Here is a 123965-nt window from a genome sequence, read left to right on the forward strand (position 1 = left end):
TCACCCAAAAAGATTTTTTTGGTGTGTATTTTCATTTCACTTAGATACACACACTTTTTACTCACTGTGTGCGTTTATGTTTGTGTGCGCGTGGTTAATAAGAGGACAAAGTTCAGACCACAAAAAGTAAAACGATATTTTAACCAAATTCACAACAGGGGTGAGGACTTTGAATGTACCCATTAAGAAACCTCACTCCTGCTGTTATTTCATTTTCAAGTCCACTTTTTATTTCTTTGTTTTTAAAGAAGTTGAAGTGGGAAATGGGGTGACATTTAGTCTTCAAATGTAACACTAGTTCTTCTCTAAACTTATCAGCAACGGTGGTCCTCACTCCTTTTCAGGATTTATCCGGTCCTCACAAAATCATTGAAACAGGAATGTGTGTGTGTGTGTGTGTGTGTGTGTGTGTGTGTGTGTGTGTGTGTGTGTGTGTGTGTGTGTGTGTGTGTGTGTGTGTGTGTGTGTGTGTGTGTGTGTGTGTGTGTGTGTGTGTGTGTGTGTGTGTGTGTGTGTGTATGTGTGTGTGTATAACGAGGCAAAGTGTCAGACTTTGTCCATCTGCACTGCGCATTCTGCACTCCAAACATGAAAGAACGTTGTCGTCTAACAACGCTGGCACTTCCGGCCGGCCGCCGGTGCTTTTGTATTCGAGGGAAGAAGAAGTGACTTGACCTATTTACACCGTGAACTTCCACTTGTTGACAAACTGCTGAGGGAGCAAATGAAAAGTCTTGACGTTCAGGCACGCTGTGTCTAATGCAACATGCCACCTCTCATTTCTCATTAAAAGTAGCGCGTGAGCCGCTAGGCAAGAAGCACGGCGCTCGTCTTTGCTGTCAGTTGGCTTTTTTTTCATTTGAGTAGAGAGGATGGTGAAGTTTGCTTACTGAAGTTTGCAACCTGTCATTTTTGTGACTTTTTTGCATGTAACTCATGAATAGTTGCCCTTTGACTGTTATCGCTGGACAGCTCTTGGGTGATTGTGCATTTTTTGCGCCTGTAATAGACAGCATTTTCCCAGCCCACTTTGTTCAGCGGAAAAATCGGTGCTGTTGGAAAAGTCTGCGTGTAAATGCTGTTGATACATTTGTCTATAACTGCTATCCCATAGTTGACCAGCAGATGGCTGTGCTTTATTTTCTTGACATTCATTATGTTGCTTTGTTGTCACTTCCGGTACAGGTTTTACTTTTCGCGACAAAGATCAAATCTTCCATTTCGGAGAGGAAAGCGGGCAATGTGGTTTGTACGATTTTATTGCATATGTTTTATTTATATGTTTTATTTCATTGATATAAAGTCCAAGTGTTTATGTGTAAATAATATCTGTATTTTTATACTTGTTTGTAGTTCTACGGTGGTGTTGTTGGTGATTCATGATGCAATTGAAATCACATTAAAGAATTAACCATCTGGACAAAGAACCGGAGTCCTTGCATGTTTTGTTTTGACACACTGCGGATGAATGGATTCATGGCTTTAGGAGCCCGCGATAACAAGAAAAGAGCGTCAGCGCAGAGCGCCGACGCGTATGTGGAACTGTCGCGGCTTGGAATTGAAGCGGATTTACGTGGGACAGGAGATGTGTCTTTTCGTGAATGGATCCTACAGCTTCCTGTTTGCGTTCAACATTTAGCTTGTTGCAGACGTGCACGTCATGTGTTTTTTTTTTTTTTTGGTTTGGTCACAAACTGACTATATATTGCATTTGCATGATATACGTAAAAATGTTTTTTTTTTTGGAAACTCAATTTCTACTAAGCCCTACTCAGTTACCGACACCAAGCCAGCGGTTCATTGTTACTTTTACAAGGTTATGAGTCCAATAAAATACAAGACGCTGGTGCCCATATACATTTAAGATGCAATATCCTACCAAGGATTATTGCCTGCCCCTTTTCTGCTCCTGTGTGACCATCTCTACTTTCTTCAGCAGATGGCCTTTTTTTTAATTCAGAAGCATAAATCCCAGCAGCCAATTCCACACTTCAAGCCAGAATGTGTGAAGGAATGGCAAAAAAAAAAAAGGTTGAGGGGGGGCATGAGAAAAGGAGTACAGAAACAAAGAAGCAGAAAGAAGCGAGCTGAAAAACAAGAGAAAGAAAATGACGATAAGGGTTGGAGAAATATGTTAAAAAAGTTACAAGAAAATTAAAAGTGTAAAACCTCCATAAAAATGGCATTGTGTGCATAAAGACAAGAAGACTTAAAGGTCTCGAGTGAGAACTTCACACAATTAGTGGGCCTCGAAGTAAACTGTGTCATCATCCGTCTCCACCTGGTCACGATGGTAGTCACACAAGTCAATAGAAGCCATCCCTCACACACACTCCACCTGGAGAAAGTTGGGTGTCCCCCCCCGCCCCCCCGACCCTCCACTCACAGACACACTCACAGTCCTTTGCAAACTTCCTTGTCCTCCTTCTCCTCCCAGGAGTCCCATTCCACCTTCCTCATCAAACATTCATCCTCTGGCTGTCTCTCACACAGATCGTAGCTGCAGCAGCAGCAGTACAGGTCTCAACTGTGTGATGGGTGGACAGATGGCACTTTTGTTACTTTTTATTGACTTTTGGGGCTTGAGTCACAATTAAAAAGATGTTAAGAGAAAATCGGGTTCTTTAAATAACTTTTTTTTGAGGGGCGGGGCTGGCCTTGTTGACCTAAACCAATCATTTCGGAGTGGGTTTACTTATTCATTTATACAAAGTCATGTGTATATGTTTTGCATCCTGTGATTTACTAAACTTAGAGGACAACCGACACCATTTTTTGTTTCCTAACTGACATCAGAAAAACATTTTAGAGCGTCTAAAATACCCAAAACACGCAGGCTGATATTTTTAGACAAATGCAAAACTCCAATATAAATGACTTAAAGTGTCCTAAAACTACTTCAAAATGACACCGGAAATGGCAAGTTTCAGAAGGTCCCGCCCCCTTGTTCGTGATGTCACGCCAGTATGTCTTGCCTTGCTCTAAAATCAAAACAATGGCTTCAGATTCGGAGAAGATGCTTTCTTGTTACTCATCCAGTTAGGAATATGATTCAAATAGTTCTGAAGAGGAAAGCATACATGTTTGCAATCGATTAAAGAAGTCCTTCCGTGTCAATTTGAGGCGTCAGGACTCCAATGTAGCGTCCCAGAAAATGCACAAGATGGCGCCCAAGCTCCGTTGGAAATGGGCTGATTTGTCTGTTGGAAATTCGCATCAACTAGTATCAAATAGAAGTCTTGGTGCAACACACAACGATTCACCATCGCGTTATGTGTTTTCCTTCTAATTTCGCCATCAACACGAAGTTTTCAGACCAAACAAAGTACCCACAATGCATTGTGTGTCGCTTTCTCGGTCAGGGGCGTTCCTGACGTGACGTCAGGAATCGTCACCAACTCGAAAACAAGACTTCCTGAATATTCAGCGCGAGTCTTAAAATGTAAAATATAGCTATATGCGGTGGAATCTTTGTAAAATACGCACAGTAGAAGTCATTTTAAGTGATTTTACAAATTATGGACTTGTCCGGAGGCGTCGGTTGTCCTTTAAAACATGATTCACTTATCGAATTGACTTGAAAACGTCGTCCTCTTTTTTCATGACAAATTCCTGACAATGATCCTCAAAAATGTGGTCCAGATAACACAAGTAGTGTATGGGCTCTCCCTATTGGTATTGGAAAAAAAAAATAATGGTATTTACTATTCATTCCTTCATCCATTTTCTAAACAGTTTATCCTCACAAGGGTGACTAGACATGGTGAAGCTTAACTTAGCTGTCTTCAGGCAGTAGCCAGGGGACACCCTGAACCAGTTACCAGCCAATCGCAGGGCACAAAGAGAGAAACAATTATTCACGCTCACAGCCACGGACAATTTGGAGTTTTCAATCAACCTGCCATGCATGTTTTTGGTATGTGGGAGGAAACCGGACGGCTCGGAGAAAACCCACGCGGGCCCGGGGAGAACATGCAAACTCCACACAGGGAGGCCGGACCGAGTCTTGAACTCATGACCTCTGCCAAACTGATCAGAAGCTGGTAAAAAAAGGAAAAATCCACGACCACGCTCATAAATCCAAAAACTTGCATTGCAAATCGCCTCTCTCAATTGAAATGAATGGAAATGCCATTAATCCGTTCTTATCTCCCTCCGCTGACATGTAATGCTCCACCATTTACCATTCAAATGTTGATTCCATCAAGGGGTTTTATACCTAAAATATTAATGCTAGTGTTGGCATGTCAACGGCCATGGTAATGTAATTTATATTTGTGATAAAGTAGCAGGAAAGGGGACAATGCATACGTTGCTTGTTGAAAACTCATGTCATTTCTCTTTGTTTTACATTTCAACTTCTAGTGATTTTTTTGGGGGGTGGGTTACATATTCACTGTTTATGAATCAGTTGCAGGCCAATCGCAGCGCAGAAAGAGAGAAACAACCATTCGCGCTCACACTCACACAAAGGGAAAATGTGTTCAATCAATCTGCCATGTATATTTTTGGAATGTGGGAGGAAACCGGAGTACCCGGAGAAAACCCACACAAGCACAGGAACAACATACAAACTTCACACAAGAAGACTGGAACTGGAATTGAACCCCGCACCCCTGTACTGTGAGGCGGACATTGTTACCAGTAGTCCATTGTGCCGCCTGCATTCAATATTCATTTATTCAAAATATGCATAATTTAGATGTATATAGCTTCAAACATTTTTCGCAACAATCTATATTTAATTGCGCCACACATTTTGAATCATAACTTTATTTAAGCATTAACACATGCTATATTAACTCATTCACTGCCAGACTTGCAAAAATGAGTCCACTCCAGTGCCAGGGTTTTTGGCATTTTCACTGAAATTCCAGGACCCACAGAATATTGAGTTTTAGGACTACATAAACAATGAATGCAGCGTAAGAAATGTTAGACTTTCTTCTTTCATCCAAAAAAAAATAGTTAATCCCTAAATTATATGGGTCTGGAGTTATATGAGCTTGAAATGAGGGCGGCTGTACAAAATACAATACAATACATATTGATCTATATATATATATATATATATATATATATATATATATAGCACTTTAACAACAGCTGAAACTGTAACAAAGCGCTAACATGGAAAAAAAGGAAATGCCACCCCCTTGTGGAAGGAAAAAAAAAACATTACCAGAGGTCTGGCCAACGCTTTATCGGCACACAAACAAGAAAAAACAAAACTAATTAGGCAATTGCGTTCTACGTCACAATTTCAATTCCCGAATAAATTATGAATTAAAGGGTTGTTCATTTTCCAGCAGATGGACAAAAAAAATGCACATCTGAAACTTTTTATCTCACTGGAAATATGGACCCCCTGATTATGACTTATAAAATGTTTCCCCCCGTTCTTTTTTTTTCTTAAAGAATGCACAGAGTGTGAACAATCCTGGACAGCGACGTGACGATGTGTCATTGACAACATAGCAGATGTTGCGTGGGCATCAGGTGCACAACAGAGCAATAAACACACACGTGCAGATCGAGTGGAGCTCCTTGACTACTATTGCATATCGTCAAAAAAAAAAAAACAGAATAAATACATACAGGGTCAAAAACAACAACTATAGAGTACATTAAAGTAAATCAAAATATACAGTCCAGGAGGTTTTTTTTTTAATATGCGAGTGAGGCTTCAAGATGCTCTGGCTCATCATTTCAAATGTAACAGGTGACAACAGGATAGGGGTGGAAGTGAGGGGGGGGGGGGTTCAGATGATGCCAGTGGAACGCACATCCTTCGTCACAGTTTTAAATAATTCATTTCCCCATAAGCAACATTTTCTCCATGCAAGTTGTCATCATCCCACAGATTTCATTCCCTTATGCATTTGTCGAATCCCTTAAGCGATTCAATTCGTTGCTTGCAGGCATTTTCAGGCTCGTCTCTATATGCTCACCTTAAATCTGATCAACCATTTTGCTATGCTAGTGTTGCATTTTATTAGGTCGGGGGTGGGGGGTTTGGAGGATAATGATTTTTATGACTACTTTTACTATTCAGCTATGATCAGCAACACATGTGATTTATTTTTTGATCTTTTCCTTCCGTAACGTGCAGACTGCTATTAAAAAATGTGCTTTTAAAATCAAAGCAAATAATAAATAAATACAATTAAAATGTCTAATTTAAAATAATTTGATATTTTTAGATACTTTTATGAATCTGGTTGAACCCACCCGCAAATAAATCAAAAATATCTTCACAAACAAACATTAAGAGTGTAGTTTAGCGTCTAGTAGAACTTACAAAAAAACAACAACAACACAACAAGGTAGACGGAGGGAGAGAAAAAACGGGAAAGGGAACCACACATTTGGTATGCATTCATAGACTTTTTCTTACCTGTGCGGCTTTCTTCAGCTTCTGGCGGACAGGACGAGCAACACCGAGGCGGTGGACATCCTCCAAAGTGCTTTCGGACGTGGTGGGGCGAACGAAAAAAGGTGGAAAGAAGGAAGGCGGGCAAAGTTGAGAGCAAAAGAGAGAGGAAAAAAAGGCGCGCCTGGTTGTGCCACTGTCCGTGGTGCTGCAAACGAGAGCCGCCCAAGCTCCTGCAAAGCCTCCCAAGTCACATTTCACCCTCGATTCGTAGCGCAACCGACGCCCACTTAATGATCCGACGAAAAGGGGGAGGGAAGGGAAGAGGCTTTCAAAAAAAAAAATAACACGCGAGTTGGGAATTGACCTGTTTTATGGCGTAAACTGGGAAATTGCACCTGTTACTTTGCAAGCTGCTCAATTGATCTTTTCGACAAACATCAGCCAGACTGCAGATGAGCGCAATGAGCAGCAAGGTTGATGCAGCGGGGAGATCGTCATTCTAAGTGCGAACTAGGTTGTGGTGGGACATTTTTAAAGCTCTGAACACATCAAAATGCAAGCGGAGAAGCCCTGTGACTTGGGAGTCGATTTCCACACACACCCCCGTGTCCTATTTGTGTAAAAAAAATGGCTCTTTAGAGAATACTTTTTTTTTTTTTGCTCATTCACCTCCATTCACAAATGTATTATAACTAAATAAAATGTATTATTATTATAAATTGAAAATATGTTTTCTATCCTTTCACCCCCCACCCCATCCCCCGTTCAAATTGCTGCTGTGGACTGCAAATTTCCCCATTTTGGGACGAATAAAAGTTTTCTGATCCTGTAGAGTACGGGTATTGTTTTATCTTGCTTGGTTGCAGATAAAGCGCTGGCCAGACCTCTGGGGGGTGTTTTTTTTTTCGCTTCCACAAGGGGGCATCATTTTTCTCTTTTTTCCATGTTAGCGCTTTGTTCCAGCTTCAGCTGTTGTGAAAGCGCTATATAAACCACTATGTGTGTATTGCATTGTATTTTGGACAGCTGCCCTCATTTCAAGCTCATATAACTCCAGATCCATATTATTTAAGAATTAATTCGGCATTAAGTCTATTTTTCTGATGAAAGAAGAGAGTAAGATTTCTAACACTGTATCGAAGGTTTATTTAGTGATAAAACTCAACTTTCTGTGGGTCCTGCTATTTGAGTGACGATGACAAAAACCCTGGCACTGGAGTGGACACATTTTTGCACATCCGGCAGTGAAGGAGTTAATATTTAACATAGCAGGGAAGAAATCATCTCCATGCACTGGAAGCTCGAAGACGGCCCAGTGGGTTTCACGATTAATTAAATCACTTGTTGGCCCACTATGTCATCAGCGCCTTTCCCAGACTGACTTTCATGTTTAGCCTCAGGCTGGACAGCACGGACGCAAGTGTGGAGGACATGTTGTCAGGAGGACACGCCGGAGGACGACGGATAGTGAGGACAGGTGTGGAGGATAAGTATGGAAGACATTTATATGGATGACCTGTAGGGGCAAAGCACATGTGGGTTACATAGTAAACACATACAGTGCGAGGGTTCCTTAGGATGCAAGATTTTGGATAATTTTTGTTTGTACAGTGAGACCTCAACTTACAAACACCTTAACTTACAAACCTTTCGTAAAACAGTCCTTATGGAAGGTGACTCTCCTTCCATAAGCCATCAACGACCATCAAAAAGGTAAATAAAACGTTATTTTACAGCAGAGTTTATTTCTTTAATTACATTTGTCATGTAATGCGCCTCTCTTTCCAAACAGCAATTCCCTTTGACCTTCGACCTCCAACGCCATTCCATCAAGCCATCAATGACCATCACAAATGTAAATAAAGTGACTTTGATACAATGCAGTGTATTTCTTTCATTACAATACAATAGCACATTTATTATACGTAGAATAAGGTATGTTGTGTGTAGTTTTAAGGCTTATTTAGTTGAGAAGTATATTCTATGGAAACCCGGGAACGGATTATTCCCATTTTAATGGTTTCCTATGGGAAGATTTTTTTGAGATACACACTTTTCGCCAATTAAGTTCGTAAGTTGAGGTCTCACTGTATTGAATTGAGAGCAAATATTTTGAGTAATGAGTGGTGCATTTTAGATGCCTTTCTCTTGAATAGACTGCACCTGAAAGAAAGATGTCAAAAAATATTCTAGGCTTCTATACAATGTTGATTTCAAAAAGAGAGAGCAAAAAATGTGTGAGAAGTATTTGAAGTGTAGGTCATGCTGCTCATTAAGGAGCACGAGAAGGCAGGTGTCTTGTCAATAAATAAGCGGGTCAGATCACTACACTGTCGACGTGATGTATCCTCACACAAATGTCAACGCCTTCATTCAAATTCTGACCAGGTCAACTGTTGTGGTTGGTGGCTGAATTTCAATAATTTCGCTATTTTTGCTGTTGAAAGCAACATTGAAGAAACAAATCGGCAAATTGACTTGGACCATCTCGCAGTTCTCTTTATGTACTAATCACAATAGAAAACATTGTCACTATTCTAAACTATATATTCTCACGTTTTCAAGGTGTGGAATTGTTGGTCTTACTTTAAAGGACAACCGACGCCATTTTTTTGTTTCCTAACTGACATCAGAAAAACGTTTTATAGCATCTAAAATACCCCAAACACGCAGTATGATATTTTTAGTCAAATGCAAAACACCAATAAAAATGACTTAAAGTGTCGCAAAACTACTTCACAATGACCTCAGAAGGTCCCGCCCCCTTGTTCGTGATGTCACGCCAGGATGTCTTGCCTTGCTCTAGAATCAAAACAATGGCTTCAGATTCGGAGAAGATGCTTTCTTGTTAATAGTTATACTAATAATAGCAAAGAGTTCTGAAGAGGAAAGCATAAATGATTGCAATCGATTAAAGAAGTCCTTCCGTGTCATTTTGAGGCATCTGGACTCCAATGTAGCGTCCCAGAAAATGCACAAGATGGCGCCCAAGCTCCGTTGGAAATGGGCTGATTTGTCTGCTGGGAATTTGTGTCAACTAGTATCAAGTAGTAGTCTTGGTGCAACAAACAACTATTCACCATCGCGTTATGTTTTTTCCTTCTAATTTCACGATCAACACGATGTTTTCAGACCAAACAAAGTACCCAAAATGCATTGTGTGTCGCTTTCTCGGTCAGGGGCGTTCCTGTAGTGACGTCACGTATGGACTCGTCACCAACTCAAAAACAAGACTTCCTGAATATTCAGCGCGAGTCTTAAAATGTAAAATATAGCAATATGCGGTGGAATCTTTGCAAAATACGCTCAGTAGAAGAAGAATTGAAGTGATTTTACAACTTATGGAGACAACTTTTCCGCAGGCGTCGGTTGTCCTTTAAAGTGGCCCGAAATGAGTCGACATCAGGAGGCACCGCAGAAACGTGCGCGACCGCCGCACAACTCGAAGACGAAAAAAAAAAGCAAATGTCTTCAGCACATTCTTTTCCAGCCATGACGGACGGACCAGTAATAGACATGACTTCATTTAGGTGAGCGCATTTCAAATGTTTTATTCTTACTTACGCACACACAAGCGCACGCAGACACACATGACCAAAAATAAATAAATAAATTCTGGCCCATGTTGGCGATCAACTGGAATTTGGTAACAATCCTCCAAAATAAAATCATTCAGCAAATGAATACTGATTGTTTGAATGCGCTGTTTGTTACGGCACTCCTCATGAGGGACACCTGCACAATCGAATGCAGTGATTCATATAACACAGGGATCATAATTAACCAAAACGTCTGCTAGTGTGAAGCTTTGAAAAACGGAAGAAAATTTTGAAAAAAAAAACTGGTAGAATTGCACGGAATTTTACCTTGAAACGCGATTAAGCTTCACTGAAATAACCATTGTGGAAAATGAATAATATGAAAATGGTGTCATCGACCATCTGTTCTATTAAAAATGAGGCGATAAATTGGTCATTTATTTCTAAATTGTTCCAAATCATATCCGACAAAGATACATTTCTTCTGGGGCTGAATTCTTTTACAATTCATTATAAACGGGAAAATAAATATTTAATCTAAAAAAAAAATTAGTCAAGGAACTGACGTTTGACCTTATATGCTCAGTTTGTAGCATATTTTAAAACCTTAATGACTTAATGCTTCCTTAACAAAGCCAATCGCCGGCATAAGTGACGACAGGGTTTAGATATAAAATTGTTGCTTTAACTCGAGATTACGAGTGTAATAAAAGTACTCAAAAGTGCTGTGAATGGTTTAGAACAGGGGTGTCAAAGTCATTTTTTGCCGCGGGCCACATTGTAGTTACGGTTTCCTCTCGAGGGCCGTTATGAATTTGGGGAACCCATTAGAATGTTTAAATCCCTTCAAATATTACATATAGAGCACACAGCAAATTAATGAATAACTCGTTTTCAAATCTGAAGTCAAGAAGAATGACTTTTTTTGTGGTTAACATCCAAAAATATGAAATTTTGGCTCAGATTTTAGCAATCATCATGGAATTTAACAAGTTTGATTTGCTTTCGCGAGCCGAAAAAAATGATGTGGCGGGCCGGATTTGGCCCGCGGGCCTTGACTTTGACACCTGTGGTTTAGAATCAGGGGTGTCAAACTCCGGTCCTCTAGGGTTCGTAGTCCTACATGTTTTCTAAGTCTCTCAGGTGTGTTGCAACAGGGAGACTTGGAAAATATGTAGGACCACAGCCCTCGAGGACCGGAGTTTGACACCCCTGGTTTAGATCCACAACAACCGCAGCGCGCCACCATTACATTGCTAACATCCCTTATCTCTCAACATCAGCCTTAAAGGCTGCTTGTTCTGTGCCTCCTCCTGAAAAACTTCAGTTTCCCATCCCCACCCTGAGGCACTTCCTCCTCTTCCACTTTTCCCGCCTGCTCCTCGTGATCCATGTCGAGCTCCTCAAAGGACGAGCTGCTAGCCAGTGAGCCGTCTGAGCCTCGCTCGCTTCTGTCATTGCGCTTGGTATCTCCTTGCGCTTCGACCACGTCCCTCAGAGGGAGGGACGAAGCCAAGGAAGCGGCCGTGGACGCGGCCAGGGACGTCTCTCGGCTGTCCCAGGGAACGCCGGCGCTTCCTGAGCTGGCGTCGCTGTGAGAGTCGGCTCCTGGAGGAGAAATGGAAGGCTGAAGTGATTCATTGAGTAAAAGGAAGCAACATATTTACACACATGTGGTGTGAGGTGGTATCTCTCCCACTATTATTTCTTTCTCATTTGCCATTTCAATATTCACACAAATGATCACCGTGAATGAAATACAGTATTTTCCGCTGTATAATGCACCCCCGAAAGCCTTGATTTTCTTCCAAAGATGACCCTGTGCCTTGTACGCCCATGCACCTTATATGTGAAGTCATATTGAGTCGCAACGGGTCTCGCAACTACTGTCAGCAGCCACTGACTCCATTTTGGAGTAGAGGAAGTATTGCATAACCCCAGGATCTACTATAGCGCCTTATAATACGGTATGCCTTATATTTGGAAAACCTTTATAGACAGGTAACATCCAACTTACGACCGGCTCGACTTACGATCACGACCTCCAGACCCTATTTTCATAAAATTTAATTCTACGGCTGGAACCGCAACGCGCTAGCAGGCCGGCAACGCGTACGACAATTTTGGCCAACCAGCCAGCATCTCACGCTCGCACAGCAATCGACCGTGTGATGGCACCAGAGGCGGGAGTTCGCGAGTTAGCCTTCGAGTTTCTATTCAACATTTTGAATGAATTTCGACTTGCGACCATTTTGACTTACGACCGTTTGGTCGGAACGGAACTCGGTCGTAAGTCAGATGTTACATTGGATTGGACTGGATATGCCTTTACATGTGTTTATATATTATATTTGGAACACTTTTTTCATTCATTGGAGGCGCGCCTTATACTCCGGTGCACCTTATACACCGGATAATATGGTACATCCTTTATTGAATGGATTTCGACTTACGACCGTTTGGTCGGAACGGAACTCGGTCGTAAGTCAGATGTTACACGTGTTTATATATTATATTTGAAACACTTTTTTTCATTCATTGAAGCTGCGCCTTGTATATGGAAAATGTTTGAAAATACACTATTCATTGGGGGTGCGCCTTATACTCCGGTGCACCTTATACACACTTTTTATATAAACTTCTTGTTTCAACTGGAAATGAGGAGGACCTTAGCCTCATACGTAATACTGTATATATGAAAATGGCGGCGGAGGGTAAAAGCAGATAATTTGAAGTTGCAACATCAAACTTGTGGAGGAGATATGCCACCTATTTTTGTTTGGCTGAGCAACAGAAGCGGAACTTCCCTCATTAGTCTCTCACTTAAGTTTCTATGCCACGCAACACTTGACTGCGCTTTTCATCATTTTCCTTCCCGTCACTCAAGCGCCGTCTGCAAGAATCGCTATCAGCCGGAATCACAGATCAGGAGCTGTTGGACTCTGAAAGTATTACAGGGCTGATCATGTGACTGTGGAAATGGCCGTCAGTGATGTGAAGATGTTATTTTGTGCACAAGTGCACGTGGTGTTGTCATAGGGAGGTAAGTGAGGCAGGTCCAACGCTTGAGTGGCAATATATTGCGAAGGATTATGATGACCATTTGACCATGTCGCTACTTCCAGCTGCTCCCTTCTGGGCTCACAGCGACATGCTCCCTTGTGCTCATCTTCTCTCTCATTCTTCATATTGCCTACAGGCTTCTTTAAAATAATAATAATAAATAATAATAATAATAATAATAATAATAATAATAATAATAATAATAATAATAATAAAGTGCCTTTCAAAAGTCTCAAGGACACTTTACAGTCACAGACAAGCATTGGTACTATAATACTATAATAAATAAAATACAATCAATAAAATACAATTATAAATACAAACAAGAAATATAGCTACACAGAAAATGCAATTTTAAATAGGTGGGTTTTGAGATGGAACTTGAAGGTGGGAAGAGAATCGATGTTATGAATGTTGTTCAAATAGTCATCTTATATGTTTATAGAGTACCATTAAAAAATATTGCTTTTTTTTGGTCATAATTTTGCCATTTTGGGAGAATCAAACAAATGTTTGACAAAGCTAGCCCAAGTAAACAAACTGCAATTTTTCAATGGTGATTTGACTGGCTGCATTGCAACTTCAGGACCTGGATGACTTGCTGTGATTGATTAATTCCGACCTCATTTGCATGGAAATGATCAGCTTGATCGTGTCCTGCAGAAATTTGACCTCTTACTCCTCAGTTGCTGTGCCATATTGCTCGTCAATGTCATTATTGAACCAAGATGTAAAACACAGTAAAGTCTCGTTATATCGATATTCAAGGGAGTCCGAAAAAATATCGATATAACCGGGACTATCGATATATCCGACCCTGTTTGCATGTAATTTTCTCTGTGCGTGCATAGAAATAGTATCGATATAACCGGGACTATCGATATATCCGATATCGATATAACGACACTTTACTGTATTTAAGGTTAAATATTTTCACCATTAAAGGTTTTTTTTTTTTGCCTCAACACATTTTTCATTAAAATTTGTGATCAATTCAACACATCTGCAAATTAATAAATCCAATATTGTTTAACTAAATTCAGAGCCATTCCCAAACGCATGATGTGTTTTTGATCTTGCGAGGGTGGGTGGGGGTGCGATTGAAGCTTTGGTCAGACCTCGAGGGATATGTTTTTCCCTCCCACTAGGGGGCAGCATTTTCCTTTTGTACACCCTCATTTCAAGCTCAGATAACTCCAGACCCATATAACTTAGGGATTAACTCTTTTTTTCTAATGAAAGAAGAGACTCTAAAGTTTCTTACACTGCATTGAATGCTGATGTAGTCCTAAAATCAATATTCTGTGGTTCCTGCAATTTAAGTGAAAATGACAAAAACCCTGGCACTGGAGTGGACACTTTTTTGCACATCATCTGGCAGTGAATGAGTTAATCATAATGCTCACACTATGACGAATGTCACAGAGTACAAAAATAACAGCGTCTCATCACAACATAATTATCACATGGGATGTTTTATATGAGAAGTCCATTTCTGTTATTTGTCGAGGGGCTGAGAAATGTTCAGTTGATTAGCTGGCAAGTCCCAACAGGAGGCGACAGAAGCATATGTTCTTCGCTAAGGTGTGAATGGGATTTATGATGAATGCAGCTGATGTTTCCATATGGGAATGTCTCGACAAAACAAAGATATTAATGGGAAATAATGGCTTTGTTGAAGGATAATTGGGTAGACATAATGACTACTGGAAGGAATCCTGTACAAAACACACAAAAGTAAGTGCTTGTCACTTTCTAGTTGGGGCACGTTTAAATTGAGGGATTACTGTATTTTTCGCTCTATATGGCGCACCCAAAAGCCTTAATTTTCCTCAAAAGATGACCCTGCGCTTTATACGCAGGTGCGCCTTATATGTGAAGTCACAACAGGTCTCGCAACTACTGTCAGCCGCCACTGACTCCATGTCCCCCTCTAGAAGTCGTGCGTAATCGCAGCCTGGACTGTAGCGCCTTATAATGTGGTGTGACTTATATTTTGAAGAAGAAATATCGATATTATATTTGGAAAAACATTTTTCGTTCATTGAAAGTGCGCCTTATAGTCCGGTGCGCCTTATATATGGAAAATGTTTGAAAATACACACTTTATTAGGGGTGCGCCTTGTACTCTGGTGCAATTTATACACCAGAAAACACAGTACTTCCTGATTTTACAATCTTGTTTTTACAAACTGACCAGTGGATGGAATTGCTCAACTCTCCCCCAAAAAATACAAATAAAATACAATAAAAAAGTGTCACTGAAATGACCGTTTAGATTGTGTTTTCTGCCGAATATAAAGGCTCACTCACCACTCTCGCATGACCACTAAAAGGTTTCTGGGTCGGAAAATGGTCATAAAAAAACAAACATTTGGAATATTCCTTTAAGAGCCTCTTTTTGTTTTTTTGTTTGCGCAATAAGGAACATAGAAATATAATATACAAACTCGTGACTAAAATGACTCCAGAACAGCATTATTTCAGTATACAGTACAGTGAGACCTCAACTTACAAACTTTTTGTCTTACAAACGTCAAATTTATGAAAATTAAACCTTATAATAAGCACTATTTTCATAATACACACCCACCACGGCTGGCGGAGTGATCTTCGGCGGAAGCACACGACCGAACAGCACCAGAGGTTAAGTTACCAACAGTCCTTATGGAAGGTGACTCTCCTTCCATAAGCCGCCAACGACCATCAAAAAGGTAAGTAAAACTTGATTTTACAGCACAGTTTATTTCTTTAATTACAGTCCTCATGTAATGCGCCTATCATTCCAAACAGCAATTCCCTTTGACCTTCGACCGCCAACGCCATTCCATCAAGCCATAAATGACCATCACAAATGTAAATAAAGTGACTTTATGATACAATGCAGTGTATTTCTTTCATTATAATACAATAGCACATTTGTTATACATAGAATAAGGTATGTTGTGTGTAGTTTTAAGGCTTATTTAGTTGAAAAGTATATTTTATGGAAACCCGGGAACGGATTATTCCCATTTTAATGGTTTCCTATGGGAAAATGTTTTTTGAGATGCACACTTTTCGCCTTACACACTCTGTCTGGGAACCAATTAAGTTCGTAAGTTGAGGTCTCACTGTATATCCATTTTGTGACCTATACGGGAGATTTAATGCACTATATATGCCTTGCTTGGATCAATAAAAGATGAGAAAGACAGATCTCGTGTTTTCACGTTTTCTAATTTGCATAAATGACATAGTCATCAAACATATGTAGAATATGAACCTGTCATGGTCTGTGCGTTCATTCAGAAGTTATTTTGAAAAATGACAAGACCAGCCAGAGAGCTGTTCCGTCCATCAGTCCTTCATTTAGTCATTTGTACTTGTTGACAGTTAATCTAAGCATGGACGCGTAGTGTTGCTAATATCACATTACGCTCCATCACACGTACTTGGCATGTCAGAACAATTACCAACTCTCATTTATCCACATGTCCTCTGTGATTATGGTGTCTAACGTGTTTTGGTTGCAACGTGACTCAAGCTGTCTTCACCGGCGGGGCGCAACCATACCTCCATCACCAGCAATCGGATGTATGACCTCCCAATAAAACAACGCTTCTCTCGACATGCGGAGTGACAAAGACGATACGCTTGACTTGTCTGCTGTGTGTAAAATATTACCCGTGATGTCAGTTCCTCGGTCTTCATCAGAATCTTCCTCTTTCACATCAGTTTTTGCCTCATCTCTCATCTCCGGAACAAAGAAATCAGTCTGATGGGACAGTGGTACCATATAGTTGATGGCAAGCGAGTGACAAATCTCAATGTATGGGAAGGCTGACAGCTTCCTCTCCTGTGAAAATGGAAACACACACAGAGAAAAAGGTATAAAGTTAAAGTTACATAATTCTTAGGAATATTATTTCAACCAGAAGAATATCCGGTAAAGGGCAGTTCACCAAGGCTCAACTATTGGGAAATGAACAAAATACATGGGTCGCACTAAAAAATATAGTGTCAAATTGTGGAGCACACTAACTAGGCTCACTCAATGAAGAGTTCACTGTTTAACGGAATAACTGCCTCACTGACTACAAACTAACTGATTTACCGTAAGAAACAACTAACTGACATATTGACACAGTTGCAAACTATAACAGACTTTCTGAATGGCTTTGATCCCACAATGAAATTGAAAAAACAAATAGGCTGACTGATTGGCTAACTGAAAAAAAAACACATTTAGCTATATAGCTACATATGTGACTAGCAAACCTATCAATAAACCAACTACAGAAATCCATAAACCAACTACAGATTCTGTGAATCACTGTCTTACCAACTGACTAACGAATTGACTAACTAAGCAACTAACTTGGTAACCAAACTAAACACCTGTCTAACAACTAACTACTAGCTAAATGATTAGCTAGCCTACACACTGACTAACTTTTTATCTAACCAGCTCTTTTGCCTCACCAAAATTGATGAATACAAATGTATTTGCATTGTTTGGCGACTGTCGTGAATCCTTTGAGAAGCTATAATAATAATAATAATAATAATAATAATAATAATAATAATAATGACAGTATAGCTCAAGATACCATCAAACATACAGTACGTGTATACATCAGCGCTGTTATGTGCATTATGACGGTTTGATTGTTTTGTGTTGGACTGAGAAAAAATAGATTACCCCTCTAAGCAATAATGAAACAATTGTGAAAAGGACACCACGTGCATCAACATTTATTTTCTTATTTTTTATCTCATAAGGGCAGTTTCCAAAGCTCTCCAACTCATCTCTCTTGTGGGTTGTGTCAGCACTCTGGCCCACACGCATCCCATTGATTGCGCCCTTTCGGATTGTGCAAAATAACACTGTTTATGTTCACGCTGGCCTGCCCCTCGCTGTGTGAATGTTCTGTTTCTAGGCGAAATGTTCTGAGGTTCAGCGTTGCCATGGCTGAGTGGCAGAAAACCAGCGTCTGGTCTATTCAGGGTGGGCAGCGGCGAGAGAGGCTCGCTGGACTCTTAAAAAAAAAAAAAAATAGTCCCACGATGCACTTTCCACTGAGGTCAGTTTGACTTGGACCAGTTGATCGGTTTTTAATCTAATCTCCTATAAACTATGACTGGAGTAGTTGGAATGAATCACCAGGCTTCCCTGACGCTCACACAACAGCACTGTGGCTAACTCTATGCAAATGACATCGCATCTCCTTGAACCTGCCTCTATAATGAGGTGGGGGAAGAACAAAAAAAATCAAGACGGAGACAGTTGAAGATATGATACACGCACACAAACAGGGAAAAAGGGGAAGGCGTGCACCATCGCAACGATGCATCACAGGCGGTAACATGACTCTTATGAAAACAGCATCTTTTTCATTATCGGCATTTCCTCTCATTGTCGGAAGAGTCGATAATGGATCAATAAGGCGCTCCAGGTATTCCTTCTTATTGGCGACAACATAAGATCATCTCAGCCATTAACACAGCAGCAGTCTGTGAGTGCTGTTATTAAAAAAAAAAAACAGCCTTCATTCTGTTTTAGAAATGGAAAAAGGTGGTTGATCAGGTTAATTGTACAATTTGCCAAAGAGTGGAGGAGCATTTAATTGTTTTCCCTCTCATATTACGCCGCGGTAATTGCGGGATGAACAACATGAGATTTTTTTGGTTCGCTTTGTGGTAAATAAACACGTTCAGACCAATTGAGAAAAATTAGATCATTTCCTGCCACTTTGCTTGATGAGCTCTCACGGCACAGTTGTTGGGTGGCACTGAGGCAGCCCAAAACTAGCTATTAAGCTAGCTATCTATATAGCGAGTTAGCTATCTAGCAAGCTAACTACCTGATGAGCTAGTAATCTAGCGAACTTGCTAGCTGGCCAGCTAACTACCTGGCGAGCTAGCTATCTGGCGAGCCAGCTATCTAGCGGGCTATTTATGTAGCGAGCCAGCAATATAGCGAGCTATCTATCTAGCGAGCCAGCTATCTAGCAAGCTATCTATCTAGCGAACCGGCTATCTAGCGAGCTATATATCTAGCGAGCCGGCTATCTAGCGAGCTCTCTATGTATGTGTAGTCTAGACATACATAAGTATGTATTTATTTATGATTCATTTATGTATTTATTAATCTGTTTATTTGTTTGTATTTATTGTATTTTTTTAAGATATTTTGATGAAACCAAACTGAAATATAACTTTGAGCAATACTTTTTGACAATGAATGGTACAAAGGCTTGATACTGAAATGGAGCGGCAACAAGAAAAATCCCACGGAACATAAACAGGATGTAGCCATTAGTAGAATGTTGTATAAGAATTTTTTTTTTTTTAAGTTTAAATAGCAAGAACGCTGTTGGCTTCACAGCATGTGGGATCCTTGCCATGTTATTTGCAAAGAAATCTAGTAGGCTGATAATTTGGATGTGATTGCGCTTAACTTTGCCTCTCCGCTTTAGAGTCGGGAGTTTCAGCGACTCTGAAAAACAAAACTAAATCAAGGTGAAGATTTGAAAGCTCACGTTGATTCAATCTTTTGATTGGTAAACAGAGCAAATATAAAACATAAAACACAATAATGACTATGCTGTCAGGATATCCATTTCTTATATAATAGCTTTGGAATACAGTAAAGTCTCGTTATATCGATATTCTCGGGAGTCTGAAAAAATATCGATATAACCGGACTATCGATATATCCGATCCTGCGGCCATGTAATTTTCTCCTTGAATTCATAGAAATAGTATCGTAATAAGCAGTACTATCGATATAACCAATATCGATATAACGAGACTTTACTGTATATCGCCAGTCAAGAGGCGGAGTCATAGGTGTAAAAAAAAATATATATATATATATATATATGATTGCTGTTTACTTTTTAAGTGTCATATGTCTCGTGAGACCTACCAGATAGCTAGCGCAGAACCACAACCCCCATTTTCTTCAGCAGCATAGGAAAAGAAGGAAAGTAGCGTGCCTCATTTGCGCACATACATATTTCACTGACCGGTAATCTATACTAACTGTCCTGGAGCAATCAAAGCCCGCCTGCAGCGTAAATGTTTTAAGTATATGACAAGTGAGCTGTTCCGCTACTTCCCGGCTCTCTTTCCTGGTTCCTGCCTGCATGCGCACGCTTGCATGTTGGGTGTCATCTACTTGCCGACAGCCTGTCATTAAGTCAACACGCATCCACTTAACTCGCGACTCCATATGGGAGCTGCTGGGGTTGTTAACTTTTCCCCGCAGGCAGGCACACAAATCTCAATCTCCCTGCAGACACTGAGCCCTTTTGTTTCTTTGTAAACATTTTGGAGAGAATTGAGTATGTTTATTTATTTAATTTATTTTTGCATTCATATATATATATATTTGCATATATATATATATATATATATATATATATATATATATATATATATACTTATTCATGTATTTATCATCTATTCATGTATTTATTTATATACAGTAAAGTCTCGTTATATCGATATCGGATATATCGATAGTCCCGGTTATATCGATACTATTTCTATGCACGCACGGAGAAAATTACATGCAAACAGGGTCGGATATATCGATAGTCCCGGTTATATCGATATTTTTTCGGACTCCCTTGAATATCGATATAACGAGACTTTACTGTATGTAGTTATTTATGTATTTATTTATTCATGTGTTATTTGAATCTATCCATTTATGTATTAATTTATTTATGTATTTATTTATGAGTATTTATTTATGCGTATTTATTTATGTTTATTTATTTATGTGTATTTATTTTTGCATTCAAGTATGTATGTATGTACGTATGTATTTGTTCATGTGTTTACTTATTTAATCTATGTATGTATTTATTTATGTATTTATTTATTTATGCATTTATTTATTTATTTATTTATTTATTTATTTGTGTATTTTTGCATTCGTGTATGTATGTATTTATTTATTTATTTATTTATCATCTATTGATTTATGTATTTATGTAGGCGGCTCGGTAGTCGAGTGGTTAGCACACCGGCTTCACATTGCAGATGTTGCCGGTTCGCGTCCCGGTCCGGCCTCCCTGTGTGGAGTTTGCATGTTCTCCTCGGGCCCGCGTGGGTTTTCTCCAGGTCCTGCGGTTTCCTCCCACACTCCAAAAACATGCATCGCAGGCAGATTGGCCACTCCAAATTGTCCCTAGGTGTGAGTGTGAGAGTGACTGTTGTATGTCTTTGTGTGCCCTGTGATTGGCTGGCAAACAATTCAGGGTGTCCCCCGCCTCGTGCCCGAAGACAGCTGAGATAGGCTCCTGCGACCCTAATGAGGAATAAGCGGTACGGAAAATGGATGGATGGATGGATGTATTTGTGTATTCATGTATTTATTTATATATTGGTGTATTTGTGTATGTATATATGTATTTATTTATTTATCATCTATCAATGTATTTATTTTTCATGAAACAGCCGACTGAACGTTGAATTCAATCCCCCTCACAATAATTATGGCTTTGTAAAATCCTATCCATTGGCACCTTTTATTAAAAAGACAACATGAGGCTGACAAGATAGCGGCTATCAAAAAGTGAGTATCAACGTAATGTGTAGATAAGCAAGGAAATGGGCAGGAACACATTGTGTGCAAGATCATTTAATGGGCGGGAAGGCACATCGTCTCGTTTCACTCCTGTCAAAAGCGAACTTCACTCTCGTGCCTCTATTATGCAGTTGACCCGGTGAGCCTCGTTTCCCACCGAATCAATACAAGTATTATGGCTCTTGGTGCGCCCTCTCAGGAAGTGTAACTGTTAGAATCAAATAATTGTCGGTGTTCTCAGGTGAGAGAATGCACCACGCATTGAAAGCGTGTGTGGTGAGACAGTAACACCATTGACTTTTGTGCTTTACAACACTAGAGCTTATATACACAACAGGGCGTGTGTGTGTGTGTGTGTGAGATGGAGGACATGTGGAGGGACACACACACACACACACACACACACACACACACACACACACACACACACACACACACACACAAACACACGCCTACACATTTATATAGACATATAAGGGAGGTCTCGTGGGGCTTTGCAGTGTCTTTGACCTGTAGCAGCTGCCCTGTTGAGTACGCAGCATCCCCGCCTCCAATAAAATTGCCACAAAGAAAATTTTTAAAAAACATAATTTGGGCCATCATAACCACTGCATCATCATGATACAACACAAAGCAGGTTCTACAACATGAATAGGAAGTCGCCGCTCCATACCTGTCAAACGGCCGTATTTTGTTGTCTTCTGTACGATTTTTTGCACATTTTTCGATGTGTACGGCAGGCATACAAGAAAGTTTGTACAGGAAATGCAAAAATTGTTAAATATAATTTTTAGATCTTTTTTATTCCGTTTTTGTCATTAAATATTAGCAATACGTCTGTGTAAGCTCTCAGTCGTACAGGAGTGGTCCATCGATACATGGCGGTAAATATTAGCAGTAATGTTAATGATAACAAATATCGCTACTCGTAAAAATCAAAGTCGACCGCCGAGAAAACAAGTCAGTGGGAAAAGTTTCCAGAAGAAACAAAAATTCAGACGTTCCGGTCAAGTGGAATTTTATTTTGAAATCAGTTAAATTAATTTTTAAATAATATTTTATCATATTTTTTTCACTGTAATATCATTCATATTTTTTTTAATAAACATTACATCATAACATTGTAAGAACACAAATTCTAATTATTGTTTTGCTGTGGACACATTCAATTTTTCCACAGCAAAAAAAAACAAAAAACAAAGCCACAATGCTCTAGAACACAGGTGTCAAAGTCAAGGCCCGCGGGCCAAATCTGGCCCGCCACATCATTTTTTTCGGCCCGCGAAAGCAAATCAAACTTGTTAAATTCCATGATGATTGCTAAAATCTGAGCCAAAATTTCATATTTTTGGATGTCAACCACAATAAAAGTCATTATTCTTGACTTCAGATTTGTAAACAAGTTATTCATTAATTTGCTGTGTGCTCTATATGTAATATTTGAAGGGATTTAAACATTCTAATGGGTTCCCCAAATTCATAACGGCCCTCGAGAGGAAACCATAACTACAATGTGGCCCGCGGCAAAAAATGATTTTGACACCCCTGCTCTACAACAAAGAACATACTTGATTATTGCTAGAAATATGTTGTAACTTGTTAAAAGTATTAATGTTTACATGTGAAATTACGTTCATAAAATTGCGCAATCAAATATTACACACGCCTATGGTTTCTTTTCTCAGGAAGGAAAAATTCAGCCGTTAGTAAGGTCACAGTGTCTCGCAGGTTGACAGGTATGCCGCTGTGATTTCCACCTTTTTTTATCTTCTTGGTCAGCTTAGTTTGGCTGAAGGCTAAAAGATTGGCGCTAGGAGACAAGCAAGGTTCGCGCTCACAAATGGACAAGAGTTGCCAGAGTAGTCCTGATAATAACAACATCAGACCAACCGTTGGGGGGGGAACACAGCATTCGACTGCAGTAAATTCGATTTAAACAGAGTGCTTGAATCTGCTAGTGGTTGTCGATACCAGTGATGTACTGTATTTCTTCGTTTACACAAGCCACGGCTTGAATGAAACCACACCCAGACTACTAGTTATTTATGGTTGTATATCACAAAACGGTAAATTGATTGTCATGAAATATGGTAGTTCATTAATTGAATGCACTAAAATAATAATAATAATAATAATACATTTCATTTATAAGCACCTTTCAAAACTCTCAAGGTCACTTTACAGTCACAAGTTTTCTCTGGCTGAGCAGCGGCAGCCACACGCAGCAGCGTTCACTCAACCACTAAAATAGATAGAAAGCTAGCTAGCTAGCTAATAGATAGCTAGATAGTCATATAGCTAATAGATAGCTAGTTAGTCGCTTAGATAGCCAGATAGCTAGCCAGATAGCAAATAGATAGCTAATAGTTAGCAAGTAGATAGCTAGCTACATAGCTAGCTAGATAGTTAGCTAACATCCAAAAGGAAACACGCTGGATGGCGATATTTGTTTGTTGTGTTGTTTTATTTCTTTTAAATCTCCAAATGTTCTTTTTTTCCTCTCATTTGATGTTTTGCCACTGCAACTTAAGAAATGTTTTTCAGTGAGACACACACGCACGCGCGGCCACTTTTCAACAAAATGTCAGAATGTATTATTTAAAATAACTATTTAAAATTAACTCATTCACTGCCAGACATGTGCAAAAATGTGTCCACTCCAGTGCCAGGGTTTATGTCATTGTTATTCGAATTCCAGGACCCACGGAATATTGAGTCTTAGGACAACATCAACATTTAATGCAGCGTAAGAAACCTTGGACTCTCTTCTTTCATCAAAAAAATGAGTTAATTCCTAAGTAATATGGATCTGGAGTAAGAGCTTGAAATGAGGGTGGCTGTCCAAAATACAATGCAGTACATACATATTGATTTATATAGCGCTTTAACAACAGCTGTAGCTGGAACAAAGCGCTAACATGGAAAAAGGGTAATTCTGCCCTCTTGTGGAAGGGAAGAAACATTGCCAGAGGCCATGGCCAGCGCTGTATTGGCACCCAAACAAGAATAAAAAAAAAAAAAAAAATGGAAATGGCTCTCTACGTCATATTTTCAATTCCCGAATAAATTTGTGAATGCCAAGTGAATGAGTTAAAATGCCTTTCAAACAAAACTCATTGACGCACGACAATGTTCATACAGCCGATAAAAGTTTTGTTCAAGGGGCTTATTTGATACGTGGCGATTTGGAAATAACACCAACAATTGAGTACAACAACAAGTGGCGTGAGCAGTGACCTGTGAGTTTTGTTTTGCGCTCCACTGACACACTGGTGGCATTCTACAGTGCCTCGGAGGACAGCAAATTTTCAAGATGACTACACCTATCAATCCCGCATTGATACTTTGGACACACGACAATGAATCTGATAAAGGACAACCGACGTCTCCGAACAAGTTGTGTCCATAATTTGTAAAATCGCTTCAAATGACTACTACTGAGCGTGTTTTACAAAGATTCCACCGCATATAGCTATATTTTATGTTTTAAGACACGCACTGAACATTCAGGAGGTCTAGGACCGAGAAAGCGACACACAATGCATTTTGGGTACTTTGTTTGGTCTGAAAACATCGTGTTGGTCCGTGTTGATGGCGAAATTAGAAGGAAAAGACATAAATAACGCAATGGTGAATCGTGTGTTACGCCAAGACTACTATTTGATACGAGTTGACACAAATTCCAAGCAGACAAATCAGCCCATTTCCAACGCAGCTTGGGCACCATCTTGTGCATTTTCTGGCCGCTACATTGCAGTCCAGGCGCCTCAAAATGATACGGAAGGACTTCTTTAATCGATTGCAAACATTTATGCTTTCCCCTTCAGAACTATTTGAATCATATTCATAACTAGATGAGTAACAAGAAAGCATCTTCTCCGAATCTGAAGCCATTGTTTTGATTCTAGAGTAAGGCAAGACGTCCTGGCGTGACGTCCCGAATAAGGGGGCGGGACCTTCTGAAACTCGCCATTTCCGAGGTCATTTTGAAGTAGTATTGGGACACTTTAAGTCATTTTTATTGGTGTTTTGCATTTGACTAAAAATATCAGCCTGCATGTTTTGTGTATTTTAGATGCTATAAAACGTTTTTCTGATGTCAGTTCGGAAACCAAAAAAATGGTGTCGGTTGTCCTTTAAACTATTAAAAAAGAGGTTTTATTTTTTGTTTCATTCTGCAGTATGTACAGTTTTGCATTGTAAAAAAAAATGACTACATTGTACTATGCGGATTTCACCTATTGCGGGCTATTTTTGGAACGTATCTCCCGCGATAAACGAGGGTTCACTGTAATTATTCCCAAAACTGGTGGTGACAATTGATAACTGTTAGTGCAATTCGCTATACGAACATATTGAAAGATCTTTTTGCATCATTTTGTTTTTCTTGGGACTTCCTGACACGTCATATCCTGCCCGCCTTTACACGACGTCACATCCTGTACGTCACATCCTGTCCGTCTTTTATAAAGGCTCTCCCAACACGTCTATCTTCCTCTCTCTGTCTCTCCTCAACCGACCTCACAATGTCTCTGCAGTCTACAAGATTAAAATAACTTATTCTGTTCAACACCTGGCTTCCTGCTGATTTCACCATCCCACTTCTAACACCCTGAAGAGCGATGAACCAGGGACGAACGATCACTTTTAACCCATCAATGACGACCCCCCTCCTGAGTTGAATCGAACTCCACCCTTACCCGAGTGTGTTTACTCCCAGCACGGCGCAGACTCCACTCTGCTTGCACCCCATAACCCCTTCCTCCCCCTTTTCATATATGTGGAAAGAGACAAAAGAATGTTACACACACTTCTACTCAGGTGTCCAATTTGGACTGTCCCTTGTGGTCACACACTTCCCCGGGAAAGAGTATTTTCATTCTCTGTGCAATTGAGCAATTTTTTTTGGACATCCCATCCTCTGCAAGCCCAGACTAAGGCGATCCCCTTTGTGGAAAAAAAAGATGGCTTCGGGTGGGAATAACAGTGGGCTAAAGGCTGAAAATTGCTTTGCGATATAAAAGCGGTGGAGTTGTAACAGTGGGGGGGGGGGGGCATTTTGTGGTCGTAGGGGGTGTTGTTGCAGCCTCTCCATGCACCCATGCGATCAATACATGCAGACTTGATTAGCGACTGTGCAAGTGTATTGTCTGTGTCAGCAATGGTTGCAGCCTCCAGAGGTTCTCTACCATCGATCTGCCAAACTGGCAGCAGGTGAAGGGCCATAAGAGCTTCACCTGGCAGCATTTTGACATGCAGGAACGGACGGGTCCATTAAGATGGAAAGTGACAAATATCAAATTGATATGCTGTGGTGATCCCTAACCTGCCTGCCAAGCAGGCTTTGAAATATGAGGGATCATTTGTGACCACTGGGAGCTGCAATGAAATGTCGGGCTGCTTCAAACTGGCCGCGGGTGCCAATTCTGATGAAGATATTGTTTGATAGCCATCCCATAATAGAATATTCAAGAACCGTTCGTGGTAGGTTCTGATTATTTGAAACTGATCAGAAGCTGGTATAAAAAGAGTAAAATACAGCGATGTCTTGAGGTAGGATTAAAAAAAATAGTGGTTCCATGAACACATTTTAAAATTAGAATACTTTCATCGCAAATCGCTCTCTCCATTGAAATGAATGGAAACGCCATTAATCCGTTCCAATCTCCCTCTGCTGACATATGATGCGCCATCATTTACCATTCAAATGTTGATTTCATTAAGGGTTTTTAATACCTAAACTATTAATGCTAGTACTGGCATGTCAACCGTCATGGAAATTTCAGCGCTTTATCGGCACCCAAACAAGAAAAAATTAAACCCGAACAAATTTGGGAATGGCGCTCTATATCAAATTTTCAATTCCGTAATAAATTTGTGAATGCCAGTGAATGAGTTTAAATACCTTTCAAACAAAACTCTTTTGACGCACGACAATGTTCATATGGCCGATAAACAGTTTGCTCTTTGAAAACTGAGGTGTAATTCTCTGTTTTACATTTACCGTTAAACCTCGGTTTTTGACCATAATCTGCTCCAGAAACCTGAAGTTTTCAGACCAACCAAAGTACCGCAAAATGCATTGTGTGTCGCTTTCTCGGTCAGGGCCGTTCCTGACGTGATGTCACGTCAGGAATCGTCACCAACTCAAAAACATGACGAGTCTGAAAACGTAAAGTATAACGTAAAGTATAGCTATATGCGGTGGAAGCTTTGGCAAATACACTCAGTGGAAGTCATTTGGAGTGATTTTACAAATTATGGACACAGCTTGTCCGGAGGTGTTGGTTGTCCTTTAAAACTAAGCAAAAACAAGCCTGGCAGCAGCAAAAAACTGGCCCTTTATGTGTGCAAGCTAGTTTGTGCGTAAATATATGCGTGTATGTGTTCCCTGGCCCTTCTCCCTGTCTCGTTCTCACCTGCGCCTCATTATCCTTGGTTAACTCATGTATAGTATTTAACCTTTTATCTCATTCTGTCTGGTTGCCAGTTCCTTGCACCTTGTCGGCATGTCCTATCATTTCTTGTTCTCGCCACTGACTCGCTCAGTTATTTTTTTTGGATACCTTTTCCTTTCGCCGACTGCCAATCCGTGGACCGAATCCAGTTCGCTTATTAAAGGTTGTGATTGTTTTTTGGACTTCTTGTACTGTTGGTCACAATGCTGATTGTGTTGAAAAGCAGTGGAGAAATTTACAGCTAATTAGTGCATTGAAATCGTCGAAAAAGTGGCACAAAGATGATATAATATTGATCGTACACATTAAGATTAGCTGAGTTTCATTTTAAACAGGCAAGATAGATTTCTAATTTTAATTTAGATGTTAATCTGGGAGTTTAATATGTGAGGTATTCGTAAGGTTCCTCTAATGAGATACAATTAAAAAGAGATGTGGATAGTGGCTAGGAGATGGAAAAAGTTGACTTTATTCCTCCTCATGCAGGCAGGCCTCTCTAATGGCCGACCTCGTCAAACGCAAGTCATAATGAGTCTCAATGCACCGCAGCAGCAAACCCGGAGGAGCTGTGTGGTAGTGAAGAACTGGCTGCCACGTGAATCCTTGCTCATCCATCAGGCGAGAAGCATTTAAATTTGGTGAAATTGCATTGGCGTAATGAAGCCCCCATCATTATTATCAGACTAGGCTCCACGTGCCCCATTGATCGTTACCGTGCCAATCAATCAATTTCGGAATATGCAGATATCTACGATGAACGTGCAAGTAAAACTGTCTGCTTGGACAGATGGATCCACAGAATGAGATGACAGATACGTGGATGAGGCAAAGAACCGACAGAAGAGAGAAGTCATGGGCAATGAAAATGAAGAATAAGCGGAGATAAAGCAACGTATTGCGTAGGATGCATAAGAAATCATGAAACAGATGAAAGCCTTGGGGCACAAACACCACAAGGCATTATTTCCAGGATAATAATAATAATAATAATAATAATAATAATAATAATAATAATAATAATAATAATAATAATAATGCATTTTATTTCTAAGTGCCTTTCAAAACTCTCAAGGAAGGTACATTTCAGCACTGTATGTCGTGTGTTTAAAAAATATGTCCACTCCAGTGCCAGGGTTTTTGTCATTGTCACTCCAGGACCCCACAGAATATTCAATTTTCGGACTACATAAACATTCAATGCAGTGTAAGAAACCTTGAGACTCTCTTCTTTCATCAGAAAAAGAGTTAATTCCTAAATTATATGGGTCATGAGTCATCTGAGCTTGAAATGGGGGCAGCTGTACAAAATACAACACAATACAATACAATACATATTGAGTTACATAGCGCTTTAACAACAGCTGAAGCTGGAACAAAGCGCTAACATGGAAACAAAGGAAATGCTGCCCCTTTCTGGAAAAGAAAAACATTGTCAGAGGCCATGGCCAGCGCTTAGTCAGCACCCGAACAAGAAAAAACAAAACCCAAACAAATTCGGGAATGGTGCTCTACGTCAAAGGTCCCCAACCCCCGGGCCGCGGACCGGTCCGTGGGTCATTTGGTACTGGGACCGTGCAGAAAGAATAAATAATTGACATAATTTCCGTGTTATTTATTATCTGAGTCCGAACTATGTTTTATTTTGAAAAATGAAAAATTACCAGCTTACATCCGTCTATGACTTACTCTTGACACATGTCAAAACACTTGTCTCGGTCACGTGATACATACCGCTAAAATTAGCCCACCGTATGCTAGCAAAATGACTATTCCGCCGGTCCGTGAACATAATGATGGATGAAGAATTAAATAAGTAAATGTTGACTTGAGCTGTTCGTACACCACTGTGTTTCACGAAGTATCAACAATCCACTGCATAAATCATAAATAAGTAGGCGTGCATGCTAGCATGCCCGATACATTTGCAGTACAGTGATACGTACGAATACGAAAGCTTCAGCTCACGAACTTTTTGCCTCACGAACATTAAATTTGCGAGCATATATTCTCACCTGACGAACTAGTTTTCGGCGGACAAACCAAACCACATGGCGCCACAATGGCTGGCGGACTAGTTGTCGGCGGATGAACACCAAACCACACTGTCGAACAGCGCCACGGTGGCTGGCGGACTAGTTTTCGTCACCCCCTTTCTTTGAGTGCGGACGTGGTTTGTTATCGAGTTTAGTAATTTTGCTATTAAGGGACCGAAAAAGAAACCACCACAGGCGAGTGTTAAGCCGAAGAAGACACAAAAGAAAATTACGGTCCAGCAGAAGTAGGAGAATCATCGAAAAACATGAACGAGGTGAGCGTTTGTGTGACTTCGCGTCCCAGTACCAGTACGCTAAATCGACCATTGCTACGTGTGGCTATGGGTGTTTCTGTGTTGTCTAAGCAACGGTCTCAGGCAATCGAAAAGGTTGAAAAACTTCTGCTTAGTTTGGATTAACAAAAAGCAGCTAGCAGGGGACAGTGAGAGTGAAGGAATTATCGCCGAGAAAGCATGGCAACTTCACTCGGATATCATCAAGAGGCACACTATATTGACGACCATCACAAAGGTAAATAAAACAACTTTATTATACAGTAATTTATTTATTTAAATACAATACAATAACACATTTATTGTACATAAAATAAGGTATGTTTAGCATAGTTTTAAGACTTATTAAGTACAAAATTATGTTTTATGGCGACCTAGGAACGGATTATTCTCATTTTAATGTTTTCTTATGCGAAATAAATGTTCGGAAGACAAACTTTTCACATTATACATACTTTCTGAGAACCAATTAAGTTTGTGAGCTGGGGTATCACTGTATGTTATTAGCATCATGGCATAATCATCTCGTTTGGATGTGCAATTACCCAATTGGCCGCAGAGGCAAGTACATTTCGATCAGCGACGTGCGATAAGTGGGGAGGGGGGGAGTTGGTTACTCCATGTTTTTGTCAGTTCATCAAGTTTTCACTTGATTGTCGCAGTTTTCCCATAGGCAAAAAAAGCGGACCCCATTTCCTGTGTATAGTTTCTATAAATATCTGCAACCATAATTACATTTGTTCAACCAATTTACAAGGGAATGATTGGTCTTTCATTGCAATTCTCCCCTTCACAAAAAAGAGCAAGAAAGAAAGCGAATGCCCTCTGGTTAACATCATCCTCTTAATTGGATTTGTGACAGAATCATAAATATCTTAGCGACATGATTCACAAGCGTTGTTGAATGCTTAGGCAGCTAAGCTGGAGACAAAATAAAACAAAACTCTGAGTAGAGGCGTTGGAAAACAAATATAAATACAGGGATACCACCTTGGCTTAGGAACTTAATTGGTTCCCAGACAGAGTGTGGCGAAAAGTGTGTATCCCAAAAATAAATTTCCCATAGGAAACCATTAAAAATGAGAATAATCCGTTCCCAGGTCCCCATACTTCTACTTTCTAATTTTCTAAGCCTTAAAACTGCACAAAATATACCTTATTTTATGTATAATAAATGTGCTATGGTATTATAATTAAAGAAATAAACTGAACTGTATAATGAAGTTGTTTTATTTACCTTTGTGGGGGTCGTTGATGGCTTGATGGAGTGACCGGTTTCATCAGCATTAAACACTTGATGAGGAAAGTAGCCTTCTTTTTTCACCATCTTGAGGAATGATGCCTTGGAGCTACTTTCTCTGCGATCATTTTACCTTTTTTCTCATCAATTGTGTTCTGATTAGCTGGGTTGATAGCTTTTTGCATCAAGTGTACAGATGGCTTGTGCGGATTATTTGTGGAGCCTGATTGATGGGATATTTTAACCTTCCAGTCTACACTCTGCTTTTGAACCGAACTATCAAAGTTGAAACGAGGCCAAATTTCACTGTTTTCTATCCATTTTCTCGCCATTTCACTTTAGTTTTTTTCACTTTTGTTTTTTTGTTTCAAGCTCTGTCGTCTCCCTTTTGTGTGTGTGTGTGTGTGTGTGTGTGTGTGTGTGTGTGTGTGTGTGTGTGTGTGTGTGTGTGTGTGTGTGTGTGTGTGTGTGTGTGTGTGTGTGTCTTCTCACTCACTCTGTGTCGTCTGCCTGTCTCTTTAATGTTTAACCCCCCCCAGCCCCCTCACTGCTGCGTTCTTGACCAATCACGTGACTTTAACCGAAGACACCATTTTGTTTTTGGGAGAACGGCCTCACTCTCTGTCTGTAACCCCCACCCCCTCACTGCTGCGTTCTTGACCAATCATGTGGCTTTAACCGAAGACTGGGGGCGGGGAATAAAGGACAAAACAGTCAGCCACCCTTTTCTTGTTAGGAGAACGGGCTCGTTCGCGACGACACATCACTCATTGTGGAAGCTCAGTGATTATCCCGAAAAATAGTTCATATGCCAAGGTAACATTTTCATAAATGTAACGTTCGTAAACCGAAAACTTCGTCAGCCAAGGGTTTGTAAACCGAGGTATCACGGTCTGTATTTTTTTATTTACTAATTAACTAAGGGACAAAATCTTGGAATTTGGGTTGGGGCTGCTTCCAAACATATTTCAACAATGCTGTAGAGCAGGGGTGTCAGTCATTTTCTGCCGCGGGCCACATTGTAGTTATGGTTTCCTCTCGAGGGCCGTTATGAATTTGGGGAACCCATTAGAATGTTTAAATCCCTTCAAATATTACATATAGAGCACACAGCAAATTAATGAATAACTTGTTTTCAAATCTGAAGTCAAGAATAATGACTTTTATTGTGATTGACATCCAAAAATATGAAAATTTGGCTCAGGTTTTAGCAATCATCATGGAATTTAACAAGTTTGATTTGCTTTCGCGGGCCGAAAAAAATGATCTGGCGGGCCGGATTTGGCCCGCGGGCCTTGACTTTGACACCTGTGCTGTAGTCAACTGAAACTCACCAGAAAAATAAATTGTGAATTTTAAAAAGACTTTTTTTGTAACATTTCACCAGAAGACACAGGCGTGATCTGTATCTGGGAACATTTACAAAACAAAAACACACTGTCATTTCCAAACGAGATGACAGCTTAGCCGCTCATGGGCAGAACAACTCATACAGCATATGCAAATCAATGAGCTGAAGAAAGAAATGTTAATTTGTCCCTCGTTTGCCACACGAAAACTAGCACAACTATTTATCTTCATTTTGATTAATATGAAAAAGTTCCCCTAGATGGAAAGATATGGAGAAAAATCAGCTGCCAACGAGTCTCTGGGGAGAATGAGGGTTCATATAAAAGCATTCCTCAGAGCTCATCCTGTGCTAGTGAGAGGAGGCTGGTGAATGAAAGTGCAAGCAGATTGCACGTGTTCAAAGACAGAAGCGTACAAGCTCCTGCCCTGCTCCTCTCTCTCCCTGCGCCTGATTAAAAGTCGAGTTGCAGCGACGAGCCGCATCACGTCTGTACATACCCACGCGCAGACGCACCTTAAAAAGTCACAGGCATTTCCGAATGCCAATTTCAAATTTCAGCTGCACGAGTGGAGGAGTCAAGTAAAAAAAAAAAAAAAACGTTTTTATAAGCATTTGCTTCAATTAGCAAGCATGTGCAGAAAAAAAAAAACAAATAGTAACTCATTCACTGCCATTCCGGAATTTATTCGGGAAATGAAAAGCATGACGTGGAGCGCCATTCCCAAATTTGTTCGGGTTTTGTTTTTACTCGCAGGGGCGGGGCGTTTAAAGCTTTGGTCACACCTCTAGCAATGTTTTTCCCTCCCACGAGGGGGCAGCATTTATATTTTGACCAACCACCCCCACTTTCAATGCAAATAACTCTACAACCAAGTATGCTTAAAAAAACTCATTCACTGGCAAAAACACATTTATTATGGAATTGAAAATATGGCGTATCGCGCCATTCCCAAAAATGTTCGGGTTTTCTTTTCTTCTTTTTTGGGTGCTGATAAAGCAATGGCCAGGGTCTCTGGCAATGTTTTCCCTGACCACAAGGGGCAGTATTTCTTTTTTTTTCTTCCATGTTAGCGCTTTGTTTCAGCTTCAACTGTTGTTAAAACGCTACATAAATCAAAATGTATGTATTGCATTGTATTTTGTACAGACTCCATTTCAAGCTCATATAAATCCAGACCCATATAATTTAGGAATTAACTTTTTTCCCTATGACAGATTAGAGTATAAGATTACTTACGCTATATGCTATGTTTATGTAGTCCTAAAACTCAATATTCTGTGGGCCATGCAATTTGAGTGAAAATGACATAAAATGACATGACCCTGACACTGGCGTGGACACCTATTTGCACATCGTCTAGCAGTGAATGAGTTAAACAGCTATACGTCTGTGTAAGCTTTCAGTCTTACAGGAGTGGTCCGTCGAAGAAAAAGTTTTTCCAGCCGTCATCTGTCAGAATCAGTCACAATTTTAGTTGGCTGACGAAGCTTTTCGGATGAGGAGCGAAACATCCGACACCTTCAAAGAAGTAGAGATGACGACTGAAGAAACCTTTTCATTGACGGTTAAACAACTATACAACCAGTATATGTGATGGCCTAATCGCTGACATCTTGATCTGGAAATTCATGAGCCGCTTACAGTACATTTTCAATTTTGAATAAAACCATCAAAATCATGTGTTCACTGTATTCTGTCATAGACTCAACCGCACAGTGTTCCGATTGCAGTGCAATTCAAAACACAGGTGAAATACATCCTCTCATGGCCGCCTTTTGTCGTTGTGACACATGATTGTGTTGGAAAAAAAATACAGTAAAGTCTCGTTATATCGATATCGGATATATCGATAGTCCCGGTTATATCGATACTATTTCTAAGCACGCACGGAGAAAATTACATGCAAACAGTGTCGGATATATCGATAGTCCCGGTTATATCGATATTTTTTCGGACTCCCTTGAATATCGATATAACGAGACTTTACTGTATTTCAACAAGCCGCATCATTATAGTCCGGACAGAGCATGATCACGGTAAGACTTGCAATCACTCAGGAAAACAGCATTTCAAGGAAACGGTGACTTTCTAGTGTATGTGGTCAAAATGGACAGATTCTATGTCACTCAACAACATGCTGGATAAAAATAACAGCGTTGTTTCATCCAATTAGTAGGACTCAAAAGAGTCCACAGACATTACGGCGCAAAGCCGAAAAGAGGGAGGAGGCTGGCGAGTGGTCTACATGGCAACATGAACTCTTCACTCCTTATGCGCATTCGCTCCTCTTCATTGCACTCAAATGCATCCCATCACATCCTGCTCGCCGCTGCGTTCAACGGCGAGAAGATGTTGTGGGATTCTCACACTGGGCATCGTGCCGCCTCGCTTCCCCTGAGCGACGGCTTCCCGGATGGCATTAATATACGCGACGGCCGCGCTTGCCGCCTCCTGTCAGTTGTCATTTATGAGCAGACCGGGGGCAGATGTGTGAAAAGACAAAGGAAGTCCACTGAGAGTGGCACATGAAAGTGTCCTTTTAAAGACAATAAGGATTGTATTGAATAAGAGTCCCGTTTGTTTACCTGATCTAAGCATTTCCACTCAACTAGATCATCGCCATTCCTAACAGCTACCAATGACGAATCGCGAATTAAGATGAAAAGAGTTAATATGACAGCGTTTACATTGGTTTTTGAACCACAATGTGTTGTACTCCAAAGTCTGCCTAGCAACAAATGACATCACAAAGGAAGTTTAGATGCATTTAAAGTGTTAATATTAGATTATTATTATAGATTAATATTTAAAATTGCATTTTCTGTGTAGCTTTATCTCTTGTTTCTATTTATAATTGTATTTTTATTTTATTTATTATTGTATCTATGCTTGTCTGTCACTGTAAAGTGTCCTTGAGAGCTTTGAAAAGCGCTTGAAATAAAATGTATTTATTATTATTATTATTATTATTATTATTATTGTTGTTATTTATTATTATTATTATTATTATTAGATTGGCCTTTATTAGTCTCACAGTCAATAAATTTACATTTCATAGCAGCAAAGTTATGGAAGGAAGAGAAAAAGAAAAATTAGAAATACAAAATACAGGAGCTGCTGCAAAGGCAGCCACTCTCACGACGTCATGTTGTACTCCACAAATTCCGCCTAGCAACAAATGACCTCACATAGGAAGCCATTTTGTAATGACACAGTATGGACACCCAAAGCTCAGTGCAGATCGGGTGACATGGTTCAATGAGACGGAACGGGACCAAATTGTAGTCGTTTTTTTTCAGATTTCGTGACATTGCATGGACCATTGCAACCGAAAATCGGTTTTCGACGAAAATGAGAGCACCTGAATGCATCACTCGACCCCCCCTACCCCCTCACTTTCTTACATGACTTTCTTCTGTCGCCTCCGATTGTGACCGACGCATTATCTTCGTGCAGAGTTCCATTGTGAGCAGTTTGTATTGTTTAATCACGATTAAAAAAAGCAGACATTGATTACATTGGTTATAATGGTTTAAAGAACAACCAACGTCACTTTTTTGTTGCCTAACTGACATCAGAAAAACGTTTTATAGCATCTAAAACACCCAAAACACACAGTATATATTTGTATTCAAATGCAAAACACCAATAAAAATGACTTAAAGTGTCCAAAATCTGCAAAAAAATGAGCTGCGATTTGGGCATTTTTAGAAAGTCCCCAGTTTGTGACGTCACGCCAAGACGTATTGCATTGCTGGAGAATCAAAACAATGGCTTCAGATTCGGAGAATATGCTTTCTTGTTACACATCCAGTTATGAATATGATTCAAATAGTTCTGAAGAGGAAAGCATACATGTTTACAATCGATTAAAGAATTTATTCCGTGTCGTTTTGAGGCAAACGGTCTGGGGGAATGTCTCACCCAAAAGGAGGCAACAAAATGGCCACTGAGCTGTGAGGAATGAATCAGCCCGTTTCCACAGGCTGATAAATTCCTTCCATGGAGCTTGGACTCCCTCTGCTGGCGGCTTTTGGGTGTAACACAAGGTTTAAAAAAAATAGTACAGCAAAATACATTGGCGTAATGGAAAGACACTACAATGCGTCTTTTTTACGGTCAGGAGGCGGTCCTTTTCTGACGTCACATGAGTACTCGTCACCAACTCAAAAACAAGATTTCCTGAATGTTCAGCGCGAGTCTTAAAACGTAAAATATAGCTATATGCGGTGGAATCATATTAAAATACGCCCAGTAGAACTCATTTGAAGCCATTTTACAAATTATCGACACAACTTGTCCGGAGACGTCGGTTGTCCTTTAAGAGGTGCACTGAAGAAGCCTTGACCGCTTTTATTCAAACTTCACCATAAATTCAATGGCTGAGCAAAAGGAAAGATAATACAGGGGGTCCGCCCGGTCAACCCGCTGTCTTTTTCCATCTCGCCTCGTCACATTCGTTTCAGAAGCCAAATGTCACATTAGCATGTCTTAAGACCCACGGCCGCATCGCCGTGATGCTTCGCTATGTCCTATTGAGAGGAAACTGCTGCAGCTTCCTCTTCAATGTTCAAGTATTCTGGATCCATTACAATGATAGTGGAAGAATTATTTTCTTGGGGGATGTGGGTCGGAGGGAGTAGACCATATTCAAATCTTGGGGTCATCCCTTCTCTATGTTGTGGGCTATAGAATTCAGAATCAGAATCAGAAAGCCTTGAATAGTCCCACAATGAGGAAATTTGCAGTCCAAAGCAGCAATTTGGAAAGGGGTATGGGGGGTGAAAAGATTAAAAAAAAGAAAATATACTAAGCATAATAAAACATGTCAGAAGACTGAGATGTATACTGTAACTGCAAAAAAATATTTCATAAAAAAACGGTACATAGTAAAAAAAAGCATATTTGATAAATGTAACTGTATTGAGTAACCATAAGGTGGTCAGAAGAGAGATCGGGGCAGTGGTTTTATAATAATAATAATAGATTTCATTAAAATAGCCAACGAAGGCGTTTTTGGTGTTGTGGAAAAAAAAGATCACATTAGCCGATATCTTATAAAATGGATTTCTAACATTTCAAAACAGAAGTTGGGGATGTCGTCCTGTTCAACCCGACCGCCATGCTATGATTGAGTTCATCCCACAGCTGTATGTATAGCTATCTGCGGTGGAATCTTTGTAAAATACGCTCAGTAGAAGTCATTTGAAGCCATTTTACAAATTAAGGATACAACTTGTCCGGAGACGTCGGTTGTCCTTTAAACCAAATCGTTTTTCGAACAGGTTTCTGGTACAGATTATGGTGGAAAACCGAGATTTGACTGTAAATACCAAATCGCAATTTTGGGTATTTTATATGCTATAAAATGTTTTTCTGATGTCAGTTAAAAAACAAAAAAGTGACGTCGGTTGCCCTTTAAGACTTTGCATCAATCAAGACGGTTCATCAAAAGGATTAAGTCATAAGGGTGTTTTGCGATGTCACCACAGAAAGGTGACGCTATTATGTTCCTCTTTGGTGCTGTGCTTAGCATTTTTTTTTTTGTCTTTCCAGGGTTGTCGAGGATGGGCACAGCCTCGGGCACATACCTGAGCTGCATTGCAATCCTCCTGCTTTTTAACTTAATCACTGCCAGATGATGTGCAAAAATGTGTCCACTCCAGTGTTAGGGTTTTTGTCATTTTCACTCAAATTGCAGGACCCACATAATATTGAGTATTAGGACAACACAAACATTCAATTCAGCGTAAGAAACCATACTCTCATTGTTCATCAGAAAATAAATAGTTAATTCCTAAATTGTATGGGTCTGCAGTTCTCTGAGCTTGAAATTGGGGCGGCTGTGCAAAATACAATACATACATACTGATTCATGTAGCACTTTAACAATAGCCGAAGCTGTAAAAAAGCACTAACATGGACAAAAGGCAAATGCTCGCCTCTTGTGGAAGGAAAAAAGCATTGCCAGAGGTTTGACCAGCGCTTTATCGGCAGCCCCCGGAAGAAAAATGAAATCCCGAACAAATTGGGGAATGGCGCTCCGCGTCACACTTTTCAATTCCCGAATAAATTTGGGAATGGCAGCGAATGAGTTAATATGAATAAAATGGATGATTTGGAATTTGAACATTCTGTTAGCATAGCTCCCTCCTATGTTTTTTGCGCTAATATGAATGTTCCCTTTTTTGTGGCGGTATCCTGGCTCATTTGCTTCTCTGGAATCGTCTGTATTGATGAAGATAAACATTTAATAGCAACTTAAAGTGTTTAGTACTGTGTCTCTTTTCTTGAAAACAATTTGGATTGCGGTAAATCAGGAATAATCCCCTTTTGATGAACAAAGTGTCACTGTATTTTTTACGGAAAAATACACATTTGTCAATATCCAGAAGTACAGGAGGTGGATGTGTCAAATAATGCCGTGATTTTGTTCCCGTCTCGCCTCGCCGTGACGCAAGTCTCACATCTCACCTGCTTGTGAAACTGCGAAAGTCATGCTGGAGAGATAACGGGTGTTGATTAAAAGACTGCGGGACTGAAGTGTCAGGTCTTTTCACATTTCCCACATTCTCTTGGCAAATGCGTTGTACGATCAAATAAAACGTGTTTCGAACCGTAGGCGCGTGTGGACACGCATGCATGTGAATGGGGATTTAAGATGTGTGACCGGGATGTGCGTCTGTTTCGCCGCTAATCTTATTTGTCATATTATCCCAGCGTAAGAAGATAAAACAAGGCACGGAAATGCTTGGGAGCTACTACATTAGATTAGCCTGGCAAATTGATTGTAAGCGTGTAGTCGGAAAGTGGCACTGATTGCAGAGGTGGGTGAAAGGCGCCGCGTCTTAATTTGATCATGCTGTAGCTAATGCCGCGTGCATTACGGCAGACGCGGACGAATGTGGCCATCAGCTGATCAGGAATGGCGCGGCGGAGGAAGTTGGGGATTGCATTTAGGAGGGTGATCAATAATAGTTAAAGAATGGCAGAAACAACCCATCCCTGAGCGCCTCCCGCAGTCAAGTCCGTATTTTTTTCCAGCTATAAATTAGGTTAAACAAAAACGTGTGATCTTAAACATACTTGGGGGTGGTAATGCTTTTTGTTGTGGTTGAAGGAGCAATATCGTGCAGGTCTTCTGCCAATTTAGGCATTAACTCTTTTCTTCTGATGAAATAAAAGAGTCTAAGGTTTATAACACTATATTGAATGTTGATGTAGTGCAATTTGAGTGAAAATGACAAAAACCCTGGCACTGGAGCAGACATTTTTGCACATCGTCTGGCAGTGAATGCATTAATTTCAGACCTCCTTCTTGTCTCAACTTTCATTAAATATGAAGAGGCAGGAAAACACTTTGTCTTACTGTGAAAGACACCTGCCGACAGTCTGCTCCTCGCTACGTTTGACGCCTGTCAAACACTTTTAATTTGGCGATGCTAACACGCTCCACTTATCCATTTGAAGTGATTGTTCTTCAAGTTGAAATAACCAAATCATTTTCTTCACACTCTGATTCATATCGCCCATATGGAATATGAACTAAGAGGATTTTGTACAAGAATGTTACACTATTTAACAATTTAACTAATGGAAAACAATGTTTCAACTGTTAATTAGCGTATTTTCTGGCGTATAAGTCGCACCGGAGTATAAGGCGCACCCCCAATGAATGATGTATTTTCAAACTTTTCCTATATATAAGGCACATCAGAATATAAGGTGCATCGGTGTATAAGGCGCACCTTCAATGAATGAAAAGAGTTTTACAAATATAATATAATGTGGTGTGTCATATGTGTAAAACTAATATATTTATATAAGGAGGTAATGATTTAACAATTGGAAATCAATGTTTCAACTGTTAATTAGCTTATTTTCCCGTGTATAAGGTGCACTGAAGTATAAGGCGGACCCCCAATGAATGATGTATTTTCAAACTTTTCCCATATATAAGGCACATCAGACTATAAGGCGCACTTTCAATGAATGAATTTTTTTCCAAATATAAGATATAAATATATTAAAGTTTTCCGAATATAAGGCATACCGTATTATAAGGGGGACGATTTAATTAATGGAAAACAATGTTTCAACTGTTCATTAGCGTATTTTCCATTATATAAGGCGCACAGAAGAATAAGGTGCACCCCCAATGAATTATGTATTTTCAAACTTTTCCAATATATAAGGCACACCGGACTATAAGGCGCACTTTCAATGAATGAAAGGTTTTCCAAATATAATATATAAATATATTAAAGTTTTCCAAATATAAGGCACATCACATTATAAGGCGCTACAGGAGAGGCTGGGGTTACACTCGACTTCTACAGGGGGGGAATGGAGTTAGTGGCGACTGACAGTAGTTGCGAGTCCAGTTGTGACTTCACATATAAGGCGCAACCGTATACACATATAAGGCGCAGGGTCATTTATTGAAGGCTTTTGGGTGCGCCTTATACATTGGAACCGGAAAATACGGTACTCACATTCGGGCAATGTCCCATTGTAAAGCCTTTATTTGCTTTTTTTTCTTCACTGATAAGAATAACTATAATGGTGTTTCCATTTTATAGCGACTTCCTGCTTCGATCATTAATCAGTGCAAATATTTATCCACGTAGATCTCCAACATGCATCCCACAGGGAGACAATAAACAGAATCAATATTTGCACCCGTGCGCCATTTCTCCAGGCAGTACAGTTCAGCATGCGCCGCTCATCTCTTTTAATGAAGGCTGTGGCCTTAATACATAGATTGTTCCCAGCGCAGTTCCCGGATCTTGTGACATCACTTCGGAGGCGCATGTCCACATGGACAAGTTGCCCAAAAAATGTTATGCATACACATAAACAAATGCTTGCTTTTCAAATATCACATACTCCATTTTGAAAACTACGGATACATACTGTTTTATGTGCTAAAATGTTTGAAAGTACACAAAATGTGGCATTGCGGTGCCCATGCTGGCTGTGGATTTTTTCCCTCTCAGTTCCAAATAAGCTTTCCATCTAGATAACCGCAGTGGCAGCAGAAACTTTACACGCAAGTTATCAATGAATTTACTTTCACGTTATGGTGTGCATATAAATGAGATTGTCTGATTTGTTTTCTGTGAGGACTTCTGTTGATTTCCTCTAAATAAGATATGAGGGTGTAAAACGACCTTGAGATTGGCAGGGCGTGTGAGATTATGTGTGGGTTGAGCGCCGGTTTAATCAGTACAGGTGAAAACTGATTACAAATGTAAATGGCCGTCCAAACAACTATACAGACACTTACACTTCAAAAGGAACAATAGCGGGATTCCGCTAGTGTATGTTTCAACTCCAAAAATGGCAAAATATTTTCATTAAAAAATTAAAATGGCGTCCCTTATCTCCCTTCAAAAAGAGAATGTGAACAAAAATCAAGCTTAACTCATTCACTGCCATTCACGAATTTATCCGGGAATTGAAAATATGACGGAGAGTTTTGTTTTTTCTTGTTCGGGTGCCGATAGAGCGCTGGCCATTTCCTCTGGCAATGTGTTTTCCTTTCCAAAAGGAGGCAGCATTTCCCTTATTTCCACCTTAGCGCCTTTTTTCCAGCTCCAGCAGTTGTTAAAACCTGGTATAAACCAATATGAATGTATTGCATTGTATTTTGGACAGCCGTTCTCATTTCAAGCTCATATAACATCAAACCCATATAACTTAGGAAATAACTCTAAGATATCTTAATGCACTTAATTGAATGTTTATATAGTCCTAAAACTCAATATTCTCTGGGTCCAGGAATTCGAGTGACAAAACAAAAACCCTGGCACTGGTGTGGACGCATTTTTGCACATGCCTGGCAGTTAATGAGTTAACCAGAATTCACAATTCCGTTTTATGACGAAGGATAAAAATCAACGCTTAAGAGCACACTGTAAACTCTATAAATGCTCGTGATTGTCTTATCATCTTTTTGGTTCATTGGCAGATACCAGCTGTTGTTGTGCATACTGCCACCTACTGTACAGGAAGCGTAATACGTTTGTAATCAACGGATCAATGGATTCAATGCTGATGAAAGGCAGTAATTTTAGTTGTCATTTGATGACTTAATGACATCAACGGGCTGAAGTACCCCAAATAATCATTTTGATTATTTCTCCAAAAGACGTCACATATAATCATAGTCAACACTACATCACGATTCAACTTCATTGCCCTCACTTGAAAAAGTAGCTGGTATAAAAAGGATAAATGCCACATAGTGTATGCAATAAATCTGCATAATTTACACGACAGCCATAAAACTGAGAAGCATAGAGAGCATACGGCTGACAGGCAGTCATAAACAAGACCTCATCATGACGCTCATCTTGCTTTGCTCCCTCGTAGCCGTCCATTTTAGGCTGCTTGTTATCATGGTGGGATTAAAACGCGTTGGTGTTGGTCACGGGTGTAGTGGCAATCGAGAATTTGGCGAGATTCCCGATCGAGTGCCGGGTGAAATTGTGATTCATAAGGCCATGTTCCCAAACCCACGCTCACTTTGTTGACAAATACATTTCGACGCTCTGTCTGCTGCATGCTGATTGTCCGACGGTCACCCATACCAAATGAATTTTCATGCCCGAATATAGGTCCGAGTATACCCTTGTTTGTGGGCGTTCGTTTGAAGGTTGTCACAGTTCATCATTTAACGGAAAAAAAAAGACATAAATTACAATGCATTTCGTTTTACAAGACCACTGTATTCATTATGTATAATCTAACCCCTTTTGGGGTTCATTCATTTCACATCAGTCATGTGCAATTAAAGTCAGAATCTGAGTCGAATCAAACTGTCTGAAACTAATCAAGAGCACTGCGATATGCAGTATTTAACTTAACTGTGGATGTGGAAGTGCCCGAGGACTGGCGCATGACAGCGTTACCATATTACATAAGAGTAATATCTCATGCGCGCATCGGATTGGAAAACAAACTCACAAATTCAAACGCCTCCAGCGCTACATTGTGAATCAAATCGGGAGGAGTTGGTTGCATGTATATTCAAAATATATTCCAGAAAATGTCAGCAAAGCAGGCTTTTTTGATACATCTGCTCCTTTTGTCCATAATCACGAGGTCAATGCGGAGGACACATCAGTTCATCCAGTTCATATTTACTCAGCCGCGATGTCAAGGAAGTGTTGAATTTGCATTCCAGACTGCTTGGAGAGGATGAATGGCATTCAGATTGGGGGGGATTAGACTGATGCGTGCTGAAAGAAGACTCATGCTGTCTATCAGTATGCATCAATCCATGAGTCTTTACCTAGAAGGAGGTCAAGGCTACGCACGGGATGGAGAAGAAAGTTTTTGCCAGAAACTGCGGGCAAAGACAGGTCAGACACCTTTAAAGGACAACCGACATCACTTTTTTGTTTCCTAACTGACATCAGAAAAACGTTTTATAGCATCTAAAATACCCAAAACACGCAGTACGATATTTTTAGTCAAATGCAAAACACAATAAAAATGACTTAAAGTGTCCAAAATCTGCAAAAAAATGAACCCGGCAGTGGCCGTTTTCAGAAGGTCCCGCCCCCTTGTTCGTGGTGTCATGCAAAGACGTCTTGCCTTGCTGGAGAATCAAAACAATGGCTTCAGATTCGGAGAATATGCTTTCTTGTTACTCATCCAGTTATGAATATGATTCAAATAGTTCTTTCTGAAGAGGAAAAGCATACATGTTTGCAATCGATTAAATAATTTATTCCATGCCATTTTGAGGCAATAGGGGGGGGGGGGGAAATGTAGCACTAAAAAAGTGGCAGAAAATGGCGACAAAGCTCCGTGTAAGGAATTAATCAGCCCGTTTCCACAGGCAGATTAATTTTTTACACGGAGCTTTGTCGCCCTCTTCTGCCTTTTTTTGGTGCAACACGAAGTTTTCAGACCAAACAAGTACAGCAAAATGATGGAAGGACTGCGACAATGTGTCCTTTTTTCGGTCAGGGACGTTCTTTCAGTGACATAGGGTGAGGATTCGTCAAACGTCCCGTTTCCAAAGAAGAAGCGCAGTCAAATGCAAAATGCAGAATTTTGTTTTGACATTAAACTGTAGATGAATCATCCATGACGTAATCAACTTGATAAGTTGATATTACCATTGATATCATATTTCCATATTAATGAGCTCAACATGCATGGAAAATGTGAGTGGAGTAATGAGTGGAGATTACAGAATGGCAGAACCAAACTCTTCATTCTCAAGAGGGGCGCAAACCACCTATGCCGTGTGTCTTTTAAACACACGGCTGCTGCAAGGGAGGCGTCCAACTGGATGACATGTATACAACCGTCACATATACTTCCACTTGCAATCAATCAAGATAGACGAGTAAACTGCACATACAACATCCCGAGATAATCAAGACGATATTCTTCAGGATAGTTAGAAGAGCAAAACAACGCGTGTCTGTCTACAAAGTAAATCGAAGCAAACACACTAGCTAAATAAGGTAACGGGAATAATAATGGCTTGGCTTCACACTTGTGCATCACAACTATAACCGGGGATGTTGTTTTATTTGAACGAAAGATAGATATTAAATTGCTCAAGAATGCAATAAGTCAATTAGATGCCGGGAAGAGTTGAGATCAAAATGTGAGCAAAGTGTCATATGAATCGCAGGGTTCTAAATATAGAATCGTGCATTCACAGCCTGGCGGTTCCTCCGCAGATGGGGAGATGACAAGAAGCCAACAACAAAGCTATATTCATTGTAAACTAATCGTTTCCAGGTTTTAAATTGCCACTCAAGCTGGGATTTTTTTTTTTATTATTACATTGAGATGGGCGATTCGAAAAAGACCCTTAAGAATCAAGGACGACGCATTGGCAATAAAAAACAGAACGGCGGAAACTATTTTCTGTGGGAAGATGGCATTAATTATGAAGGACAGGGAGCTTGTTCACTCTCCAGGCTGCACCTCATACGACGTGTGCTACTTCAAAATCCCACCGAGCGCGGAAGTGAAAATCAATCCCGTGGACACACACTCCTTATTGACTCTCATTTCACCCAGCGCGTTCAGGACGGCGTGCAAGGGCGTGGTCAATGACAGGAGCAGGGCTGCCTGTGAGACATGAAAGACGGTGCAATCCTGCCACGCCTTCCTTGTACCTCTGTTTCCTTTAATGCTTCTTAGTAGTTGACAAAAAGGAAGGGAGGGGCCAGCCTTGAATAGTGGAAAGCCCGATCTAGATCGACTGGGCTAGAAAAAGAACCGCACATGGATCATCAAGAGTATTATTTACCATTTGGGTTCATCATGCCAGTATCACTGTCTCTGATTTGTTTGATCACGGTGACGAAAAAAGGAAAGTTTTCCACAAAAGGAGTTTTTCCGTGCGCCCAGCAGCAGATCCATTTTCGTCTGTTTCCATTGGAACGCAACCAGCATCAATGTGCAGTTTTGTAAATATATTCATTTAACGCAATCACAAATGTGGTTATGGTTTCCAGTGGCGTACAAGTTCCGCAAGTCTGCATTATCGCTAAAGTGGGATGCTGTACAGGATGCTGACATTTCAACTTGAGCTGTCCTGATCGATAAAACAATGAATACTTGGAACGCGCCGACAGAAACGCTTGTACTGGTGCCAATTCATTAATACCTCAAAACGTTTGACATTGATACCACTTTACTAACCTGACATTGTCCTCCCTGAGCATGCGGTTTGACAGAACATTTCTTCAAAGGGATTATGCTTGCGGAGGCTTTGTATAGACACTCCCAGTTGAAGTGTGTTCAGACTCCCAAAAACGACTGCATTCAATCTTTTAAGCACTACAGGGGTCTGAAACTCTGAGAATCGTTAACTGCTTATAGGCAGAAACAAGACTTGCTTCATCTCTATCATCATCCATTTTGCATGATAGGATTAAAATAACATGGATGAACGATGTTAATGTACCGTATTTTCCAGTGTATAAGGTGCACCAGACTATAAGGCGCACCTTCAATGAATACAAAATAATGTTCAAATATAATCTATAAATACATAAGTTTTCTAAATATAAGGCACACCACATTAAAAGGTGCTAGAGTCGAGGTTGGGGTTATGCTTTATATATGCCAGCATGGACCGCACACTACTTCTTCTGCAGGGGGATATGGAGTCGCTGGCTGCGAGTAATAGTTGCGAGACCTGTTGTGGCTCAATGTTATTTCACATATAAGGTGCACCAGTGTATAAGGTGCAGGGTCATTTTTTTTTAAAAAAACAAGGCTTTTGGGTGCGTCGTATACACCGGGAAATACGGTAAAGAAGGCAAATAGTAAAGTTGGATGTTAAACAAACACACACACACACAAATAAATAAATAAACAGATACACAGAGAAAATATGAATAAATGAACAAATAACTACCTAACTAATTAGCTAGCTACCACTTAGCTGGACGGACGGACAGACAGACACATCGATAGATAAACACATGCACAAACAAATAAATGGCTGAATAAATGAACAGTCAATTGAACACATAAATAAACAAACAAATAGATGGATAAATCAATCAATCAATCAATAAATAAATAAATGAATGAATGAATAGATAAATAAATGTGCAGGTAAACATTTGTCCTGCTAGCTGCTAGCTAAAGGTGTTCACCAGGATTCCGTAATGCGGGTGGTGTGTCAAAACATTACAATTCACCGAGCAATATCCAGCACAGTATTTTGTTGAGTTCTCCTTGGCTCACGTTAAACATTCTCTCTGAAAGTCTTATTAGAGTGTGCAAAGCTTTCACATCGTTGCAACACTAAAAGCTGTCAAGAGGGGGAAAAATTAGCTGACAAACTGAAGGTGGAATCAATTCAAATCATTTGGACTTTGCCAACATAGGAAAATGGCAACTGTCGCCAGAGAGAGTTGAAGCTCGAGTAAGTAGATGTAGACAAAACGACGTCAGCAGTGTCTCCCTCCTTTCAAATTTGCTCGCACACTGCTAAACCTACTCAATTAATCATACAGGCTGTATACGCATGCATTTCCAGCGCATTCGCATCGCACCTCTCTCGACCGAGCCTGCAAAAACTCAGCTTCATTATGCATGAGGCTCGCCGGAGCCGCTATATACATATAGCGGCTATATGCATAGCGCACTTGCCAGTCCGCAAGTCCAACCGGATAGGGTGGGGCTGGGTGTGATTAGCTCTTAAGAGTGTAATGAAAAGCGTCTCCTCTGAGACCTGTCACAGCACTTGGGGGCAGTGGATGGACTGTGACATGCCTTTCTGTTGCACAGAACAACATGTGAATACCAGGTCTCAGCTATCATGTCAATATCCATACAAGCACTGGTTATGACACAATTATTACTCGACGTACAGCTGTTATTTACTGTTATTTTCATACCAACTGCTGTTGTAGCCAAGGGGTTCCCGTGATCTCCAATTTGGAGTTACTGTGTTCTCCCTATGCTGTTTTCACGATGTATGCTGGTTTCCACCAACTATATATTATCATATTAAGTGAGGTTAAGACTAGTTTAAACAGTCCACTTCAGCATTTACATGATGTCACATAAGATGAAAAGAAGGAAAGCAAAAAGGAATTAAGCAAACCCACACTAAAAGCAGTAATACTGGACACGCAATGTTCAAGTTTGGAAATGCTCATTCAAAATCCCAAATCTCACATGTACTTTAGTGCAAGAGCAAATGAGGCTAAGATATACAGTCATACCGCGGTTTTTGCTCATAATCTGCTATAGAAAGCTGTTCGAGAAGCTTTTTTTTTTCAAAATCTGAAACTATTTTATTGACCCATGATTGGGGCAAAAATACTATATCGAAATAACAACAAAAACATTGCATTAACTCATTCACTGCCAGATGATGTGCAAATATGCGTCCACAGCAGTGCCAGGGTTTTTGTCATTTTCACTAAAATTCCACAATATTGAGTTTTAGGACAACATAAACATTCAATGCAGTGGAAGAAACCTTCGACTCTCTTTTTTCATTCGAAAAATGAATTAATTCCTAAGTTATATGGTCTGGAGTAATATGAGGTGCAAGTGGGGGCCGCTGTACAAAAGGCAAAAGTCATTTTCTCTTGGGTTTACTTGATTTGGTCAACAAAACGATTCATGGTTGTAATCCGAGGTGTAAAAAATCTAAAATTTTCTTTCTCTAAAAAACCGATTTCGGTCTAGAACAGAGACATTTGAAAACTCGAGGTATGACTGTACAGTGGGACCTCAACTTACAAACACCTTATCTTACAAACTTTTCGTCTTACAAACGTCAAATTTATGAAAATTAAACCTTATAATAAGCACTATTTTCACAATACACACCCACCACGGCTGGCGGAGTGATCTTCGGCGGAAGCACACGACCGAACAGCACCAGAGGTTAAGTTACCAACAGGAAGGTGACTCTCCTTCCATAAGCCATCAACGACCATCAAAAAGGTAAATACAACTTTATTTTACAGCAGTTTATTTTTTTACAGTCCTCATGTCATGCGCCTCTCTTTCCAAACCGCAAATATCTCTATATAAAAAAACCGTCAACAATGGTATCCTTGGGATTTTGTGGCCCATCTCCTTAATAAGTTACTGGTAAATATCCAGGTAAATATCCAAGAAACTCGACCTTTTGACCCCATGACTAAAATATCGCTATTAATTAATCGCTCAATTGCCTGATGTGGAGCTTCTTTGTTCAGCCAGGTTGCCGTCATGTATTAGTTGGTGTGTACGCACAAAGTGTGGGTGTGGGTGGAAGAGCCTCAGGGCAGCAAAAAGGAAGCAGCTGTCAGTACCTCAATGTAGGATGTAAGCGTCGAGTAGACCTTGATTGGTGCTATGATGTAGGAGAGCCAGGTGGTGATGGGGAAGCTGGTGGTCACGGCATGGGTCACTTCCGGCAGAGAAAATATCTTGAAGCCAAACTTTTCATAAAGTTTCTGTAGCTCTTCATCTGGTTTCTCTTCTCCCTCAGACAGAATGCTGCCGACGACATAGCGGCGCTTCTCTGCCCGTCTCTAAAAGGCAGATATTGAAAGGGGGGAAAAAAGGTCAGAAGATTATGTGTGTTTGTGTGTGTGGCTTCTACCACAAGTCATTAAAATTGCTCCGATTCTTACTCAGACAAAGATCATCTTTGAAGATCAATTGAAAAATTAAATAAGCGTGTACTGGTTCAACCGTTGAAATGTCGTGGATGTGACATTCCCACAAAGTTACCAAAAGATGAGGTGAAATGTATGATGAAAGATTTACGATGCAACTTGGTAAGATTTACTGGCGTGACCTTGGTAAAATGGGACTGCAGTGGTTCGGATAGCTGGCTTTAGCCTAGCTGGCATGGAATCAAGGCTCCATGTCTCATTAGTCTCTCGATAGCATTTTAAGGATCACCCCCTTTCATGAACTTATGTCAGATATTATATACGATGACATTTAGTCCGTCTAAAAAAAACAGTCTAATCGAACCGAAACGGTCTTGACATTATAACGTCAGATTAAATGATGGCTGGAAATCTACTGTACAAAGGGGTCAGCGCAAAGCTAAAAACACCTGTCATGGTAAATATGAAAAGCCTGAATGTTAACCGATGGATATGTTGCACTTTACATCCTTGAGAGAGCAGGAGCAGAAAATTGACAGTTTTGGAGAATAACCACGCCACAGACTACTGAAGGTTTGGATCAACGGTCTGAGGTGTTGGGTAAGAATGTGGAGACTATCAAACGCATCTTGATGGACACTACACATTAACAAACAGAAGGAGAACAAAGGGTCTGAAAGAGCATAAAGTCGGTGGGAAAATTTAGTTATTTCTCGGCGTGTAAACAATAGAAAGACTCGGCAATGACTAATCTGTTCAATTCAGCACGTTTTGTGTCAGAACTGGTCACGGACAAACAATGGAGGAACTATATGAATGAACAAGAGAAAGTAGAGTCTGTGTAGCCTGAACATGATAAATAATAATAATAATAATAATAATAATTAATAATAATAATGCAGTCATCAACATTGTCCAATGATATTATCTAATCCTATTTTTTTTAATGAATGGTAATTATGCGTACACGCCTCACCCCTTTTTAAACCTTCGTTTCTTAACAGTCATTCTCTCTCCCCCGCAGTGCGTCAACACGTCTGCATGCAGCGACAGACTGACAATCACAAAGGTACTTGTCAGTTACAAGAAGATGTGACAGCGCATCACCCGTATGCATCTGGTTGAAATTTCAGCGTTGCTCAGAAGAACGCAGGACAGTCCAATATATTTTTGTTGTTGTTAGTTTTGTCTAAAACGGTCACACAATGGATGAAGAACACTGCGGTTACAGTATGTGTTACAAGACAATAAGGTAATATAACACATTGTGAACAATCCTTGCTGTACAGGACAAGAATAGGATTTTTTTTTGTAATACAATTTCAGCAGTGGAACAACGTTAAGGCCTGCAAAGCCTTCTCTGCTGGCCTAAAACTATCTGAATCAAGGACTGATGTTAATTATATTTTGTCCATGAATTGTTATTAAATTGTTATTAAATTGTTATTAAATAAATATTAAATAAATATTAAATAAATATTAAATAAATATATATATGTATATATAAATAGTCTTTCAACTTACTTTCATTACTTTCCCCCTGTTGCGCTGCTTCCAGATGTCTGTTTTCCTATTTAAGCATTTAACCAATTACGTTTCAGCCATGATTTGTTAACAGGGTCAGAAATCTACCTTCACAATCAGTTCTGCGGGCTGTCGATCAAACTGTTGCTCAAACCAAACATTTCAGGTTGGCAAGCCAAAAGGGGTACCAACACCTTTTTGAAGGCGCTGGACAACGTCAGAGTTTACGCAAACTATGATTGATCACAAGCTGCGAGTGACAAGAGCATACTGGCCAGAGCTAGCACACTGTCTATCGGTAGCGAGCTGCATGAGCAAATATATTGTTGTGTTGATTTAATAGCGGTTTTGTCAACCCACAATGGCTGAAGGAGAAGAAGAAATGGATTTGGTTGCAGATTTACTCCTGTTCCAGCCATTTTCCAGATGGACTTTTCAAGAAAAAATGGACATCATTAAGAAAGGTTGGTCGGTTATTTCCTGGCTTATAGTACCCTCTAGTGGACATGTCGTAAGTCACACCACTCCTTTTTCAGTCTGGATTGATTCAGACAAGGGCTTAGCAAGGAAATCAATAGCCTGCCACTGAATTTCATGTATGAAAAGTTTAAACCTGATCTCTATTACACAACAACTATGATCCCAAAACAGTTCTATATAATTTCTTACATTATATTTAAAATGAATGCAAAAAAAAATCCTTCATGCTCATGCACTCATCCGGGAGGCATCATTTGAATGAACTACTTTGAACTAACTTAGACAAAGCTCTTTTGGCAACCGAGGGCGGTTCAGAAAGAGCACAATGACAGCAAGGTTTTTCAGATAAAAATAGTGAACCGTGAACAATAGAGGTGGGGGCGTATTGTGCAGCAAATCTCTGAAGTATATTCCCCTGAAGCTGTACAATTCAGAATGTAAACAAAAATGAAGGAGCAAATGTGTTTTGACAAACTTTTCAGAATTCAATGAAAGGAAAAACAATTCCATTCCAGAAAACGGAACGTCTTTTTTGATCAACTCAGAAACTAACTTTTCAAATAATAATCTGTTAGTTGTAGAAATGTTGAGGTAGGCCATGAAGAAATTTGAAACTGACATAGCATGGAAAAAGCAAGCCAACCAGTAAATAAGAAGCTTTGGAGCAGCACCATGCTGCGGTATCATGAATTTAAGATCAACATCACACTGACAGAAACGTGACTGAAATATATTTCCCTTTAAAGGACAACCGACGTCTCTGAACAAGTTGTGTCCATAATTTGTAAAATGGCTTCAAATGACTTCTACTGAGCGTATTTTACAAAGATTCCACCTCATATAGCTATATTTTATGTGTTAAGACTCGCGCTGAATATTCCGGAACTCTTGTTTTTGAGTTGGTGACGAGTCCGTGCGTGACGTCACTGAAGGAACGCCCCTGACTGAGAAAGGACACATTGTAGCAGTCCTTCCATCACGTCAATGCTTGTTTGGTCTGAAAACCTCGTGTTGCACCAGAAAGAGCCAGAACGGGGCATCCAAGCTCCATGTAAGGAATTTATCAGCCTGTGGAAACGGGCTGATTAATTCCTCACAGGAGCTCGGTGGCCATTTTCTGCCTCTTTTTGGGTGAGACATTTCCAACCAAATTTCTTTTTTACGGTCAGGGGGCGGTCCTTTAGTGACGTCACGTACGGACTCGTCACCAACTCAAAAACAAGACTTCCTGAATATTCAGCGCGAGTCTTAAAACATAAAATATAGCTAATTGCGGTGGAATCTTATTAAAATACGCTCGGTAGAAGTCATTTGAAGCCATTTTACAAATTATGGACACAACTTGTCCGGAGACGTCGGTTGTCCTTTAAGACCTACATACTGCTACTTGCTGCTCAATGACAGCACCCGTGTGTGGAGCTCTGGCGCTGAGGGGTGCACAGATGGGAGCCACCATCACTCATCCACAAGTGTCTGGCCTCGCCACATAATTATCACATTGAAAATGCTCCTCTTCCTATCTGTCTCATTTCGCACCTTTCGTGATGTGTGCGTTGTGCTGCAATTTGGATTTTCACGCGCAAGTATTCTACACTATTAAATATATGCTATTCTATGATATTCCATAACGCCTGTGTCTGAAATGGAACGGTGACAGCAGATACGATTGGTTCACTCTGAGTCTACGCTGTCACCTGGCAAGGAGCCACAGCAGCGTTTTCAATAGTAGGCTTCCGCTGCTTTTGACAGTAAATTATTCATCCTAGAGCGGCAGGACATCCTGGTTCTGTCAATAGCTGCGTCTGCATTGTCAAGACTGCATGACGAAAGCCTTTACACGTCTATTGTCGATGGCAATCTTTTGTGAGAAAGCCTTGCAGTAACTTTCAACAGAATAGCTACAATGTCTTCCAGTTAGAAAATTGTCTTGACATTTGTCAGATGTTCTGATTGGTAATTCTGGACATTTTAAAAAATCCACGAGAAAATAAAATTAACCATTTGAAGAGACTGAGAAAAAGATGTGCATTTACAACAATTAAAATCAACATTTACTATTTCTCAAATGAAAGCAGAGGTCTGGCACCGCCACTTCTGGACATTAGGGATGTATACAGAGCGACCAGCAAATTTTAGTTCGCTGACGAAGCACCTCGGATGAGAAGCGTCCGAAAAACTAGATGTACAGATGATGCCTGAAGAAACTGTTAGAATTGGTTATATACACATGCTAAAAACATATATGTTATTTCATTTCTACTTATTCTTATCAATTAGTAAGTCCATATATGTATGTAGTTTAGTTTTCTGTATATGTGAATGAGTAAACCTTTTCATCTATATCTCAAAGTTAAAAACCGACTATACATTTGTATCACACATGAAAACTCATCCAAAACAGGCCTTTTTGTTTACGTTCATTAAAAGAATGACGTCAGTCCGATGGGGACGTGGAGGGTTTTTACCTGTGGTAATTAGGACTCGCTAAAGCAGAGGTCCCCAACCCCCAGGCCGCGGACCGGTACCGGTCCGTGGGTGATTTGGTACCGGGCCGCACAGAAAGAATGAATAACTTCCATAATTTCCGTTTTATTTATTATCTGAGTCCGAACTACGTTTTATTTTGAAAAATGAAAAATTACCAGATTACATCCGTCTTTGTTTCACTTGTTATTGTAGTGTATCTTATTTTGAAGGCACGTTTAAACATTACCATGGTGACCATAGAGTGTGAAGGGGCAGAGACGATGTTACATACAGTTTGTTGTTGTTGGCGCGATGTTACCAGGACTCTGCTAATAAAGTTGTATAAAAAATACACAATGGATTCACATTTATGATGATATTTAAAAGAAAGAAAAAAACAGTCTACATGCTTGTCGTGTCATTTTATTTTGTTGTATTTATCCGCCGGTCCGTGAAAATATTGTGACATTAAACCAGTCCGTGGCGCAAAAAAGGACCACTGCGCTAGAACATTCTGGTGAAGGATTTCAAAACAGAAAAGATTTTAGTTCAACTCAGGAACTTTTTTTTTTGTTTAATAAATTGAAGAATGATGAAAGTCTTTGATATTCTGAGCTGGTTCATTTTGACCTTGTTATCCGTCAAGATTTACGAGCGTTGGTCGACATGAGCCTCTATCCTTTGTCCTATCAAATGGATCAAGCTTTCACCAACCGTGTTCCCTTTCAACACGGATACACGGCGATAGTAGACATCAACAAACAATGTATGTTTTTGTATCATTAACTCATTCACAGTGAATGAGTTAATGATACAGGAGACCGAAGAGGAGGTTTATGGATGTGGTCTAAGAGGACATGAAGGTAGCTGGTGTGAGAGAAGAGGATGCACAAAACCGGGATAGATGGAGGACATTGATTCGCTGTGGCGACCCCTGAAGGGAAAAGCCGAAAGGAAAACAAGAACTCATTCACTGCCAGACACTCGAAAATGTGTCCATTCCATTGCCAGGGTTTCTTTCATTGTCACTTGAATTCCAGGACCCAGAGAATATGGAGTTTTAGGACTACATAAACATTCAGTACGGCGTTAGAAACCTTAGATTCTCTTCTTTCATCAGAAAAAAAAACGAGTTAATTCCTAAATTATATGAGTCTGGAGTTATATGAGCTTGAAATGAGGGCAGCTGTCCAAAATACAATGCAATACACACATTGGTTTCGATAGCGCTTGAACAAAAGCTGAAGCTGGAACAAAGCGCTAACATGGAAACAAGGGAAATGCTGCCACCTTGTGGAGAAGAAAAAACATTGCCAGAAGCCATAGACGGCGCTTTATCGGCACTCAAGCAATGAAAAAAACGGACAAGAATAATTACAAAAATATAATAATAATAATAATAATAATGATAATAATGATAATAGTAATGACAATAATAATAATAATAATAATAATAATAATACAGTATTTTCCGGTGTATAAGGCACAGCCAAAGGCCTTGATTTTCTTCAAAAGATGACCCTGCGCCTTATACGCAGGTGTGACTTATATATGAGACAATATTGAGCCACAACAGGTCTCACAACTACTGTCAGCAGCCATCGACTACCCCCGAGGAAGTAGTGCGTAAACCCAGCCACTACTGTAGCACCTTATAATGTGGTGTGCCTTATATTTGGGAAACCTTTATATATTTATATAGTAACCAGTATTTGGAAAACCTTTTTCAATCATTGAAGGTGCGTCTTATACTCGGGTGTGCCTTAGATATGGAAAAAGTTTGAAAACACACCATTTATTAGAGGTGCGCCTTATACTCCGGTCCACCTTATACACTGGAAAATACAGTAATAATAATAATCATTATCATCAAAGCATCCGAACTCGTGTAGGAATCGGCCCGTTTCTGATGAACTCATGCAGAGGTCACATACTGTACAGCAATAACCTTCATTCAACGCATGAGGCACTTAGTTCTAACAAATGGTGCCAATTCTCATCTCTACCTGATACTCTTACGCAACGTCTAGGAGGGTCTGGTGGGAGAAAAAGTCATTTCAAAAGCAATTCTTCGCCAGAGGCTACAAGAGCTATTTTTGAAGGGTGAAGGCTCTCAAACAATAAAAAGGTACAGCTGACAGAGGTAATTCTTTATTAGCAGACACATAATGAGGATTTACTCTCTTCATCTTGCCCGCTCTTGCTTGGCCTTGCATCTCTTCCCTTCCGGCTATCAGCGCTTGGTGTGGATTGTTTTTGAGGGTGGGGACCCTGCCGCAAGTGTACAAAGCTAAATGGGATTACACGTCGTGTGATGTGTCGATGGGATACTTGTTCAAACTAGGCCGGGTGCCAACTTAGGATTCAGGCTGAGGACACACTGCTCATTAAAAACCAACAGCCAAGCAATAAATTTCATTTTAACTCATTCACTGACATTCAAGCCCCGGTCAGACCTTTAGCAATGTTATTCCCTCCCACAAGGGGGCAGCATTTGCCTTTTGTACAGCCACCCCTCACTTTCACTGAAGATACTATAGATCAAGGGTGTCAAAGTCATTTTTTGCCGCGGGCCACATTGTAGTTATGGTTTCCTCTCGAGGGCCGTTATGAATTTGGGGAACCCATTAGAATAATCCCTTCAAATATTACATATAGAGCCCACAGCAAATTAATGAATAACTCGTTTGCAAATCTGAAGTCAAGAATAATGACTTTTATTGTGGTTGACATCCAAAAATATGAAATTTTGGCTCAGATTTTAGCAATCATCATGGAATTTAACAAGTTTGATTTGCTTTCGCGGGCCGAAAAAAATGATGTGGCGGGCCGGATTTGGCCCACGGGCCTTGACTTTGACACCTGTGCTATAGAACTAAATAAGATCAACAAAAACGTTTTTCCTGATGAAAGAAGCATTGAATGTTTATGTAGTCCTAAAACTCAATATTTAGTAAAATATGTTATCGCTGATATAGACTACTACAAAATTGTATTAGTTAATCAATAATTGGTAAAGTAATCCCAGTTGCATTCAGAATCAGAAAGCATAATTGGGGAATTTTGCAATCTACTGCAGCAAAATTAAAAGGAGTGGGCGCGGTGTGGAAAAGAAAAAAGGATTGCATGTATAAAAGAATGATAGAAGACTGAACTGTACAACTGCACAAAGAACTGTACACAGTGCAAATGATACAATTACAGTATAAAGCATATATGATATACAGAACTGTAAAGTGTATTTCCTCTACATAAGGTGACTGTGCTATTTACAATTACAATGTTTTTTTTTTTTTGGACAAAACGTTAGTTTTTAACTTTGGAAAGTTTTTTTTTAAAATGACATAACATTAGCTCGAATTGTGTCTTCTGGTAATGGAAATACTTGTTTGAGCTTAAGGAGGGCATGTGTTAAACTAGCCATCACATCCCAGTAGTTGTTATGATGATGGCAAGGACTACTACCACTACTATGCTGACTTCTTGCTTTTTCTTTTTGTGGTTGGCAAATATTGTACCAAAAATAATTGCGAAAATGTCAAAAAGTAAATAATCCAGGAACAAAACCGAAAGGAAAAGAAGAAGAAGTACCTGAGTCGCAGGATGATTTAAACAATGGCAAAAAGTGAAATTTAACTCATTCACTGCCATTCACGAATGTATTTGGAATTGAAACTATAACAGCGCCATTCCAGAATTTGTTCGGATTTTGTTTTTTCATGATTGGGTGCCGATAAAGCGCTGGCCATGGCCCCTGGCAGTGTTTTTTTTCCTTTCCACACGGCGGCAGCATTTCCCTTGTTTCCATGTTCGTGCTTTGCTCCAGCTTCAGCTGTTGTTAAAGTGCTATATAAATTAATATGAATGTATTGAATTTTATTTCGGAGATCCACCCTCATTTCAAGATCATATAACTCCAGACCTATATAATTTAGGAATTAACTTTTTTTTTCTTATGAGACAAGAGGTTGCTTACGCTGCATTGAATGTTGATGTAGTCCTAAAACTCAATATTCTGCGGGGTCCTGAAATTCGAGTGACAATGACAAAAACCCTGGCACTGGAATGGACACATTTTTGCACGTCTAGCAGTAAATGGGTTAAATATACAGGATGACGAGTATGCTACTGAAGAGTCTACTGCTTATTCCCTTTATATCGAGACTGTACTATCACAAGTCTTTTCAATGATGCTTAGACCTGGCTATTAAAGTATCCTGGGCGACTTGGCAACTACAATTACTGGCAATGGCGAGCCAACGGCCGGAGGCGGTACACGGTTGTTCTTGGCTGCAGTTGCGGATCTGCTCATCCAGCTGGCCACAACGTGGCCCTCCCCCTCGCCCAGATGTCGAGAGCGGAGGAGATGGTCTTCTCTAATAGGAGAGATGAACAAATTGCTCCTTCATCTATATTAGCGGACTGCCTCGCCAACTAATGTTTAGCTACCGTTCGCAAACTATGATTAATACCGGGCCATTTCATCCATTTTTTGTGTGCGTGGGGCGGGAAAAAAATAAAGATATAAACAATCAAGCAGTAGAATTGACGGTGTGGAAGATTTAAAGACATTTCTCAGCATCTTGTTTCTCTGAGTAATAGCAGAATGCGTGCTAATGTCTCGGTTTGCAGGGGGGAAAAAAAACCATTGTAGCATCCTTGGGCAAACACACACACACACACACACACACACACACGCACACACACACACACACACACACACACACACACACACACACACACACACACACACACACACACACACACACACACACACACACACACAATATTATAGGAGAAAAAATGACAACAGTCCCACAGCATGTTTCAGTCTGTGTTCCCGTTTTGCAGCTGCTCTCTATGGAGTCATCCATAAACATGAAATGGGAGCTTAGCGTACTAAAATCACACTAACTCCGAAACCTATGAAAGCGGATGACAGAGTATGAACATACAGTAAAGTCTCGTTATATCGATATCGGATATATCGATAGTCCCGGTTATATCGATACTATTTCTATGCACGCACGGAGAAAATTACATGCAAACAGGGTCGGATATATCGATAGTCCCGGTTATATCAATATTTTTTCGGACTCCCTTGAATATCGATATAACGAGACTTTACTGTATATATTTTTCAATTTACATCCCCATTCAAAAATGGCGATGAGCCCATCCACCTTTCATGTTCTTTCCATCGACAGACATCCAAACGGCGATAAAAATGCTGATAAATTTGACAGGGGAGTGCAGCGGCGTCGGGCGCTCAGATCAAAATTTCTCATTGATGAATTGAATCGCCGTGATGCTCTCAAGGTGAGTCAGACTAAATCCAATTTATACACCTCTTGCCAGCTATTGCCACCCCTCAATTCATCCCTCAGTGCCACTGCCACGCGTGTCGACGTGTGAAATGGTTTTCTCCTCTTGCCTGCCGCAAGAAGCCTCGGGAGCAACAGAAAAACACACGTGGACTTTGAGCCCAATCGGACAATATTTAGCAACCTGGGTATGTACAAAGCGTTTAAAGGACAACCGACACCATTTTTTGTTTCCTAACTTACATCAGAAAAACGTTCTATAGCATCTAAAATACCCAAAACACGCAGGCTGATATTTTTATTCAAATGCAAAACAGCAATAAAAATGACTTAAAGTGTGCTAAATCTGCAAAAAAAAAATTGAGCCGCGAATTGGGCATTTTCAGAAAGTCCCGCCCCCAGTTCGTGATGTCACGCCAAGGCATCTTGCATTGCTGGAGAATCAAAACAATGGCTTCAGATTCAGAGAATATGCTTTCTTGTTACACATCCAGTTATGAATATGATTCAAATAGTTCTGAAGAGGAAAACATACATGTTGGCAATCGATTAAAGAATTTATTCCATGCCATTTTGAGGCAACATTGGGGAGAAACGGATCACCAGAAAAGAGGCACAAAATGGCGACCTCCTGTGGCCACCTCCGTTTCCACGTTCTGGCCAGCGCTTTATCGGCACCCAAGCATGAAAAACAAATTAAAAACATTCAGGAATGGCGCTCTACGTCATATTTTCAATTCCCAAGTAAATTTGTGAATGGCAGTGAATGAGTTAAATTGCACTTTTTGCCACGTCTTAGCTCATCCTGCAACTCAGGTGCAACTTTTCAAATCTTTGTTCCCAGATTATTTACTTTGTGACATTTTGGCAATTCGAGACAGACAACCATACGCACTCACACTCACACCCACGGACAATTTGGAGTGTTCAATCAGCCTCCCACGCATGTTTTTGGAATGTGCGAGGGAACCCGGAGAAAACCCATGCGGGCCCGAAGAGAACATGCAAACGCCACACAGGGAGGCCGGACAGAGTCTTGAACTCATGACCTCTGCACCGTGAAGTCGGCGTGCTAATCAAGCAATGACTGGTCCAGATAAATAAAAAAAGAATACATTTTGTTTTAAAAAAATATATTATAGAGGAAAAATATTGTATATTTTCAATATATATAATTGGACTGTTGATAACGTAATTGCCCGGTGAGCTAAATAAATAAATGAACCGACAAGGGTGAATGCATCTCGCAAAACCATATTGAACAAGTCAATGCACAGTTTTGGGGAGAAAAAAAAACATACTAATTTTTTTCATACAATTTTTATGGAGGCGCTCAAATGCTCAAGGTTTTAATTATTATACAAAGAAATGAGATGTTGATCAGGACCCCAGAACTAATTGTGCTGGTAATCTATGATTAGGCCCCTCTTCCCACTCCCTGTGATGAATCTTCAAGCCAGCCTGCCTGCATAAGGACCGGTTACTCTTTTGACACCATGCTACACGACAAGAGCTTGTTTACCTCATCGAGAAATCTATTATAGCAGCAATACAAAAAAAACGAGAGAAAACTTTACCCCCAGGATATTCTTTGATCATAAATGATAACCTCAAATGTAGCCAATTTGTGTTTGTTTGGTGCACCTGCAGGCCAGCAAATTAACCCTAGGCTAAAGTGTTCAATTCCTCAGGCTGGTGTTTGCAATTACAAGCACATATGCAAACAGTCACAAGCACGGATGCGCATAACAAATCAAAACAGTTCAAGGGGGAGCAACGAGATGTTGAGCTAATTGGCCAGCGTTGACTCACAGACCGTCCTAAACAATGCAAGAAGAGAAGGTCAGCGACGCCGCAGACAGTTCAAACCACACAAAGTTGCCACGCTTGTCAAACAACAACTACACAAGCTAACTATTCACACCCATGGGTAATTTGAAATACAACAAGCATATTTTTAAAATGTAGGAATACACCCAAAAGTGCAAAGATGAAGGCCACTCAAGCTCAAGGTAAACTTGCAAACGCCACACAGTCAAGATTCGAACCTAACACGTCAGAATTATGAGACAGACATGCTAATCATTAGCCTGGAGTGTTGTCTGTTCATTTAATGACCACGTTTGATCATTATGATCACAAATTGAGCGCAACGAATTCAAGTTACCACATTAACTGCCATTCTCCACAACTCGAGGCCAGTAACAATACTGCCATCTAGTGGCCATAAGCAAGCGTACATAAACAAAGCTGAAAATTCCATTCAATAAATGTCTTTTATTCCAACCACGAAACGACATACTGCATTTTTTTTTCTTAGAAATTAGGCAACAGATAGAAGATTAACGTCCCAATTACCAACAACCTGTGATAGATACAAACAAGGTTTAATAAGCCTATTTAAAAAGTCACCTATCTGTCACAATATCACCATGATTATATTTAAAAAGTCACCTATCTGTCACAACATCACCATGATTACCTTAAAGAGGGCTGCAAAATAGTGGATGTTTTTTTTTTTGCTTTCTAAAAACTGCTACTGAAGGTTGAATACAGACTTCAGCCTTTCTTGTGTGTTGTTTGCATGTTCTACTTATGTTTTCTCCAGCTAGGAATTGCTGTATATGCACAACTGAAGACTTAAGACGCTCCTTATATAAACATCAAATGAAGATGTGCTGCAAGTCATGCAAATCTGTAGTAGGAAGAACAACCAAGGAACGTAAAATGCACGTCTCCTAAAGTAAATGTATTCCTCTTGTATGTAAAAAAGGCCATCATGGGGAAATAGCCATGAATTCAGCTTAAATGGGCCCCAGAATAGTGCTTCTGGCTGACTATTTAACATTCCAATTTACATTAGTATCACATCAAAAAAATATAACAGAAGAAGAGCCACAAGACTGTGATTTGTTTTTCAAATTCCCATAAAAGTCAGCTCTTATTTACAAATGAAGACGGTCATGACCAGGTCATGGAATAATGTTGCCATGCGGTGCGTAAAATCACATAAGCCCGCGATAAGAAGAAAGGAGCGTCAGCGCAGAGCGCCGATGCGGATGTGGAACTGTGGCGGCTTGGAATTGAAGCAGATTTATGTGGGACAGGAAATGTGAGACACTCTTTTTGTCAATGGATGCTCCAGCTGCGTGTTTACTTTCAACATTTAGCTTGTAGTCGACGTGCACATTCAACCATGATGTCTCTGATCCACTGGTGAAAAGATGCTTTGATCCTCTCCTCTTTCATCTAGAACTGCTTTATGTAACAAAGAGGGTACAAAAAGTGCTAAAGAATGAATGACTCTGTGTCTTTGTGTTATTTTTTAAATTTTAGCTTAGTTTTGGGAAAAGTAGGCCCACAGCATGAAATACAACCTCCATTCAATGTGCTGTCTGTGTGGTAGGCGTTTATCAGTTCTCAACAGATATGGGAGTAGCACATTAACACACACATGAAAGTAGAAAAACAAAATACATGAGCTGCTGGAAAGGCAGCCACTCTCGCGGCGCCGTCTTGAAGTAAAAAAAACTAAATAACAAATAATATGACAGCATAGAGACAATATGACAAAACAAAGACACAGAGAGACATTCATTCTTCAGAACTTGCTGTACCCTCTTTGTGATGACATGAAGCAGTTCCAGATGAAAGAGGAGAGGATCAAAGCGCCTTTCCACCAGTGGATCAGGGACATCATGGTGGAATTATTTGTTTTATATCAATGGGTTAGTTGTTTGTTTATCTACTTTTATGCATTGACTGTCATGTGACGTGACTAGTGCTCCACCTTATTATCCAGGTCACCATTGAAAGAGAAAGGGGTTTGTTTTTCCGTTTAAAAAACGATAATTAACAGATTGCGTATGTGGAACTGTTGCGGCTTAGAATTGAAGCAGATTTATGTGGAATAGGAGATGTGAGACAATCTCTTTTCGTCAATGGATGCTACAGCTGCGTGTTTGCTTTCAACATTTAGCTTGTAGTCAACGTGCACATTACACCATGATGTCCCTGATCCACTGGTGGAAAGACGCTTTGATCCTCTCCTCTTTCATCTAGAACTGCTTCATGTCATCACAAAGAGGGTACAGCAAGTCCTGAAGAATGAATGTCTCTCTGTGTCTTTGTTTTGTCATATTGTCTCTATGCTGTCATATTATTTGTTATTTAGGTTGTTTTTTTTGTTCTTTTGACTTCAAGACGGCGCCGTGAGAGCTCATGTATTTCGTTTTTCTACTTTCATTCCTTTCATCACTTTGCTGCTGTGAAATGTAAATTTCTCCATTGTGAGACTAATAAAGGCATATCCAATCCAATCCAATCCAATTGGTGAAGAGATGCTTTGATCCTCTCCTCTTTCATCTAGAACTGCTTTATGAACAAAGAGGGTACAAAGTGTTGTAAAATTGTCTTTGTGTATACATATTATTTTTGTTCTTTTGACTTCAAGACGGCGACGCGAGAGTGGCTGCCTTTCCAACAGCTCGTGTATTTTGTTTTTTCTACTTTCATTCCTTTTATCACTTTGCTGCTGTGAAATGTGAATTTCTCCACTGCGAGACTAATAAAGGCAAATCCAATCCAATTATTGGATTCACCAATGGGATAATCATTGTGATAATGTAAATACGGTTGGGTGGCCGTGGCGGAGTGTTATCTTACATGCACATGTTCGGGGTCATCATAGAAGATGCCGATCGTCCTCTGTTTGGGTCCAATGCTGCAAGTCTCAGTGAAGTCTTTCCCGTGGGCTCCCTCTTTGAATTTATAAGCAAATGTCACATTTGTAATCGGAGGTGGTCCCGTCTTCACGTCCACGTCCCCCAGGAGGCCCGAATAGATCGTATAGCCCCCGATGGTCACCACCAAGCACAGCAGAAGGGCGACGATGAGAAGAATAATGAACTCACACATATTTGGGTAAAGCGGCGCCGCTCACTGCAAGTTGTTTGATTGGGGAAATCTGTCCAGCCTGAAATGTTCTTTTCTGGTTTCGACGCGACGACAGTCACCCAGCAGGTTCATACAACAACTACAAGGGTGCGCACGGAAGAGAATAGGGGTTAAATTTAGTAAGCCGCAGTAAAAGACGTCAAGGGAGTCTGAAAAGATACTTTAGTTTACGGTAGTTTCCCCTAACAGCTAAATAAGCTTCCTGGATAGACCACCCACCTCCAAGTAGAGGGGTGCAGGCAATACCATTTTGGTGTAAAGAAATATTTTAATATTCGTAATAAGATAGCATAATTAATATTTCACTAGTAAAAACAAAGCTTTGTTTATTTCGTACAATAATAAAATTGTATTTGTTGAGCAATACATACATAGTCATACGACGAGCGACGCCGTGAGTGTGTAGTGGTTCAGTCCAACGATGACCGACGGAAGAGCGCATCAGGAGAAAACGGTGCTACACTTTTTCTATTCTTTAATTCGCGTTTTTTTTTTTTTTTTTTGTATAGATGATGTTTTGTTTTATGCTTTCTCGTTACTGACAGATGCAAACGTATGCCCCTTTAAAAATAGTGCACGAACCTCCGCAGACGGAAACTGGACTGTCATTGAAGTTTACGTATCAAACGATCAACGTTTAAATTACGTTTTCGGTTGGTGCATTAAAAAGAAATGACTGAGAACCTTTCTTTTTTTTTGCAGAACTTGAATTGCTGCTTTAGCAATTATGGTGGTCAAGTGTTTGTTTTACTCGCATCACTACTGTCGATTATGTGCTGAGAGTAAATGTGCACATTTTCACTAAAATGTCACAATAAATAAGGCTCCACTGGACAACCGATTTGTGGTACCTGACCAGTATTTCAAAGACCTCTATGTTAAGTCAGTCTGTACTGTTATGTATTCTGAAACGTCGCAGCATGTTTTACAAAATTGAATTCATGTAATGATGGACGTTTGGGTATAAGGATGCAGTACAATGAATCACAAAAAAACAAGTAACATTTTAATGATTTTTGTCAACGACAAAATAATTTTCACTAAACACAAAATCACATAATAAACAGTATCTGACAGAATTTTAACTAAGCTGTGACGCGAGACCCCCATGCATGTCTGTTGTAAAATGTGCTGAATAGATTGGTTGAAGAATCAGTATGTTTCTGAGTCATCTGTTTGATCCTGATCATCTTTCCCATCTGTATTCCTCTTCTTTTTCTTTTCTGCGTCACTGTCCTGCTCCTAAGGGAAAATGCACAATTAATCAGAAGCTCTTTGCATTTCGCAAGGTTTATGCAAATTGTCATCAACGGCAGATCAAATGTTCTGGCAATTGATAAAATACTATTCATTTGCTGGAGGACCATATAAAAATAACCCAGTTATCTTATCAGGCACACTAGCCTCTTTTTCACTGAACAGTCCCCTTTGGAAAGTGGTGAATTTATCCAAGTTCATGTCATCACAAAGAGGATACAGCAAGTCCTGATGAATGAATGACTCTCTTTGTCTTTGTGTTGTCATTTTTGTTTTTCCCAAGATGGCGGCGCGTGAACACGCAGCGGCTCCCCTCTCCCGGCAAATTGGCGTTTTCATGTTTATTATCTTTGTTAAAGTCATTATAAGTGCCTTGCATGCTGGGTCCGAGAGGACAGTAATTTCATTTGTGCTGTATGTCATGCATATTAGCATATTTGACAATAAAGCTGACTTTGACTTTGATGTGCCTTCTTAAAACAGTGTTGTTGTGAAATACACCATTATATTTCTTAATTATCACAATGAAAACATTACCTAACTCTTTCAGTTGTCAACAAACAGTTCAAGTCGAGGTAATGTACTGTATTTAAGCACAAGTGGATTGCATGTTGGAATTGAAAAATTAATAAACATATTAATAAATCAAATAAATCAAACAAATTAATAAATTACAAATGCATGTGTGCAAATTACCACAAAGTACTCTCCCAAATATTGCAAAATGGTTTTTGTCTTCCACATCACTCCACAATAGAGTATCCCACCACAGAGTTTCAGGATTTTTCTCACCTTTTAAAATGTTAGTGGATAAAACCCTTACCTACCCTGCCAGCTTTATCTCTTACATAAAAGTTGTAAATACCTCTTCCTCTGATTGGACCTGTGGAGCCAAGTCTTCTTCCTCATCCTCCTCACTTTCTTGTGTCCTTTGCGAAAGAATCTCTTCACCCTGTCGCATACAAGTGCAGTGTGTTATTATCAAATGCACATTATTAACTCAGTCTACCAAGTCAATACAAGTCATGTGATGTTCAACCTTTAGGTTGCGATTCTTGAGATTGCCGATCCAAAAGGCCCCCTGGCAGTTGTTGAGGGTGAGCATGGCCTTCACTCTGTAGACAAACAGCTCAAGACTCTTCTTCAAAGCCGGAACGTGGTTGGTCAAACTTGTGTCCTGGTGAATCTGAGTGTTGTGGAAAATACCAATATACAAGTTGGTTATTAATTGTTTGCAATTGGATTGGATTGGATTGGATTTGCCTTTATTAGTCTCGCAGTGGAGAAATTTACATTTCACAGCAGCAAAGTTATGAAAGAAAACAATGCACATGTGCAATGTACATTTCTTAATGAAAAAAGCTCTTCCTTCTATTAAAGGACAACCGACGTCTCCGGACAAGTTGTGTCCATAATTTGTAAAATGGCTTCAAATGACTTCTACTGGGCGTATTTTAATAAGATTCCACCGCAAATAGCTATATTTTACATTTTAAGACTCGCTCTGAACATTCAGGAAGTATTGTTTTTGAGTTGGTGACAAGTCCTCACGTGACGTCAGAAAAGGACCACCTCCTAACCGAAAAAAAAAGACGTATTGTAGCGTCTTTCCATCACGTCAATGTATTTTGCTGTACTGTTTTTTTGAAAACCGTGTGTTACATACAAAAGCCACCAGCAGAGGGAGCCAAAGCTCCATGAAACGAACATAGCATGTGGAAACGGGCTGATTCATTCCTCACAGCTCGGTGGCCATTTATTGCCTCTTTTTGGGTGAGACATTCCCCCCGCCCGTTTGCCTCAAAATGACATGGAATAAATTCTTTAATCGATTGCAAACATGTATGCTTTCCTCTTCAGAACTATTTGAATCATATTCATAACTGGATGTGTAACAAGAAAGCATATTATCCGAATCTGAAGCCATTGTTTTTATTCTCCAGCAATGCAAGACGTCTTGGCGCGACGTCACGAACTGGCGGCGGGACTTTCTGAAAATGCCCAATTTGCAGCTCAATTTTTTGCAGATTTTGGACACTTTAAGTCATTTTTATTGGTGTTTTGCATTTGACTAAAAATATCATACTGCATGTTTTGGGTATTTTAGATGCTATAAAACATTTTTCTGGTGTCAGTTAAAACAAAAAAGTGACATTGATTGTCCTTTAATGAATTCACAGTATTGATTTAACTTTCAGGAAGAAATGTGGTTTGGTGGTAGTGGGGTTGAGGTCTTGAAGAAATGTAGCATGATTCTCATTTATTTTAAGACACATTGGTTATAAAAAGGGTGTCCTGATATATTCGAACGAGAGATGTTGGTGATGTGAACCCGTCAATTAAACTGTACGGTATGAGGGAAGGCAGTGTAACAATATACACGAATCTAGGCAGAAACCTTGGAGTGTCCACAAATGTGATGAAGCTGTCGAGTGCTGAGTTGGAAGGTCTTCAACAGATTCTGCACGTCCCCCTAAGAAAGAAGACTTAGTCACTTTCCTTGCAATACTTGTTTCATATTTTTTTTCCTTTTTCTCCTATTTAATGTCGTCTTGCCTATAACAGACATCTCATACACACCTTGTGCCTTTTGAAACTGTAGTCGAGCAGTGGCATCCCCAACTTTAAGAATGACTCCAAGAAAAGACGTCCGTACTACCCATGAAGAAAACAAAAGGTTTATTCATTCAAAGTCCCCTTTGGGATATACAAATACATTTCAGCATTAGAATCCAATTCACCTTCAGGCAAACGTTAAGGACCAGCCTCGAGTCAAACACCTGTGAGACACGGATTCAACGTCAAAAAAGGTGAATAAGGTAAAATAAAAGTAATCAAAGGAATTGAGCCAGCAGAAGACAAACAGATGACACACCTTGACTAGGCTGACCAGGATGTGAAAGTCCCGGACTGCCAGGTTCCATGTCAGCAGTTTCTCACTCTGGGCCTAAAGAAGGCGTGGATATTTGGGCATGATAATCGGATCGTACACTGACCGGTTATTTGATTGCATACACCAATGCGATTTAATGAGATTCAACACAAGAACTGTATAAAAATTTCTGCCTTTACAAATACTGTATAATGTTAATTCGTGATTGAGTCAAAGTCAGCTGTATTGTCAAATATGCTAATATGCATGACATGCAGCACAGATGAAATTACTGTCCTCTCTGACCCAGCGTGCAAAGGCACTTAAAATGTGGCTAAAAAAGACAGACAATTGACAACAGACAATACATGTAATTTCTGAATGTAAAGTGAGATAGTGTTGTATGTAAAGTGACGTAGTGGAGTAATGCAAAAAAAAAAAAACCTATGAAACTATCATAGAGGTATTAATAAACTATCCGTGTTATCATTGTGTGAGTATTCCTGTAAAGCCACAATTGTAAGATACTGTACCGTATTTTCCGGTGTATAAGTTGCACCCAAAAGCCTTCATTTTCTTCCAAATATGACCCTGCGCCTTATACACAGGTGCGCCTTATATGTAAAGTAATATTGAGCCACAACAGGTCTCGTAACGACTGTCAGCAGCGAGCGACTCCATTTCCCCTTGTAGATATTCCTTGTGTGTTCTACATACTTGGCAATAAAGATGATTCTGATTCTGAAGTTGTGTGTAACCCCAGCCTCGACTGTAGCGCCTTATATTTTTCAAACTTTGATATATTTATATATTATACTTGTGCCTTATAGTCCAGTGCGTCTTATATATGGAAAACGTTTGAAAATACACCATTCATTGGGGGATGTGCCTTATACTCCGGTGCACCTTATACACCAGAAAATACGGTACTTAATGTGGTTGGTCAATGTACGTTATAACGACATGTTGTTTGGGGTGACATCTGGGAGCACACCTCACTGCTGTCATTGATTTTGCTTGATGGAATCTTCCGGATTGATTTTTCCAGCTCTGCCATCAAAACTTTATAGAAGACCAGGAATGTCTGCCTTTTGGAATAGAGATCAAAATGCAACCTCATACCCGCACGTTGTCAAGATAGAATTGAATATAATGACAATGAGGATTTATTTACTTGCTGAGTGTTGGCCAGGAAGCGGAACTCTCGTCTTTTGATGCGTTGATTATCTGAGGAAAGCCTTCATGAGCTATTTCTTCCACCGCCTTCAGGACATCATCTACGTGGTCCATGTAGATACTGTGGACAACAACAATTTCAAATAATAACTCTGAGTCTTAATTGATTCCCCAAAACATTTTTCTGTCTTTTCTGATTTAAATTGCCACCTTTTAGAGACACAAAAGACTCAGTACAAGAACTGCATGAAAGGGGGGAGCTTGTCCTAGTCCATAGGAGAGTCATTTAAAAACACAAATATTCCGTTCAATACTAAATTCTGAGAGATATTTAAAAAATACTTTATTCGTGATTGTAAAAAGTAGTGTCGCATGAATGCAGTTTATCCAATTGTGAGGTGCTTCTGGTAACATTAAAGGACAACCGACGTCACTTTTTTGTTTCTTAACTGACACCAGAAAAACGTTTTATAGCATCTAAAATACGCAAAACACGCAGTATGATATTTTTATTCAAATGCAAAACACCAATAAAAATGACTTAAAGTGTCCAAAATCTGCAAAAAATTGAGCTGCGAATTGGGCATTTTCAGAAAGTCCCGCCCCCAGTTCGTGACGTCACGCCAAGACGTCTTGCATTGCTGGAGAATTCAAACAATGGCTTCAGATTCAGAGAATATGCTTTCTGGTTACACATCAAGTTATGAATATGATTCAAATAGTTCTGAAGAGGAAAGCATACATGTTTGCAATCGATTAAATAATTTATTCCATGCCATTTTGAGGCAACATTGGGGGGGAAATCGATCACCAGAAAAGAGGCACAAAATGGCGACCTCCTGTGGCCACCTCCGTTTCCACAGGCTGATAAATTCCTTATATGGAGCTTTGACGCCCTCTTCTGGCGGCTTTTGGGTGCAACACGGTTTTCAGACCTAACATGTACAGCAAAATACATTGACGTGATGGAAGGACTGCTACAATGTGTATTTTTTTCGGTTAGTGGCGTTCCTTTAGTGACGTCACGTACGGACTCGTCACCAACTCAAAAACAAGACTTCCTGAATATTCAGAGCAAGTCTTAAAACGTTAAATATAGCTATATGCGGTGGAATCTTATTAAAATACGCTCTGTAGAAGTCATTTGAAGCCATTTTACAAATTATGGACACAACTTGTCCGGAGACGTCGGTTGTCCTTTAAGTTGGCATACCTCAGGAGAGAGTGAAGTGCTTCATTGAATTTTGTCCCTCGTTGCTTTTCACCACTGATCGTTATCCACGACTGGCTCAGGAAACCACGTGCAAGAGAACCTTCAGTAGATAACACAACCAACCAATCATCATGGAAGTCCGTTTGATTATAAAGGAGGAGATGTCATTGTGAGACAGATGTTTGACTAACCAGTCTGCTCCCTGTAAGCAATTGCGTTGCCTCCTTTCTCGGAAACAGTGGACAACAGCTGAGCGAGGCACAGAGCTGAACTGAGATTCGGAATGGTACTGCGGAAGTTCAGCAGGTATTCAAAGCTGTGTCTGGGCACAAAATGACAAGGTTTAACGTTTTAATACGCACAGTATACAGTATAATGTCAAAAAACTATCATTAAGATCAGTGGGTGTGATTCACCGGAATGTTCATAAGACTAAAAAAAATGTTTTTTTGTGTGTGTGTGTAAATGGTGATTTGAGAACCAATTTTAACTCCAATTTGAATTCCTGCATGGAGGTGCCTCAATAATTACATATTGTTAACAGTCTCCGGCAAAAAAAAAAAGTCATTATCAGGTTACCACTCATTCACTGCAAGACGTGCAAAAATGTGCCAGGGTTTTTGTCATTGTCACTCAAATTCCAGGACCCACATAATATTGAGTTTTAGGACTACATAAACATTCAACGCAGCGTTACAAACCTTAGACTCTCTTCTTTCAAGAGAAAAAAAGAGTTAATTCCTAAATTATATGGATCTGGAGTTATATGAGCTTGAAATGAGGGTGTCTGTCCAAAATATAATGCAATATATACATCTTAGTTTATAGAGCGCTTGAAGAACAGCTGAATCTAGAACAAAGCGCTAACATGGGGAAAAAAGGGAAATGCTGCCCCTTGTGGAAGGGGAAAACATTGCCAGAGGCTATGGCCAATGCTTTATCGGCACCCCAGCAAGACAAAACAAAACCCGAAAAAAATCAGGAATGCGATCTACATCATATTTTCAATTCCCGAATACATTTGGAAATGGCAGTAAATGAGTTAAAAGCACTTGTTCTGTATTGTATAGTTTTGTCCAGTGTCCTTGGGTGTGACTCTTGATAACAAACGCTTACTCTGACGAAAGATTAAAATGCTGTGGTTTCTGTAGCAATTGGGTGTAGTAGTCACACCAGGAAGCTTTCTTACTCACTTAACAAGCAGCTGTAGATTGAGCTCATCTCCTCCATCTTTCACTCGACCCGCCAAAACTCGCAAAGCTTTCTTCAACAAGCTCCGATTTCCTAGCAGGCTAAATCCAGACCTGTCATTTCAATGAACACACACATACAAATTCTTCCGGGTGCAAAAACAAACAAGCCCGATATGATGTAGTGCTCCCTGCTCACCAACTAAAGATGTTGTTCAACACTTGCAGGAGAAGCTGGCAGCAAGAAGATATTAACTGGTGTTCCTGAGCGTCTATGGTGGGTCCGTCCACAATACCGTCATTGTCAGAGAGTAATGTCTGAATACACGACAGAAAACAGTTGAAATAAAGATGGTCCATTTTGAATCTCAGTCTATTTTTTTCTACCTGGAAATGGTTGTGACAGTTCTCCAAATGAGAGCAGAGGGCAGGCAGCATCTGAACACAGAAGGAAGCTACATCTTGGGGGCTCTTCTGTTGGAGGTGGGAGAAGCCAATACTCTTGTCGACCCGTGCCTGTCAGCACATAGATGACAATCAATGTAGAAATAGTTCAGTAGTTGAATGTTATCCGTCAGTCTATATTGCTATCAAAGCTAAAGATGATTGTAAAATAAAGTATTAGATGTTTGGCCATATAACTGCCATCTATACCACTTTAATCATCACATTATTAGGTAAAGGTTTTATTTTGCCAAAATAACATTGACCACTTCTGAATTGGACTTTCAAAATCAAAGGGGGAAACAGACTCAAGTAATTAAAAAAGTAAATGTCATATGTCAATGTGCCCCTCAAGTTTGAACACAGTTGATTAAAATTACAATCTGGGAATGTATGCAACTCTGCATGCACGGATGAGTTGATCGTCGATTTTTACAACAGACCGTGCCAGGGTTTTTGTCATTTTCACTCAAATTCCAGGACCCACAGAATATCAAAATTTAGGACTACATAAACATTCAATGCAGCGTTAGAAACCTTAGACTCTCTTTTTTCATCAGAAAAAATAGTAAATTCCTAAGTAATATGAGTAGGGAGTTATCTGAGCATGAAATGGGGACAGCTGCACAAAAGGCAAATGCTGCCCCCTCATGGAAGGAAAAAAACATTGTTGGAGGTCTGACTAGCGCTTTATCGGCACCACCTCGCAAGAAAAAAACTAAAACCGATCAAATTCTGGAATGGCGCTCCACGTCATATTTTCAATTCCTAATAAATTCGGGAATGGCAGTGAATGAGTTACTATCCAAATTTCTCAATTCCTCTCATGACCAATGTGAGTCCAAAAATAGTATTTAAGTGCAGTGCTGTAATGATGCAGCCTTTACAGTCTATTTGTGTTCTGTTCTTTTGACACTTGTGCACCTTGAGGAAAGGCACTCTTTTAGTCGTCAGTCGGAACGCCATTTTACGCAGCATATCTTCCAGCAGGAAAATCAGCTCTGCCGGACCCAACAGAGCCTTCTGGTGGTCCTGAAGGAGATTCAGAACAAATATTATTGATATGCATTTTGATTTGAAATTTTGAAAAGTGGGTCCCACTGAAAAGGTCTCACTTTGGCGCCGAGCTCAGAGTCCAGCATGAAGCTAGTTCGCAAGCCACATTCCAGCAAACTGAGAAGCTCCATGTCAAGCTCCCTGAAAAACGGCCTGTAGGATGCCAAGTTAACTCCTTGTCGGGCCTCCTTCTCTTTCTCTTTCTCCATCTCCTTCTCTGGATCCTTTTAGAAGAAGTTACGGGCGCATTACTTATCGCAGTACCACAAGTCAAGTGTACAAGAAAATAACGAATGAGACTGACTGAAGTTTTCATTGATGATCTGTTCACAATATTGGTTTGTTACCCTGTAAGCCTACACCTACAGTCATTTGTTTTTAATTCCACAAAATTGTATTTTGTTTACTGTAACCACCTAAGTTATACGTCTGTGTAAGCTCTCAGTCGTACAGGAGTGGTCCATCGATGAGAAGGTTTCTTCAGCCGTCATCTGTACAAAAGTGAAGGTTTCGGACGTTTCGCCTCCTATCCAAGAGGCTTCGTCAGCGAACCAAATTGAACCTCACCCCACCAATTTGGATCGTTCATACAATAGCCTGCTTAGGCAAAACAGGTTAGGCAACTTTCGTAATGCTGATGAGGGTCGTTATGCTGATGAGGTGATACCGGTGGGAGTGGGGGTAATAGGCCAGTCGTTAGTCAGGAATGTAGGAACAATCAGTGGGGCCACAGGGAGGGGTCCTCTGCCCCCCCAACCTGAGAGTAGGGACCTATCATAGCTGTGTCCGGCGCCACCATGTCTGGACATTAGGGATATATAAATGGGGCCGATACGACCAGTCAGACTTTAGTTCGCTGACGAAGCCTCTTGGATAGGAGGCGAAACGTCCGAAACCTTCACTTTTGTACAGATGACAGCTGAAGAAACCTTCTCATCGATGTAACCACCTAAAGCAAAGTATAAATATTGTGACATTGGACAGATTTTTGTGATGTTGGGTGGTTCAGAACATTGTTTGCAATCGGGATCATAAAACCTGGAGCAGGACTCCAAAACAATCAGCACTGGAGTACACTTTAAATTCACAGTTCACCTGCTGAGTTTCATCTTCTTCTGTTTTGTCCTCCACCTGAGTGCTTCCTTCAGAAGAATTCTTTCCAGGCGCCTTCCTTTTCTTTCCAGAGGCATCTTGAAAATGAGTTGAAAAAAAAGATATCTTCTCAGTGCCATATCACACTTTCCTATTTATTTTTTACCTTACAGTTTAGCTGCAGTATAAACTATTTCCACGGTTCTGTTCTCACCTTTCTTTTTCTTATTTATAGGAGGAGCGATACTGGGTACAATCATTTCTGTGCTCTCTCCGTCAAAGTTAGCCACAGGTGGAACATAGCCAGGAGTACCTAAAACAAAGTGTCATTTTAAATTTCACCCAAGTCATGAATGAGAGTAGATACAGTGCACGTGATACCCACCGGCTAAAGCCTTCTCCAACAGGGTGTAAAGGTAGGTGATGTTCTGTAGACGAGTCATCACTTTCAGCTTCATCTCTTTGTCCTTGATCTTACAGAAGGCATTTACCACCTGCCAACACATACCAGCCATTATGGTGACAGCTGGCTTAAGGAAGCTCACATAAAAAGTCTCCTCAAATAAGTTTGAAATATCAGCGTTAACAAGTCTCTCAAGAATCGATGTTTTTTTTTATGCTTGGGTGCCGATAGTGTTGGCCATGGCCTCTGGCAATTTTCCACAAGGGGGCACCATTTCCTTTTTTTCCATGTTAGCGCTTTGTTCCATCTTGAGCTGTTGTTCTAGTCACGAGAACAATCTAGTGCTATCGAAACCTATGTGTATGTATTGCATTGTATTTTGAACAGCCACCCTCATTTCATGCTCATATACCTCCAGTCCCATATAATTTTGGAATTAACTCTTTTTTTCTGATGAGAGAAGAGAGTCTAAGATTTCTAACAGTGTATTGGATGTTTATGTAGTCCTAAAACTCAATATTCTGTGGGTCCTGGAATTTGAGTGAAAATGACAAAAACCCTGGCACTGAAGTGGACACATTTTTGCACATTTGACAGTGAATGAGTTGAACGCTATTATGATTAAATTTAAAAGCTATGATTCACTAAATAACACCACAGGTGATATGGTCTCAAGCTTATAGCACCATAATAATACAAATTTCTGATATATTATTTGTTATGTACTATTAAAGTAAAAAAAAACATGGTGGACTCGTGGTTATTAGCACATTTGTACACTATAGGATCCCTGGATCACATTGCCATGTGCAGTTACCTCTCGGAACCAGTTGATGGTATGAAATAGAAGAGTGCAAATGAACTCCTTCTCCACTTTGGAAAGGGTGTCGATTTTTTCTACAACATCCATGTCTGTTAAGATGAGAGGGCAGCCTAGAATCCCAAATGCACACAGAAATGAGTTTTTTTTTGTTTTCAACAGGAATGTCACAAAAAATAAAGTGGCTTAAGAATGAATTGCAATCATTTTCTCACCCAGTAAGGCATCGATCTCCTCTAAGTCCTCTTGGTTCTGTTTCTCCTCACAACACCGAAGCAGCCGGAAAAATGGGGACAAACAGAGAGAACTCCTGCTGACAAAAAAACAGTTCAATACGCATGTTGTCAGTTCAATCCAGAACCCAAATAAATGACACTTGTTCAAGTGACTGACTTGCAATCCTTTTTGTCTCGACAATGCTGCTCCCCCTTGCTCTCCATGTCTTTGGCCAACAGAGGCATCAAGTTGATGGCAATGCCTCCCTGACTCTCATCCTCATCTAGGTTGTACATGACGCGCGCTGGGAAGGGGAACGACCTGCGGCCATAACCAGATAGCATTAATAAAGAAGGTTTGATTATCAAAGTGCATAGGAAGATGTGTTCCAGCTGCTAATCACTGACCCTGATATTTCTGGACCCAGATCCACCACAAAGTCGCCTTGGAAGACATCTAAGACTCTGCTGCTTATCTTTTCCTGTGCACGAAGAAAAACAATAGCACACAATAGACGGTATTGACTAAACAAACTTTCTTTCTCTTCTTCTTTTCCAAAACGCAGCAGCATTTGTACTTTTGTTTTAAAGGAATAAATTCCAGATAAAAGACGAGGTCACTAGGTGAAAAATTAATAATGTCATACTAACAAAATATCCACGAGTTTGCATTATCACCCCTAGGCAGTACTGCTCAGAACTCCATTTGCATGGTATATTGTGATTACCACATGTGTATAAGGTGCACCCAAAGGACTTTGTTTTCTCCAAAACACGACGCTGCGCCTTCTACGCAGGTGTGTCTTATATGTGAAATAATTTTGTACTAAAACAGGTCTCGCAACTACTGTCAGCAGCCACTAACCTCATTTTCCGCTGTAGAAGTAATGCGTAACCCTAGCCTCTACTGTGGCGCCTTATGATGCGGTGTGCCTTATATTTGTAAAACTTTTATATATTTATACAGTGAGACCTCAACTTACAAACACCTTATCTTACAAACTTTTCGTCTTACAAACGTCAAATTTCTGAAAATTAAACCTTATAATAAGCACTATTTTCATAATACACACCCACCACGGCTGGCGGAGTGATCTTCGGCGGAAGCACACGACCGAACAGCACCAGAGGTTAAGTTACCAACAGTCCTTATGGAAGGTGACTCTCCTTCCATAAGCCATCAACAACCATCACAAAGGTAAATAAAACTTTATTTTACAGCACAGTTTATTTCTTTAATTACAGCCCTCATGTAATGCGCCTCTCTTTCCAAACAGCAATTCCCTTTGACCTTCGACCTGCAACGCCATTCCATCAAGCCATCAATGACCATAACAAATGTAAATAAAGTGACTTTATGATACAATGCAGTGTATTTCTTTCATTACAATACAATAGCACATTTGTTATACATAGAATAAGGTATGTTGTGTGTAGTTTTAAGGCTTATTTAGTTGAAAAGTATATTTTATGGAAACCCGGGAACGGATTATTCCCATTTTAATGGTTTCCTATGGAATATTTTTTTTGAGATACACACTTTTCGCCTTTCACACTCTGTCTGGGAACCAATTAAGTTCGTAAGTTGAGGTCTCACTGTATATTATATTTGGTAAACTTTTTTCATTCATTGAAGGTGTGCCTTATAGTCGGGTGCGCCTTAAATATGGAAAAAAAAAAATCACCATTCTTGCTTGGGGCTGCGCCTTATACTCCGGTGTACCTTATACACCGGAATATACGCTACTTACCTGTACTTGTGGGTCCAGAGTGGAAGATTGAATCAGATTGGCAAGCTCGTCACAGTACAACGCTAAAGCCTCGGGTGAGGTCTCACTACTGGACTGCACCAATTCTAACATGGCTGACAACTGTAACAATATAAGAACGGCGTCAAGTTTGTCAAACTGATGTAAGCAACTGAAATGACCCACAGTTGAAACAAATCTGAATGAAATATAGCAGAAATGATCTTTATGCGCACCTGTCTGAATGTCTCTGGTGGGAACGGGTTGTTCTGGGCGTCTTTGGCGTTAGGTCTGATTGCGCAAAATGCATGGTGAGGAAATAACACAGACAGACTGAATGAAAACACAACACAATCGGTGTGGGAAAAGATCTTACTCAGGTGCCCCCATGCTGCCTATGATCATAACGCCACCAATGATCCCGATGCGTTTGTACTTTGGCGCAGTGCTGGAGAGTTGTTTCCGGATCACAATGTGCATGTCGTCCTAAAAAGAGGCACTCAATAAATGTCAGGTGGAGGTCAGGACAACAGTCATTATAAATACGGCAAAATTATATAAGAAATTAATCATTGCATTTGCCCGTCTATATTGTGATTTTTTTCTTTCTATCTTGTATTTTAACTTATCCTCCTCAGATGTTAGTTAAGGTATTGAATTGAGAACATTTTTGCCTTTTAGAACAGAGTTTAATTAACTCTTCTTTTTTTACCCTTTGATAGAGAATGGACAGAGTAGACGTTATCATATTTAAAAGTTTTACGTTTAGTTGGCAGCCACAAGGCCCAACATGGAAGCACAGAAAATCTGGGGTCAATCTGAGGTGAACAGACACAGCCTGTTAAACTGTCATCTTCATGTAGGAGATCTGGCCTTGGACGTAATTTAGGACTTGGTAAACTCTTTTACAGGAAGAGGTCATTAGCCAGGTTACAAATCTCGCAGTTTATGGAAAAAACAACCAATTAAAATGTCTATGTTTTGTTGTTTTATGGATGTTGGTGCTTGGGACATCCAGGGTGCGGTATTCAAATCAAGAAGACTGTTTTATTAATGTATCACTTACATTTGCATATACTCTCAATAAAGAGCTTGGCAGAGGGCTGCAGAGTTTGGACGTCAGTCATGAATGACTGCGTCCCTTGCCGGCAGTAAAAGACAATCTTTCTGTGTTCTGGCCTTTGTTCACAGTGTCCGACCAAACATCTCTGACACCCATTCCCCTTCTCTCGCCCTAATCATAGCCTTAGTGATATGAAATTTGCATTCCAAAGTACTACATTACAATGTTGGATCTATTTCAATTCATCATTCAGCCTTAATAACAAACGTCCCAAATAAAATACATGAAGAAATGATGGATCACACCTGAATGTGTGAGGCTTGCTGTGGTCCAAATGCAAGTCTGCTCAGCAAATGGAAAAGTCTGCGAATTTGTTGAGGTGTGAGATTATCCAGGTAATCCAGAATTCCCTGCCAAAAATATTGTCGTTTCGGGAGTTAGGATTTGCCTGACAAAATTGTATTAACAGGGACAAATATTAAATTTATGGAAAACAGGAAGACAAGCCTATTCTTACTTACCAGGATGGCATTTTCTGACATTTTCAATAGATATTACTGTATAAGCAAAAAAAAAACAACTTCCTATCAACTAGATATTTTTTTCTGTTTTGCCAATAACAAATAAAATGACCTTTGCCTCACCTTGACAAATACAGCATACGGCCCCATTTGTTTCGGCTGATCAGTAACCAAACCACAAAGCAGCTCCAGGGCCATGTCCACCTCAACACCGACACCGCTGCATACGTGGGTCACCAATGAGCCCACGACCTCCTTCAATAAACAACATGAAACATATTTTACATTTTTAACAACAGATGACACACTTCGACAAGAATGGTGTGCTAACCTGCTGGCAATAAGTATCAAAAGCAAGGAAGGAATGCCGATACATAAGCCCAGCAAACAGGACCACGCAGGGGTCTGGTGAACGCAGCAAACTCTGCGCCAGGGCTAGGATGGACGCAAAATACCCGCGTAGGACCTAAGCCCAAAATGAAACACACACACACCAAATAATGACAAATCATTTCAGTCATGTGTCAGTGAATTCACTTGCCTGCTTATTGTCCTTGAAGGTCTTCTGTAGCAGAGCCTCAGCGATCAAGCCAGTCCGTACTTTCATCTTCAGCATCTTCTCAGCACCTCGGCGACTCTGGTTGGCGTTAGTGGAGTGCAGGATGAACAGCACAAGTAGATCTATCACCTGAGGAAAGAAGCAAAAGGAACATAAGTCGCATAGATGTACAAATTTTTGATAAATGTTCATGGCATTTTTTGAACTGTTTACAGTTTTTGTGCTGTTCATGGTTGTCTTATCCAAAGTCAATGAGAAATACTTCAGCTAAACAGGAAAAGGGTAGCAAATGGATCGATTGGTGGATAGATATTTCCAAAATACAGTAAAGTCTCGTTATATCGATAGTACCGCTTATTACGATACTATTTCTATGAACGCAAGGAGAAAATTACATGCGCGCAGGGTCGGATATATCGATAGTCCCGGTTATATCGATATTTTTTCAGACTCCCGAGAATATCGATATAACGAGACTTTACTGTACTTATTTTCCGGATCATTTCATTAAAAAACATGTTAGTTGATGCAGAGAACCAAATAAGTACTATTTTTCTAAATTACAAAGATATGGATAAGCCTGAAAGATCAAAATTAATTTTTACAAAAAATAATTTTTTTCAGAATTATTGTTGTTTTCGGAACGCATTAAATGCATGTGAAAGTGGTAAAATGTGAGTCAATTTTGGCCATGGCAATACAAGAATTGCATTTAAAATTCTCCTGATATTTTGGCAGTTTTTCTGTGTTGTAGCACTGCATAATTTACGATAACCATTAGACTAAATCCAGCACTAAACATTCGATTTAATAAAATTCTTCCCCGACATAATCAATCAAAATTTTGTGCGAGCGTACTTTATTTCTTTATGTCCATGTGTGTGCCTACTAATTAAAGCCAGTAAACCACAACTTTGCAGAACATATCCCATGCATTGTTCTTACTTTAAATAAGGGGGGAGGTACATAACATACAAAGTGGACCTAAAATATATTCACCTTGTGGTTTTCCACTTCTTCCACAGACTCAATTGCCTATAGAAAAACAGAACACAAAGCAGTGACATGGAAAGAGTTGTTTTGGCCCCAAAAAAACTAATTAACCCAACAGAAGGAGCATAACAGTTGTGCACCTTAAGCCAGGCCTCAGATATGGTCTTCTGAAAGCGCACGGCTGACTTAATGGCATCCACGATCAAGGTAATGACATCCTGGCTGCCAGTTGTCACCGGAATTGTGTTAGACCTGATCCACGCAAAACACTTCTTAGAATTCTGTGTTGAGCGGCATCATCTGTTCATGTATTGTGTCACGAGTCATACACTGCTACTCCTTTGCTCTTAAAGCGGCCCTGGGAGGCTTGCAATACAGGAGGGAGAACACACTGCTCCAGTTGTAGTTTCTTACGGAGCCCGCACACCACCTACCAACAAAGAAATATGCCATGATTATATAAATATTACATAAGGACACACTCATAAGCCACTGTCACGCTTTGCTATGTATTTACTCCCTGTTGATTTCTACTATATTTGCGACTGCTTTATTTCGGTATATATTTGTCCACGTTAAGCGCTTTGTTACAGCTTCAGCTGTTGTTAAAGCGCTATATAAATCAATATGTGTTGTATCGCCTTGCACATTTTATTGAGATGTAACGCAACAAGCTGTAAAAATCAATCAAAAATCAATATAAGCAGAAAGGTATTTACTTTAATCGTACATTTAGTTTATTATGACCATGGATTGACAAAAAAGTATGTTTTGTTTCCCCTCCGCTCTAACCTCAAATGCATCAGATGCTGAGATAGAATGCAGAATAAATTTGACAACCACAGGCAGGTCTTCCAGTTGCACAGCTGCCAAGGTGGTCATGACAGCTCCACGAACCTTAGACAACATTGACATGGATATCTTGTTATTTGTGCAGTTACAAGCCACGGACGGTACAGCCTCAAAATGTGACAGTAACAATGTCATGTTTTTTTTTATTAGAAAATAGTTTCAAAGGAAAACTGTCATTAAAATTATTATTAATTATATTGACAGAAATGTCAAATGAGTACCTCAGTCAGTAATGAGTAGCTGAGGTTCAGGCTTGAAAGAGCATCCAAGATAGCCACAGTCAACTGAGTGTTCTCCTTTAGTACAGAACTGCACAGAACGTGTACGATTTTCAGCGACATGTCGCTCAAGATGATTCGAGCTGGTAGTCTTCGGCACTCACTTCAGCTCCCGGGCTATATCATTATGTTGTGAATCCTCCAGTATCTCTGGCAGACTGGTGATGATGTCACGCTGGACGTCCACCGGTGCCACTGCCATGAGCTCCATGAGCTTGGTTGCCAGGTCCTATGTTTAAAAGCCACTTTAAAAAAGCTAAAGTGCACAAACCGTATTCAGTATTTTCACGTGCCAAAATAAAATGTCCACAGAGGACTCAATTGAGCTTGACGTTTAAGAAATGACACAAGTACCTTGCTTTCCACCACACTGTCAAGCCACTTGAGCTGGTTGATGATAATACGTGGAATACTGAGCCCGGTATCATCGGCACTATGAGAGAACAAGGCGCCATCACAATAACTATTTCTGTTCTTGAAATAGAATGAATGAATAACGTGGTAAATTATATGACAACATGCTGTCTGACCTGTTTAGCATATATTCAGGTAGTTTCTCAAGCAACGTGTTGATAATAAGAGTCTATATGATGAAAGGGAACAGACATCAGTGGTGCAGGTATGAATAACTTTTTGTTCTTTTAGAGGCAGTCATACCTGAAGCATATCAATGCCGAGCAGCATGCGTAGCAGGCTTTCCTGGAAGGAGCTGACATAACTGCAACACAAGAACATGAGCGTGTTATATACATCTCCAGAGGTGCAAATTGTTTCAAATACCACATGGGCTTTTGTGTTTAATTCCATTGAAAGTCACCTCGAGTCGCCATCAGGCAGTGTTGGAAGACAAGGGAGGAGGCAATTTCTAAACCGATCTGTGTCCTCAATATGAGACTCCAGTCCACTGATGAATTCGTGCAGAATCTGTGCAACGGCATGGCAAGTAGTCGTTCGTGATGTGATCAATGCTCATTTATTTGATATCATCGGTTAAATTTTGTAAAGTGATGAGAAAATGCTCTTCACACAAAATGTGGGTGACAAACCATACACATAGATATTTTACAAGTGATAGTTGTTTCACCATTTATTTAAGTCGTTAATTTCAAAGATGCGTGTTGTATACTCACTCCAGGGTACCTAGGGCTCTTCTGCAGCTTTTGCTTTATCCTTTTTTGAAACACCACCTGGTCAACAGCTATGGAGAGAAGTCGAACATACAAATAAATGGCGGGTTACAATTCAACATCCGGGTGTGCTTTGAAATTTACCAATCTCATTAGAGGCGTTGCCCAGAGTCAATGTGACACCCGCCTCTCTTACAAATAAACTAAAGACACTTTCTGTTGTCTCTTCTGGAGCAGACTGGCGACCAGTGATGCGACTCTTCTTTGCCCCTGTGGGCAAACACAATAAAAGAGGCATGACATATTCAGTATAAGTAATGAGAGAGGGATATTTGTAATACAATTGCCTCCATTGCTACATACTGTATACCATGGATGCATGTTAAATTGTTATCATAAAGCAGAAGCCTGCGATTGTCAGCCCCCTGACTACAACATTGAACAGGGGGATAATCAATGGATACTTTGGGTGATCGATTTGTTTGGTGGATAATCGCAATATTTTTTGAAACACGGGCCTGGGATAGTGGCTTACTTACTAGTAGAGGATGGGGTTTGTTTCTCTCCATTAGTCGCAGACGAGATTCGTTTTTTCTGCATCATCTGGTAGATATGGAACACATTGTTTGCAATATAGAAGACCAGGCTAACAACGCTATTCCAAAAACATCGCTTGAGCTAAAGTTAGCTTGTCGTGTCAACGGAAGCAACCAGTAACACAGGATCATGTGAGAGTGTTATGGTTGTAATAACGTCCCGCTTTCAGTTGTGCAAATTATGGGTAAAGTATAATAACAATAAGCACCGTTTTCAACGAAGTTCATACCCCACTGGCCACTTCGTCAACTCCACAGACTACTTCCAAAATACAATTCGCGCCAATGATCAACACGTCATCGGGCTAGGGAACTGTCAACAATTACACGTTCGTTGTGTGAAAGCAACTAATGTGTAATAAAAAAAATATTGCAAATGTAACGTGATTTTTCTTATATCTCTTTGTCATGCGATTGCAAAGTTGTGTTTCCTCTGGCAAAGAAGGTTTTATGAAATAATTTCATTGAACACCTTGTCTGGTTCCTGTGTTTTTAAATGATATCGTCTGTTCTTAGATAGGAGATAACTTGATTAATTGAGTAATTAATATTTAATCTAATACCTTGGACACAAACACACACCAAAACTGTTTTATTCCTTAAGCACGTCCAAGAGGATCAAAATGAAGGAATACCGGTTTACGTCTTATAAAATTATCACGAACGTTTCAACCTTTCGACAAGGCATAAATATGAAGTTCGAATACAGCCTTTTGAAATGAAATGGACTTCGATGCTCGTTTGACGGGTTGTCGTTCTAGAATAGATGGTGAATTATCTTGAAAGATGATGGAAGCTCTTTGGCACCCAACTCAAGGTTGCGCCCTTAAATTCGGGACTGGTTTGACTGCGACTCGTCCTAGCTAGAGGGTGAACTATCTTGACGAATGATAGAAGCGCTTTGTCAACCCCTCAAGATTCCGTCCAGACTTTCGGGAAGTGAGTTAGTCGCTTTACGCAGACATTGACTTCTTCTCGAGCTCCGCAATGGCAAACCGATTCTACGACCTCACGGCCAAACTGCTTACGGGCGAAACTTTTAATTTCTCCTCGCTTCGGGGCAAGGTGGTCCTCATTGAGAACGTTGCGTCTCTCTGAGGGACAACCACCAGGGATTACACCCAGATGAACGAGCTCCACGAGCGTCACAACAGCAAGGGGCTTGTTATTTTGGGTGTACCCTGCAACCAGTTTGGCCACCAGGTAAGCGAAATAAACGTGGAGTCACTATTTTGTTTCCTTTTCGGTGTATAATTTCCTGGACAAATATATTTAGATAAATAGAGAATAGTTTGCAAGTTTACACGCGTTGCGTAATGTTGTTTCCTAAACCGGGAATGTGAAGAAATTCAGGTTAACCACTTCTTAGTTTTGCCTATTGTGGTGTAGAATAAATTACAATTTAAAAAAGACAGTGAAACAAACCCATCATGCAAGATGAAATTTCAAACTAGAAATATAGTTCGTAACCGATATTCATTTGCACGTCCCGTATGTGTGCGGAATATGCTAATTGTCGTCAATGTGTTTTATTCAACTCCCTATGGTGGACTAATATAGTTTGTAGAAATATATGTTTTCATAAAAAAGCATATTCATAATCGTTGCTTGTCGGTAGATTGGACTACATTTGCAAAATCGCTTCACAGCTTTAAATTTCGACTGTGGGCTTCACCTTAACAATTTGGAATGATGAAATTACTCTACAATGTTTTCTACTCGTCAGCACATATGAGACGTTAACTAAACTGCCCTGACCCGTGAGACTATTGGTTAGTCATTAATCGATTACCATTGTTTGGTAACTTGCTGCTAGTCAATCACAAGGAAGTTCAATACACCTTTGTACATTTGGATTTGTGATTTATTAATCATGTCATCATCTCAAATAAGGGTAAGTGGTGTAGAAAATTGAAACATTGGTGAATGTAGTTTGTTTTACATTGGTACCGAGAAGGTTGTTGATATTTTACACAATTAATCTGTCGCTGTATTAAAATTTTATGTATCAAATGTACATGTGATGTTGATGAGTACTCGATAGCCTATATTGGTATGTAAAAAGAGTTTTCAAGCATCCTTACTATTGATTCCATTATTAGTGTCTTAATATACCAGTGTGAATTTTATTTATTTATTTGTTCAGGAGAACAACAGGAATAATGAAATCATCCCATCATTGAAGTACGTCCGACCTGGGAATGGCTTTGAGCCCAAGTTCCAGCTCTTGGAAAAGGTTGATGTGAATGGAAAGGACGCCCACCCACTGTTCACATTCCTGCGAGAGAGCCTCCCATTGCCCATCGATGACCCCACCTCTTTGATGACAGACCCCAAGTTTATCATCTGGAGTCCCGTCTGCAGGAATGATGTGTCCTGGAACTTTGAGAAGTTCCTCATCGGGTCAGATGGTGTGCCCTTCAAGCGTTACAGCCGCAAGTTCCATACGATTGACATCGAGGGAGACATCAAGAAGCTCTTGAGTCAAGCAAACTAACAAAGGGTCAAGCTTCTCAGCGCGGTCAGAACCATCTGTGCTCTCTTGTTTACCTGTATGCTGTTTTCTGCTTCTTTACTCAATGAAGGTCACCTCTGAAACCTTGCCACTTGCGAGGAGGTTTCCTGATGCACTGTAAAGAAATGGAACACTTCAGCTACATTAAATCCATGTAAAGCACAGCTGTGGTTTAAAAAGTACAAATAAATGTCTTTCTTCCGCCACTTCCATGTCTGGCTCATTGTAATTCATGTAATCATTTACAGCTCCTTTATATCCCATTTTGCAACACCTACAATTGTGCATCACTCTTAACTTAAGTACAGTCAACTCCAACATGTTTTTGTGAATACTATATGTTCCATGCGGCACCACTAGTGAAAAAAACAGTAATCTGATTTATATTGTGTTTGGAGAAGGTGAGTTAAATAGAACAATCAACCAATGTTTATCTATGTGGGGGGATGGCCATTTTGGCACCTGTGTTGACTGAATATGACAACACAGTTGCTCAGGTAACGACCAATCACAGCGCACCTGTTTTGGTGTTGGTCATGTGGTGTTTGCAAGCTGAGCTGTGATTGGTCCTTTGTAATCTCAGTAACTGTCGTGTCATGTTCAGGTAAATCGGAAAGTTGGATAGAAAAAGGTGGGTTTTAATGTTTAGATCATATTTCATATACTTAATATGAATGAGAATACCGCATTGTGTTGCTGCATTCAATATATTGTACATTTTTTGAGTTGACTACCACTTTATATGGAACTTCCTTTTGTGATTTATTTCACCCCTACCACATGAACATAAACCACACGGCACACTACCCACACGAACGAAATGTTATGCGACACCAGCACACTTCGGAGGTCTAATTTTAAAATGTTTTTCTTTACGAAATGTAAAGTCAACAGTTTCCATCCCTAAAATCTTGACAAACCGAATAGGCAGCCTTAAACGCTTTAAAAATTAAAATGTTTTGGGTGCTGTCACCCTTCCAAATAATTAGGTAGAAAAAGACCAATATTGCAGTGTATTGCATTGATTTTTCATTTCCTAAATTGGCACGCTTGAAATGTATTTATTGTAAGCTTTGAACACGTGTGAAAACGTATTACATTAAATGACTAAATGAGCATTATCAATATTACATAACCGACATAGCCGCATTTTCAATTTTAAAAGTCAAATCTGGTTGATCAGCAATTAAGTTAGCCCACCCGAGAATCACTTGTACGATCACCAAAGTAAGGTGAAACAACTCAGCTTTCACAAAAATATGAAGCAAGAAAAGGATATTGCTTTCAGAGCAATGGTATTGGAGTTAGCATCTACAGAGTAAACCTAATATCTTATTGCCGTCAGGGGTTCTATTAACACATATTTCCTAATTGAAAAAGCAAAATCATTTTGGGAGTTAATCCTTTATATGCCCAGTGAGCTCCCATTTTCAGAGGTCACTCTTTGGTGAGCACACTAATTCCCTACAAAACACAATCATTGAGGCATCCAGTCTTTATTGTGGTTTGACTTCAAATATTTTCCATTTAAAAACAAATCCTGTAGATATCAGCATGATAAATATGAGGACAAGAATGTTTACACCTATTTAAAATAGTGTGATTATTTACATCTCTTCAGTTAGGTTGGATTCTTTTGAATTTAGTGACCCGAAGGTCAAACATGTCAGTGGCATCTGGAAAGCAGTGGTGTTTGCCCAGTAGAAGAACTCATTGATAACGACCAGTCATTTAATTGCCACTATTAAAATGTTAAGTGCCTTAGAATCAACAGCACATTCCAACATCCACAAACTGTGCTTGATGGGATTTATTATTATTATTATTATTATAGGCTAGTAAGATATAAAGAGATTCTATTCCGTCTAGGACAGTGGCGTAAGATCAATGAATGGATGCTGATGACCCTATCTCCCTTGAATAATATGCAGACTGACCAGGAGGATGAATCTTTTTGAACAAAGCACTACTTTGTGTGTCTTAATTCGATGTGCTTGTCAATCGAGATAGCGGTACATTCATGTCCACGATTTATCACAAGCTGTTAGTGTCTTGAAATCTATGACATGTAACAACCTTGAATGCCCAGGCTGGATACCAGAAGCAGGTAGATGTTGTATTTACAGATCAAAGTGCCTCCTCAGGTAGCAGCAAACTGAAGGCCGCTTTTTTTTGCACACAACTAACTTAAGTTGTGTGTGTGTGTGTGTGAGTGGAGGTGTTCGTTTTGGTTTCGGAGACAACAGAGCCTAAGTAATGTCCAGAAAGGGTAGAGTTGGTATTTCACATCAGGCTCATTGAAATTGACTTTCACTCGCACCTCAGAACACTTTGGTCGAGATGAGCTTTGCTTGATTTGGCTTTTAGAAAATATTCATACTGCTTCGAAGAGGGCATCAACCTCTTGGTCAGCCAGAGTGTCCATTATACTCCTCTTAATTAACTAGCTTTACATATTACTCTCTCAGGTCAGCTGATAACATTCATCCATCCATTTTCATATCTGTTTATCCTCACATGGGTCAGCTGACAACATTGTAGATGTAAATCAAAGAGGATTTTGTTATAGTGTGGATAACATTGATAGTCTTGTCACTAAAGCAGCTTCTGTGTGTCAGTTTGCCGTGATGCTTTTAATTCAAGTCCATGTGGTCGTCGGCAGCCGCTGCTCCCAGCGAGGCGCAGGGCTGACCTTCTTCTTCCCGGCGCTGATAGAACAGCACGTAGGCTGCTTTCGTCTGCAAGGGGGAAGGGTTACAATAAATAAATAACAGGGAAACATGACATCTGGGATGGAGAGCGTTAGAGGATAGCAGAAGCCATTCAAAATAGCGATGCAGATTGTATATGGTACACGGTGGAATTAAAGCTCACCACAATCTGGTCCTCCGAGGAGGACGACACACTGCTGTCATCAAAGTAATACCACTTTCCATCCACTTTATTCTTGCCGTACGCCGTGTCTGTCAGACAGAGGCAAGTGTTAAGAAGATGGCAACAAAGCACTCCTTTCACAGGCAAACCACACAAATTGCAGGAAGAAATGAGACGGCTTGGCACAGGAATTAGTTCAAGCATATCATGTCACAAGGAATGGAAACAATGTACATTACTTTCAATACACACAATACAAAATATATTTTCCTTAAAGGACAACCGACGTCACTTTTTTGTTTTTAACTGACATCAGAAAAACGTTTTATAGCATCTAAAATACCCAAAACATGCAGTATGATATTTTTATTCAAATGCAAAACACCAATAAAAATGACTCAAAGTGTCCAAAATCTGCAAAAAAAATTGAGCTGCGAATTGGGCATTTTCAGAAAGTCCCGCCCCCAGTTTGTGACGTCACGCCAAGACATCTTGCATTGCTTGAGAATCAAAACAATGGCTCCAGTTTCGCAGAATATGCTTTCTTGTTACACCTCCAGTTATGAATATAATTCAAATAGTTCTGAAGAGGAAAGCATACATGTTTGCAATCGATTAAAGAATTTATTCCATGCCATTTTGAGGCAACATTGGGGAGAAACGATCAACAGAAAAGAGGCACAAAATGGCGACCTCCATTTCCATAGGCTGATAAATTCCTTATGTGGAGCTTGGACGCCCACTTCTGGCGGCTTTTGGGTGCAACACATGGTTTTCAGACCAAACAATACAGCAAAATACATTGACGTGATGGAAGGACTGCTACAATGTGTCTTTTTTTTTTTCGGTCAGGGGGCGTTCCTTTAGTGACGTCACGTACAGACTCGTCACCAACTCAAAAACAAGACTTCCCGAATATTCAGCGCGAGTCTTAAAACGTAAAATATAGCTATATGCGGTGGAATCTTTTTAAAATACGCTGAGTAGAAGTCATTTGAAGCCATTTTACAAATTATGGACACAACTTGCCCGAAGACGTCGGTTGTCCTTTAAGTTGACGTCTTTTCCAAAAATGACCTTGAAACTTTTAATTGGCTAAAATGAACTTGCCTTTATCATGTGTCTGATCACCCAGATGTTTCATTTTTTGACAATTTAGTGAGGAGAAAACGTTGTTTAAAACATTTATGTACATGTGCAAGTATATTGAAGTCCCTGGAAAGTGAAAATAACAGACACAACACAAAAAGTGCTGTATTTTTAAAAATCTATCAAATTTGAACATTACAAACATTATCCGCTTTATAGAATGAGGCTTTGAAATTGTGAAAAAAGATCATGCCTATGTCCCTGCTCTCAAATGGTGTGGGCATGTTCACATAACATAACTATATGCGCAGTGAAAATATATTTGTTATTGGCCTCTGGTTGCCCACAAAATAGGAACATTGACATTTTTAACAAATATCTCAAAACCTTTATTTTTGAATCTGGTACTACTATATAGTTGCCTTGGTATGTTTTCAGCAATTATCACACAAATGTATCCAGAAGAAAAATCTGTTCAGTCACTTTACAGGGACTCAAATGTCATTGTTGTCTGAGTGAAACGAATGGAGACAAACAATGGGCTTCTTTGAATGTAATCCTCATCGTGTGGCTGTTTTTTTTAAATTATTTAAGAAATAGTGACTGAGCATAGCAAGAAAAAAAAAATCTGGTATGTTACAAACAAATCTGCAAGTTGATTTAGAGGAAAGACAAATCTGATCGACCAATGGTGGTTTAGGTTGTGGTCAGCTGAGTTGGTCCTATTGTGCTGTGGAAAAGTGGTTAAGGAATAACACGAAAATGCGAATGACTCAACTTACAGTGGCCTCCACCCATTCCTCCATAATGGTTGGACACAGCGACAAGGTCATACGTGTGAGGCCCAGCCTTGGGGTCACATAAAAACTCTGACATGTTCAGATCCCTGGTTATAAAAAAAAATTATAAACAAAAAAAAAAAAAAACACAGGATTGTTATTCAGATTGCCACGGAATCAAACCGACACAAAAGCAAAATGTGGCTAACATGAGTTTGCAATTAGAAACAGAACTTGAATTTTTCTGTGCGCTATTCTTTCTTTACAAGGTCACAACAGGAAAGAGGCTACACCACAATTATTGCTCTAACTTCTCTTTTTTTAAACGTTTACCATCGTGACTGAGGCACTTGAAATATTGCTTCATCTGAAAGTTACACACACAAAGCCGACAATAGAAACACAAAAGTGCTATTCTATTGTTTTGATGGAGGGAGCGGTTGGTGTCATTTCTGAAAAGTGCGACAGCTACTTCATCCTTGCAGTGTCAGTTTGTATTCAGAGGCATCTAGTGGCATGACCAATGATTACAGATGCTTTTTTTTTGTCCTCACAAAAGTCATCGATTTCAACACAATCAACCGCATACCTAATGGGAAAATCCACCACGGTATCCAGTTTGTCCCTCAAGCATCTGTTGTAAGAGAAGCGCTTCAGGTGAACGACCAGGATGCGTGGCAATGACCAGAGGTCGAACTTTTTCGTGGCCCGCTGGTGTTTCTTGCATGTGGGACAATACCTGGGAAACAAAATGAGTAGAAATATACAACATTAGCAGACGGGAGTTGTGAAAACATTATTATTAGCAGTAGTAGTAGTAGTAGTAGTACTATTAGTATTCTAGCATTACCATGGATCGTGAGCTCCAAGTGTCTCCATGGTTGTGAAGAGCTCGATGCAGTCTCTCAGAGCCACGGTGACTTTCTCTTTCTGGGGCTGGAGCATGCTATCGTGCTTTTCATATGCCTGGAAAACAAAAAAAAGTGTTGACATAAAAGTAAAATGAACAAAAAATAAATACGGTAAAGTCTCGTTATATCGATATCGGATATATCGATAGTCCCGGTTATATCGATACTATTTCTATGCACGCACGGAGAAAATTACATGCAAACAGGGTCGGATATATCGATAGTCCCGGTTATATCGATATTTTTTCAGACTCCCTTGAATATCGATATAACGAGACTTTACTGGATATGAATAAAAGCAATAACCTCCGCTTCCTGTTCATCATAACACATCTTCCTGGAATCAGGGTCCCAATCGATAGCCACGGTGGAGTGTGCTGCATGGATATGGTCATATTAGTATAAGCTGATATTTAAAAACAAAAAAAAGTAGGAACACAATTCACAAATCAAACTGACGGTTAAGTTTGAGGACGTTTCCATCACACGGAAGAGGGCTGATGTTGGCTGTTCCATAAGAGTTGACAACGCTGAAGGTGAAGAGCTTGGCCGGGACGGACCTAGCCTTGGTTTCGTCCTCTTTTGACCCATTTTCCAAATCGGATGCCTCATCTTCCTCCTCCTCAGACTGGCCGTTATGTGGCTCTGGACTCACTTGGTGGTCCATTGCCTCTTCCTCACCTGAGATAACAACAAAAAAATAAAAAATTGAGGATAAGTAAATTAACCATAACCATTGAAAATAGTGTTCATTAAAAAAACTACATCTGACGGCATTAAAGTGCTCCTAGAATTGTGAATTGCAACCATTTAAAGTGATACTCAGCCATTCCCTGGTACCCAACACACTGTTGTATTGACCTGACCTAATCTCTAACCAGGGTTATTTTCGTCGATGACAACATTATTTTGCTGGTGACCCATGAGATGATGATGAGCTAAACGTAGCTCTTTGATGACTGAATTAGAGCGTGACATATGTGAGAATTATTAGTAGAAATGAACAAGAGATTCCAGCTGCCTTGCTTCAATTTTTGCTAAAGACCCACCCTGGATGATGAGGTATCTACAGACGTTTTGCTGTAAAATGAAAAAAAAAAGGAACAATAGGCAGACAGCTTCCCTTTTCTTTTATCACAAAGTGCTAAATTAATCAAATATATTAGTGGCGACCACACATATATTCTATTTTCTGTGATTTTAAATCAATATATGTATTGGATTTGCCTTTATTAGTCTCGCAGGGGAGAAATTTACATTTCACAGCAGCAAAGTGATGAAAGGAATAAAAGTAGAAAAACAAAATACATGAGCTGCTGGAAAGGCAGCCACTCTTGCGGCGCCGTCCGCATTTCCGGGTGTATAAGGCCCACTGGAATATAAGGCCCACCCCAAATGAATGGTGTATTTTCAAACTTTTTCCATATAAAAAGTGAACCTTCAATGAATGAAACAAGTTTTCCAAATTTAATACATATATAAAAGTTTTCTAAATATAAGGCACACCACCACATTATAAAGCGCTACATTATAGGGTGGGGTTACACACTACTTCCTTTCCGGGGGCGAAATGGAGTCGTGGATGCTGGCAGTAGTTGCGAGACCTGTTGTGGTTCAATATTACTTCACATAAATTTTTAGGTGTGCCTTATACACCAGAAAATACAGTAACATGTGTTTTTTAAAATTAATTCCTGAATTGATCTGTGTATAATGTCTCTCCGGCCAATGAAGAATATAGTGAACAACCTATCCCCATTTAGAACGTTAATAATTGCCATCAAGTGAGCCACTGACCATCGTATACGCCATTGGTTTCAGTGCAAGTCCTCGAATGGTTGCTGCCGTTACTGGAACTGGCGCTGCAGGTGGCCCCATCCGACAGGGCACTGCTGCAGCCACCCAGACTAGCATTGCCAACGGATGACGTGGAACATTCAGCAACTTGACTGCAGCTGGCAAAGGTGGCTGAAGCCGAGGCTCTGCTTTCAATACCCGCACCCACTGGATGTTGTACATAACGTCTGCGAGAAGAGATAAAACAGATCAATTGCGTAACAGACACACCCAGGTCTCATTTTCACGTGTTTATCAGTGTCCCCTCTCACCCAATCCTCTGAAGGATCTTCTCATAAAGAAGGTCTGCGATGAGGTTTTGCCTGGGCACAGTAATGACTAGAGGCTGGCCGAACAGCATGGTGCTGGAGGAGCTTCCGGCGTGTTTAGAATGTCGCTCCCTGAAATAGACTGGTAGGTTCATTGTCTCGCTGTTCTCCTCCTGCACTTCATACCTGCGTGAGAAACATGCTGTCAACCAAACAATACGCACAAATGAAATGTTTGATGAAGAATCTTACACAAAGATGTCATCTTTATCCATAATTTGATTGAGGCCATCGTCCCTTCTGTAAATTTTATGGAACCTATGATTATAAACATCAGCCACCACCATCTAAAAGGAAGACACACAACACAACGAAATATTGACAGACAACTCTTGCTAGAGCTGCAAAACAAAACAATGATTTTGACAGTGTCAAGCCCAATTGACTTTCTGAGTAAAATGTAACTAACATTTTCTGAAGGAATTCCACAGAGTCTGGACAGAGCGCTGCACAAATCCGTCACCGTGCCCAGTTTGTGAACCACAACTCGATACTGTGACAAGAAAATAAATGAAAAGCAATGTTAATGAAATTATATGCTCCTATACATTCATTAAGGTCAAATGTAGGCATTTAAAATGTTTTTACACCAACATACAATCCACTTCTTTTCCTTTCGGCTTTTCCCTTCAAGGCGTTGCCACAGTGAATCAGTGTCATACAATCCACAAATACAAAAAAGAACATGCTATTATTACTCTATAAAAAAAACCTGAGTCTTTGTTCACAGATGTGAGCACCAGCCGGCCAACTTCTTGCGTTCAATATTTAAAGATCAGTTCATGCCTTTCTATGTGGATGGGGAGTTAACCCACACTTGTGTGTGTGTTTTCTCAAAAATACGCACTTGAAGTTCACTATAGACTTTTACCAAATTCTGAGGGCAACGCGAGGAAAAAAATGTCCAAAAATTGACACCAATACAATAAATCATTTTCATGCATGCGTGAGAGACGTTTAAGTTTAGGCAACTCACCTGTGTCGGTCTGGACTGCGGATCTGATCGTACAAGGACAACTTCCATGGTTCGGTCGATCTTCATGGGCAGTGGCAGAGTGAGGTAGCAGAAGGGGTCGAAGGTCACAGATACCTTGGAGCACTCTGGACACACTAGAGTGGATTTGAAGAGGCCATGAAAGATGTCGACGATGACTGAGTCGTTGCGTAAGCGATGGTTTTTCCAGGCTTCCGTTGCGACTATCTGGGATGAAAGAAAGTTTTTTTAATGCATAATTTTGCATTTGGAGCTGGTCAAGTGTCATCAAGGCTACAAACAATGCAATTGATTTTAAAACAATTTCTATGATTCACACAAACGCAGTTCTGTAAATTGTCATTTTTTTAAACACAGTTGAAATCACTCAGTTTTGTGAAGTGGTTATGTCAAACACCATGTGTTTTTCTTTCCATCACTGAGTCGTATTTCTAACCCCCTTTGGAAGCAGCATTTCAAATGCAAAAAGACCTTTTCTGTATGTACACATCTCTAAGTACAAATACGTTTTCATACCTGCTCTCTTTCCAAACTAAACATGCAAACAGTATTTGTTATTTTGCTTGCAAAACACACTGCACAGTGTAATTAATCTTTGTACCTCATCAGGGCGGCCCTCAGCATCCCTTTGGGCGAGATAAGGCTTCTTCTTTACACGGTTCAGATCTTCATGGAGTCCGTCGAGCAAGAATGCCAATAGCTCTTGGGAATCCTGCTGCTGATAGCCCGAAAATTGGGGAGCAAAGCGCCCCACTTGCGTCTGCAAATAAAAATGTTGACGTTACATCCTTTGTTTGAAAATCTAAAAGGTTGTCCACATGGACGCACTTTGAAGGTACGTGGGGCCACGGAGCTGCTCCGACTGAGCCACATCTGTTTAACTAAATCAGCATAGGCTTCTGCAATCTCGCCTCGCATTCCCAGCGGATTGCCTCGGTTAATCTCGGCCTCGTACTGGTCGTTCAGGAAATATTCGGTAAGAGGTGACGCATTGCTCAGGCACTGTTAGGAGGGAGAGGGAAAAAGTGAGATTATGTGAACAAATACACTAAACATACTTCAGCAAAGTTTTACCTGGAGAGCAGAGTTCATGAAGCACGTGTTGCCCAGATTACTGAGACCACATAGGCCAGGCTGGGACTGGGAGCCTCTATAGTTGTAAGAAGAGCTGTAGGAGTTATAACTCCCAAGGCTGTTGGCAGAGCAGTTTGGAATACTGTTAAGAAAAACGCTTCAGGTCCTTTGTAAATGTAAAAAAAAAATATTTTAATAGCAAAATGGTTTTAATCGCTGACAATTTGTGTCTGTGTGCAGTCATTACTACACTACATTACTGTTAAAAACTCACTTATACTGTTTGGCATTTGACTCAGCATGATTCTGACTTGAACTTTCACTCCCTGGTGCTATCTACTATCTTTGTGACTGCTTTATTTCCTGTATATGATAGCTGTCCATGTTAAGCACTTTGTTACAGCTTCAGCTGTTGTTAAAACACTATATAAATCAATATGTATTGTAACTTTTTTGCATATTTTTTTTCTTAACCAACGCACATTGCTGCCAATTTAACTGTGAGGGTAGTGTAAGGCAAACTAACTGATAATCATTACACCATGGGTGTCAAAAATACTGTCTGGAGGCCAGAACGTGCCCTCAAGGAGATTCGATCAGATCTGTTATTCATATGTCAAAGGAAATCAAAGGTGTCTCACAATTCTTTTGTAAAATATATGTTCATTAAATTTCAACAGTTTCCTATGGTTCTTGTGCTTCTTTCTACCCAAAAAATGAAAGAAATGATATTTTTGTTATTTATAACAGAGGACAGTATCATTTTAATGGTCATCTTGACACCTACAGAGGACGTAAGTGGCCCACAATGTGAAATGATTTGGACACCCAAAACGCACTACACGATTCAATTAATTTCATAAATGAAACTGGATGAATCAATGTTACTGTCAGATAGAGAATCATGCCTGCTTCCAGTCGTGGTGCTGTTGTTGAGCGTGTAACCGGCACCGCAAGTGCTGTTTCCATTGATGACGGCAGAAGAGATACTGGCGGATGAGCAGGAGGAGAGTTTTGGGGAGGTGGTGAAATTCCTAGATGAAGTTGTACTGGATCTGGTGAACAAGAATCAGAAACAGTATTTAAGCGACAAAGAGAAAACAGATTTTTTTAACAGACACACATTTATATTGTGTTTAGTATTATTTACTTGGGATGGGAAGCTTGCCTGGGCCATGTTCCATCTTCATTTCTGCGCTCAATCACAAGCACCTTAGGGGACAATGTATTAAAATCAAGGCCATGCAAAGTAATCTATTCCTCTCAAATGGTCTCCACCGAATATTGTTGAGTTATGAGCTATTTTATTTCCACTTGGCACATAATGTAGCCTCAACGGCATATACTGTATGGTTTTACATTTTTATGCTGTGGTAAAGTTTTTGGGGGTAATTAAATATTTGCACAAATCAATTTTTGCGAACCTACACCAATGTCAGCCATGTCAGATTTTAAAGTAGCTCTCAAGTTCATCTAGCCCTTTATTGAAATGATAAATGACATTAATGGAAGTACATACAGAGCAGGCATCCGTTTTTTTGCCATCAAGTACTCAATGACTCAGTTTATCACTCATTTCACCTGTAATTTAGAGCACATTAAAAGCATCTCTTACAATTATTACATAATTAGTCTTGCAAGCATCATTTTTATGACTAATTTTCCACTTTTTTCCAGTGTACGCTCCTCATGCCCTCGTGTGCTTTTCAAATTTCTAATAATAAAATGTGAGCATATGAAATGGATTTTTATTACTTACATCTATAAAGCATCGTACAATAGAGCTGTCGCGATGAATAGCGACCTTTGTGTTGCGTATTGGTCATTGTGCTTGAACAAGTCTAAGCGTCCATTTTCATGGTGATTCAGGAGTTTCACATCCGTCTTCATCTCTAAACAACTCTTTCGCTTGAATAGGCCAATTGACTCCCACATATTTTTTTTTTAATTAATTTATTTATATTTGGTCTTGGGGCAAAGATTTGTACTATGAATTACGACACAAAATGTCACAGTTGCTGAATCAAGAAATTACCATGAAAGATTCAGCAATTGGGGTATTTGAACACAAACTGTGTCGCAACCATTATAGACAGACATATAATAATCAGACAGGTGTATTCTTTAAAATTGATGAAAAGCAACTAAGCATCCAATTATGGTGTGGCGTCGAGTTATTTCCAGATTTAAATTACCTGTCCCTGAAAGAGGCCAGTGTCTTGGACAGTGCTGTCAGGCTTGTTCAGTTGCTCATAGGTATTGCTCATATATTTGTTCCAGAGCCTTGTTTCCTTTTCCCGTGGAATATTGAACAGTGTCCTCATCTCTTTCTCAATAGTATCTTTCAGAAGATAAAAAAACATATGAAGGGGGGAAAAAAGCATTTGATGAAAAAGCGACATCTTCAGGTCAATCTGAATGGTGAACTGTAGCTTCTGGGTAAAGTCTCTCACCAATGGTGTCAGCTTTGCTAAAGTGGCGTGTGACCACATTGTCCATGTTATCATTCTCACACAGGTTCAGCTCCAGCAGGTAGACCTCCACCTTGCAGTGTTTGACAAACATTCCCTGTTCAATAACCTGCAAGGGTGGGAGAAACAGAAGCAATATTTGGGCTGAATAATAGTGCAATTTTAGTTGAAGGAAAGTGAAAGTAATTATTTGAATTTGTAGTAGAGAGTCTATCTGAATACAAAAGTAAAGAAAAGTAGAATTACCATCCTGACAATGGGTCTTTGGACACCCAGGCAGCTGTACCAGCTGACGAGCTTATTCCATGCCTCAGTGGGCACAAGGACATAGTCCAACTCATCTATAAGGTGGACTTTCAGGACCTGTTTTTCCTTGTCTTTAGGAAGGGAAAAATGACAAGAATGACAATCCGGTAGTGGGAAATTTTCTGACACAGCTTTCTAAAAGCTGTTTCAAAATATCACCTTTACCTGAAAACAGGCCTGAGTTATCAATAGGTCCTGGATAGAGGCTACGCTCTCCAACGTTGTACATGTCCCAGTTGTCAAAGCCAACATATTTCTTCCACTGTTTAAACCAGCGGATGTCCACTAGATACCTGTAGGGCAAAAACAGTAGCAGTGAAGACATGCTAGCACATATCTAATTATGGATATCAATAATAGTTCTCATTGAATTTCTTCCCCATTCACAATCTGCTTAAGAATCTCTCTTTCGATAATTTATGTGGAAAGATAGCTGTTGAGAAAGTTAGATTGTATCCTCATTTTATGTAACGCTGTAATACTGAACTGATCTGGCGACATCACGTGACTTGACAGCGATAAAAGCCAGTTTGTGTGTCTATGTTTTGGACTTCTCGTACGACGATGAACGCAGCGGTTGCGGTCTGTGCTTCGGCAAATAAATATCCTACTTGTATGATCTAAACAAGAGGACCATCTCGACTCTTTATTCTCCCAAATGCATCGCGAAAGCGCTGAAGATAGCACATGAACTAATTGTATAATTAAAATACAGGCCATATAAAACATTTGTCACTTTAACTTTTAATTAACATGAGTATCACAAAGCGCTATAGATGTACTGATACTCTGTGTGTGACTAATAAAATGCATCTGCACAGTGCTCTGTACTGTACAGACATTATACACAGATATATGAAAGAGGGGGACATCTACCGCAAAATTATTTCCACAATAATAAGTACTATGCACTTCCACTAGTCAAAACACACCACTTTGATTAATATTGTGTTTGTGGAATATCACAGTTGTTTAGGCCTCGACAGCAAGTGGCAAAATGACCATCCCTGAGACGGAGAAAAATGGGCGGATTCACTGATTAACTTTCCACTGCAGTGAACATATTGGAAATAGTTTTTTTGGGTTGATTTCCCATTTTAGAAAATGAATGTGAACATTATTAGACAGCTACAAAACAAACAAAAAAAAGCTCTTGTTGTTAAATAAAAGCAATTTGTGTTTTGGCACATAACAGTCCTGACAAAGAATCTATGCCAAACAGTCAAGAAGTGACAAGGTGATCAAAATCATATGGGACGGTGATTTCATTATTGATGACTACCAATATGCAAAAACAATTGCATTTGAGAGTGTTTTTGGAAGCAGAAATGTTCTATGTATCTAGGTTTACATTACAGCAAACTGGGTATAAGTGGGGGTGTTAAGAAAGTTACATTGTATCCTCATTTTGAAGAAAGTTACATTGTATCCTCATTTTGAAGAAAGTTACATTGTATCCTCATTTTGTGTAATGCTGTAATACTGAGCTGATCTGGTAACCCAGCCACGACGTGGCATTACGTGACTTGACAGTGATAAAAGCCAGTTTATGTATGTTTTTGACTTCTCGTACGACGATGAGCGCAGCGGTTGCTGTCTGTGCTCCGGCAAATAATTATCCTACTTGTTTGATCTAAACAGGAGGACCATCTCAACTCTATGTTCTTCCAAATGCATCGCGAAAGCGCTGAAGATCTCAACAGTTGGTATTGGTGCACCTATACAGACGCAACTGGTTAATTTACAAGACAAACCCTATCTTATAAACAGCTGACTCGGTTTACATCAAATAAGATGACGTATCCGATAACTTATTGATTAGAATTCTCAAACAGAACATCATATAGGGTGGGGCAGTCTTACCTATACCTGTACGTTTGTTGAGTATAGCATCGTACTTTGTGCCACAACTACAGAACTCGTGAACACACGACATGGCAGTGGTGGGTAGTCAAGTCTTATCTGGAAGCTAACACAGTTCTGGGTCTCCCCAGCTAACCGGGCAACAGAGTGGTGGGTGAACCCACAATCCGGAAAACAGGGCCCGGAGTCACAACCAATATCGCGGCGCATCAGGCGACCAAAAAAAAAACGCGTGAAATCCAAATAGAAACATTTTCAGTGATTTTACCCAGCCATTATGCTTCTGAGATATTTGCTGACAAAAGCTATTTGGTGTTCAGGGTTAATAGTCTAACGCGGTGTAACAAAGAGAGAAATTACAACAAATGGGCTGCCAGGCAGCGAAGGCGTTTAAACGTCAAATATTAAGAGTGACGACATTCGGGATTTAATTTTCTCTTTCCTTTTTCAGACTGCCCTGCCAACCAACATACTGCATTAGCTTCCTTGTTATAGCATGTTAGCATTTCCGGTTTAGAGCTTAGCTAATGGCTGGCATTGGCAAACTTGCGCTTGCTCGTCAGAAGCGACCCGAGGCGGCCTCGGGCTTCTTCTCACCATTCATCACCCTTCTTCAGCGTGGTCTTCAGCAAAGAACCAATAGTCTGTTTTTGATATTCCGTGGATGCGGCTGGCACCTCCGAGTCAGAGTCCGCTGAGCCGCCCGAGTCAGGTCCGCCTCCTTCAGCCATCGTGTAGAAGAGTGTGCCGGCTGAAAGACGAGAAGCACTTTGGGGCACGCAGGGCGTTCTTCCTCGACGGTGGTTGCGAGGCGCACACTGGTTGCTGCATACTGGCACCGCGTAGCTGCTGTGTCGTCGTCTCTTCGACACCCCACACAGAGGCACATTATACCAGTATGTTTCTCCACACGTCACGCTTTCAACATCAATAATCTCTGATTAGACTCACGATCAAGAACGAGTTGACGTATTCTTACTCGAGTAGGTGAGATGCTATTTTTTATAATGGAAAATCTATCGCACAGACCCTTAAATTGAAAATTCCAAACAGGAATGTTATTTGCTCCGATCTGATTATTGTTACTTAGAATAATAGTACAAAAAAAACAGGGAAAAACATCAAGTACAGATTAACTGGTAAGATCTGTTTGTGTTGCTTTGTGTAAGCGGGTTCGTTAAATGATACAACTTCTGGATAGAGTTGGGGTTCTTTGTTAGGACTGCCGTCTTGGTCGGAGGGGGAAGGCAATTGACATGTGTGCCTCTCGTAGGCTCTCATCTGATTAGAGGTGTTAAAACAGTCTCTGTTCGTTGACTTGCTATGATTGGTTCTTTGAGAAGATCTCAGCGGTTTCTTAAAACAGCACCTTCCTCTGTCTGAACGTTGTATGACCTTGGTTGGACCTGACACGGAACAGTCCCAAATGATGATTTCATCCATCGAGGTATCAACTCCTTCCTTATATATCATCCATCCATCCATTTTCCATACCCCTTATTCCTCATTTTGTTTTGTGATAAACTTCAGGAGCTGAAGCAATGCCAAAAGGTAGTCTTAGGAATCTGTATCTTCCAAATGGAGTGTTGAAAGTACGTAGTTTGGAACTTGGCTCATCCAGTTTCATTTGCCAAAATCTTGAAGGCGCATCCAGCTTGCTGAAATACTTTGCCTTTGAAAACTGTACCATAATCTCCTCACGAGTGGGTAGCTTGAAGTGTCCTCTCTTGATGGCTCTGTTCAGATCTCTTGGATCCAGGCATATTCTGAGTTTTCCATTCTTTTTGTCTACGACAACGAGGGAACTCACCCAGTCAGTCGGCTCATCAATTTTCTTTATTACATGCCTGTTCTCCATGTTGTCTAATTCTGATTTTATTCGCAGAAATTAGACTGCACTTTGCACTAAACTTGTACCGGGTATGAAAATAGGACGTTAAAAGTTGAACAAAGGAGTGTAGCAATTGTGAAATTAAACACCATTCAGACACTTAAGTGTTATTTTGCACCCAACAGTGCAGATGAAAATAGTAACTTCAGTTAAACATGAAATACAATGAAAGTTGTTCACATTATTTTACCTATCAGGCTTTTCTATAACATACACTACTCCCAAAAAGATAGTGATGTGTGGTTCTTGGGTGAAATTTCCAGAGGTTCTTAAAACGCACTGTAACCTTGTACAGGTGTACTTAATTTGGCCTTCTTTCAACTTTTTCATGCACATATCCAATGAATAAGTAGTTTTTGCACAACTTGCAGTGCTCCAAAAAGTCGCTGAAAGGCAAAATTCCCAAATGGTGTTCGATTCACAAATGGAAAAATATATTTTCAACAAAGCCGTTATCTGTGTCATTTTATTTTTATTTTTGTTGCACGAGAAGCTCAGTGGCCCCTTTCTTTTGACAACATCCTATTAGTTATGCTCATCAATGGTGAGCTGTCGTTCGTCTTGGTCACATGATGTCAAATTGGTAACGGCCTTAAATTTCACCCGGTAGCAGGATATGACAAACTTTTTGTTAGTAGTCTAACTTACAAGCTAACTATAATGCAAAAAAACATGACTTGTTTTCTCCCAGACATTCTCAGTCAGCCATGATAATTTAGTACAACTTGAAAAAAAATGGACCTGAAACAAAAGGAATGTAAACATTGCATAAAAGGGAGGGATTTGTCCGATCTCTTGTGTTTTGAGAAACAAACAAAAAAAAAATCCCTGCAGTTTAAACCCCCTTAGCAAGAGAAACGAGCAAGGCCTCAAAATATACCAGTGGGAAGCTCCTTGCTAAACATGCCATCAAAGTCCAGTTCCATACTCATGAGATCTTCCTCCACACTTTCCAGTGCCCACTGATGGTCAGTCAGTTCTAGGGCCTCCCACTCCGCCTAGAATGAAGTACAAATATCCAACGAACGTGTCACTTAAAGGACAACCGACATCACTTTTTTGTTTCCTAACTGACATCAGAAAAACGTTTTATAGCATCTAAAATACCCAAAACACGCAGCATGATATTTTTAGTCAAATGCAAAACACCAATAAAAATGACTTAAGTGTGCTGAAACTGCAAAAATTTGAAACCGGAAGTGGCCAGTTTCAGAAGGTCCCGCCCCCTTGTTCGTGGTGTCACCCCAAGACGTCTTGCCTTGCTGGAGAATCAAAAAATTGGCTTCAGATTCGGAGAATATGCTTTCTTGTTACTCACCCAGTTATGAATATGATTCAAATAGTTCCGAAGAGGAAAGCATACATGTTTGCAATCGATTAAATAATTTATTCCGTGCCATTTTGAGGTATCTGGGGGCGGGGAATTATCAGCCCATTTACACAGGCTGATTAATTCCTTACACGGAGCTTTGTCTCCATCTTCTGCCTCTTTTTGGTGCTACACGAAGTTTTCAGACCAAACAAAGTACAGCAAAATGCATTGACGTGATGGAAGGACTGCTACAATGTGTCCTTTTTCCGGTCAGGGGCGTTCCTTCAGTGACGTAACGTGAGTACTCGTCACCAACTCAAACACAAGACTTCCGGAATATTCAGCACAAGTCGTAAAACGTAAAATATAGCTATATGCAGTGGAATCTTTGTAAAACACGCTGAGTAGAAGTCATTTGAAGCCATTTTACAAATTATGGACACAACTTGTCCGGAAACGTCGGTTGTCCTTTAAAACCACCTAGAGTTTGAAACGTGTAAATGTGACGTCATGCTTGACCTTAATTTTCCTCATGTCAGTTCAGCAATCGTGAAAATATTCTTTTTCTTTGGCTTATATTTAAAAGGAGCAGACTCAACAGTGGTGTAACATTCACCTGACATTAAATGAATGTAACTAAATTTTCTAAAATTATGCTGCCGCAAATAATTTTTGACGGAAGAAAATGAAAACTGGTATGGCAATACCCAACGACATATGATGGTATTTTTTTTTTTACTTGACTTCGCCTTTAAGGACATATTAATATGTACAGTATAAAGAATATTTAACTCATTTACTGCCATTCACAAATTAATTCGAGAATTGAAAATTTGACGTAGAGCGCCATTCCCGACTTTGTTCAGGTTTTTTTTTTTTTTTTTTCATGTTTGGGTGCAGATAAAGTGCTGGCCTGGCCTTTGGCAATTATTTTTCCACAAAGGGGCAGTGTTTCCTTTTTTCCATGTTAGCGCGTTGTTCCAGCTTCAGCTGTTAAAGCACTATATGAACAAATATGTATGTATTGCATTGCATTTTGGACAGCCGCCCTCATTTCAAGCTCATATAACCCTATACCCATATAATTTAGGAATTAACTATTTTTTTCTGATTAAAGGAGTCTAAGGTGTCTTTCTAATGGTGTATTAAACGTGTATGTAGTCTTAAAACTCATTATTCTGTTGGTCCTGGAATTCAAGTGACAATGACAAAACCCCTGGCACTTTAGTGGACACATTTTTGAATATCTGGCAGTGAATGAGTGAAGAGTGTGCTCATGCACTTTTCAACTAGATATCAATGTTCTATGGTATTAAGAATACAATTTAGTATATACTTTAGTATTCACTAAATCTAAATGGCTGCCACTCCTCACCCGCACAAAAAAAAACAATCTGTAAAGTGTCCTTGAGAGTTTTGAAAGGCGCTTAGAAAGGAAATTTATTATTATTATTATTATTATTATTACCATTATTATCATCATCATTATCATCACGATATATACCTTGAAAGCTTTATTTGTATCTGCAGGCATGGCCATGGCAGCCCCACTCATCTGCTCCTGCATTATCCTTGACTGGTCTGCACCTATTAGTATAGAAGTACATTTAAAAACTCATTAATCACCAAAGTCACATTTTACCACCAAAGACAAGATTTTATCAACACCTAAATAGATGTGTTACCATTATCTTGGCCAAGGATTAACGAGTACATGCTTCGCAGTCCAAAGACATTCAGGAAATACCACGAAGCTGAGCTCACCCTGAATTGTCAAAGAACAAACATACACGTATGACAATCCCAATAATTGTGTTCACAACTGTCGTATGTCCTTACCAGGAAGCATCGAGTGACAGAAGCTCTATTCCTTGTTGTAACATGGGCTTGAAGCGCAGCGTGAGCGGGAAGGGGACCTTAGCTGTGTGAATGAAGCACAGACAGCGCTCGCTGTAAACAGCGCCACATCTTGTCGTAGTCAGGTGTGAGTATCAAATGGTGCACAAATCTAAAAATCATTACTCGTTACAAATCCCGAAAAGGTCCAGTTGATCCAGCCTCCGATCAGGATCATGGGAAGTACGTTGGTCACGTTTCCTTTCATCATGTCTGTGAGCATGCTTGGATCTGCCAGAGTGATCAAGCATCACGATACAATCCATTCTTATATTTAAGAGTGCCTCTTAATGGAATATTTTTCTCTTTCTCCTTCAACAAAGTAATAGATCAACAAAACTACACTATCAAATAGGGATCTCAGAGGTGCCACCTGTCACATAATAGTTAGGACGATATTTATAATCCATCCATCCATTTTCTAACAGCTAAAGTGCAATAACCATCAACCCGGAAATTGAACTGAACTGCGACAAATTTTCTGAACTTCTTATCCCCATCAACTGCATATCAGAATCAGAATCATCTTTATTGCCAAGTATGTAGAACACACAAGGAATTTGTTTCCAGTAGAACACGCTGCACTAGTATTGTCGTCAAAAAAAACTGCATATGCATTTTTTTATCAAGAAGATGCTAACATAAGTAGTTACAGAGCAGGAAAGTGTTTATTTTTAATTACCAGTCATTGGTGAGGGTGGAACAACCTTTCTTTTTGTTTTCTTGAAGAATCCATCTTCTTGATTATTGAAGTAAAATTTCCTCATTAGGAAGGACTAAGAGAAGGAGGTACAGTGATAATAATGTTGGACAATGTCATTAAAATATAAATAATACGCCCCTCAAAAAAATACTTGCTTTAATTAATATTTGGGGGGGTTTAACTTGAATCTAAACTACAAACATTTGTGTGACTTACTGAATACAAACAATGCAGTATCAATACTCAGTTACAATATAAAGTTTGTGTGTGATTTCAGAGATAGGAGTTTTATTGTGTTTGAGTTTTCCACATATATGTTTCGTAATAAATGTTTCATAAACAAAAGGTAACAGAAAACTGCAATTAATTTTAAGGGAAAGTAATAGATGAGAAGGTTTCTTCAGCCGTCATCTGTACAAAAGTGAAGGTTTCGGACGTTTCGCCTCCTATCCAAGAGACTTCGTCAGCGAACTAAAGTCTGACTGGTCGTATCGGCCCCATTTATATATCCCTAATGTTTGAGTTTTCTACATATATGTTTCGTAATAAATGTTTCATAAACAAAAGGTAACAGAAAACTGCAATTAATTTTAAGGGAAAGTAATAGAGTAAATTGAGATACATGTCATTTATGGAATTTCAAATTTGACATACTGGCTGAAACACTACATCGACAGTACTAATGTACATTCAACACAATATTTTTAAACATTATCGTCAAAGGAGCATACAATGTTTGACATCGTTTGATGTCACTAGATATGCAAGTGTACTTTTATGTAGAATACAAATCAAAACACATACTTGTTTGGGAATGTATTTTCCATTTTCTCTGAGGATTCTGCTCCGAATGAGGACCTGACTGAAATGAACATAAACATCACACATTCACCGTACCGTGCCTTGTACTGTATTATAATTAACAACAAGGGTTTAAGGTGCATGAAATACCTCACCTGTCTGACACTTGCTCTAAAGTCAACTTCTTGTCACTTTGAAGAAGAATGGACACATAGTGACGGATGATGCCGACGAGAAAGGTGATGAAGACAATGGGCAATACCACCCACAGTCGGATGTTGGAGTCCAACAGGAGCTCTGGCTCAGCCATTCAGCCTGATAAATATCAGCACAGACAAGATTGAAGTTATTCATCCACCACCAAGTGATAAGATACATACAGGCATCAGCCGCGGTTCTATGGTTATTAATATCATGTACCGATGAACTATTAGATGGCCTATGCATTAAAGATCGGAAGCACCGTCGTACATGGCAGATGATGCTAACGGTGGGCTAACATTAGCCAGCTGCCTACCTTTCCTTTGTGGTGAACGAACACGGTTGTCTTCTTGACGAGGCGAACACCACGAGTGACGTTTCACCAGTGTAGAATCCACAACCTCTTAAGCAGTCGAATTAATACTTAAGAAGATACCAAAGCTTTGACAGCCGCTTAACGCCATTGCGTTGCGTGAGGAGCTAATAATTCAAAATTGCAGTGTATCTTCCTCGTCTGGAGGGGGCAGTGTCGATGGTTCAATGCGGTCCTTTGTGGTGCAGTTTTGGCGATTTAAACCTTTTCCCTTCACACCGGAAGTGCACTTGAAGATCATTCCCAGGCGTTAACGTCTATTAGCAGATGGTATGCGAGTGCTTTTCCATATATATATTTCAAATATTTTAAATGAAGATCACATAGCTCTTTCTTTAACGGTGTGATACCTTAAAACTTTGGACACAATCCAAAGTTTTACTATTCATTCCGCTAATGACGCTAGCATTTTGCTTCATAAATGTTTCGCAATTCTGACGCCGTTAAAACAATTATATTTTTATAAAATAGTTGCTTCCGGCGTTTGAATCTCTTCACTGTTGAATTTAGTATCAATTCATTTGAAAACATGATTCAGGATATCTGACGAGCCTTGTTTTATTTTAGTACCGACATACGACGTGACGTGATTACGAAGGTTTTTTGTTCAATGTCTTCGCTGAAACACGTCACATGCTTCTTAAGAGACACACTCGGTAAATGTTGAGGTTTTTCGTTCGATTGATTTAGCCGAGACGAATGGTTTTTGTGAAAAATAATGACTGCACGAATGCTTCTGACTTCCTTCCATGTTTGTGATTTACGTTTGGTGCTATGGCAAACTCATTTTAATAACAGCACCAAGTGAAAGAAAACTGCACATACATATCCAGCCTCTAATACAACAAATAGTCCACAGTATGTTTATGTCATAAGAATGTAGACATTGATTTTATAAAATTAGATAAATTGTTGGTGTGACATTTTCCTAAAAAAACAGATGACAGTCTTGAAGTCAGTGAACCTTACTGGCTGTGTTTTGGACAATTGAGTTGTCATCCACAACTCCACTTTCTAAGTAAGGTGTTCTGAAAAGGCATGAGAAAATGTAAGCATGTTTTTTGTTTAAAAATGTAATGTACATACAATATGATTTGAAAGGCTGTTTCCGAACAATAGATTTTTTGAAATCCACTATCCTTTTTTTCGCCCCGCAGTGTATTGAACAAACATTTTCCTGTCCAATAGAGCATGGGAGCTGATAAAAGGTAAAATATAGTATATATACTCTGTTCTATAATACCACCACACATGTAATATGTACATTCTTTCTGGCAGTGATATGATTCACTGTTCCTGCGGTTTTATTTTAGGCCAAGTCGGGGAGAACGCAGTGGGAGGTATGGCTCAGATGGCCAGAGAGATGACCAACATAGACATGACAAGCATAGTCGTGATTCTGACCGCGATTACAAGCGCCAATGGGGAGATGACAAAGGCAGGGATCGCTTTGACGACGGCAGAGATTATCGAGAGGTAAGGGAATCTGAGCATTATGTGGAAACTTAGATGATTTCCTTTTCCTCCCTCTACCTGATCATTGGGCTTTTCTGCAGAGGGGCCGAAAACGCCACAACAGTGACAGATCGGATGACGAATACGATGGCGACTATGGAGACCATGATTACAGAGGGGAGCAAGATGAGGAGGAAGAAGAGGAGGAGAACAAGACGATCATGCTCCGGGGTCTCTCTCTTCATGTGACAGAGGAAGATGTATGTTCAAGTGTCACGTGTGGTTTTGAAGGGAAAAGTTTGCACAAAATCTGAGTTGGTCCTTTTCTACAAATTACAATTATGAAGTGTACCTTTTTTCCCCTGTGTGTTGCCATGGTGCAGATCCGTTCAGCACTGGAGAAGCTGCCGGGTCCTCAGCCGGTGGATGTCCGCTTGATGAAGAAAAGGACTGGTGAGTGATGTGTGTGCTCAGTTGAGCGTCCCGCTTTCCACCTTCCCAACTCCCGTCTCGCGATACTCCTTTGAATCTCTCCTTGATTGGTTTGTGCTGATGTGACCAATTATGAAGGTAATAGCGTCAACGGGCAGTGGAAGCTCCAAAGTTGAATTTGTATAAAGTGAGCGTAGTGATCTTATGCAATGTCAAAATCTTTTTCCATCCCTTTATATCATTTTTTGGGGGGAGAGACTACCAACAAAGAAGAATACCGCGGATGGCAAAACATCATTATTACCATAAGCCTGGAAATCGAACTTAAGTGCAACATTGAAATGTGTTCTGGCTGTTCGGTACAGACTTACCAATAAAAGTGAGTAGTCGTCCCCCACCAAACTTTTTGTAGCACATGTGTGCTACTCTAAAATGAGCTGGTTCAAATGGTTTCTTTGCACCGTGAGCAACTTTCAAGACATCCAGCATCACCTTTTTTTCTTCTTTGGAGTTTCCACTTCAATACCCAACCATGTTGTGTTTAAAAAAATATTACATTCTATGATAATGCAAACTCCACCACACCCCCCGGCCCCTATTGACATTGTTAAGCACTCTCACCTCCCCTTTCCCCCCGTCTCAATTTTAAATTGGACTGTATACGACACCCCCATTGTGAGTTTGAGCATTGCATCGCCTTCTCACTAACACGCCTCCCGTCTATATTTGAATGCTGTCTCTAGGTATAAGCCGAGGTTTCGCCTTCGTGGACTTTTATCACTTGCAAGATTCTACCAAGTGGATGGAGACCAATCAGGTTGCTTCAACAGTCACCAAGTTTAAATGACTCTTGGCGATTAGAGCCCCGATACCATGATGACAATGCCATCTTATGACGCTTATATCAGAGGATGTTTGTGTTATCACACTCTTTCTAGCGACCTTTTCAGTCAAAACAAACAATAAAAAAGACTCAAGTGCTCAATTTAGTCTACACTACTTTTATGCTAGTGGGAATTACTCAAAGCACATTTTCTGCTCCAGCTCAGTCTCGTCTTCATTTAACACCGGTGAAAGAGGAGCGAGCTGGCAGCACTCCGGCCCCAAACACATCTGTTGAGGGAAAAAAAATGCACACACCCTTTCTTGTCTCCCGTGCCTCTCTCTATAGCCCCTTTTACACAGTCTAGAAAAGCCAGCGTTTTCCCTGTGTCACTGTTCTCTATAAGCACTGCTGACACGGAATGGGAGGACAAAACTGATCCGACAATTTTCTTAATTTGAGTGAAGATGGTGTGAACCTGTGACAATTGATTCTCACTCCTACCACCTCCTTTGTGGTGACACCAGATTGTATTTTTCACAACAAAGCCTGATGCTGACATCACATATTACATGAGCTTATTGTGAGATAAAGTGTTGCTGTCTCAAAGCATGCAACGTTAACATAACCTCCCTCACTGGGGGTGTTTTGTGCTACGATTTATATTTTCTGGCGTTTCTGTGTAAAAGAGGCTGACGACTTCTCCCTTTCTCCGAATGGTACTCGACCTACGCAGCGAGCATTAGGCCAGCCACATCTGTCCTCTCTCCACCGCGCTCACTTGCGCGGAGTTGGAGGCTGGTGCCTCACCTGCCTCCATAGTTTGCACTCGTGGAAATGTGAAATAACGCACAGCTCTTTACTCCACAGAATAAACTGGTGATCCAAGGGAGAAACATCTCCGTGCACTACAGCAACAGGAAGCAGAGGTTTGACAACTGGCTCTGCAGCACTGTGAGTGTCTGAATGCACGCTTTCATTCCTTTTAGTCATGTGAAACAATGTGTTAAACTGTGACGTTTTTCTTTCCTCAGTGTGGTCTTTATAATTTCCGGAAGAGGCTTAAGTGTTTCAGGTGCGGGGCAATTAAACCAGGTAAGATGACGGCAAGGTTATTACAGCGCACAAAATGAAAAATTAAACAGCATTAATTTTCAAATATGTCCTCTTTAAGTTATTACTAGAATTAAGTCTTAAGATCAGGGGTGTCAAAGGCATTTTTTGCCGCGGGCCACATTGTAGTTATGGTTTCCTCTCGAGGGCCGTTATGAATTTGGGGAACCCATTAGAATGTTTAAATCCCTTCAAATATTACATATAGAGCACACAGCAAATTAATGAATAACTCGTTTTAAAATCTGAAGTCAAGAATAATGACTTTTATTGTGGTTTACATCCAAAAATATGAAATTTTGGCTCAGATTTTAGCAATCATCATGGAATTTAACAAGTTTGATTTGCTTTCGCGGCCCGAAAAAAATGATGTGGTGGGCCGGATTTGGCCTGCGGGCCTTGACTTTGACACCTGTGCTTAAGAGTGTCTGACGTCAAACGTTACCTGCTGCCAATTGGTGGTTGAATCTCGAAAAAAATAATTTGTTTGATCACCAAAATGCATGACTTTTTGGGGGTTTGACTGCGGAGATCCAAGTGTAGAAATTACCGTATTTTCCAGTGTAAAAGGTGCAACCCCAATGAATGGTGTATTTTCAAACTTTTTCCATATGTAAGGCGCACTGGACTACCAGGCGCACCTCTACTACGACCTGGTACACCGGAAAATACGGTAATTCCCATGCTGTGTTTCTGACTATTGACCATTTGTAATTCATCCATGCAGAAGGAGACGGAGCAACCGGTTCAAACGCAGAATGTCATCAGTCTTGGGAATACAGCGGTGACAGTGAGTGTCATTATTATCAACAATTTATCCAGTGCATGTTTTCCTGACCACATTTTCTGTTTGCAGCAATAATTCTGAGGAACCTTCCCCCTACCTGCACCGTTGATGAGATTTTAAAGGCTTTGGCTCCCTTTGCCAACTTGTCTCCGTGCAACATCCGCTTAATTAAAGACAAGCAGACAGGACACAACAGAGGCTTCAGCTTTGTTCAGCTCTCCTCTCCTTTGGTGAGTTAGCTTATTAGTTACAGTTTTGGGAAATTTAAGTTCACCCATTTAAAAAAGATGGCAGATTTGTTCTTTGTCATCATAGGCGTAACAGACAGAATGTCAAAAAAAATCCAAGAAATCACATTGTTACATTTTTAAACACAACCTTAAATTTACAAAACTCATTGGCTCCGCTAAACCTTACTGCATTACATGTACAGGAAACACTCACAGGACAAACTGTTGGCCACTTGCACAGTCTAATGACATTAAACACAAGAGCTGGGCATGTATGTTTAATGTCATGTACACAGTTAGCATGACAGTGTTGCACTTTTTTCATCACATAGGAAGCTTCGCAGCTTCTCACCATTCTCCAAGTCCTTCAGCCTCCTCTGAAAATCGATGGTAAAACCATTGCTGTGGATTATGCCAAAAGTGCAAGGAAGTGAGGAAACACACACATATTTACATACAAAGAAATGTGATGATATATACAGAAATACTCAATAAATGTCGCACCTCTCCTTTGTCAGAGAATCGTCGCAGGCAGATGCGATCCGAAACAGCGCCCTTTCAGTTGCCAGCACGGCTATCGCTGCAGCTCAGTGGTCAGCCAGCCAGGTACAGTAGTGTGAAACAAACACTCCAGTTTTAGAAATTTTATTGAAACCGAGTCACCGATTCCACCTTGTCTGACCTGCTTTTGTTGTTCTTTTTGTTTTCTTGCTAACGTTAGGTAAAGCAAGATTCAAGTGCCACCACCGATGGAATGAACCCTCCAGAGAGCTATGCGCATCAAACACAGGTCAGTCTGTTCTTTCCATTTCCAATATTTCCCCCACAGACAAATTTAGACCCTTGATGTAAAGATGTGTTGAAACACGTGCTAATTGGCTAGATGCTATGAGTTTGACACCTCCAGCCAAAATTCCAATCCCAGTCTCAATTTGTTGTGTTAACCAAAATCTATTTTTACCACCACAGGGACAGAATTTTCAAATGTGGCAGCAACAACCAGAAGGATTGCCTGCTGTCACTGGGGATGGATTGCTGGGAGGTACGTGTCAAAGATGTTCGTTCGCTCGAATGCTCGGAACACAGGAAGATTGTCTTTTACTGCTGACAGGGGGCGCAGTTTTCATGAAGCCACTTTGTGTGCACTTCATCGACCAACGCCCAACCTCTGCAGTCCTCTGCCAAGCTATTTATAGAGTATATGCAAATTTAAGTGACACATTAGTAAAAGACAGCCTTTTTGATTTGGATACCATTCCCCTGGATATTCCGTGGATACCCTTCCAAGTCGTCCCATCGTACAAGCATCAACATCCATAAACCAACATAACAGATATTTTAATGGGTGGCCTTTCCATGAACCGATAGAGTTGTCACCTGGCTAAGGATATCTTCTAAAGCGGGAGTGCATCAAATACTCCCTTCCGCTCAAGGCTAGATACCTTACCCGAGGCTGACAGTTTAACAGGCTGTCTGTTCACCTCAGATTGACCCCGGATTCTCGATGCTTCCATTGTAGCCTTTGTCTTCGGCCAACTAAGCATACAATAGCATGACACATTGTCTAATATGATAACTTCTATTCTGTGTATTCTCTATCAGTACGGTAAATCTAATCTTTTATTTTCCTTTTAAAAAACTGGACTCGCTAATTGCACATTTACCTTTTGTCTTCAGCTGCTCCAGGAGTGAAGAATATTCTCCCCGCAGGTGTGATCTTGCCTCAAGTTTTCCCACCCGTTATTATCAACCAGGGTGCCATACATGTAAGACAAATATCAATTACTTAATTATTCACATTTGCCCTCGTGTGCTTCATACCTGTACTCTGTCTCATCAGTTAGCGGCACCGCTTGATGCAATCCAACTGGCTTCTAATTTTGCGACCCCGTCACTGGTGCCTACAGCAGCAGCCAACGTAGCCATCCACAACGCCGGGACTGGTAAGACATCAGGGAGGAGGGAAAAAGTCTTCCTTTTGTGTTTTGCATATATAACTGCATATTTTCGTGTCTTTTCTGCAGCTGCCCCGGATACGTCCACATACCAGTATGATGAGTCTTCGGGTTACTATTACGACCCAAACACTGGCCTGTACTACGACCCTAATAGTCAGGTGCTTTTAAATTTAGGATCTTAATAAGACTTGACAAATATAAGCATGAACGTTTTGGAAATTTAGTACCCTTTTATTCATTCATAACCTCAAATGGTTGTGAGGTCTTATTATTTTTCCTCCATTCTTTCATTAAAAATACACCAAGGATTAAGAATTACAGTACACACTACACAACCAACATAGCCTCCTACATGTAGTGGAACGGCTGAACTGCTACCGTCTCTTGAAATTGACTCATGACTAATATAAATAACTGGGGGGGGACATGGAGAACTGCTTTCATTTCCAGAAACCGGAAGATATTTTACTTATTTACTCTTGCATCGTTCTGTTTCATGCTTGACGGCTAACTATTTGTATACAATCAAATTCCGGCAATAGATGCCCAATAAATCTAAAAAGTATGCAATCCGAATCAGATTTTGTCACCAGTTACATTTCCTAATGCAGCTTCTTTTTTATTCCCCAATAATTAACATTTGTTATATTCCTAAATTGTTGCAGATAACAAACTAAGGCCACCCTATTATGCTTCTTGTGTGCATTAGTACTACTACAACCCTGAAACGCAGCAATTTCTGTACTGGGACAATGAGAAACATGCCTATGTTCCTGCGCCACCTACATCGGACACAAAGAGCTCTGCTGCTTCCTCCTCAACAAGCGGCACTAGTAACAAGGAACCTAAAGAGAAGAAAGAAAAGCCCAAAAGCAAGTCGGCACAGCAGGTATGTGCTACATTGAGCCTGCTTTTATCCAAGCGATCCATTGCATACCCACCTGCAATCGCAAAAAAAAATCCATATAAAAACACTTATAAAAACAAACACTTTTATTGTACCTATTCCTCTTGCTTTTAACAATGTAAGCAGTAAAACTTTGCTAACATGTTTAAAGCAAAACCAATCGACCTCAAAAATGCATACAAAATACTCTGTATCCTGTATTGTACTGCCGGTGTAGATGCAAGTATGTCAGGGCATTACAGTTAGGAAGTATGAAGCCATAAGAAAATGATGGAATGGACAACCATTAAACAGCTGGAAATGCTTGACTTGTTATCTTGGTAAATTTTAAAATGACAGGATTCCCCTTAAGATCAATCAAATAACTCTGAAATTCGAACATTCCAGATCGCCAAGGACATGGAGCGTTGGGCAAAGACCTTGAATAAGCAAAAAGAAAGTTTTAAAACCAGTGTTCAAACAGTTGGGGCGGCAAGGGATGAGGAGAAGAAAGAGGCTCCAGATGCGTGTTTCTCCATTTTTGAGAAGAAGGTAGGAGTAGCATCCATAAAGATTTGTGTCATGGGTCGATCAATTTTAGTATTACTACAAGTATATATTGTGACTCGATTTTAATGGTAATTGCTTCCTCTCAGCAGACTGGGGTCTTTGAGATGTCACCCCTTCTGACTGAACACTTGAAGCAGACAGACCAAGAGACTCCAGCAAAGGTTTGTCTCCCCCTCGGCTCCTTTTGACTCCCTTTAACCACAACGACTTAAATGTTGATCTTTTTTTTTCCTCCCCCCTCGCTGTAGAGTGCTCCTGTCGTGGCTTACGACAAAGATAGCGAACCGGGGGACAGTGGGTCCGATCGCAAAGTTGAAGACAGCGGCAAAATAACCGATTGGGCCAAGCTGGTTTGTCTTCTATGCCGCCGGCAGTTCCCCAATAAAGAAGCTTTGCTGCGTCACCAGCAGCTCTCTGACCTTCACAAGGTGAGGAAGAACAGCAGGTGATCCGCAAGTTGTCGTGAATATTCTGAGCGGCGCCATCTGTTTCATGAACGCCGCAGTGCCATGGGGAAAATGTTAGATGTACAATTACCTAATGCCATCAATGAGTAGATTTGAAATCCACTTCGATGTTTCTTGAGAGAATATTTTTTCAGCTAAGAGATCTAGCTGAGTGTCATTTTTGTTAAAGCGGTGTTTTTGTCAGTGTTTACGTAACCGAGATTTCCCAGTGTCTGTATTCAGCTTCAGCTGTTGTTAAAGCGCTATATAAATCTATATATTGTATTGTATTGTGTATTAATAGTTTGGGCTTTAACTTGCTTTTTATTTTAGCAAAACCTGGAAATCCACAGAAGGTCCCAGCTCACTGAAGCCGAGCTCGAGGACCTGGAGAGGAAAGAGACTGAGGTATTTTTAGCTATATATATATATGTATATGTATATATATATATATATATATATATGTGTGTGTGTGTGTGTGTGTGTGTGTGTGTGTGTGTGTGTGTGTGTGTGTGTGTGTGTGTGTGTGTGTGTGTATATATATATATATATATATATATATATGTGTGTGTGTGTATATATATGTATGTGTATGTATGTGTATGTATATGTATATATATATATGTGTATGTATATGTATATACAGTAAAGTCTCGTTATATCGATATCGGATATATCGATAGTCCCGGTTATATCGATGCTATTTCTATGCACGCACGGAGAAAATTACATGCAAACAGGGTCGGATATATCGATAGTCCCGGTTATATCGATATTTTTTCGGACTCCCTTGAATATCGATATAACGAGACTTTACTGTATATGTATATATATGGAGTGAAACTGGCCACTTCCGGGTTCATTTCTTTTGCAGATTTTGAACACTTTAAGTCATTTTTATTGGTGTTTTGCAATTGGCTAAAAATATCATACTGCGTGTTTTGGTTATTTTAGATGCTATAAAACCTTTTTCTGATGTCAGTTAAGAAACAAAAAAGTGACGTCGGTTGTCCTTTAACGTGCTATTGAAGTGCTTAAATTAGACCTTAGGGAAGGTGTACATGCTTTGTAGTAAGTGATCTGTGAATAATGCTTCCATTTTCAATCTAATAGTTGAAATACCGAGACCGGGCTGCAGAGAGGAGAGAGAAGTACGGCGTTCCAGAACCCCCAAAGAAACTCTATAAACGGACTACTCCCACAACAACAACAATGTAAGTATATCACATCGCAAGCAGGGTTGTTTGATTCTGGCCCAATAAAAAGTAATGTATTTAATTCACCTAAAACTCGAAATTCAGATAAATATTTTTGTCAAAACCATATACACGGACTCCCGAAACTAATGTTACATCATATATGGAAAACATAAAAAAAATTAACTAAAAAAAACACACACAAATGCTGAATCTTTTTTTACTCATCAATCTTAAATGCTGTTTATCTTAAAGTGCAAATCAAATGCCCCCATCTCCAACAGACAATACGAGCAGCCCACCAAAGATGGCCTGACAAGCGATAACATCGGGAACAAGATGCTGCAAGCAATGGGCTGGCAAGAAGGCAAAGGCTTGGGACGCCACCAGCAGGGCATTACTGTTCCTATCTCAGTGAGTGCTTTTTTTCTATGCCCTACACATCCTCCCTTAATCTCACATGTGCACTGTCTTTTCCAATGATTGTCCTCATGTTTGCTCGCAGGCTTCCTTGAGGACCAAAGGTACTGGCTTGGGAGTAAAAGGAAGCACCGTTGATATGGCGCCATCAGGCAATTACAAGGATTCCGTCCGTAAAGCCATGTTTGCACGTTTTGCTGACATGGACTGACAAAACACAATCACAACCGCAACATATTTTTCGGAAAATGGTTTCCTTCCTCTTGTCATGTTCAGGGTTACGCTTAGCCAACCTGTGCAAAGGGAGGAAGCAGATTGTGTACTATAGTAGTCATGATACAAATATAGTCCACCATTCACAGTGTCATCCACATTCCTAATCACTGAACGATAATCGACCCTCCGTAACTATGTACAGCTAAATTCACATTATATATTTGTAATGGCATTTTGTACATGATTTTATCTTTCCAAATGCCCATTTCAGTTACGCAAACATGTAAATGAGTTTGTAAGCAAAAGTGTGCGATTTCTGAAGCAATATAACAATTAAATCATTTTGGTCACTATAATTGTTTTTTTTTCTGTCATGCTGTGTTGTCATGCAAAGCACACAAACCAAACCACTGAAAAGATCTGACACAAGAGGCTTAAGTTCATAGTGTATATAAGGATATACAGAATATATTGTGCAAGTATACAAAATGATATATCACTTCATAGGATGTACACAAAAACACGACCTAATTTTAAACAATTTTTTTACGAGATTATTGGGCTATTATTTCACTCTTAGTGGCTACAGCTTTTCACATGATTTTTTTTTATTATATCCACACATTGCCAGCTTTAACTCACCACCACCTGTAAACTAGTGTAAGAATATTTTATTTGACTTTGTATGTAAAACATTTCCACGTTGATTAAATACAATTGGTAACTTACCATAGCAGGTAAACGTGTTGAGACTCAAGTCACTGCTGGCTGTTGTCCTTGAGAAAATTCACATTTGTTTTCTGCCACTAGGGGCCAGTGTGTTCCATGAGAACCTCATAGCATTGTATGCTAATTTAAAGTTGACACATTAACAGCTACTGCGTGAATTTTTGTGGCAGCTCTTTATGTTACCCAAACTTATATAAAACTTAACTATGCTACACAAACGTATTCCTTTCCTACATTTTTTATGAGATACACCTTAGCAACAGCTCTTTATCTTTTGCTTCTGCTGACATTAGCAGCCATTTTCTGACTGCCACTCCACTAAAGTGTGACAAGACAAGTCATTTTGAGTCGTGCCCCCGTGTGTACCAAAATATGACACTTCTGAATGCCCATTCAGTTCAGTGTGGCACACTGGCACAGCAATGCACAGCTTATCAGAATCAGTGCCACTTGACTAAGCCCTGTTTGCATAATACAGTCAACCGCACACATTTGTTCTGTACGCGGGATGCTTAGTGGTGTACACTTTGTTTCAAGTGGAAGAAAAAGTCTATACTGTAAAAAAATAAAATAAAAGGTGCTCTAACATCCATGAGCATTGACTTGTTTCTCCACATTTCAAGCATCTTTTTTGACTATATAATTTTACAATATGTGCATCCCTGTCGAAGCTAGCTTCTCTTATCAGCATCAACATAGAAACAACACACGGACACACAAACTTACAAATTTAAAGGACAACCGACGTCACTTTTTGTTTCTTAACTGACATGAGAAAAACGTTTTATAGCATCTAAAATACCCAAAACACGCAGTATGATATTTTTATTCAAATACAAACACCAATAAAAATGACTTAGTGTCCAAAAGCTGCAAAAAATGAGCTGCGAATTGGGGATTTTCAGAAAGTCCCGCCCCCAGTTTGTGACATCAGGCCAAGACGTCTTGCATTGCTTGAGAATCAAAACAATGGCTTCAGATTCGGAGAATATGCTTTCTTGTTACACCTCCAGTTATGAATATGATTCAAATACAGTAAAGTCTCGTTATATCGATATTCAAGGGAGTCCGAAAAAATATCGATATAACAGGGACTATCGATATATCCGACCCTGTTTGCATGTAATTTTCTCCGTGCGTGCATAGAAATAGTATCGATATAACCGGGACTATCGATATATCCGATATCGATATAACGAGACTTTACTGTAGTTCTGAAGAGGAAAGCATACATGTTTGCAATCGATTAAATAATTTATTCCATGCCATTTTGAGGCAACATTGGGGAGAAACGATCACCAGAAAAGAGGCACAAAATGGCGACCTCCTGTGGCCATCTCTGTTTCCACAGGCTGATAAATTCCTTCCATGGAGCTTGGACACCCTCTTCTGGCGGCTTTTGGGTGCAACACAAGGTTTTCAGACCAAACAATACAGCAAAATACATTGACGTGATGAAAGGACTGCTACAATGTGTCTTTTTTCGGTCAGGGGGCGTTCCTTTAGTGACGTCACGTATGGACTCGTCACCAACTCAAAAACAAGACTTCCTGAATATTCAGCGTGAGTCTTAAATCGTAAAATATAGCTATATGCTGTGGAATCTTTTTAAAATACGCTCAGCAGTAGTCATTTGAAGCCATTTTACAAATTATGGACACAACTTGTCCGGAGACGTCGGTTGTCCTTTAACATACAAAATAGATTAAATGTACAATTTGCTATTCTCTTTTTTTATCCGTTTTTAAGCATTTTCTCAAAGTAGGCATTGTGAAGCTGAGTTAAAAAAACAATTTCCCAGATGTTTGAAGTGTGGAGAGAAAAACAAACTGCCTTCTCTGCTGTGACAGATGTCTTCTCTTGAGAAAAAAACACACAAACACACTGATTACTCTCACTCTCTTCTATTATGTAATAATTACACTTGCTGACAAGATGCTGCTATCTTGCTCTCGATTTACAAACTGATGAATGCTATAATCTGCGGTATACACAATGGTGTCTGTTGGAAATGTCCGTCGTACGAAGGGTTAGCAATCATTGCTGATGAAGTGTTGGCGCGGCATTGGTTAGCAATCAGGTAGCATTCCCAAGACAAAAACATCTGTTAAGCTGAGTACTTTTTCATTTTTTTTTTTGCTTTAAAATTGATTCTTTTTTTACATCTACAGAGAGATCTGGTTAGTGAGCTGGTTATACCCCCAATAAAGTGAAAGAAACAAAGAATAAGATAATAATCTGAGCTGTGTAAATATCTGCATTCCATTTTATTTCAATAAAGTTGCAAAAAAACACCCACACAATATATGTTAAAAATATATTTGCTGGTTATTAATTAAATGTCAAGCTTGTCTCATCTAATATAAATACAAATTGGTGACCTATAGACTAGACAGAATTCAATAAATCCCACATGGGTCAAATGACTGGATCAAATAGTGATGAATGGCCAGTAACACTATCTTTTCTTCCTGTTTGCTCCTCAATACATTTGACAAGTGGCACCATGCCGAAATGTGATCAATCATTGTAAATAATAGTTTCTCTGTACGTTACTTGACATAGGGAGTACAGTGACTTCATGGTTAGCACATCTATCTCGTTGGGTTTGAGTTTCCTGCTCAGCTTCATGAGGAAAAGTCCCATTGACCAAAGTGACTCATACTACTACCTAAGGCGGATACAGGAAGCATGATTCATCCATTCATTGAGAGCCATCGTTGCCGGATCACAGGACAAATGACATAATTGCAACATTGTGCCCTGGACCGTGGTGACAACTGGCTCATTTCTGCCATGGATGATTAATACTAGGGTTTGGGTTAGAGGTTAGGGTTTAGGGTTAGTTTTGGGGTTTAGGGTTATGCTTTGAGTTGGGTTTGGGGTAGGGTTAGTGTAACTGGTAATATTTCATGGTGAGGTTGAGGTGCTTTGTGCTCCCTCAGACTGTGAAATTCCTCTTTTTAAAGCTGCCTTTGAAGTTTTTAAATCTACTTAGATTTACACTTAGTTGACAGACCACCCTGAAGTTACAAGCACTCATTGTTTCCCACAGTTTTTTTCTGCCTTTTGTGGTCATGTACTTTTTATTTACAGTGTGTCAATGGAAGAACTTGACAACTCAAATTAGATTGTCGACACGTTTTGCATTTTTTACTACACGTAAAACTATGATGGAATATTCACCTCCGGAAAATATTTTCAAACGCTTTGTTTACCAACATGTGGCTACAAGACGAGTACAAGCACAAAGAGACCGGCAAACAGAGAGGATGTATTGATTTAGCTACAAAATGTACGCTCGACAGGTATGTATCATCACTTTTCAATTTCCCCAAAAATCAAACTCCAAATTGAAAACACACAGTATGAAATTAACACCCATTAAAGTAACTTTTGCAACCAAACCAGCACCTGTGGCGAGTATACGTATTGCTAGTTTAGTACCGTATTCATGCTAGCGCTCCTATTTGGTTGAAGCTCTTTCTATTTTCCTTTTGACTTTTTATCCCGCCAGTGCTTTCTTACTCATATAATTATGAATGACTATTTTTGAGCATTGTTTAGTGAAGAACATGAATCAAAGATTCGAAGATGGTTGATTGTTCGTGAAGGTAGGCTCCATTCAAAATTTGTCAGCGATTTTAATGCTAACAGCTGTTGTGCTCTTATCAAGGACCAGGAATAAAAATAAGAAATTTTCATTTCTGTAAGCAGCACTTCAGATGGTTTGTACACAAAGTACCACTCATCATTGGATATTATGCCATTCATCACAGTTACTGAAATAACTACAATTCAGCTACAGGTTTCTGCTAGTGAATATAAGTACGGTATCTGAGATCATATGCATTAAAACTCCATTGGAAAAGGGACCTCTCTCGCACTGAGGTGTATTAAACTGAGCTGTATCTCTGGGTAGTCACAATCAATTTGAAGATATCTCAAACTTGAGATCTTCAAGTCAGTTGAAGAAATTCATAATTGGATGTCGTGACCTGAATTAGATATTGGTAATTGCACCTCCTATTCACATGAATGGCAAAAGTGACATTTTTCTTTGGGGCAGAAACATGTATAGTAGTTTCATTTTTGTCTTATGACTTATAGTTCTCTGCATGTCTTACGCAGTAAGTTGAGAGAAAGGATGGGGGGGAAATTCAGCCCCTGAGAGGAACTTGTGCAGATGACCTAGAAATTCTG

The 123965-nt window shown here is 39.9% G+C and overlaps 7 protein-coding genes across 9 annotated transcripts in view; 2 read left to right on the top strand and 5 right to left on the bottom strand.

Moving 5' to 3' along the window:
* The window catches only part of grm2a (glutamate receptor, metabotropic 2a), a 30900-nt gene extending 23946 nt beyond the window's left edge, over positions 1 to 6954 (bottom strand). Inside the window, exon 1 of the mRNA XM_089010495.1 lies at positions 6398 to 6954. The gene's annotated coding sequence lies outside the window, so the exon portion shown is untranslated. The remainder of the gene's footprint in view (positions 1 to 6397) is intronic.
* A 2953-nt stretch (positions 6955 to 9907) lies between these two features.
* On the bottom strand, positions 9908 to 64993 carry tex264a (testis expressed 264, ER-phagy receptor a). The gene is given in 5 exon segments (XM_089011008.1): positions 9908 to 11248; positions 11251 to 11523; positions 16645 to 16816; positions 49750 to 49971; positions 64518 to 64993. Coding segments are annotated over 5 exon segments (996 nt in total). The 5' UTR covers positions 64770 to 64993; the 3' UTR covers positions 9908 to 11171.
* Positions 64994 to 65340: 347 nt separating this feature from the next.
* Positions 65341 to 84566, bottom strand: fancd2 (FA complementation group D2). Its single transcript, XM_089010976.1, has 44 exons — positions 84493 to 84566; positions 84227 to 84290; positions 83832 to 83957; positions 83691 to 83758; positions 83378 to 83484; positions 83218 to 83278; positions 83091 to 83143; positions 82915 to 82993; positions 82665 to 82789; positions 82504 to 82591; positions 82223 to 82327; positions 81760 to 81860; positions 81571 to 81682; positions 81437 to 81472; positions 80420 to 80566; positions 80210 to 80344; positions 80002 to 80133; positions 79663 to 79767; positions 78671 to 78780; positions 78531 to 78585; positions 78298 to 78417; positions 76955 to 77028; positions 76725 to 76868; positions 76547 to 76641; positions 76329 to 76444; positions 75494 to 75602; positions 75323 to 75421; positions 75112 to 75206; positions 74076 to 74240; positions 73885 to 73992; positions 72904 to 73032; positions 72716 to 72834; positions 72520 to 72630; positions 71518 to 71648; positions 71327 to 71426; positions 70112 to 70234; positions 69932 to 70025; positions 68941 to 69012; positions 68807 to 68845; positions 68646 to 68720; positions 68464 to 68538; positions 67105 to 67251; positions 66931 to 67017; positions 65341 to 66050 (listed from the first exon to the last, which is right to left on the bottom strand). The coding sequence occupies exons 2-44, from the start codon at positions 84288 to 84290 to the stop codon at positions 65961 to 65963; spliced, it is 4326 nt and encodes a 1441-aa protein (XP_088867102.1). The 5' UTR covers positions 84493 to 84566; the 3' UTR covers positions 65341 to 65960.
* A 617-nt stretch (positions 84567 to 85183) lies between these two features.
* Positions 85184 to 87004, top strand: gpx1b (glutathione peroxidase 1b). The gene is made up of 2 exons (XM_089011041.1): positions 85184 to 85486; positions 86430 to 87004. Exons 1-2 carry the CDS (start codon positions 85271 to 85273, stop codon positions 86778 to 86780), a joined length of 567 nt encoding a protein of 188 aa, XP_088867167.1. The 5' UTR covers positions 85184 to 85270; the 3' UTR covers positions 86781 to 87004.
* A 1274-nt stretch (positions 87005 to 88278) lies between these two features.
* On the bottom strand, positions 88279 to 102080 carry usp4 (ubiquitin specific peptidase 4). The gene is made up of 22 exons (XM_089011036.1): positions 101922 to 102080; positions 99627 to 99754; positions 99402 to 99532; positions 99138 to 99264; positions 98880 to 99025; positions 97835 to 97896; positions 97593 to 97739; positions 96685 to 96802; positions 96439 to 96612; positions 96212 to 96370; positions 95593 to 95817; positions 95026 to 95109; positions 94809 to 94903; positions 94560 to 94742; positions 94249 to 94475; positions 92911 to 93132; positions 92758 to 92828; positions 92391 to 92506; positions 92130 to 92279; positions 91544 to 91647; positions 89673 to 89761; positions 88279 to 89536 (listed from the first exon to the last, which is right to left on the bottom strand). The coding sequence occupies exons 1-22, from the start codon at positions 102053 to 102055 to the stop codon at positions 89432 to 89434; spliced, it is 2997 nt and encodes a 998-aa protein (XP_088867162.1). The 5' UTR covers positions 102056 to 102080; the 3' UTR covers positions 88279 to 89431.
* A 357-nt stretch (positions 102081 to 102437) lies between these two features.
* emc3 (ER membrane protein complex subunit 3) lies at positions 102438 to 108612 on the bottom strand. The gene is made up of 9 exons (XM_089011040.1): positions 108445 to 108612; positions 108083 to 108242; positions 107931 to 107988; positions 107106 to 107199; positions 106550 to 106654; positions 106367 to 106448; positions 106213 to 106292; positions 106032 to 106114; positions 102438 to 104213 (listed from the first exon to the last, which is right to left on the bottom strand). The coding sequence occupies exons 2-9, from the start codon at positions 108235 to 108237 to the stop codon at positions 104085 to 104087; spliced, it is 786 nt and encodes a 261-aa protein (XP_088867166.1). The 5' UTR covers positions 108238 to 108242; positions 108445 to 108612; the 3' UTR covers positions 102438 to 104084.
* Positions 108613 to 108667: 55 nt separating this feature from the next.
* Positions 108668 to 119389, top strand: LOC148890190 (RNA-binding protein 5-like). 3 transcript variants are annotated; one of them, XM_089011037.1, is made up of 25 exons: positions 108668 to 108771; positions 109659 to 109709; positions 109815 to 109977; positions 110058 to 110216; positions 110340 to 110409; positions 111132 to 111205; positions 112082 to 112165; positions 112246 to 112306; positions 113052 to 113114; positions 113181 to 113341; positions 113674 to 113771; positions 113860 to 113947; positions 114063 to 114131; positions 114311 to 114383; positions 115019 to 115107; positions 115182 to 115284; positions 115366 to 115457; positions 116009 to 116188; positions 116594 to 116737; positions 116842 to 116916; positions 117004 to 117183; positions 117535 to 117609; positions 118315 to 118415; positions 118682 to 118811; positions 118903 to 119389. In XM_089011037.1, the coding sequence occupies exons 2-25, from the start codon at positions 109693 to 109695 to the stop codon at positions 119026 to 119028; spliced, it is 2475 nt and encodes an 824-aa protein (XP_088867163.1). In that variant the 5' UTR covers positions 108668 to 108771; positions 109659 to 109692; the 3' UTR covers positions 119029 to 119389. The 3 variants fall into 3 exon arrangements, with proteins under 3 accessions (XP_088867163.1, XP_088867165.1, XP_088867164.1); XM_089011039.1 differs by having other exon boundaries at positions 116845 to 116916; XM_089011038.1 differs by lacking the exon at positions 108668 to 108771 and adding an exon at positions 109429 to 109549.
* The last annotated feature ends 4576 nt before the right edge of the window (positions 119390 to 123965 follow it).

Source organism: Hippocampus bargibanti, linkage group LG12 (genome assembly GCF_051943395.1).
Source record: "Hippocampus bargibanti isolate YZ-2025 linkage group LG12, ASM5194339v1, whole genome shotgun sequence".
Taxonomy (NCBI): Eukaryota; Metazoa; Chordata; class Actinopteri; order Syngnathiformes; family Syngnathidae; genus Hippocampus; species Hippocampus bargibanti.

Bases quoted from the DNA above. Each gene is read 5' to 3' on its own strand.
- LOC148890190 (XM_089011037.1), top strand. The intron at 115,108-115,181 runs GTAAGACAAATA...CTGTCTCATCAG, and splicing joins TCAACCAGGGTGCCATACAT to TTAGCGGCACCGCTTGATGC. The intron at 115,285-115,365 runs GTAAGACATCAG...TCTTTTCTGCAG, and splicing joins CATCCACAACGCCGGGACTG to CTGCCCCGGATACGTCCACA.
- emc3 (XM_089011040.1), bottom strand. From the start codon at position 108,237: ATGGCTGAGCCAGAGCTCCTGTTGGACTCCAACATCCGACTGTGGGTG. The intron at 107,200-107,930 runs GTATGTGTTTTG...TCCTTCTCTTAG, and splicing joins GAAAATACATTCCCAAACAA to TCCTTCCTAATGAGGAAATT. The intron at 106,655-107,105 runs GTAATTAAAAAT...TCACTCTGGCAG, and splicing joins TCCACCCTCACCAATGACTG to ATCCAAGCATGCTCACAGAC.
- usp4 (XM_089011036.1), bottom strand. From the start codon at position 102,055: ATGGCTGAAGGAGGCGGACCTGACTCGGGCGGCTCAGCGGACTCTGAC. The intron at 95,818-96,211 runs GTACAAAGATTA...CTTTCATCCCAG, and splicing joins CTGAGGGCCGCCCTGATGAG to ATAGTCGCAACGGAAGCCTG. The intron at 92,280-92,390 runs GTAATGCTAGAA...TTTGTTTCCCAG, and splicing joins CTTGGAGCTCACGATCCATG to GTATTGTCCCACATGCAAGA.
- fancd2 (XM_089010976.1), bottom strand. From the start codon at position 84,290: ATGATGCAGAAAAAACGAATCTCGTCTGCGACTAATGGAGAGAAACAA. The intron at 70,235-71,326 runs GTATGCCAACTT...TGTTGTCCACAG, and splicing joins GCACTTCACTCTCTCCTGAG to TATCTACATGGACCACGTAG. The intron at 67,252-68,463 runs GTTTCTGCCTAG...CACAACACTCAG, and splicing joins ACATTTGTGGACACTCCAAG to ATTCACCAGGACACAAGTTT.